Source organism: Schistocerca gregaria, chromosome X (genome assembly GCF_023897955.1).
Source record: "Schistocerca gregaria isolate iqSchGreg1 chromosome X, iqSchGreg1.2, whole genome shotgun sequence".
In the NCBI taxonomy this organism is placed as follows: Eukaryota; Metazoa; Arthropoda; class Insecta; order Orthoptera; family Acrididae; genus Schistocerca; species Schistocerca gregaria.
The window spans coordinates 855,621,216-855,743,111 of NC_064931.1; the positions used below are offsets into that span (position 1 = coordinate 855,621,216).

Genomic DNA, 121,896 nt, shown 5'->3' on the forward strand with positions numbered 1-121,896 from the left:
ACTATCTTACTTGGTTTAGTATTTGTAGAACACAGTCAGTGTGGGTACTGAACGTGATGATGATGACTTGGTAACAGTTGAGGAACAGAACTCCGTGACTGGAATGGACTCACCATTCAAACTGACTATGGGAAGCGGAGCATCTTGCCCCAGGTAGATACATGCACAGTTATATACTGAGCAGACTCCTGGTGTGGGCAGCTAATGACAGCACACGACAATTTTCGGCATGAGCACAAAGCTAGGTCTGTGGTGGTTGAACTCTGCAGGACCACTGGCCTGCTGTGCTTACTGCTACCTTCAAGTAAACACTTCCATCAGTGGGTCTGCTCATATGACATGACCCATGCATCCTCCATGACTGCTCTGCAGTTCTATTAATGCCAGCTCATCTGCCTACATTGGAATGTCTGCTGGTGGAATACTAAGTTAGGCATAGGTAGCAAAAGTTCAGTATAACTTGGCACACAGTACTGCAGTGAACTGTTGAACAAATGGTAATTCCAAGCATTCAGTAACACATAGTGAAGAACTAGTTTAGTGTAAAGTCCAAAATACAGCAATGTCATTGTAAACATACAAGTTAAAGTTCAGAGTGAATATGAAAGGAGAAAAACCGTACAATATGCGATAGTCAAACACTGTATCTGATGATGTGGTCTGAAGGCTTCAAGGAATGGCTGTTAGTGAATGCACATGCATATTTAAGTGAACAACTCTGCCAGTGGGAGCACTCATTGTACACCTACCACTGATGTGGTGAGCACAAAATTCATGTAAAGCAAACAGTTACCACATTTCATATTTCCATTAAAATTATATGTTTGTTAACAAATTGAAATAATGACAAAAAATAAGAACTACATTTTTAATAACAGTCAAATCCCAGTGGTAGTTTAAAATGAATTAAAATTTGGCAGACTTGAAAATGCCTTATTATTACACAAAAAATATACAGGGTGTTTCAAAAATGACCGGTATATTTGAAACGGCAATAAAAACTAAACGAGCAGCGATAGAAATACACCGTTTGTTGCAATATGCTTGGGACAACAGTACATTTTCAGGCGGACAAGCTTTCGAAATTACAGTAGTTACAATTTTCAACAACAGATGGTGCTGCAAGTGATGTGAAAGATATAGAAGACAACGCAGTCTGTGGGTGCGCCATTCTGTACGTCGTCTTTCTGCTGTAAGCGTGTGCTGTTCACAACATGCAAGTGTGCTGTGGACAACATGGTTTATTCCTTAGAACAGAGGATTTTTTTGGTGTTGGAATTCCACCGCCTAGAACACAGTGTTGTTGCAACAAGACGAAGTTTTCAATGGAGGTTTAATGTAACCAAAGGACCGAAAAGCGATACAATAAAGGATCTGTTTGAAAAATTTCAACGGACTGGGAACGTGACGGATGAACGTGCTGGAAAGGTAAGGCGACCACGTACGGCAACCACAGAGGGCAACGTGCAGCTAGTGCAGCAGGTGATCCAACAGCGGCCTCGGGTTTCCGTTCGCCGTGTTGCAGCTGCTGTCCAAATGACGCCAACGTCCACGTATCATCTCATGCGCCAGAGTTTACACCTCTGTCCATACAAAATTCAAACGTGGCAACCCCTCAGCGCCGCTACCATTGCTGCATGAGAGACATTCGCTAACGATATAGTGCACAGGATTCATGACGGCGATATGCATGTGGGCAGCATTTGGTTTACTGACAAAGCTTATTTTTACCTGGACGGCTTCGTCAATAAACAGAACTGGCGCATATGGGGAACCGAAAAGCCCCATGTTGCAGTCCCATCGTCCCTGCATCCTCAAAAAGTACTGGTCTTGGCCGCCATTTCTCCCAAAGGAATCATTGGCCCATTTTTCAGATCCGAAACGATTACTGCATCACACTATCTGGACATTCTTCGTGAATTTGTGGCGGTACAAACTGCCTTAGACGACACTGCGAACACCTCGTGGTTTATGCAAGATGGTGCCTGGCCACATCGCACGGCCGACGTCTTTAGTTTCCTGAATGAATATTTCGATGATCGTGCGATTGCTTTGGGCTATCCGAAACATACAGGAGGCGGCGTGGATTGGCCTCCCTATTCGCCAGACATGAACCCCTGTGACTTCTTTCTGTGGGGACACTTGAAAGACCAGGTGTACCGCCAGAATCCAGAAACAATTGAACAGCTGAAGCAGTACATCTCATCTGCATGTGAAGCCATTCCGCCAGACACGTTGTCAAAGGTTTCGGGTAATTTCATTCAGAGACTACGCCATATTATTGCTACGCATGGTGGATATGTGGAAAATATCGTACTATAGAGTTTCCCAGACCTCAGCGCCATCTGTTGTTGACAATTGTAACTACTGTAATTTCGAAAGTTTGTCTGCCTGAAAATGTACTGTTGTCCCAAGCATATTGCAACAAACGATGTATTTCTATCGCTGCTCGTTTAGTTTGTATTGCCGTTTCAAATATACCGGTCATTTTTTAAACACCCTGTATGTCATAATGTTCAGCCTCTAGAAATACTTTATTATTTTATTTTCTATTTAATGTCGCAAATTTTTGTACAAAATTTTAATTTATTATGAATACCTGCGTTCCCATGTGACTAGTAATTAAAAATAAAAAGACAGTATTTATACTAACAAAATTATGATTCATTATTTGTTAACAAACATTTCCATTTGACAATAAACATAGAGTTTTAATAAAAGTAAAAAAAAGTTGCTACTTTTGTAATGCAAACTGGTGACTTTATGATTACGGGACTTGTATGTTCTGCATTGATATGCCAGTTACTGTATTAATTAGTGCAAAGTGTTTTTTTTATTTGATGGCACTCGGAAATCTAATCTCCAAAGGTGATTTTCTTGAGGTTTTATGGGAAATGCATCGTACTACTTTAGGAAACTAATGTCCTGTCTCTGAGCTTCAAATCCTATAACTGTTAAGAAAGTCAAAGGGGGTCAGTGTATAAAATTACACATAAAATGCTATGGCCATTTTTGCTATCCTTGATATATGCTTGCCTGCACAAAGCTCATAAATGATTTGTTAGAGCCTTTTGATGTTCTGAATATGTGATTTGCACTTCAGGAGCTATGTATCTTACGTTGAGGGTGTATACAACTTCCTTTCAGACTACACCTCTTTATCATATTCAGTACATTCGTATGCTCTATGCCCTCATTTGTATTAAGAGGGAGATCAGTCTTGCTTTAGGCTGACCAACCATGCAGTATTCCATCCTTAACCATTTCGCTGCTGTGGGCATGTATACACATCCAACTATACCATTTCCCAGGTGTTGTGGATATGTATACGCACATTGCTTGGATTTTCGTAGAGTGCAATTTATATCTGAATGTGTCCTGAGCCTCCGACCTCTCACTGCTGCAGACGAGTTACTTCTATATCTGGGTGAATAAAAAAAGTTTCGAGTATTTATCATACAAAATATGTGCCTCATTGTGTGCTATCATTTCCAGAAAACCTTGTTTCAATATCTTGAATTATGTGTGAGATGTGACATCTGTTATGACCACATGATCCATGATGCACAGGGATGTGAATTAGCGTATCACCTGCAACCGTCCTTTGGATATAAAACCCTATGACTCGAGAACAAAATGAGATATCCTTCTTATCTAAATTTCATTCACTGAAATGTGTGAGCTACAATGAACCATATGCAAAGTTTATGCAATCCATTTTTTGTTTCCAACTTTTAAAAATTTTGTGCAATGTTTTACTTGATTTGATGCAGCCCAGTAAGTATGACATATAACGAAAAGAAATTCATTTTTTATCAAGTGAATATATCAGGCTCTAACATGTGCAAAAATTAAATATTTTTACTTTATAGTTTCTGAAAAATTGGATGATAGGTATTTCATTTTGGTCAGAACACCATCAGTCAGCGCAGGCGCAAGCATTTGGTGAGCAGTACAGCTATAACAAAAGCAGACTAAGCACAGAATGCAAAGAGTTTGCCTATAGCACTGAAAGCGTTTTATCCAGGTCTATTACTGTAATTGTATCCGTACACAGATCTCCACACACATATCACAATCAGCAAATATCATCCTCTTCAGAAATTCCTTCATTTAAAACGTATAAAATCACTGCAGTTCAAATCGTACACCACTAGCAATCATTTACCAAATACCTGTTGCAGATACATCATATGTTAAGTGTGCTATTATGACTTAAACATTTTGCAAACATTTCGCATCACTATGAGCAGTGATTATGCCAGGTTGCAGCATGACAGATTGTCTTGTTTGAATGAGAATGCAGTGACAACCCTGAAACTGGTTGCAAACAAAGATATACAAAAATATAAGTATAGCTGTGGAATTGGTATTTTCAGGGAAGAAACCCACGGAGAAACATAAATGACCTATCAAATTGAGCATATTTAGTTACAGTCATGTTTGGCCTGGAACATAAGAGATAGTACATATTTTTTATATTATTTAAATCTCAGATAGATAGTCACTGATTAAAGATTATTTATGACACATAACAACTTGACAGTTTCAGTCTATGTTACTGTGGTTTTGTAACAACAGAATGAATGCTCTCTCTTCAAAACCTTTATTGAACAAGAATGCAGATGTGGTTGCTTAAAAGCAATCTAGACTTCTGAGAGGAATGAAACTTATCAGTCTACCTTAAAAAATTTCAGGAATAGTTTTATATCTTTAACAGAAGTAGGTAAATGGAAATTCAGCTGCCTCAGTTTCGTGTGATACCACAGGAAAATATGTTATTTGCCTAGTGTGAATTTATCCACTGTGTTTTTCAACCTCCGATTGTGAAAATAGGCCAATATTTGGCCAGCAAAGGGAGAAATGGCTGTGGCATAAAATTCCTGATTACCAGACTTGTCCATGTCCTAAAATAAATTCCAAACCTCTCTGCAGTGGCTCACGGAATGAGAACTTCTAACACTGTTCATTAACTGTCATCAGTTGGATACCTCACACTTGGTGACCCTTTTGTACTATTCAAGAGGAGTAATCTGTGCCAGCAGCACTGGTTTTCACTTTTCTATCTTTGTCATCATCATCATAATCATTATCATAATTAAATACCAAGAATGTAACCTTACATTGTACTGTGCTCATGACAATCACCCGCACTAAACAATTAAGACACCTGACCCGTAAGCCGCCCAAGTGATGTGAACTATAAAGACTTGCACAAATGAAGGCCACTCGAGTAAGCAAGTAAATAAATAACTGTACTCAAAAGACAATGGTGTGCTTACTGTGTCTGCTGGAGAACATAATAGTATTCTCTTCAAAAGATGTGATGAATCTTTCCTGTACTCAGGTATCTGTCAGAAAATCAACATAATATTTTGGACTGGCTATGTTGAAAACAAGTTAATTTATTATCTAGAATTACAGCTTTAAATAACTGTACATCTATTTATAATCTATGCACTGTTATTTTGTTTGTCTGTTTGTATGATTATCTGTTAATTGATTTCAGGCTCAGTATGAATTTCTCCATCGTGCCATAGTGAACTATGCTGACTTGCACAATTTAGTGAGTGATGAAACATGAACTGGTCAACAGAGCATGATTTGCTCATTGTACCTGCTGCAAAAAGTGTAGAAAATCCATTGCTGCCATTTTATACCATTGCTTTTTTTTTATTCCTCAGTGTAGATTTAAAGAAAGCTGCTGGTGTGGAGGTAACACTTTTGTAAAATATCTAGCATTTTACTGCTTGTGACTTTGATATGAATTTATGAAATTTTATATATATATAACATATTATGTTGTTTCAAGGACTGTCCTTCAGTTAAAAATAATTTTATTTGCAAAAATATTTATTTTGTACTGTAACAATGGTACTGTAACAGGAAGTATCAGTATTTTATACTTCTATATATGTACAATACTTCGCCAAATTTGTTTCAATTAATGAGGTTGAAATACTGTGGCGGATATTGAACTGTCGTAGCATACAATGTAATTTTTACTGTGTAGGTATACAGTAGCATTTGATGGCAATGTGACTCTCTCTCTCTCTCTCTCTCTCTCTCTCTCTCTCTCTCTCTCTGTGTGCGTGCGTGCGTGCGTGCGTGCGTGCGTGCGTGCGTGCGTGCGTGTGTGTGTGTGTGTGTGCGTGCGTGCGTGCGTGCGCGTGTGCGTGCGCGCGTGTGTGTGTGTGTGTGTGTGTGTGCGCGCACGTGCTCGTGCTCGCACATGCATGTTTTCAAAGAAAAAGGGAGAGAGTTATAAACTTGTTTTATGAGGAAAAGGGCCATCCATTATTACATTTTTCCCCCCCACATACTACACATTTTGTGAGGAAACATATATCAAGAACTACTTTTAAGCAATGAAGTTGAACAGTCTGAAGATTTTGTACAGATATTGGACATTGGCTTCTTTATGAAAAGTTATATGTACAATGAAAAGCTTGTGGTGTCAATGTCTGCATCATGTGATATAGTAGCAGTTTGGATGCTTATGAGAGAAGCAACAGAAAACACTGAAATAGTGAGATTGTGGCTACAGAACATTTATGAAAGGGGAAGGAAACATACAATGTGTTTCCCTCTTAGAAATATTAAATTACATAATTAAAGAAGAGTATCTGCCCTTTTTGTAAATGATCTGCAGTGTTAATGTTACTTGCAATATATCTACAATAATTAATTGATTGCTCTCTATATTGGCTTCTAATATTTCTAGACATTATGTGGTGTGTAAGAAAGAATATTCCTCTGAGAAACCTAAAATTTAAAAAGCTGTACAATTCTCAACAGTCTGAGCTCATCTGCATATTCAGGTACTTTGCTTTCCTGTCGTATTCAATGCTTTGTAATTCACTGTCATTATGTAAAAGGAAAGAATGACACATTATACTTTTGTTAAGATATTTGCCAAAGATCTAGATAAAGTCATAGATTTATAGAACTTTTTTATTTGCAAATAAGAGAGTGAGCCACAGTATTTCTGTTGGTTGAGCAATAAAGATGGAAAACCATCTTGAAATTGTGAAATGTGCACGCAGTACTGCTGTTGCTGTTTTTATATATTTTGTTAAATAAGTAAAGACAATCTGTGGTGCTCTGCATTGTCTGTGACATAATGCACTACCATATCATGAATAGATGCCACATTTGCTTTCTTTTTGTAAAATTGTGTAAAAAAAGTCAAGAAATGAAAGAAGTATGATGATTGTGAATGTAACTGACATGCTTAACACAATTTTTGAATCTAAGAGTGGGATGCAAATTTGTTAAAAGCTACAAATGACCTTAGCACTGTTCACAGAAGATGTGTATTTATAAAAAAATATGTTGAAATCAGGAAATCATAAACTTTGACTGAAAAAATATTTTTTTGTATTATTCAAGATTGGAGAGATTTCCAGATTTTCACCTCACCCAAAGCAATGTACTGGTGTCACAGAAAAAAATAAAATTTTACTGTAAGTGATTTTTATTGCCTCTGAGGAATAAGTTTCATACTGTGAATTATTTCCTATTTTCTTAATTGAACTGTAATCTGAAAATGTATTTATTTGTATCAAACTGAATTGGAAATTGAAATCATTAACCTTCATCCATAAATTGCACATAGTAAACAGCATGTTCCTTTGATTGTTGTTGATGGTGAGCATGTGACATGCTAATTACCAGAATGATTTTCTGTGCATAAAATGCTATTTTCATTATTCTGTTATGAATTCTGCTTATTTCTTTTAGAAATGGAAAAAAAAGAATCATGTAAGGATCCTGTATCGTGAATGTTTAGTTTTCCTGTTCATAAAAAAAGACATTTAATGTGTAATTCAAAATCATATATATGTGCTACATAAAGTCTGAATCTCAGTGTTTGTGCTTTGTTTTAAACAATTTTTTATAAAATGGGCCTACTGTTTGTTGCACAGTATTTGGTGATACTTGTAACTGAATAAAACACTTCAAATATTTTTTGCATTAACACACATCTTTGACACATTCTTTCATTCTTTTTTTTTCACTTCCAATAAAAATAATTTTTTTGTTTTGTAAAGTCATTCGGTGTAGTTACTTTCACTCCATTTGGTTTGCTTCTTTTATCTCAAGTCAGTATTCTTTCAGTCCATTTCATTTGTTGTTTATCTATTTATTTATTTATTTATTTTTGATGAAAAATTAGCCACACACAACACACATATGGTCTTTGATAGGTCATTTTGCCCATGTACTATTTTAAAGTTTTAATTTTTTTTGGGAATACATACCAACTGCATTTAGTTGTTTTCAGTTTTGAGAGGTGATTTTAAAAGTAAATAAATCTAAAAACAGTTCTGCAGTGATTTTTATCATGGTACCAGTATGAGAAGACACCCGAACATACATTAAAAAATGAGAGATTAACTTTTCATGTACCAAATTTAACTGAAAATGAAATTGCTCATGTTTTATCAAACAAAAATGGAGCTATACACAAGGTAAGTCCTAAATCACTGTAGACCTTATAGTAATCACATACTAACACTGTTCTGCACAGCTGAATACAAATCTTGGAGATGAGGGCAGACAGTAATTGGAACATGGCAGAATATGCTCAGTTAAACAGAACTGTTCAGAAATATTTGGAAGAGTATTTGCAGAAATATATTGAAAATGCAAGAAAAGAAGCAAATTAAAACATTTAGTTTATGACTGAGACTAAACACAGACTTACACTGGGTAGACACCTCAGAACCATCAGTAGATGGTAGACTGCACAGTAATTGTTGATACAGAGAAAATTGTTCAAGAGTTTCAGGATTTCTTGTAAAGTTTGTACAGCTCAAGAGATGAATCAAAAACACCCAAAGTTAATAATTCAAATGACAGAATTCTAGAAATAATTCCAGGTGAGGCTATAAAGTCATTTGATGTGTACAGGAATGAAACATACCTGGAGAAATTAGTGTTTCAATATAAACTTTTAAATTTGTTTAGAGAATATCTCTGGAGGAGGAGAATACCTCAGAACTGGAACAATATTGTGAATATTCTACTACTCAAAAACGGAGAAAAACAAGACACAGAAGAAACTACAGACCTCTTCTCTGAAATGTACAAGATATTCACTCTATTTATCTCCATATTTGTAGAAAATGCATTACAGTTTAACACAATGACTGCAACGAGGCCACCAGCGGTGCAGCAGAGCAACCTGCTGTGGGCACCAGCAACCACACGGCAGTCAACTTGTTAATCAGGCAGAAGAAATAGTTCACTTCATAAGTGATTTTAGCACAGTGCAGATTCTGAACAATAGTGTAGAATAGCAGTGAGCATTAATTACCAATTTAGAAGTGAAAGAAGAATCAAGCAAGGAGTTCCCAGAGACACTTTAGTAATGAATAGAACCACTTAATAGCTCACATTTTAAAGTACGCATGAAAATCAATTAAAATAATGTTTAACCAACACCTCAAAAACTAAGTAGTACAAATTAATAATGAATTCATAGAACCATTTGATTTTTTTTGTAGTTAAAGCTATTGAAGGTGACAACTTGATGGACAGCAAAATACACTGCTGGGAGAAGAAAAAAGAAGTGCACCCTTTTTGAGATTTCCAATTCACTCCAGATTTACTGATGCAACATTGTATATGGAGCACATGAAATGATTACATTTACAGACCAATAGCACAAGTGATTCTGAGGTATCAGTTATTGGCCCATGCTGAAACACCCATATTAGTATGTGGTATAGCCTACACGGGCGGCAATAGAGACACTGACTATCGTATCCAGTTAATTGTACAGATGGTGAATACTGTCCTGGGATACATTATGCCATGCCTGCTCACCTGATCACGTAGTTTTGTAAGGATTGTCTATTGATGAGTTGCACGAGTCACTTCTTGTCCCCATCGTCTTCCACACATGCTCAAATGGAGCCAGGGAAGTTATTGCACGTCTTGCAGAGCAAATTGAGTTTCAGAGGCAAGAACAGCAAAAGAATGGGTCTGACAACATTCTGCATGTACCAATTGCTGGTTAGCATCCCCTTCAGAAATGCTAAAGGTAAACGAGAGTTGTAGATTATTGTACCCCAGACCATAAGGCGTGGGTGTGACCATTGTGTGTTGTGTCTCGGACAAATGCACTCTATGAGACAGTGTTCACCAGGTCTGTGTTGTAGGCACAAATTACCATCACTTGCATGCAGGCAGACTCTGCTTTTGTCGCTTAAGACCAAGGTACACCATTTCATGTTCCAAATGATCCTCTGATGGCACCAGTCGATACATGCACGTCAATGCTGTGGCGAGAGTCGAAAACGGGCTAGAGGTGTACATGCTCATAGTCCCAGTGCTAATAACTGGTTCACAACAGTTCATGTTGACACGCCTGGGCTCATAAGCCCTCTTACCTGTGCTGTGGTAGCTGTATGGTCAGCCAGTGCTGCCTTTACAATACGACGGTCCTGATTGGGTGTCTGTGCTGCATGGACATCCAGAACCTAATCTACGGCTGTGAGAATGATCACGTGATCACTATACCAGCATTGTTACACAACTGATGCAGCACATCCAACTTGTGTGGCAGTTCTCTGAAAGAACCCTCCCACCACCCAGAAGGCCACAATTTGACCTTTTCAGACTCGCTTAGTTGGCTGTAGGAAGTACAAGTGTGTGTCCGTGGCATGGTTGCCTGCTTGCTTCAGAAATTTGCACCACAATAAACCTTCTGGCTGTAAGCATTCCCTGTTAAATGGTGGACACAACTGGCACTCTTGTAGCTATGTCATGGTGCTATCTGTTGGCAGACAATGTTGAAACCATTATTAGTACAGCTAATATCCGCAAGGTGCCATATAGCATCATCATATCAAAATTGATATCATCTTTTCAGCTCTACTAATTTATTTTTTTTCTGGCAGTGTACACTGAGGTGATAAATGTCATGGAATACCTCCTAATATTGTGTTAGACCTCCTTTTGCTCTGCACAGTGCAGCAACTTGATGTGGCAATGACTCAGCAAGTTGTTGGAACTCCCCTGCCCTGCTCTCTCTGTAGCCATCCTTAACTGTGAAAGTGTTGTTCATGCAGGATTTCGTGCACAAACCGACCCCTTGATTATGTCCCATAAATGTTTGATGGGCTTCATTTGGGCAATCTGGGTGGCCAAATGATTAGTGAGAATGTTTTTCAAACTAATCTCGAACAGTTGTAACCTGGTGACATGTCATCATTGCTTGGGAACATGAAGTCCTTGAGTGGCTAAAAATGGTCCCCAAGTAGGCAAACATAACAATGGATAGTCAATTATCAGTTCAATTGGACCAGAGGACCCAGTCAGGCCCAAGTAAACCCCCCGTCATTATGGATCCGCCACAAGCCTGCACGGTGCCTTGGTTAAAACTTAGGCGCACGGCTTTGTGGGGCCTGTGTCACCCTTGAACCCTACCATCAGTTACTATCAACTGAAATCAGGACTCGTATGACCGGGGCACAGTTTGCCAGTCGTCTGGGGTCCAACTGATATGGTCACAAGCCCAGGAGAGATGCTGCAGGTGACAATGTGCTGTTAGCAAAGCATTCGTATTGGTCGTCTGCTGCCATAACCCATTAATGTCAGATTTTGCCATACTGTCCTAATGAATATGTTTGTCACACATCCCACATTGATTTGTACTGTTACCTCTTGCAGTGTCGCTTGACTGTAGCACTGACAACTCCATGCAAATGCCGTTGCTCTCAATCATTACATAAAGGCTGTTGGCCACTGCGATGTCCGTCGTGAGGAGTAATGCCTGAAATTTGGTGTTCTCGGCACACTCTTGACACTGTGAATCACGGGATATTGAATCCTTATCTATTTCCAAAATTGGATGTCCCAAGCATCTAGCTCCAACTGCCATTCCGCATTCAAAGTCTATTAATTCACGCCATGCAGCCATAATCACACTGGGAAGCTTTTCACACGAATGCCCTGAGTACAAATGACAGCTCTGCCAGTTCATTGTCCTTTTACACCTTGTGTATGTGATGCTTCCACCATCTGTGTCTGTGCACATTGCTATTCCATGACTTTTATCACCTCAGTGTATATGCCACTATTTGTTGGCAGATGACAATGAAGCCATTATCAGTACATCTACTATCCCCCAGGCGGCACATGCCGTCATCAGATCAAAATCAATGCTGTCTTTCTAAGTGTATAATATTTTTCCCCAGAAGTGTATATAAAAAAAGAGTAAAACTGCCTTTGAGTGTGTTTGGTAAACTAAAGATTTTTTCAAAACTTAAGTTTCCAAAGTGTACAAAAAGGGAAGTTTACCATAAGTACGAATTAACTGTTATGATGGGAGGCAGTGATTATGAAAATGAAATTGATGTGGATGGGACGGCAGTAAGGTCAAAGGGTTGTTAGATGGATCAAGGAAGCTGTTGTTGGAGTCTAACAGTAAGAGAGAAGAAAGGACTGACACAGTGACCTAATGAACAGTGGATAGATGACCTTAAAAAACATGCAGGAGCAACAGGATTATGTACAGCTAAGGCAGTAAGGTATCTTGTTATACTAAGTCATCATAATAACACGATATACTTCAGGACAAAATATGTACCTTTTTAAATAAATTGTTGTAGTCTTGTGCATCTTTTTCATTTTCTCCTTAGTGCTTATCTGGGTTCTTTTAAAGTGAATATGAAATTACTGTATACATTATAAGTGTGCTTGATAAAGCGCCAGATTCCAGTTCCAGAGATCTCAGATTCAATCCCTGGTTAGTACTAGGATCTTTATCAGTTACTTATCGCTTCTTAGAACTCTGTTAATGCGAAAAATGCAGAGTAGCACCCATGTTAAACTGCAGGTGTCTACATAACTGGCTGGGTAGGTCAGTTCAAAGGTTGTACGATGGCAAAATAGTGATTTAAATTTCTTTGACACCTCAAAAATTTACCAATTGATGACACACAATTTTGACATGTTGTATCTGATATTACAGCTGCCAATGGCTCACATATACCAGAAATGAAGACAGATTTATTTATTGCTGAAGTACTTAAAACTCTTTCTCTCTCTCTCTCTCTCTCTCCATTGACTGATTTATTATTCTTCGATGTCTCCAGATGTATCCTATCAACTGATCCTTCTTTTAGTTTGGTTGTGTCATAACACCCTTTTCTCTCCTATTTAATTCAGTACCTCTTCATTATGAAACTGTCTAGCTTAACCATTCTTCTGTAGCATCACATTTCCAACTCTTCTATTCTTTTCTTGTTTGTACTATTTATCATACAGCTTCATGTCCTCGTGAAATATAATGGCTGTGGCTTTCCCTTGCTTTCAGCCCTTCTTAGTACTAACATAACAAGGCCAGACCAATCAATCATTCAAATTGTTGCACCCTATATTTGCTGAAAAGGCTGCTGCCTCTCTTCAGGGACCAAGCGAGGTGACGCAGTGGTTAGACACTGGACTCGCATTCGGGAGGACGAAGGTTCAATCCTGCGTCCAGCCATCCTGATTTAGGTTTTCTGTGATTTCCCTAAATCGCTCCAGGCAAATGCCGGGATGGTTCCTTTGAAAGGACACAGCCTACTTCCTTCCCCATCCTTCACTAATCCGATGAGACTGATGACCTCGCTGTCTGGTCTCCTTCCCCAAACAACCGAACCCCAACCCTCTCTTCAGGAATTATATGCTAATATGGCATCTCCACAGACACCTCTCTGATGTGGTTGCATTTACATCTACATCTGACATTGAGACCCACAAGCTACATCATTGTGGCAAGGTCCATGGGTCATGGGGAGGGGGAGGGGGGGGGAGGAATATTCTATTTGCAATTGCCCTTTTCTGGTTGTATTTGTGTAATTTGCTTGTTTGTTTTGTGTTTTGGTTCTATTTTTTATCCCCCCAGAATTTTGCTGTTTTTAATTTGCCATCAAGTACCATAGTTTCATATGTATAAAGTAATTCTGTTTTAATAATTTTTTTTAAATGCCATAGATTTGTTTTTTGTGATAGACATTTTTATTAAATATGTTACAGGCGAGTTTTTGTAATTTTGTCCTTTTTTTCTTACTTTGGAAGTTTAGCCTGGCTAGGTAAATATTTGAACTTGTTCACATAGAAGATTGGCGTGAACCTCTTTACTAAAGGCCGCTCATTGAATGTTGATCTGATTTTTGTTGTTACTTCACGAAGTTTCTCTACAAATAGATTTCTTCGTGTCTGTTATTATAGAGTATTGCAGTGTCAACAGCAAACACTAGGAAACAGAGGTGAATTTGGCATTGGAGGCATCTTGTCATTTCCTAATCACTTTTTATAGAACTAAATTGAAGAGTAGTGAGTATAAGCCATTCTCATCTGATCACTGTCTTGACACTGAATGGTACATAAAATTCTCCCAAAAATTTAACATTTCATTAACTTTTCATTTTGTGACAATTAATTGAAACCCTCAGCTGCCGACAGGTGGTGTAGATATACCTCGATGGGGACAGCTGAAAATGTGTGCCCCGACTGTGACTTGAACCCGGGATCTCCTGCCTACATGGCAGATGCTCTATCCATCTGAGCCACTGAGGACACAGATGAATAGTGCGACTGCAGGGACTTATCCCTTGCATGCTTCCTGTGAGACCCACAGTCCACAATCTACGTACGTAATGTACCTAATAGATATAATATGGGAATCACCACCTTAGTGTGTGCTTGTAATGAGTGGATGGGCAATATCTATTAGGTACATCATGACATCATATGGTTTTTGGAAGATTAGATTAGATTAGTACTTGTTCCATAGATCATTAATGCGACACTTCGTAATGATGTGGAATGTGTCAGGTTAATAAAAGGTGTCTATACAAGATATTACATAACACAAAATATTACATAACACTTAATATTTTTTTGTTGGAGTTGGGGAAATTACCCACTTGCTATATTCAAAAATTCATCCAATGAGTAGGAGGAGTTGCCATTAAGAAATTCTTTTAATTTCCTTTTAAATGCCATATGGTTATCTGTCGGACTTTTGATTTTATTAGGTAAGTGACCATAGACTTTTGTGGCAGCATAATTTACCCCCTTGTGAGCCAAAGTTATATTTAACCTTGAGTAATGAAGATCATCCTTTTTGCTAGTGTTGTAGACATATACATTGCTATTGCTTTTGAATTCATTCGGATTGTTAATAACAAATTTTGTAAGTGAATATGAATATTGTGAGGCTACAGTGAAGATCTCTAGCTCTTTAAATAAGTGTCTGCAGTATGATCTTGGATGAGCTCCAGCAATTATTCTGATTACACTCTTTTGTGCAATGACAATCTTTTACTCAACGATGAATTACCCCAGAATATGATACCATACGAAAGGAGAGAATGACAATAGGCTTGGTAAGCTAATTTACTGAGATGTATATTGCCAAAATTTCCAATGACCCTAATAGCATAAGTAGCTGAACTCAAATGTTTCAGCAGATCCTCAGTGTGTTTTTTCCAGTTCAACCCCTCATCAATGCATACACCTAGGAATTTTGAATATTCTACCTTAGCTACCGATTTCTGATCAAAGTCTATATTTATCAATGGTTTCATTCCATTTACTGTGTGGAACTGTATGTACTGTGTTTTGTCAAAGTTTAATGAGAGCCCATTTGCAGAGAACCACTTAATGATTTTCTGAAAAACATCGTTTACAATTTCACCAGTTAATTCTTGTCTGTCGGGTGTGATAGCTATATTTGTACCATCGGCAAAACGCACCAGCTTTGCATCTTTGTGAATATAGAATGGCAAGTCATTAATATAAATTAAGAACAGCAGAGGACCCAAGACCGAACGTTGCTGCACCCCATTCTTGATTGTTCCCCAGTTTGAGAAATCACCAGTTTTTTGCATGTTATGTGAATTGTTTATTTCAACTTTCTGCACTCTTCCAGTTATGTATGATTTAAACCATTTGAGCACAGTCCCAGTCATACCACAGTACTTGAGCTTATCTAGAAGTATTCCACGATTTACACAATCAAAAGCCTTTGAGAGATCACAAAAAATCACAACGGGTGACTTCCTGTTACTCAGAGCATTTAATATTTCAATAGTGAAAGTATATATAGCATTTTCCATTGAAAAACCTTTCTGGAAACCAAACTGACATTTTATTAAAACTTTATTTTTACAAAGGTTTGAAGCTACTCTACAATACATTACTTCTTCAAGAATTTTGTATAAGGCAGTCAGAAGAGAGACTGGGCGGTAGTTGTTGACTTCAGACATATCCCCTTTTTTATGCAGTGGTTTAACAATGGCATACTTCAGTCTATCTGGGAAAATACCCCGCTTCAGAGAGCTATTACATACGTGACTACGAATCCCACTTATCTCTTGGGAACAAGCTTTTATTATCCTGCTGGAAATGCCATCAATTCCATGCGAGCTTTTATTCTTGAGAGAGTTTATTATCTCCCTAATTTCAGATGGAGAGGTGGGTGGAATTTCAATTTGATTAAATGGCGAGGGTAAGGCCTCTTCCATTAACTGCCACACTTCTTCTAATGAACATTTAGATCCTATTTTCTCAACAACATTTTAAAAATGATTATTCAAAATGTTTTCAACTTCCGGCTTGTTGTTTGTCAAGTTTCCATTCACTTTGATGGTAATGCCGTCATCCTGTACTCTTGGTTTCCCTGTCTCCCTTATAATAATATTCCAAATTGTTTTGATTTTGTTATCAGAGGTATTAATCTCAGACATGATGCACAATCTTCTGGACTTCTTAATAACCTTTCTTAATGTAGCACAGTAGTTTTTATAATATTTAGCTGTTTCTGGGTCATTACTCTTTCTTATTGTTAGATATAGTTCCCTTTTGTGGTTACAAGATATTTTTATTCCTTTAGTAAGCCAAGGTTTTTTACATGGTTTCTTATAGTTAGATTTAACTACTTTCTTGGGGAAACATTTTTCTAATTCTTTTACAAGTGTATCATGAAATAAGTTATATTTTAAATTAGCATTGGGTTACTTGTACACCGCATCCCAGTCTAACTGCTGAAGATTTTCTCTGAAATTTGTAATTGATGAGTCATTAATTGAACGCACAACTTTGGAGGGTAGTTTTGAATTACTGAATGGAGCTATGTCATGTACTGTAACTAGTGGAGCACCATGATCAGCAAGGCTATTCTCAACAGGACAAGAATTTATGTTTTTAAATTTATCTTGGTCTATAAAAGTGTTATCTATCAATGTGCTGCTGTCCTTTACTACCAGAGTAGGAAAATTAATGACAGATCTCAAATTGAAAGAACCAAGCAAGACTTCCAGGTCATTCTTCCTATTACACTCTTTCAGTGAATCAACATTGAAGTCCCCACAAATAATAATTTGCTTTCCGCTATCTGACAGATAGCACAACAAGGCATCCAAGTTTTCCAGGAATAAAAGAATGCTTCCTGAAGGGGACCTATATACTGTTACAATTATAAAAGAGCCCTCCTTCAGTTTAAGTTGACAAGCACATTCTTCTATATGTTGCTCTAGAAAAAACTTTTTTGTATCTAAGCTTTTTACACAGTGATAACTTTTGACATATATGGCAACTCCTCCTCTCACCTTATTCTCTCTACTCATATGTGCATCTAGTATATAACCACTGATATTTACCTTTTGCATATCAGACACAATGTGATGCTCAGACAGACATAGTATATCTATTACAATATCAGATTCAATATCATCTAAACAAACCAGGAGCTCGTCTACTTTATTCTTCAATCCCGGAATATTTTAGTGAAAAATGGTAACATTATTTTTACTATACTTTTGTGAGAATCTACTTTTTTCTTTAATCCACCAATATTTTGGTTAAATATGGTAACATTGTTATTCACTTTCCTGTTGTGAGAATCTTGTGAGTTTTGGACCTCTTTAGCACCTGCCTGCCTGAACTTCTCATTGGACACTGATATTAGTCTAAAATAGAGGTACATCCATGAGTACTCGTGTCCCTGCTTATGGGTTTTGCTAACAACCCTCCCAGTTTACCCTTCCCTTTCCTATTGATGATACTTTTTTTTTTAGTTTCATGAAATTACAGGCAAAATGCTAGATGTCTGTAACTTGCTGCCACAATATTTCGGTGCAGAATCTTCTGGCCACCTTTGTGCAGTGTAGGCAGTTGTCACTGTGCTGTCACTTGAGCTGTACTTACAGAATACTAGTTGTCACCATATGACACAAACATTGGGCATTCTGATAACCTCGATTCACTGTGCCCATATCATCTCATGTGGCAATAACCTGCAAGTAGAATTGGATCACCTCCAACTGTGTTTGTGAACAACAGATATTTATCTCAGCAGGTACAGGGAGCACTACAGATGTACAAACGACATAACAAGGAAAAGAATGAGTCCTTCAATTGCAAATGTTTCCACAAAAATAGACAGAGTATTAAGAAAACATAAAGTTAAGAGTGATCTTTTGTTGCCCATCAAAAATCACTGCAGTTCTGGGATCTGTCAAAGTCAACTTAGAACTCTGCAAAGCAGGTGTTTATGGATTCTGTGTAAATGTGGCAAATTTTATGTAGGGCAAATGATACACACTATTCAGCAGCACATCGTGGAACACCAGTGACATATCCACCTCCTCCAAGCCTACTAGCACTGAACACAGTAGTTCTAGAGGTCATTCAACGAAACACAATGATACAATAATTGTGACCCATATGTCAAACGTTTGGATCTACTCCATCAATGAATCACTGAAAATATGACTGCCCGACGCCTTATCAATCGGGACACCAGTTCCCTGTTAGGTACTGCATGGAATCCTGTCATAGAGAATCATCATGCTCAGGGAAGCCACCAGCATCATTCTGTGATTTTACTGTGTGAAGATGATTGATCTGACATTGATAAAACAAATTTTATTGACAGAGGGCACTCTGTGCAGCACACTGACTTGGCAGCAGAAGCACGTGCACTCAAGCATTACATTTGCATGACAACTGGGTACACCATGCGCATATTGGCTGGGTCCTAAATAGGGGAGCACAGTGTACTTTCACAGTATACATCTGAAGACAGCACTGAAATACCATGGCAACGAGTCACAGACATGGAGCAGTTACACCTGAAATTTCGTTGAACAATCTATATGCCAGGAAAGTATTAAATTTTACTGTCTGTTTAGTTTTGCAAATTTGAAGGACGGTTTTAAGGTTTAGGTTTTTTTCTGCACATAAATTTATTTTTCAAAATCTTGCCCTGTATTCTCCAGGTAAGCGGTCTGTTTATTTTTCTAACCAAATCAAGAGAGATTTAAAGAGGACGAAATTAGTGTTTAATGCCCCATCAACAACAAGGTAATTAGGAACAGAGCACAAGCTTAGATTAGGGAAGGATGGAGAAGTAAATCAGTCGTGTCCTTTCAAAGGAATCATCCTGGCATTCGCTTTAAGTGACTTAGGGAAATCGTGGAGAACCTAAATCAGGATGGCTGTTTGCGGGTTTGAACAGTTGTTCTTGTGAATGCAAGTCCAAAGGATTTAAAGAGGCCTTTGCTACTGTGGCAGCGTAAGGAAATTCCTCTATGGTTGTTTACAATGTTCTTGATCGATACTCAAAACCTATACTTTTCAATACCAATAGATCCTATCCTAAAGATAACAAATGTCAAATTTTAAACATTGGGAGGTTTTGTGGGAACAAGTGGATGATTTTTGTGGTATAAAGTCTTCTTAATAGACAGTTAATACTACTTACTGACATTCTATTTTATTTCATGGAAGAAAGTATTCATTCATTATTTTTGCCCTGGTTGGTTCTGAGATAAATCTAATAATATTATGAACAGCAACCCAAAAACCAAAATTTAATGATGCTTTAAGTTTTCTGTGCAGGCTAATTTCATAATAGTGATCTCAGTAAGCCTCATGATCTTTTGAGTTGTCCATTATGTCATGTGGGAGAGTTTTCCTGACAGCATTTGTCTACACTGGGGTAGTATAATATGAATGGAAAACATCCAGAATTAGTGATTGCAGAAATAGCCTGAAAACTGTAGTGTGGCTTTAGTGCATCACAACCAAATGCCCAGCCTTTTAAAGCCCTGGGTCACTTCCAAAGATTCCTTGTAGACAAGATTCCACAGTTTCTCATTTGTAATTGGAAATGAGGGAGCTGGACTTGAATCTAGTGAGGAGAAAGAAGTGTTTAAACACATTAAGACAAATGAAATTGATGTGGACTGAGTTAGAGTATTGCTTCAATAACATACTAATCCCCACATGGCCAAAAGAAAAATGTTCCATTGAACCTTATCTCGTGGACTGATCATGCTTGTTTCTCCTCATTGAGAGGTGACATCACCTTTCTGCGTATGGAAACTCTGAGACCTTTCATCCCTGGTTATAATCAGTCCTGATGCACTTGAAATGATGAAGAATAAGACAGAGCATTTATTAAAATAAAAGCAAATGTGTGCGATGACTTCACAGACAGTAATGCACTATCAATAATACTGTGTGTCCCTATGGCTGCCTGGAATTTGGCAGAAGGGAAGATGTAGACATGTACCTTCCTTTCATATTACAAAATGGATGGATAAGAGGTGTAAGTTTGCCATACCCTTCTGCCTGAAAGTTTTATGTATTACTTATACATATTATCCCAAAATGCTCAAAATCATACTGTAAAGTATTTAAAATAACTGCATACCCTTTTGTAACATATATTTTTGATATTCCCAAAAAGGTGGTGGTATAATCTCATTTTCATCTATTTTTTGTATTTGTACACTTATGTGCAAATTAGGAAATTATGGAAGTAGTAAATAGAGTAATTAGTATTATTTCTTTGGGAGTAGATCTGGAGGTACACATGGCTGAAAGTGCAGAATTATTCATTCCATCATAGTTGCATCAACCTACACAGTTTTCAGTTCATGTTTCTGTAAACATACAGGGTGCGTTCCGAAAGTAATGCAATTATTTTTTTTAAAGTTATTTATTGAACAGATTTGCACAAACACTTAAAATTCTTCAAAGTACTGTCCTTGGGCCTCTACACATTTTTTCCAGCGACTCTGCCATGACCGGTACGCGCCCTGGAAGGCGTCTTCTGGGACCTCTCGCAAGGTCTTCGTCACGGCGGATTGGATCTCGTCTATGGACGAAAAACGGGTTCCTTTCAGGGCTGACTTAATCCTAGGAAACAAAAAGAAGTCAGCTGGGGTGAGGTCAGGACTATAGGGGGGATGGGGCAGCGTTGGCACCTGGTGTTTGGCCAGGAACTCGCGGACTCGTAGCGCGTTGTGGCAAGGCGCGTTGTCGTGATGGAGTTGCCAGGTAGCGGAGATGTCCTTTCTCGTCCTGACGACCCTTTTGCGGAGTCTTTCCAGCACATCCACGTAGTAGGCAGCGTTAACTGTCTGTCCTTGAGGAACAAACTCCTTATGGACCACTCCTTTGCTGTCGAAAAAGACAATGAGCATTGTTTTCACTTTTGATTTGCTCATTCTTGCCTTTTTGGGCTTGGGGGACTGATCAGTGTGCCACTCAGAGCTTTGGAGTTTTGTTTCTGGGTCGTATTCAAAAACCCAGGTTTCATCACCAGTGATGACGTTGTCCAAATAATCAGGTTCAACTTCAACACGTTGCAAAAGTTCACTTGAAATTTCCGCTCGGTTGGTCTTTTCGTCGTCTGACAACACCTTGGGCACGAGCTTGGCGCACACTTTCCTCATCGCTAAATCTTCAGTAACAATGCGAAAAACAACAGTAGACGACAAGTTCAGTTCATTGGCAACCATCCTGATACTCAATCGACGGTCAGAGTCCAACAGTTGTCGCACACGAGCGACATAGTTGTCGGTTTTGCTGGTTGACGGCCACCCAGAGCGTTGTTCGTCGTGAACCTCTTCCCGGCCTTCCTTAAAGGCTTTGTTATTAAGGCTTTGTTATTAATGTACAAAATAGGTTTGACCTGTTGCCTCAGTCAGAAACTGATGAGCCTCTCACAGAAGTAGATGTAGACAGGGCTCAACAAGCTTTCAGCAGCAAATTGATTAAGAATGTAGGGAAGTCTGCAAAGAGAAAGAAAGTCTTGTTGCTAGGTAGTTCGCATGCTAGGGGTGTGGGCCAACTTCTGCAGGATGAATTAGGGTTGGATTACCAGGTCACAAGTTTTTTCAAACCTAGTGCTGAACTTGGGCAGGTTACAGAGGATTTAGGTTCACTATGTAAAGGTTTTACTAAGGAAGACACCGTGGTTATTGTGGGTGGGCCGGGCAACAGTATTGACAGAGATCCGGGGTACAGCATAAAGTGTGACCTGGCAAAGATTGCATCGGCATCGAATCATACCAGTGTTGGGTTTGTGTCGGTTATGGAGCGCCACGACCGACCTCATTTGACCTCTTCTGTCAGGAGAGTTAATTTGGAGTTGGAACGGCTACTTGGATCTGGTGCAGGGTCACACATTGGTGTGGTTCCTGTTGATTCACTCTGTAGGTGGGACTATACTAGACATGGCCTGCACCTCAACAGGAAAGGGAAGGGTAAACTGGCTGGGCTGATAGCAGGAAATTTAAAGGGGGGAGGAACTACATCTCATGGTGGAAACTCTTTTTTAGTGTAAGATCAGTGTCCAGTGGGAAACTCAGCCAGGCAAGTACTAAAGATGTTAAAAAAGTTCAAGATACTCACAAAAGTAAAGTGAAAAATACTGTTAGTATATTTCATCAAAATATTGGGGGATTGAAGAATAAAACTGATGAGCTTCTGCTTTGTTTAGAAGATATAGAAACCAAGAATGTAATAGATATACTATGCCTGTCTGAGCATCACATTGTCACTGATATGCAAAAGGTTAGCATCAATGGGTACAAATTAGCTGCACATGTAAGTAGAGATAATATGATGAGAGAAGGAGTTGCCATATATGTCAAAAGCTTCCACAGTGCAAAAAATTTAGAAACTAAAAAATTTTGTGTAGAGCAACATATGGAAGCATGTGCCACTGAACTTTAACTAAATGATGGCACTTTCATAATTGTAACAGTATATAGGTCCCCCTCAGGGAATTTCCAGCTATTTCTAGAAAACTTGGATGCTTTGTTGTGCTATCTGTCAGACAGGGGGAAGCAAATTATCATTTGTGGGGATTTCAATGTTGATTCCCTGAAAGAGTGTAATAGGAAGAATGACCTTTTAGTATTACTCAGTTCTTTCAATTTGAGCTCCGTCATTGATTTTCCTACTCAGATAACAAAGAACAGCAGTACATTGATAGATAACTTTTTTATAGACCAAGATAAGGTTAAGGACATAAATGCTTATCCTGTTGAGAATGGTCTTTCAGATCATAGTGCACAGCTTGTTACAGTACATGACATAGCTCCATGCAGTATAATAAATCAGACTTTCAAAGCAGTGCGTTCAATTAACAATATAATGATGATGTAAATAAAATAGAAAGAAACTTCCACATGGGAAAAATATATTAAAAACAAAGATTCCAAGACTTACCAAGCGGGAAAGCGCTGGCAGACAGGCACATGAACAAAACACACAAACACACACACACAGAATTACGAGCTTTCACAACTGGCAGTTGCTTCGTCAGGAAAGAGGGAAGGAGAGGGAAAAATGAAAGGATGTGGGTTTTAAGGCAGAGGGTAAGGAGTCATTCCAATCCCGGGAGCGGAAAGACTTCCCTTAGGGGAAAAAAAGGACAGGTGTACACTCGCTCACACACACACACACACACACACACACACACACACACACACACACACACACATCCATCCGCACATGGGTATGTGCGGATGGGTGTGTGTGTGTGTGTGTGTGTGTGTGTGTGTGTGTGTGTGTGTGTGTGTGTGTGTGTGTGTGCGTGCGAGTGTACACCTGTCCTTTTTTTCCCCTAAGGGAAGTCTTTCCGCTCCCGGGATTGGAATGACTCCTTACCCTCTGCCTTAAAACCCACATCCTTTCATTTTTCCCTCTCCTTCCCTCTTTCCTGACGAAGCAACTGCCAGTTGCGAAAGCTCATAATTCTGTGTGTGTGTGTTTGTGTGTTTTGTTCATGTGCCTGTCTGCCAGCGCTTTCCCGCTTGGTAAGTCTTCGAATCTTTGTTTTCAATTAACAATATAAATATTGCAAACTTTAGGGAAAGCCTACAGCAGCTAGACTGGGATGAAGTGTATAAGGAACCCGATGCAAACTTGAAATATAACTTATTTCACAATACATTTTTAAGGGTATTTGAAAATTGTTTTCCCAAGAAAATAGTTAAACATAATTCCAAGAAAACATATAAAAAACCTTGGCTAACTAAAGGAATAAGAATATCTTGCAACCGTAAAAGAGAACTGTATCTAACTTTGCCCTGAAAACTGAAGGTAGTTCCTGCCAAATTTTATATAACAATAAAAAGTTTTGGGAAATGAACAAATTGCTGACTGCTAAGACCTTAACTTAATAATTATAGACTCTGTTATATTATGTTTGATTTTAGTGCTCCAATGTGGGTGTAAACTATGTAAATAAATAAATAAGTGTAAATGTTTGTAATTAAATGTCATATGAAACTATTACAGCTGAAGTAACTGTCAATTACCAGAATGAGAAAATTGTGCATTGCATTCTTACATTCAGCTTTCACCTGAATGTCTATCGGAACATATTCAAGAGAGACTAAGTTGCATCACTTCCTTGTAGGACCACCTTAACAGAAGTAGATCGTACTTGATAATCTTGTTATAAAAATAACTAACAGTGATAGACATTGTCCTGCATGTGGTGCAAAATAGACTGACAGCCAAACGTATGAAGTTACATCTGAAAACACACTATTAGTTCTACAATAGCCAATGGAGTACACAATTAAAGGTCAGACACCTGAAGCACCTCACTTTGTAATTACTGTCATTCATGAGCATGGCTGATGGTCATGTTTCTTTTTTTTTTTTTTTGGGGGGGGGGGGGGGGGGGGTAGGGGGTTATAAGCAAGTGCCGAGGCCCTGCTGTCCTGAGTTCTCAGCTAAAATGAAACAAAAGGCCTGAGCACAGCAGGAAATATAAGAAATTTTTTTACAATCAAAGTGAGGACAACATTTTAATTATGAAATAAGTGTATTTTTATAGCCATATTAAACATGTATCTAACATAACACATATGAGTACAAATGTACGAATTTTAAAATTCACGTCCCTTGCTAAGTTTTGATTTCGCATACTGATTGAGCTGTAGCATTTATTTTGACAAGTATAAAATTTTTGTCGACTAGTACCATACGGCAATAACATAAGAATTTAAAGCATATTCATTAATAAAAGAATGAAGTGTCTTGAAATGATTTTTTGTTGAATAGCTTTTAATTTACCCCCTCAGATAAAACATCAAATACATAAAAAGTTTAATTAACTGACATCCATAAGTTTTACACTGAGGTGACGAAAGTCATGGAATACCTCCTAAAACATAGGATTTTGTGCGCAAATTGACCTCTCAATTATGTCCTATAAATGTTCAATGGGACTCGTGTTGGGCAATCTGGGTGGCCAAATCATTTTTTTCAAATTGTCCACAATGTTCTTCAAACAAATTGTGAACCATTGTGGCCCAGTGACATGGTACATTGTCATCCATAAATATTCCATTGTTGTTTGGGAACATGAAGTCTATGAATGGCCACAAATGGTCTCCAGTCAATGATCGGTTCAGATGGAGTAGAGGACCCAGTCCATTCCAAGTAAACACAGCCCACATTATTATGGAGCCACCATTAGTTTGCACAGTGCCTTGTTGACAACTTGGGTTCATGGCTTCATGGGGTCTGCAGCACACTTGAACCTTACCATCAACTCTTACCAACTGAAATCAGGAGTCATCTGACCAGACCACAGTTTTCCAGTCGTCTAGGGTCCAACCGATGTGGTCACTAACTCAGGAGAGGCGCTGCAGGTGACGCCATGCTGTTAGCAAAGGCACCCTCATTGGTCATCTGCTGCTATAGTCCATTAACTCCAAATTTAGCCACACTGTCTTACTGTATACATTCATTGTATGTCCCATATTGATTCCTGCAGTTATCTCATAGTGTTGCTTGTCTGTTAGCACTGACAATTCTATGCAAATGCTGCTGCTCTCGGTCATTAAGTGAAAGCTGTTGGCCACTGTGTTGTCCATGGTGAGATATAATGCCTGAAAGTTGGTATTCTCAGCACACATTTGACACTGTGACTCTCAGAATATTGAATTCCCTAATGATTTCCGAAATGGAAAGTCATATTGCTCTAGCTCCAACTATCATTCTGCGTTCAAAGTCCGTTAATTCTCATCATGTAGCCACAATCATGTTGGAAATCTTTTCACATGAATCACCTGAGTACACATAACCGCTCTGCCAATGCACTGACCTAACCTTGTATACATGATACTACTGCAGTCTGTATATGTGCATATCGCTATGCCGTGACTTTTGTCACATCAGTCTATGTTTGATACTTTCTACTTTTCATCATTTCAGCATGAGTTTTGCCTTTAAGAGCATTAGGATTCCATTCTAGACAAAAATGTTTATGTTCCAGTCATTTTAAAAATGGTTAACAACTCCATTTTTGTTTACTTGAGAAGACAGCCAATTGGCCAAGATGATGCTGTCCGGCCTCTACTATGAGGTGCTGTAGAGGCCCAGTAACTGAAAGTGAGTTTTGACAAGCCAAGATTACAACACCAAATTCATGCGAGTGTGGACATGTAAAAATTTGTTTTGTTGTATTTTGTTTTGTATTGTGGCTTGTCATTACTCTTAAGCAGTTCTCAAAACTCAGTTGAGCTGAATAGCTTGGCACACTCTCCATTATTTTGTGGCTGTGTAGAAGGTTACGATTTTGTATTGTCTCATCACACAGTTTTAAGAGTTTTATTATAATGGAAGCAAATGACCCGAGTGGAAAAAAATTATTACTCTGCTGCATCTTGTTATCAGAAATGAAAGTGGGAAAAAAAAACCACAATGCTACAGAAACAGACGTCATTACCCTTTGTGTCACTCACTCATTCAGCAGTGTGGTGGAGCCAGATGGGCTTTGAGATGATATTGAGACTTTCTTAATTGATAGTGAGCAGGATCAGGATTCTTGGTGACATGGGGAATTGCTAGTTTGACAGCTCCCCTTATAACTGATTTAAGTTGTTGTGTTGTAGGTACTTAAGAACAACTTTGTCATGCACAAATTAGTGCCTTTTTCAAAATTTTACAGATATTAATATGGACAATAGGTACCGTTTAGGAACATCTGGAGCATAATTGTGCAGCAATAAGACCACCTCAATCACGAGAGAAGCAACAGTAAAAGTGGAATTTGCATTGAGGAGTGCACACAAAAAAGTGAAAGTGATAGTATTAGAGCAAGTGACAGTGACAAAACCATTCCTGAAACTAAAACTGTTTTAACAGGTAGATTAACAATGAATGATAAGCTTTTTAGATTTCAGTATCAGTCTGTGGTGTGAAAAAAAGCACTTCAGCTGCTGAGAGGTAGAAGCAGCTTTTAGGCAAGGACCTAAGCAAACTACAAAAAATCTGCCCCCTTGAATGTGTTTGAGCACATCTTTCAAAAAAAATGGGAAACTTTCAAAAAGGGGGCTGGTCTGGCTCGAGAGAAGAAACACATGCACTGTTCTGCTTTGTTTGCTGATTGTTTTGGTGATGTACAGGTGCCTGAAAATCCAATTTGCTTCTAGGGTATGGTCAGGAATTTCCAAGAGTCTGGAAGAAGCTAAAACGTAAAGGAAGTTAATATGAAAGCAGTACTGGCCACAAAACATCATATGTGAAATGCACAAATTAGAAAATTCGCTAACTAGTTGTTCAGCCACAGAAATACTTGTAGACTGAACACGGTTAGAGAAGGGTAGTATTGGACCAAAGTACTGCATGGAAATTTTTTGGGCATCGTAGAGCTTTTGGTGAAGTTTGATCCAGTTATGAAATAACATTTACGGAAAGTCAAAGTGTCACAACAAGGAGGAAAATGCACAGTCCATTATCTGTTGCATGATGTCAAGAAAGAACTAATTGAAATACCTGGAGACTTTGCTCACCAAACTATTTAGCAGAAGTAAAACGTAATAAATAATTTTCTGTTATGTTTGGGGGCTCCCAATGAAACCTAAACAAAGCAACATGTTTTTATACTGTGCCACATTGTCCATGATGAAAAATCAATAAAGAATTAGAGAATATTTTCTCAACTTTGTTGACTGACTAGAAGACTTGTCTGTCAATCACTAAAATGATTTGTGATGAGCCGAAAAGTTATGTTTTACAACTTTCAGACTGTTGTGTGCAGGGTTATGGCAATGGGAGCTGTATGACTGGCACCTATCGGGGAGCTCAAGTGCATATAACGGTATTAAAAGAAAATTCATTGGCAATTTTTCTCCTTTCAGTGCTCATTTATTAAATCTTTGTGGTGTCCATGCTGCAGATAGTTGGATGGATGTAGCCACTTTTTTGAAATTATTTGGAAACACAATCTTTTCATTCCAGTCCCCAAACATGAAAAGTTTTAAAATAAAATCTGAGATTATCCCTTCATGGGCTATCAGAATGTGGTGGTCTGTGTGGGTAGATGATGTGTGTTTATTTGCTAAGCATTCGCTAGGATTACAAAGAGTGGTTTATTTTGCTTTTAAATTTGAGTGTGGAAGCATGTACTGAACTAAAAGGCATTCGGAAGCAGTTGAAATCATTTCAGTGTCTCTCTATGTTTTCAATGTGATACATAGTATTAGCTGCAATAAAGATACACAATATTGTGCTCCACGCAATGGAAGCCAAAATAGATGTAGATAGTGTCAATATTAAGACCCTAGTGGATGAATTCAATTAACTGAGAAATAATTGGGGTACTACTTACACAGAAAGTTGCAAGGTAGCAGGCAATATTGGGATAACACCTGACTCGAATGTAATGATTCGCGGCACCCAAAAAACCAATTGGCAAAAGAAAACACTTTAGAGATGAAACACCAGAAGAAGATTTAAACCTGAGCCCAGAGGACAGTTTTAAAGTAAACATTTTTAATGTTATTCTAGATACAATTGTAGGAAATTAATTATAAAGTATGAAACCATACACAACATGATGGACACATTCGGTTTGCTATGGAACTATGTAAGCCCAGACAACATTCTATACTACCAGAGTGTGAAGAAAGCATGGCATCTTTGTAAAATGTAGTCATTAATAAGCAGGATTTGAAAGAAGAAATTTTGCAGTTAAAGAAATTTAATGCTGCTAATTTTGTAACTGAGCCACTCCATCCTGTGCACCTCCTCAATCTCTTGATAAGTTCAGTTCAGTTCAGTTCAGTTCTATTTAATTCGATCTCTTTATTCATCCAGTAACAATATACATTGTATGGATGTAGCGCAATTGTAATAACATATTTCCAAATATAATGCTAGCATTACAAATTTTCTACACTTTGCCTGTTACTGGTGCCCAGGCAAATTGGTCATTCAGTATTATTGCAAGAGTTAAGAATTGTGTGAGAAATACAATGGGGCAAGAGTGGCTTGCTGGATTGGCTGAGATGGCAATAGTGTGAGAATTAGCCCACTCTTAGATTATACCACCATAAAAAAAAATAAGAATTTGCATCTAAAAATGCTAGCAAGAAAATATAAATTTGTAAACTATCAAATTTATGTAAACTGCAAGCATTAAAAAGTTTCTTGAGAAAAGGTTGTGTATAATTTTTTTGCATTAAAATTTTCTGACGTTATCCAAAACTCTAAAGTCTAAAATAAGAAATTCGGGAGATGGCATAAGAACGCTTACCAAGGGCCTGAAAACCCTAGCACTAACACTGTTCGTGAGCTAGTTAGTTAGTTGCACGTTCTACAAATCATTTGAATGATTATTTTATCAAAATGAGGAATGAGTCACTTTACATGATATGTATACCTGATTAATGAACACATTTTTTAGTCTTATTCATGCAACTACCTTAAATTTTTTCAATTATATCTTGGCCGCCAGTTTTTAAAGAGAAATTCATCCATGGAATCAGGGATTTGTCCACAAGAAATGATTTTAGATTAGATTTAAAACTTGCTTTGCTACTTGTAAAAAATTTTATGACACTGGAAAAATTGTCAAAAATTTTTGTTGCTGCATATTGAACTCCTTTCTGTGCCACTGACAGCTTTAACAATGGGTAATAAAGGTCATTTTTTCACTCAGTTGTTACAGGTATAGACCTCACTGTTGTTCTTGAATTGTGATGGATTATACGAGACTGGAATAGAAGGGAGAACCGATAGAGGTACTCAGGGTACCCTCCGCCACACACCGTCAGGTGGCTTGCGGAGTATGGATGTAGATGTATTCATAATGAATTTCATTAGTGAATCTACGTATTGTGAGGTGCATTTAAAATACCTAGCTCCATGAATGTGTACTTACACAATGTCCATGTGTGACCACCACACATTATTCTTACTCTTTGCTTTTGTGCAATCAATACTCTCTAAGTAACGAGTTACTGCAGAAAATTATTCTGTAAGTTATCATTGACAGGAAATATGCTAAATATTTCAGGAAGTTAATTAGTTTGTTTTGAAGATCAGCAATTATACGAAGAGCAAAAGCAGCTGAACTTTATTGTTCGAGAAACTTACAGTTGAAGGTTTCATCAGTATGTACACCCAAAAATTTGGAGCATTCTGCTCCATTTACTGACTCCTCCCCACATGCAATGTCAATAGTTGGTATGACCACTTGTTTTACAGAACTGAATATAGAGTGTTTTTTGTAAATTTGAGAAGAGTCCATTTTCTGAGAACCACTTAGTGATTCCTCGGAAAACACCATTTACAATCTCTTCTGTCCTTTTCTCTCTAATCGGAATTATTTTAACACTATTATTGTCTGCAAAAGTACCAATTCTGCTTGTTGAATGTTTAGTGGAAGGTAATTCATACCTACACTGATCAGCCAGAATATTATGATCACCGACCTACTATTGATGCAAATCTGTCCAGGTGACAGCAGCATCACCTAGCGAGGAATGACTGCTAGTCAGACATACACACGGCGCATTTAGTATCGATGAGAGTGCTGGCCGTGTGTAGTAAGGGAAAGACGTGCAATCAATCTGATTTTGACTGAGGGGAGATTGTGATGGCCCAGAGGCTCAGCATGAGCATTTCGGAAACTGCATGACTTGTTGGGTGTTTGAGGAGTGCTGGGGTGAATGTCTTCAACACGTTACGAAACCACATCCAGACGTCATGGGTTTGGGTGGCCACCCCTCATTACAGATGTCAGACATTGTAGACTAGGCAGAATAGTAAAACAGGACAGGCAGCAAACTGTGGCAAAACTAACATCAGACTTTAATGCTGGACAGAGTACAAGTCTGTGTGAAAACACAGTGCACCAAACACCCAAATGATGAGCCTCTGCAGCCGACGACCCATGCATGTGCCAATCTTAACACCATGATGTTGGCAACTACGATTCAAATGGGCACATGACCATCAGCACTGGACATTGGCAGTGTGTTGCACGGTCTGATGAATCCTAATATATTCTACATCATACTGATGGGAGGACACAAATCTGTTGTCTTCCAGGGGAATAGCTCCTTGACACCTGTACTGTGGGACAGAGACAACCTGGTGGCAGCTCCGTTGTGCTCTGGGGAACATTCATGTGGGCATCCACGGATCCAGTGGAGCTCATGCAAGTCACCATGACGACCAAGGAGTATTGTACACTGGCTGCAGACCACGTACACCCTTTCATGGCGATCATGTGTCCTGATTGCAGTTGCATTTTTCAAGAAGATAATGCACCATTCACAAGGCCAGGAGTGTGACAAAGTCTCAATTGATGTGCTGACCACCCATCTCGCCAGACCTGAATCTGATTGAACACATCTGCAATGTGATTGAATGTGGCATCAGAGCTCATTGCCCCTCCCCTGGAATTTACGGAAATTAGCTGACTTGTGTGTGCAGATGTGGTGCCAACTCCCACCAGCAACCTACCAAGCCCTCATTGTTTCCATGCTGCATTGCTGCTTTTACCTGTGCCAAAGATACCTATTAGGTAAATGGTCATAATGTTCTGGCTGATCAGTGTAGAAGTAACAGGAGTGGATTTACAATGGAACCCTTGTGAGACTTCCTTTGCAATTTCTCCTCACTCACTAAAATTTTCTGTCCTTCCAACAATGTTTGAACTATTCAGCATGTGTGAATGTATAAATAGCATTATCAGTTGAACAACACTTCTGGAACCCAAACTATGATATACTAATATATTGTTTCTACTTAAGTGTGAGGCACACTTCTGGAACCCAAACTGTGATATACTAATATATTGTTTCTACTTAAGTGTGAGGCTACCCTTGAGTACATTAGTTTTTTCAAATATTGTGGAAAAAGTGTCAATAAGGAAGTTTTGTGATAATTATTTAAGTCTTTCTCGTCACTTTTCTTATGAAGAGATCTAACATTGCATATTTTAACCTGCCTGGAAAAATTCTTTGTGCTAGTGGTGCTATACAAATATCACTAAGGATATTACTTATTAAGTTGGAACAACTTTTCAGAATTCTGTTTGTAAGTCCATCAACACCATATGAACTTTTGCCTTTTAGAATTTATTAATTTCAGTGAAGGATGTTGGTGCTACTTCTAGTTGCTAAAAGTATGGTCGAATGACATTTTTAAAAATATATTCTCTTGCTTCTTCAACTGAACCATTTAACCCAATTTTTGCTCTTACATTTAGATACTGATCGTTAAAAGTACTTGTGACTTGTCAATCATAACATTATCATTTAGTTTAATAGTCTCCTATCTGGCATTATCCCATATAGTTTTCCTCTTATTGTCCACATTACTAATTTCTGTCAGGATTTACATACTAATTGACATTTTAATGACTTTCCTATAAATATTACAGTACTTTTTGTAGTATGTAATTAGTGCTGGATCTTGACTCGTTCTAGCCTTTATATAGATTTCCCTCTTCCTCTTACATAAGATTTCAGTTCCCTTAGTTATCCACAGCTTACTTGTCTTCTTAATTGATTTTCTGGATAATGCCTTAGGAAAGCAATTTTCAAATTTTTACATAACTTTATTATGGAATAAATTTAATTTGACATTAGCATCTCTTTCTACAGTATATAACCTCATTCCATACCACCTCATTCAACATACTCTTAAAATATTGTATCCTGTTTATTAATAAGTTCACTGCTTTGTAAAAAGCTGCCATATTGTTTAGTTCCATTAATTGAGAATCATGATTAGATAGCTCATTAACAATTGGTCACACATTGTTTTAGCCTGAGCACTGTCTGTAAAAATATCCTCCAGTGTCCTACTATCTTGCTGCACAGAGGTTGGAAAACTGAATATTGAAATGAGATTGAAACAACCAAATGATGATTCTAGTTCTCTTTCTGGCCATAGCTTTTAAGAAATCTACATTGATATCTCCACAAACTACTGTTTCTTCTTGTCTGACAAATAGCTCAATAATGCATCTAGATGTCTCATAAAGAGCTGAAAATTTTGTAGAGGGGCTCTGTGGACTGTTACAGTTAGCACAGAAGTAATCTGCAGTAACAGTACAGAAGCATACGCTTCTAGGTTCTCATCTACACAAAAACTATTTATTTCAATATTTTTGATTGTGCATCCAACTTTTACATACGTTGCAACCCCTCCCCCCTTTTTTTCCATGTTAACTCTATATGAAAACGATGCTAGTGAAAAATACCTGATATTTAACTTCTCCATCCATGCATTTACATGATGTTCAGACAGGCACATGACATCTATCACTTCAGAATTTTCCACATCTTCTAGGGATACAGGAAGCTTATCTATCTTGCTTTTCAGTGCCCTAATGTTCTGATAAAACAAATTAATTTTATTTTTTCTGAAAACCGTTACATAAATATTACGGTCCTGTTTTGATCTAATGTCTTTCAATATTTTCTATCTGTAACACGACTCTAACCTGAAAGAATGTGCTCCCATTGATTCCCAGTAATAACAAGTATTTTGTCTTGCATGCCTACATTTTTTGAAAGATACTCAGCCAATGTTTTCTTGCCCCTCGTATTCAGGTGCAGGCCATGGTTTTGTGTACCCTGTCTCCCAACTGTAGCAACTGGCACAGCACTGACATGAGACATTGCTGCAGTCAAAAGCAGTCTTCTCAGCTCTTTGTTAATGTGGCTGATGGCCATGTTAACTCAGGGCTGGTCATAGCACTTTAAAATCTCCACAAATTCTGCGCGAGTGACCTATTGCTGCCGCTATTTCCTCCAGGTTGCTTTCAATGCTATATTCTAAGTTGCTAGATAGGCTGTTTTGTGCTTTTCCTACTATATGTACCCGATTCTTTCCATCTCTGCAGAAAACCCCTCTGTGCTCTGTCACTTGGCTAATTTTGGCACTTATGTTTTACAGTGCTTGTGACCTGGTTTCCTATACCTAATGTTTCCTGTAGCAATTGGCCTACACCTCTTCTGTGGCTGTTACCTAGCAGCAGGAATCTCTTCTTTCTATGAGATTTTTTCTATCAGCCTAGCCTTAAAGTCAGTCCTATGGGTCTGCTGCATCCTACTTTGCTCAAGAACTGGTTGAGGCACTTTTCTTATTTCAGCTAAGTCAAACTGATTGCTAACTGGAATTTGAAACATGATTTCTGAGGTTTTCTCCTTTTGCCTATTACTTGTCAACTTTTGCCAGCTTCCCCCGTCTCTCCCTCCCTTCCACTTTCCTAATTCAAAATATGCTATTTCTAATTCTGCCTGAAGAACACAAATCTTTCTTCCCTGTTCCACGATTTTCTTGTCTCAACTACATAGTTGACAACTTCATGGAAGAGACTCATCAGACACTTTATCGGCTTCCCTTCTGCAATCACTGGAATACCAGACCACAGTTCTGACATGTTTCTCCCATACTAACTAAACTACAATACATGCACATTTGTCACACATGACGCTACTTTTACAGTAAACTAAAAAGCACAACAACACACTTAAACTGCAATAAGGTGATAATTAGTAAGAGCTTATCTTTTGGTAAATTGTGCAGCTAAGTTCTATTTCTGACGTGTCAGTCATCTTGTTCCACTGGGTGTGACGAACTGCGGCACAAAGCAAAACGATGTAATACAGAGGGAAGTGAGTGATAGCCTAATGTAAAGACGCTGTTACACAAGAAGATGTATTCAGAATAAAAGTGCACTTACTCAGGAAGCTGATTAAGTGGAAGAAGCTAGCAGTGGGAGAAGCTAGTCAGCACCTCTGAAGGGTGAAGCTGGGCAATATTTTAGCTTCTACAGGAGCTAATAAAACAAGAAAATCAGGACAAATGAAGTCGTCGTCAGCCAGCGGCAACATCCAACTGCTACAGCTTGCTGTCCCTTTTGGAGTGTGGATGCTGCTGTTGTAGGAATACTGGCCACCAGGTTCTCATAAATACCTCCACTGCCAGACCTTCATTCTCAGATGTTATCAGGTGATCAATGACATTCTCTGTACCAGACAATACCAGGGTGTGTACATGATCTATTAACTCTGAGATGACCACTGCAGTGCCGGATAAAGCATCCAGTCCTCTTCCAAGGACTTTGCCTAAAGTAGCTGCAGGCATCTGCTGGGTGTGCCTCTCTCATACTGGTGACCACCTCCTTGGTAGGTCACATGTTCAAGCCTGGGCTAGTGGCTGCCTGGTCTCCCTGGCCCTGTACACTGGTTCCTGAGGGCCTTAATCATTGCTTATCAGTGGCCAGTGCAGGCATACAGTTTCAACTTCAGTTATGATTGGTATCAGGGTTTAAACACTGTCCTGGTGTGGTAAGCTGCAATCACGAGACACACCAGCTGCCAGGCACTGCACTTGTCACAAATGAACATTGGCACATGGTAGCGTCAACCTTCAATGGCATCACTGGTGCGATTGCCTGTCACTGCCAACATGTGCTATCTCCAGAGTCATCAATTGTTGACATCAGCAAACAGCACATCTGCAGTAAACTATGTCATTAAGAGACAACAGCCACCTGGTACAATCTTAAGTCTGTATCAAATGATAAAGAATTATTGTAAACAAGGATGTTTTGCTAAGGATTAGCCAAGTGATTCCAGTCAGTACCACCTCCATGATCCACTATCAGGCGAGAAAGTGGCACCTTTTCCTCACCTACGAATGGCTGACTACTCTGTCAGTGTCATGATCACCTCCTGTCCCCAACATTGTGGCGTCAGAAGTGTCTGATGCCAACATTCTGGTTGTCAATGTCAACTGCTGCCATCTGTCAAGAGAATGCTCCAACTGTGATGTCATCACCAACTCTGTGTTGCAGTTCGACAATATGAGAGTGGTGAGTGAACTTTCTATTTTTGTTGGCCTCTTCTATTCTTGGGTATTGCAACGGTAGTGAGACCTAGTGTGCATAGGAATCTGTAGGCACGATTTTTGAAAAAATAGGACTGTGGATTTGACTCATTTCAAGGGAACAACATTTATGACCAGTGAGATGCCAGCAGTGTAATTTGTCATGCAATAAGCTGCCTTGGATGCAGTCAGTGCTGGTAACATGTAGCTGACATGGGCTCAAGGCATATTAGCTTCTGGAATGGAGATGGTTGGCTGTTTGCTGTAAAGACTACAGGCGTTTCTCCTTCTTGTTATATCTGAGAGCTCGTAGTGGTTATCTTTGAATTTTAGTGTGTTGTATTTTTGGTATATAGTTTAGATAGTTTGCACAAATGTCAGGGTCACAAACGTGAACAACGACAACTCACAAAGTGATCGAGTTCTTGGCGAAACGGAAATAGTATGAAGGTGGCCTGATGAAACTCCTGCCAGGCACTGAAGGGTGAATTGCGAAGTAATTATGTAGAAGTAGATGAAGAAGAAGCTCTTGTATTTCTGTGTCACATATTTGTTGTCCAGAAATGTAAGCAAGTCACAATCCAGAGAATGGATTTCTTCCAGTGGAGGAGGACTGTCACACCATGACTGTGTTGGGTCCGATGAACTGCTCCTGCAATGCTCAGCGAAACAGTCATCCAGAGGGAAGTGAGCATCAGCCTGAAGTAAAGACAAGATTTCACAAGAAGGCATATTTAGAAAGAAAGAGCACTTATTCAGAAAGCTGATGAAGTGGAAAATGCTAGCACCAGAAGAAGCTAGCCAGCACCTCTGAAGGGTAAAGCTGGACAATATTACACCTCCGGCTACGCTCTTGCAGGAGCTGTTTAACTGGTCACTAAAGCCTGTTCTCTCTCCTGGGCTGGAGTGCTGCTGTTGGAGAAGTACTGGCCAGGTTCTCATAAATACCCACCACATCAGACTCTCACTATCACAGGCTAAACAACATTCCCTGGGAACAACCATATCAGGGTTAGTATGTGATGCCAAACAGAACTGTTTTCATCAGCTATTAACTTAGAGGTGCCAGATGAAGCATGCAGTCACCTTCCAAGTACTTCATCTCGAGTAGCTGCAAGCATCCGCCTGAGCTAGGGATCAAATGCAGACAACTTGGTGCCTTTGCACTGCTCGATCACCTTCCAAGTGACCATCTCCCTTGTAGGTCCCATGTTTGGGCATGGTTTAGGAGCTTCCTAGTATATCTGTTGGTCCTCATCATTCCTGATAACCACCCAGAGTGGGCATACAGCTTCATCTTCAGCCAAGCTGCGAACTACAGTTTAAACACTGTTCTTGGTGTGCTATGCTGCAGCCACGAGGCAGGAAGGCTGCCAGGAGCTGTCTGTCACACATCAACAATATCACACAGTTGCATTAGCCCTCGATGGCTTCACTGACACTTGTGCCTGTTGCTGCCAATGTGCTATCTCGTGGAATACAAATTGCTGACATTAGCACGTGATCCGTCTGTAGTCAACTACGTCATTGAGAGGCAACAGCCTCCCACCTACTGAAATAACATGTCTGTATCAAATGAATAAATGACTATTACATAGATATTTCACTAAAAGTTAGCTGCATGTTTCCAGTCACCATCACCTTCACAACCCAGGACCAGGTGAGAAAGCAGCACCTTCTCCTGACCAATGCATCGCAGATTCCTCCACCACTGTCATGATCTGCTCTCAGCGCAGTCTTGGGGACAATAAGAATAATGGTGACACAGACTGCAGAATAGTGTACCAGTCTGAAGTGCACTGTCTGACAACAGATAAGATGATATCTAGATGTACGAGACTCCAGTAGGCATGTTAGAACTGGAATTTAATGCGTAACAACATTCAATTAGGATGAACTGGTGAACACATCACAGCCTAATTATTTTTTCAAAGATGATGCAACTGAAACACAATACTTCATTTTACAGGTTGACTGGTATGGAAAACTGACTATCAATCAGAGGGAAACTTGCTGCCGCCCAATATAGCCATAGTATTCCAGTTTGTAAACATATCCTGTAGGATGAATCTGTGTGAGGGTCACTCTCCAAAGCATCTTACAGCTAGTCATGCACCATGCAGGTTTCAATCTGTCCTGTCTATTGTTTGTTTTGTTTTAGGGCACAAAAACAACTGTCATACAAGCCTACGTCAGAACATTAGAACACTAATATGAAAAGGAGTTAAAAACGACTATATGTTAAGCCCAATCGATGGAAGGAAAAAGCGCTAAGAACAAGGACTTCCTCATAGAGGAAGATCCACAAAATACACTGCAGAGACAATGGAGGTCCCGAACTAAAGATTAAATGTCCTTTGTCATATTAATACGACGAATAGAAAGTAAAATGCGGTCAACAGCCCACGTGTTGTTTGCTAAAACAGCTGATAACTCAGATGGCAAATATACATTAGAACATAAGTGGTTAAGAAAAGGGCATTTGATCAAGAAATGGTAACCCGTCAAAGGGTGATGATAATGAGCACGAAGTGGTGGGGGCAACTTAGCAAATGGCGATGACTGATACCACAGTGCCCAATATGAAACTTTGCTAAAATACTCTCCTCACAGCAAGAGCAGGTCAGCCAAGCCATTGGGGGAGGTTTAATTCCCCAGAGATTGCTCCCATGAAGGGAAGACCAGTGGTGATGCCAAAGCGACGCCACCTGCTGACAGAAGGCAACACGGAGATCGTCAGAAGGAATGGAAAAACTAGTGGGCTGAGGTAGGAGGACTGCAGCCTTGGCAATAGCCTCATTTCCGATCAGATTGATGTGACCAGGAACCCATATAAACATCACAGTGACTCCCTCAACAGTGAGCAAGTGGACCTTTCTTAGACCTACTGCACTAAAGGATGGGCTGTGTACAGCACGCACAGGTTCTGAGTGGCACAGAGAAGATCGGAGCGGATGACACAATTGAAAAGCCTGTGTTACTGGATGTACTACGTGGCCTGATTGAGGGTGAATAGCTCTCCTGTAAACACTGAACAATGTTCCAGAAGCCGATATGGAAAATCGTCGGTGCCAATGATGAAGGCACACCTGACATCATGGTCAGTCTGAGAGCCATAAGTGTACACAAAGGTACTATCAGGAAGTTCTGAGCAAAGGTCAAGAAACTTACAGCATTACATCAAATCTAGAGTAGATGCCTTTGGAAGTGAGTGAAGTCCAAGGTGAACACAGGTTGCTACATGCAGCCTAGGAGGTGACGGGGTTCACAACCGTTGTGAAAGTGACACGTAGAGTGAAGTTAAGCTGCTGGAATAATAGCCGAAAGTGAACTCCAAGGGGTAACAGAAATGGGACGCACCCCACACTGGCAGTCAAAGGACTCATTGAAGGAGGAGGAATAGGATGGGTGGCCGGACATGGCAGACAAACAGCATGCGTATCTGCTGAGTAGAACTCCATGACAGTTTGACAGTGGTAGTTTGGCAGTTTCTGTATGGATACTTTCAACCCCATAGTCTAGCTTCAAACGGACAAGAGATCAGTACAAATGGAGGAGGGTGGTCTGATCTGCTCACCAGAAAGTACCACTTAGGACACATAGGACAATGAGTGACTGGGTACAGCAGGCAGGCAGGCAAGACATGTGAGAGGGCCAAGAAAGTTTCCAATCAAGCACAAGCCCCAGGAATTTTGTAGTTTCAGTGAACGAAAGAGCAACAGACAGAAGATGTAAAGACGTTGTAGGAAACCCACTGTGGCACGAGAAATTCATACAACTGGTTTTGTCAGTGGAAAAATTAAAGTCATTGTCGATGCTCCATAAGTAAAGATAATCGACACATCGCTGAAGACACCGCTCAAGGAGACAAGTCTGTGGAGAACTGCAATAAATTACAAAATCCTCAACAAAAAGGGCAGCCAGAAATGCATGGAAGGAGACAGGTCATAACAGGGTTAAGGATTAGATTAGATTAGATTAATACTTGTTCCACAGATCATGAATACGACACTTCGTAATGATGTGGAACGTGTCAGGGGAGGAAGTAACGGGTTTTGGTTCAAAAATAGATTTTCAAAAACATTATTTTCTTGAACTACACAGTGTAATCTATGTTGTGTGTGAATTTCATTGTGATAGCAGCTTTAGAAATGTCTTTAAATTGTTAAACTGATTAACTCGGCACTGGTGGCCACTCCCACCTTTTTCCGACATTTGGGAAACTGCTTGCTTCAGCAGAAGTTTTGTAAGTGTGAAAGCTATTTTCTTTCGATATCTTTGATTGACATCTATATCTCTTGCTGAAATCTGTATCTTCACCTGAAAACTTTCTTGCATGTGGTTTATTTACATTTTGACAATACTAACACACAATGGTCGGTGGAAGGTTGAATTCACAAACCTTCACGTGGAAACAAGATTTATGCATAATGGATCGTGGCAAAAACTGTGTTTAGGAAACGGATATTTTAGGGAAATCTGTTTACCAACAAAAAAAGGAAGAAACAGCTCAAAATGAAGAACATAAGCTTTCAGCTACAGCATCAAAACTTGGAACAGGAGAATTGTACAGGTGCATGGATGATGATGATGATATGGATTCCACTGGACTCAGACTTATTGATTTAGAGCTTCTCGGCCAGGCTATAAAGTTTTCATGTTCATGTGTTGGCTGTAAAAATATGGAATGCATGATTGTTTTTGAAGAAAGAAGTGTGGGAATAGCTTGTGATTTTAAATTAATTTGTAATTCATGTGATTACAAATTTTCATTTTCCTCTTCCGAAAAAACTGACACTTGTGCCTATAAAAGCAATTTTAGGTTAGCATATGGTCTGATAGGCCTTGGACAGGGCAGGGAAGGAGGTAATTTATTGTGTGGTTTTCTGAACATGCCTCCACCTTGTGCAAGGTTTGAAAAAATAAATAAAAAAATGTCTGATGCTGTATGCGATACTGCCAAAGTTTCTATGAAGAAAGCAGTGGAGGAATTGGTGGAAATAAACCAAAAAGAAAGAGATCCTGGTGTAGATATTCATGACAGTGAATCTACTACAAATGTTACTGACTTGTTTGTGTCTGTAGGTGGGCCCTGGATGAAAACGGGCCACACTTCTCTGTATGGAGTTGCATCTGTTACTGGTATTGACTCACGTAAAGTTGTAGATGTAAAAATTATGTCTAAATACTGCCACCAATGTGCAGTAGCATGCTCTAAAAATTATAGTGGCTCAAGTGGGGGCATGGAGGCTGCTGCAGTTGTGAGGTGTTCTCCAGATCTTAGGACCAATATGGTGTTTGATATACTAAATACCTTGGTGATGGGGACTCGTCTTTGTTCAAAGCTACAACAGATAAAAATCCATACAATAAAACAATAGAAAGGTTGGAATGTGTTAGCCACATCCAAAAGAGGCTTGGTGGGAAGCTTCGATGCTTGCTGAAAGAGAAGAAAGATGAGGATGGAAAACAACTAGGAGGAAGAGGGAGGCTTACCCTGAAAGAAACTGGTTCTCTTCAGTTATTTTAGGGGAGAGCTATCAGGGGGGAAAAAAACACACACACACACACACACACACACACACACACACACACACACAACACACACACACACACACACACAATTTAGAGGCAATGAGGTGTGCTGTGTGGGCAATATTTTTCCACAAACTATCCACTGATCAAACCCCAATGCACAGTCTGTGGCCGAAAGACAATTGGTGTAAGTTTAACAACAAAAATGAGACGTATTCACATAAACACTCATTACCAGAATATTAGGAATGCAATTAAGCCCACATTCAGCTTTCTTGCAAACCCTGATTTATTGAGGAAGTTTCTTCACAGAAAGACACAAAATGCAAATGAAAGCCTCAATAATTTAATTTGGATTAGAAGCTCAAAAAGGACATTCTGTGGACTTTAAGCACGCAAAACAGGTGTCTATGATGCAGTTTTATGTGACAACAGTGGAAATAATGGGCGAATTGAACTGCTGAAGAGAGATGGTATACAGCATGGTGTGTTTACAACAAAAGCATTTTACACCATCTAATAGAGCAAGGTCAACAAAGCTAACAGATCATGTCTTACCTGCAAATACAGACTAGGCAGATTCGAAAAAGAGAGAAGAGAAACCTGGGAGATGAGGAGTACCAGAATGGAGGATTTTAAAATTAAGGTAAACTTATTACATGTAGAAGTATGAGAAGAAAATCTTTGAACCTCATTTTCTCTGTTTTACATTTTTAACACTATTAGAAGCCTTTTCTCAAAAAGTATAATACGCTAATACTATGAAATTTTCAGGAACTGTTCACAATATGTTGCTGTTTCCCTGAAACCAAAAAATATGAGATCCTGCAATTACATTCTGATTTTTAGATGATTGTATGTAGAAGGAAAAAAAAGTTAATTTTGGATGTGCAAAATTAAAAACTCTGTCAATGATACAATTTGTACCATGAATTAGTAACTTTAGTTCAGTGGTCTTATAACCTTCTTAGGACACTACAACAAAATTTTCAGATTAATTGCGTGCTTAGAATTTGAGCTATGGCTTTTTATAAAAAAGACAATAAATTAAAAATTTGAATTTCTGGCAAAATATTAATCCTGCATATTTTATTATATTTACCCTTAAAACGCAGCTCCTTTGTTTTACATATGTAAAATTTTAGATTTGTACATTAATAAATATAGCTGTAATGATTTTTCAAATAAATGTTTACATTTTCTGTAACAGCCCCCCATAATGGCTATAGCAAAGAGGATAACACTGAGGACAGAGCCCTGAGGCATCCCGTTTTCCTGGATGAAGATGTCTGACAAGGCATGACCCACACATCTCTTGAAAACTCTCTCTCTTACAAATTTCTGAAGGGAAAGTGGATAGGTGGCCTCGGAAGCCCCATGTGTAGAGAGTACGGAGTATACCAGTCCTCCAGCAGATGTCGTAGGCTTTCTACAAATCAAAAAACATGGTCACAGTCTGGTATTTCTGCAGAAAATTGTTCATGACATGGGTTGACAAAGTGACGAGATGGTCAACTACAGAATGACATGCTCGAAATCCACCGTGCAGTGATTGGTAAATTGCGAGACTCGAGCCACCATACCAGCCAGGCATGAATCGTATGCTCTATCACCTTGCAAACACAGCTGTTGAGAGAAACGGGGCACTAACTAAAAGGAAGGTGTTCATTCTTAGCGGGATTAGGTATGGGTATGACAGTGGCTTCATGCCAGCATCTGGTAAACGTGCCCTCTGCCCAGATCTGATTGTACATATGAAGGTGAAAGTGCTTGCCCACAAGAGAAAGGTGCTGCAACATCTGAATGTGAACATTTTTCAGCCATGGTGCAGAAGATCAGGATGAAGTGATAGCATGCTCTATTTCCCTCACAGTAAAAATGGTTGTAGCATTCATGATTCACACGTTGGCGATGGAGAGAGTCTAGATAATAGTGGGTGGAGCTTGAAATCTCCACAAAATAGCGGCCTAAGGTGTTGGAGAGAGCAATGGCATCCACAATGAAATCATATGCTATGGTCAGGCCGGAAATCGGGGAACGGGCCTTGGTCCCCGAAAGCCACCAGAGGTTGGCCCACATGATGGAAAAGGGAGTGGAACAGTTGAAAGAACTAGCAAATTAAATCCAGCTACCTTGAAGAATGTGACGACACTGTGCACGCAACTGTTTATAACAAATACAGTTTGCCATTGCAGGATGATGGTTAAAAACTCCAGACAGCACATCTCCATGCAAAAATTGCATTGCGGCACACTTCAGCCCACCAAAGGACTGGGACATGGCATGGTAAAAAAGAAATGCAAGAAATGGGTTGTTCTGCAGCATACCTGGGCATCACAACTGGGGAAATGTTGTTCAGCGAAGGTCGCCAGGGGGGAATAAAGCCTCTAATTGGGTTTACATGTAGGTGCGGTAGGAGTCAGCAAATGGGTAGCACATTGGAAGTGATCGCTCGAGTGTTTGTCAGAGAGAACAGACCATTCGAGACGACGGGCAACCTGAGCAATGCAGAATGAGAGGTCCAAATGGGAATAGGTGTGCTTGGAGTCCAAAAGGAATGTGGGTGCTCCAGTTTTAACGCAGATGAGATTAAGTCGAATGAGAAGGTCAGCCAAGAGGGCACTTCTCGGACAGGTTCTGGAGCCCCACAGGGGGTGGTGTGCATTAAAGTCACTGAGCAACAAAAAGGAGTGAGGGAGTTGCCCAATAAGGTGGAGAAAGTCTGCCCTGGTTACACCAAATGACGAAGGGATGTAGACATTACAAGGAGAAAAGGTGAAGCAAAGAAGGAAAAAGTGGACTGCAACAGCTTGTAACTGGGTCTTCAGCGAGAGGGTTTGACTACAGACGTAATCCCAAATGAGCAGCACAACTCTCCCATGAAATGGAATGCCGTCCTCTGGGGGAAGATCAAAGAAAACCAGAAAGAAATGAGAGGGGTCAAAGCAGTCATGAATATACAATTTTGTTTCCTAGAGGCAGAAAACATGTAGATGCTGCAATTCCAAGAGCAGTTGTAATTCCTCCTTGTCAGATCTAAGGCTGTGAACATCTCATTGGAGGAGAGTCATGACATGTAAAGTGGAGATGGGGAAAAAATGAAAGTTTGTCACTTCGGCAAATGCAGAGTGCCAACCTTCGAAGACTCACTACTACAGGGTGCAGAGGTTGTGGGATCCTGTTCCATGAGATCTACAGAGTCATTGGCATTATCTCTGGGCTGGCCTGCAGATTCCAGGGCAGAAAAACAATTGGTGTGCAATGGCGAAAAGGAAGTTGACCAGGTGAGTGTATTGTGTGGAGACACCATTGAAGAGGATCTCCGAGTCAGAGGAGGAGAAGACTGTTTGTCTTTCTTTGATTTTTATGAGCCTTTGTGATTGACAGATGAAGACTTAGAAGTTTCTTGGCAAGAGGGATGTAAGAAGTCTTCGCAGGAGTGTTCCTTTTGTCCTTTCCAGCCTGCTGGTTGTAAAGCATGGGATTTCACTGTCCGGGGTGAAGATTTGGTGCTCAGCTGGAGGAGGAAGAGATGGGTATGCTACGGTGATACTGGTTGATTTGATAACTGCAGTGCTGAATTTGAGGTCGCAAGTCTGCATTGCCATGTCCTTTGTGGAATGAAGCACCGCAAGAATGGTACTGTAAGTGCCACGTGGTAAAACACTGAGCTTTCGACTAGCCAAAAACTTGGCGAGCAACAGCGTATGGTACTTTTCCCTTCACCCAGATCTCCTGGACAGCCCACTCACCAAGATACATGGGAAGTTTTCTGGATGAGGCAGTATGGTCTCCATTGCAATTAATGCAGCAGGGTGAAGGAGGCACGCAATCCCCCTCGCAAGCATCCCTGCCACAAGTAACACATTTAGCAATGTTTTTACAGGTCATCTGTGTGTGGTTATAATGTTGACACTGGTAGCAACGTAACAGGTTTGGAATGTATAGTTGGACTTCATAGCCTGCTTTGATTTTCAATGGATGGCTCTGAGCACTATGGGACTTAACATCTACAGTCATCAGTCCCCTAGAACTTAGAACTACTTAAACCTAACTAACCTAAGGACATCACATAACACCCAGCCATCACGAGGCAGAGAAAATCCCTGATCCTGCCGGAAATTGAACCCGGGCGTGGGACAATGCCTTCAGTAAACCATCCGTTACCATGATCAAAAGAATCATTAATATCTAAACTAAAATTAAGTCGACAACCACAAAACACAGAAGGTCCGTCGAGCAAAGCTTGAGCAGCAACAGACTTAACTGGTATACGATTCTTCTCGTCTCCAGCTGTTGTAGCAAACTCAATGTTCTCGATGGTTTTGTAGACTAAGTCCGATAACGCATGACCTTGAGTCGGACTTCGAATATTTGAGAGTGCCAGCGGAGCATTATAGCCTTACTAATGCGCGCGTACGCCTGAGCGCTAGGTCCCGCGCTGGCCCGCTGCCAAGATTGCGTAAGATATTCGGCGGATTACGTTACCCGCCTTTGTAGGCACAACATGCTGTTACATCCTTGAGCCCCCCGGTTCTAGATGTACCCTTGTCCGGTTAATGGCTGATGCTACAAATCAGTTATCAGAAAGATCACTTTATTTATGAAAATATACAGTGCAGTCACCAACGAAGTTTACATATTCACATACTCCTTTACCTTTTACCCAAATGAATACAGACTCATTTACAGATATTTTTCTCCTATTACGAGTATATAAAGACAAAGCTGAAGGAGAGATATAAGCTGATTTACCAGAGTCTTTATTAGCAAGTTCTGCCATATGATTAAGTGCGAAAAGCAATAATATCTCTGTCAAAAAAACTTTCAAGTCCTGGGACATTCGGAGTACTAGAACCTTACAGGAGATACCGTCGCCGTTCTAAACAGACAGTCTACAAAACCATCGAGAACATTGAGTTTGCTACAACAGCTGGAGACAAGAAGAATCCTATACTAGTCAAGTCTGTTGCTGCTCAAGCTTTGCTCGACTGACCTGTGTTTTGTGGTTGTCGACTTAATTTTAGTTTAGATATTAATGATTCTTTTGATCATGGTAACGGATGGTTTACTGTAGCCATTGTCCGTGGAGGTTCTAGTACTCCGAACGTCCCAGGACTTGAAAGTTTTGTTGACAGAGATATTATTGCTTTTCGCACTTATCATATGGCAGAACTTGCTAATAAAGACTTTGGTAAATCAGGTACCGCACGACCACGAGATGCGGGCGATTTTCAATGGAAGCACGACTCAAGCAAAAGTGAGAGAAAGAGTGTGCATAGGAACTAAGGCGGTATCAACTTTTTTCATTACACAATGTACGGTAGTTATGTCCCGATCGGAGAGGTAAGTTTGGATTTCTCCCTCGGTCAGACCATCAAGCAGCCGGGTGTAAACAACAACACGCGAAGAATTCAGTGTTTGAAGGGTCTCAACATGAACAGAATTAGCCATAGAGGAAGCTCTAAGCAGTTGTTGGACTTGAAAATCACTATTGGTTTCCAAAAGCAAAATCCCATTATGTAGACGACAGCAAGATTTCAGAGGGCCAACAATTGCATCAACACCTTTCTGAATAATAAACGAATTAACTGTAGAAACGGACTGAACGTCTTCAGCACATGATACCATAAGGAACCAAGGTGCGACTGGGAGAGTCTTTGAATCTGTGGCCTATTCCATTTATGTTTAGTAGATGGAGACTGAGATGAAAGTGAATGGCTCATTGCGAGAAAATTCCCAATGATTGACAGTGTGTCTAACGGTGCACTCCTTTAAACTGATTTTTTTTTTGGGGGGGGGGGGGGGGGGGGGGGAGAGGGGCAGAGACACTTCGGAGTGTGGTGCACCTGCCTTAACCGATTGTTCACACCTCCCGAACTTCTGACAGAGAAACTTCCCAAAGTTCACAGGTCAAGGCAATCACCCCTTCCTGGGCTTGGCCTACACCAGAGGGTACATGCGAGCACTACCTATCAACCCAGAGCTGGGAATTACACATTACGTGTCAAACGCTTAGACCAGTCTTCAAGGAGCACACAGGGAGGAAGAAGCAGCATAGAGGAACCTCAAATGCTGAACTGGGTGAATAGGGTGATGGAGAACAAGGAAGGAAAGAAAAGACAGATTAGGGGCTGTTCAGAAGTCGGGCTATTAAAACTTCATAACACATGGCTAATAAAACTTCATAACACATTCCCAGACAAGTTCCCCAATGTGGCAGAAAAAGCATAGCAGAAGTATTGATATGCAGCACAGAAAAGGAAGAGGTGCTGTGAAGGCTGGGGTCCCTGTAGTAGCCAAGCATAGTTTGTCCATTCTGTGTCAAGTGCTGTCCCATACAGGCCACGAAATATCCTGCTGCGCTCGTGAGCCGAATGCAGCCTGCCACACCATAAACAGCACATTAGTACAGCTGGCCCGACTGCGAGCCTGTCAGCTCACCCGCCCACTGTGCTGTGCCTTCCACCTACAAATTAAAATTTCCAGCTTATTGCCTGTGCTGCAGGTCACCTTGTATCTGTCATGTTCTGAACCTGACTGGGAGAAAAGACTATACGATTCCTTGTACCAATATGTATCAACAGCTTCTTACATTGCAGTTATCAGGGATTCCACCCTACAACAATTCACTGTCTGTAATCCCATCAATGTATGCTTGATTTTGTTTATTTGGAAATTAAGAAGTATAATTAATGTGAAGAATCTGTCTAGAATGAAGTTGTTATGTATTTGTTAATGCTCTGATATATACTATCCTGATCATTAAAAAACACCAATGTAGACACCATAAAAAGGGGGGGGGGGTAAATAATGTATAAACTGGCATTAAAGGAAGTAGTCATTGAAACTGCTGCCAACCAGCCCCTGCTTATTTAATGAAACAATACTAAAGGAGGATACGTTAGAGGATTTTCATACACACGCAAAAGCAAAGTCAACAAAGGCCACAGGTGTACAACTAACCTGACAGGCTGGCGATGCTTGCACTGAAGCATGCAGGAATGTAAGGCTAGTTGTACGGAAACTGAGTGCACAATCTTGCTGTTGTAAAGTAGCACTGACAAGGCGAAATGACTGTCATGATCAGATGGCCTGTAGTGAAGCTGCATTTCATGACACTGTAGGATGCAAGATGAAAATTCAGTGATGCGGTGCATACAATTGCAAATGTGTTCCATTAGAGGAAGAGAGATGTGTTGAGTAAGTTCCATGCTATACTTCAGTCAAAAAACATACAAATTTCATCCAGTGCAAACAAACTGGTTGTACTCTAGTTTATTCACTTCAACCATGAGAAAACATAACCTGTACTCTGTTAAATGAAAGCTAGGCACAAAGCAATGTTACTGCTATGTCCCTGCAACCATAAAGTGCACTATTTTGGTCATGGCAACTTGCATTTATGGACTAACAGTGATTTGTATTGCTTATCGTTCATTTCTGTAACTTTGAGGATTATTGATAATTTAGTGTAATAATCAGAATTTAGACAATGCACTTCATACTCCTATCAGGTTTGCTTGCATTGTCATCATAGACACTGTAACAGTTCGAGAGAGAGAGAGAGAGAGAGAGAGAGAGAGAGAGAGAGAGAGAGAGAGAGAGAGAGAGAGAGAGAGAGAGAGAGAGAGAGAGAGAGAGAGAGAGAGAGAGAGAGAGCGGGGGGGGGGGGGGGGCATCAAGGTAATTGTTAGACACACTAAACAGTGATTTTTATACACAGAACAGCAATGTATCAAATTTTTTCTAAACAATTATTTCTCAGCACAACCTACCCTGCAACACTCTTGCAAGCTTTTCAGACCGTTTCTGACCACCCTGTGTATCTGCTGACCAATCAGTCATCGTATTGGCATATAACACTCATCATTCCCAATGGTAGCATATGTAGCAGACGATGCTGCAAGTTCTCAGTTACACTTGGAAACGTGTGTATTTTCTCTCCTTTCTACATGGGACAAATCCACTTTTAAACACTATAAACACTGACAGACTCAAATGAGGAGTTTTCTGTTAAATGGGCAGCAGTAGAGACTCCTGATTCGACCCCCTGTGCACACAGACGGCAAATTCATTAATGATGCCCTAAAACTCACTGGTGAGTTTAAACCAACTATACTGAGCTCTTTTCTTATCTGTACTGTACAGTCTTATGGTCCAGCTGGGCGGACGTGTACCAGATGACCCTGGCTGCAAGACACAAATGAAACCTGCACAACTGTCAGCAACCGTTTGCAGAAAAGAATGCTCATTAAAAGTGTATTGGCAAATGAAATGACCACAAGAGAAAACTGGCCTGACCATACATCAATAATCCGTGATGACCTTTGGAGGCAAGAAAAAAAGTATCCATCCCATACACTCCCTTATTTGCAGAATGCACTATGTAATTGAAATCCAAGGCATCTGGGCAAAACATTAAGTGATGAAAAGCCACAGGCTGTGTCTTAAAACATTAACTTTTTGTTCTCTTAATTTACTTAACCTCCATAAAATATGAAATTAATGCAGTAACAAGAAAAATTGTGATATTAGCAAATCTGTCAATACATGGTTGCTTCCCAGCCTCTCAACTATGACACCCTACTACGAAGATATATAGACTAACGTAACATCACAGTATTTGTCACTGTTGTTCCACCATTGACTCTACCTAATGTCAACTGGATTTTCTTATGTCTGTTGTCCTACAAGTGGCATGGCAGTTTTCTTTAGATTCCAGAGGCTGCAGTCTTATCCTGAGTGTCAAATAATTGTTAATCCTTCAATACCTGTGTACTTGAGGGAGCATTCTTATCCTGAGTGTCAAATAATTGCTAATTCTTCAATACCTGTGTGCTTCACACGCCCTAATGTGATTGGCTCCTACTTAACATCCCTAGTAGTTCAAATTTCAGTTCTAGCTAACTGTGTGCTATGAAGTGTCCTTCAGTTTGCTCACTTTTACCAATATTCACGAGCTGCTGTAGTTTTCGAGATCATGGATCAGAATTACTCCTGTTAGTAACCCTCCACAACAGAAGACATAGCCAGAGGCGTCAGGACAAAACAAGATACTACATGTTGTTGCTAGGTGTGTGTGTGTGTGTGTGTGTGTGTGTGTGTGTGTGTGTTTCAAGAGGTTGTGAATGTACATGTGCACCTGAAATTTATTTGTATGTCACAGAACTGTTCTGTTTGCATCACTTGTCTTGGCAGATAAGGATTTCTTTTATGCTGATAACTACAGAATGCTACTAACTACATAGGCTGCAGTGTTGAGTTGAATTTATGCAATGGAAATCCTTGTGAGAGACTTTACAAATACACTGTAGAAGTCTACAAAATAATCTGCAACAGTCTTCCAACCCAGTGAACCAATTAATGCATTGAACCAGAGAGACCATGCATTTAATATGAAAGTCAGGAATAACTTCATACAAATGTCCCACTGTAATTGTTTTCAGTTAATTCAAAGACAAATATGGCATCTACATTTGTCACTGGTCCTGAAACATGCTCATATAGTTTTTGCATATCTGTATTACTGTTTAAGTAACCAGGTTCAGGAAAAAAAACTGACGCTAACAAAATTTTACAGCAAAATAGTTTGCATTTTATAGTGGAAACTATGTACATTGTCAGAGATAACAGTCATCATCCACTCTGGAGTGCAGAATGAATACAATGTGACATTCATGATTAATATAAAATAACATTCATGGAAAATTATAATAAAATACATTTAAAACACATCTAATTGTATTAATAGTAATCATCTGAAGTTAAGAATTTTATTTTTACAGCCATAAAATGAAATTTAAAACATCATGATCAGAATTTTAAAACCAACTGAGATCACTTTGTATATACATATTTATATGAGTGAGTACAGTAAAATTCTGGGAAATAAAACACACACACACACACACACACACACACACACACACACACACACACACACAAATAAAATAAAATAAAATTTGCAGAACTACTGCAATAAATAATATTTTCTTCACAACTAAAATGTTTAATGTGCTCTTGAATTTATGCAAATTATGAATTAATAGGTAAACCCACCCTTGCATCATAGTGCACCCCTTTATAAACTACAAAGATTGTACTCCATTCTTTATGCTTTTATTGCCTTTGATTTGAACTAATACTTTTAGCATTTTCCATCTCCTATAAATAGTTTCCATCATTAAGTCTCTTATAAAAATCAAATTACATCAACAAGCAGTATGTAGGTTGCTTATGACAGCTTTCTTCTCATTCATAGTCAGTATGAAAATTGTTATGTACTACAAAATTTACTCAAACTGGAAATTTAATAGAACACCAGATCTAATAAAACATTTTGATATACACTTCATATCAGATAAAAATAACCGGCATTTAATGGCAGTATTTTATTATTTATCTACTTAGCACTAACACACTTAAAAAAATCTGATGAAACCAAGTCTTTTCCTCAAGATTTCATCACTCAAATATACATATTTTCCAACTCATACCATCTGTCAGTACAGAGTGCTTTCTTAATCGTCACATTTGTTTTGTTTGGACATCTTCCCATTTCACACCTCTTCCCTTCACCCAGATAATTTCCCACACTGGTTTCTTTTCATTTTTTCACAGTTCCCTGCAGAAGTAATTCCCAATGTCAATATTACACCTCTTCTTCCAATTCAGTGGAACCAATAAATATATCTAAGTCAACAGCCTCTCAAGTCTTCCAATTTGCTGTTCTGATTAATTTTAATTATGCTGTTTACTAAGTATTTTTGTTCAGTGTTTAGCATGCCATCAAAAGTGTGATTGTTACAGATTATCCATAGACAAAGGCAGTCAATGTCCTTAAAATAGTCCTCAATAACAGTAACACTTGTACTAGAGGGTATTTACTACCAGTGGACATCTGTGGTCGATTAGTACTGTCTCTTCCTATCTAGAAAGAGATCCCTGAATACCTTGCTGGAGTATCATCACTTTAGGGAAATTGCAGTGTAGAGATTTGCTTATCTATGACTAAAGTGGTACAGTAACAAATTAGTCTCTGAGGGATGCCTGGATGCCACGATACCTAAACAACTTGGACGGACAACACTGGTATTAGAGTTAAGAACTTCTACCTACCTGCAGATTGGCTGGATGAATTGACTGATGGGGTTAGTGTGTCAAGCCAGGAATATTGCCCAGAGTGGAAAGACATGAAAGACAAATGCCAATGGACTCGACTATATCTGAGACTCAAGAAGAGGGTTGGGTTGTTTGGGGAAGGAGACCAGACAGCGAGGTCATCGGTCTCATCGGAGTAGGGAAGGACGGGGAAGGAAGTTGGACGTGTCCTTTGAAAGGAACCATCCCAGCATTAGCCTGGAGGGATTTAAGGAAATCACGGAAAACCTAAATCAGGGTGGCCGGACGCGGGATTGAACCGTCATCCTCCCGAATGCGAGTCCAGTGTCTAACCACTGTGCCACCTCACTCGGTAGACTCAAGAAGACCAAGAGACTGAAATCTGCAGAAGTGAGAGAGGGGTGAAAGTGTGAAGGTGTGAGAGATGGCTCACCTAAAAAGTGCCTGCAGATTGTTTGCTGATCATCCATCATTTTGCAATTAGGGAAAAGTTTCATTCAATTTGTTTGTAATCAAGGATTATTTACTTATATCCAGTTTTAACTTATGTGACTGGCTGTAACAGTATCAGAAGCAGGTAACTATCACATCAGTAGAAGATTACAATAGTTGATAAGACACTCCCCCAACCTTCATATAAGGTATAAATTTTACAATCTCACAGTCTTGTAACTGTAAATAGTAACAGAAAGTTTAGTGATCCAGAAATATAGTGTGTGCTTCGTACCTTTGCTGTAGTACATATCCTGTCAAATTGACAAGCATTTGCAACACTATTCCTGGAATCCATTATTTGTCACATTGCAGATGTATATCTGTTATCAAAATAGACCACATGTATCACTAACAAGAAAACATTCCCAACTTTACTTCATATTTTAAGGAGAAAAGAAGCACACTTGCAAGGTGTTAGCTCCAGGAATTGCTCCTATGCCAAAAATTCGGACCATAATTCTTATAGTACGCAATTATGACCTTCTAAAAGTGTAGCTTTTGAACTTTCACATGCACTGCCCCACTGCAACTGCCCAATGGCCGAGCGCGAAGTACTGTACAGTGCAGAGGTTTGTAAAATACTGTTCTGACATTGGTAACATGCTTGTTCTCCATGTAGAAGTGCACGTTTCTCACCTGTAGCTGGTACCCGAGATCTCTCTGCTTCGAATATTTTTATGTTGCCATTCATAAATGTAGTAGTAAATGAATGAAATGAATTAGTGTGTCATTAAAGAAGCTGGATAGACTATCACTGTTGCGCATTATTTTCTTTGGATTTTAAGCCTGGTTCTGTTAAAGTGAAGTACATTTTCAGAAGAGGCACTATTCTTAAATATGATTGTCATGATTAAATTGTGAAACAAATATCATTCAATTAGTAATAATTCTTCAGTTGTTTAGCTTCATACATTTTGATTTTGAGGTGTGTATATAGTTACAGTATATCAAGCCAAGAGTACTGATAAAATAATATTGGGAATATATGTGCGAGAGGTTGAAATTACATACTATTTTTCATGTAGAACAACATGACATGTTCTCGAACGGGACACACACACACACACACACACACACACACACACACACACACACACACACACACACACACACTGGGCAGCTGTGTCCATCTGCCCTCTCCTTTTCTATTACTTTCAACATACCATGACTAGTGGGGCGCTCTGGTTGTCACAGTACTTCGCACTCAGGCATTAGGCGGCTGTAGTGGGATGGAGCAAGTGACAACTAGTGCACGTTTAAAAGCAATACAGAGTGAAAACAAAAATGCTGGTAGGCAATGCATCACATCAGATACAATTTAAATTCCAAGGTAGGTGTTGCTCCACATTTTAATATCAGTTTATACTTAAAGAGTACTTGCATAATTCATAGTTTTTATGATCTGCAGTGGCATATCTAAGCAAACACTCAACAGCATTCAACAGGAGTCTACACTATTTATGACACTCAATGCTATGAATTACACATACTTAAATATCTGGCAAATATAGTACGAAGTTTAGCATTTTCCACAGCATTGTTTTTTCAGGACCACAACATCTGAGTGAAGTATAAGTGAAATACAACAGAACTAATTTTCTAATCAGACACTCAATGTCCAGAGCACACAATAGTTTTGAAATCGTGCACAGATCGGCCATTGTCTCTAGCAGAAAACTGCAACAGCCACACGGGTTTAGAATCAGAATTCCCCCCCCCCCCCCCCCCCCCCCTCATTTTATTGACACTACATGGCCCCCATGTTGCAGTTAGGCAAGAAATAAATCATGAGTACCTTTGGCAGGCATGTTCAGAAAACTGCAGTTTAGGTAGAGATCATTGCTTGAATGGCTTAGTTTAGAGAAAACTACCCGAGTGAAACCTGTGATGACACCTGTAACTTTTTACCAATGTTCACAGCAGTTTTTGGTATATTTACTTGCCAGTTTTCCATTTAACTGAAGAACTGCAATTATTCTGCGTTGTGCTGAATATTTCCTGTTTTGTAGTTTAATCTACTGAACTATACTTTCGAGACATTGAACTATGGTTATAACCTGATTATTTCTAGAATTTATATTTTTCCTTCTCCACTGATTCTTTTGATTTTTCATACAGAAAAAAAGTTGTTCCCGACAATTTACTTCTCTATTTTTACCTCTGTGGTTTCTCTGTGTAACTACAGCTGCAAATATAGGACAATCAACTGTAGAGTGAATCATCTTTACACATCATGTCAAATCAATTACTGTCGAATGTACATACCAGCCTGCCTAGCACATTTCAACCTCTCTTTGACAAGGTACAGCATAATTTATTAATTTTGAGCCTAACTTACTAATTTTGCTATACACACACTAGACTGTTTCACGTCCAATCTCTCTGAACTGGCCAAAATACCACTGTGAGGTTTTACTAACATTTCAGCACACTTTTTAGTAATGTAATAACAAATATAATGACTGCAGTACTTCATTTTCTGTTAAATCTATGGTGCTCCTGTCCACTCAGACCCCATTTCAAGTATCTTTTTCAATCTCCTCACATTGATCTTTCCCATTATTTTCAGGTATACACATATGTAAATTAATGCATGTCATTTTCACAGCTTTTAGCACCCTGTAAAACAAATAATAATACCATTTGCAACTGATAGGTCATTACCTTCCTGATACAACAACAGTACCGAAAATACATATACACGTGCAATACACTGAGCAAACGATCTGGTCCAATGTTAAAAAAAGTTTATAATTACTATAGCCTACTACTAGCATAGAAAAAGTTTGCCCTTCAGTTCTTCCAGAAAACAAAGTAACTGGTGCATTACTTCAGTAAGCAGCTGTTATAAATAGGCTTGCAGTTTTTAAAAATCCCAGGACATGATTTTTATTCAGATAGCAACAGGGCTGGTATAAATATGTTAATCTCTTTTTACTAAAAGTTGATCCTTATAATAGTACAAAAAACAACAACTGCAACAATAACAAGAACAATGACAACATTGTTACACAGCCAGATTTCAAATAAAGGTTTTTGTTTCCTTTTATTGCTTCATTAAGTGTTCACGATTCTTGTCATTCCAGTCACTTGAAAGACCTAATTGGTAATGGCCTAGACGTAAAATAACTTTTATGATCAGCACTTTCACCATCTGCTTACAAAATCACCAAGCTGACATAAGTTTCCAAGCCAGCTTGGAAAGGGACCTCAAATTTGTGGAAACCATTTAATTCTTGTAACTATTACAAGTAATTTGTACCTCACTTAATCCATATAAACACACACACACACACACACACACACACACACACACACACACAAAGCTGCAAAACAAGAAGTTCCTGTCGAGCAATTTTAACTCGAGGCTTCCAAGTCTTTATTATAACCCTGTTATTTATTATTATTATTTTCACTTATGTCTCGATAAAGTTGTACGTGACTGCTCCGAGTCACCACTATTCTTGTTCTTCTTATTCTTCTTACACTTTGTACAGAAAAATTCTTCTGGAATATTTGACTTCTTAATCTTCACACAAGATAGATGCATCCATGTAAGGCACTTTGAACACTCTATCATAGGTCTGCCTGCATAAGGTCTTCTACAGAAGCATGTTATCAGCCCGTAGGAGCTTTTGTCTGAAACAAAAGCAGTATTTCTTTATTAACACTCAATACTCTGCAACCAGTACAGAAGCTAGCAGAAAGCTTTAATGAAAAGTGTGACAGTATAGTAATAACTAACTTCTGAGCTTGGGCAATCACCATTAGAGCAAAATATTGATAACCAATTAATTTTACAGACAAAGACAACAATTATTAAAAACTAGCAAAGCTTCATAACAAATCTTACAGCTCTGCAATTCAAATAAAAAAGAATTTAGTCTTAAGAGAATGGAGGCTTTCTTGGAAAATTTCAATTATTGTGTCTTTTGAGGTTATCAGTCTATCGGACAAACAATGCTGTTACTTGTGTTACTTGGTTGATACGCCAAAATGGTTTCATCAAAATTTAATTTATTTCAGTGTGCCTACAGTTACTAATTTTTCAACATCACTGCTACAAACATTAGGTGTTCTGTTTAATCTAAATCAAATCTTCATTTCTGCATTTTGATTTGCCTTTGAGATAGTACCACTGTATTTACTCTAATCTAAGCCACACATTTTTTTTCCAGTTTTTGTAATCCAAAAAACCACCTGCAGCTTAGGATTGAGTGCAAAGTAAACGGAAGTTCTGAAAAATGTTGGTACGTGCCGCCACAACTAACTTTTGGCATCAAATATATGTAGCACTACACAGTCATACTTTGCAGGCACGAAGATAAATACTGGCGCCAAAACCTCTGCGTCAAAAGGAAGAGAGAGAGAGAGAGAGAGAGAGAGAGGGGGGGGGGGGGGGTAGATGGGTGGGGGGGGGGAGAGCTTTTTTCTCCATGCCGAGTTTCGACCACTGCATTTTCATACATTATCCAACGAAGTAAATAGAAACTCCATATTGTTCATCTTCAAATGTAGCAGTCTTTCGAATATTCATTGAAACAAAAATAAATTTCTTTGCACAAAAATATCATCAATGCACAAGACTTAAGGATTTATGCACGAGTTTATACTCTGGGGCTCATTAAGATTTCACGTAGCGGCACCAATTGCTTTGGGGAATTTTGTGAAGTGCTTGTTGGTGTTAGTGAACCATAATGAGGTGCTTCCATTATAGTGCCAAATTCAAGAGGGGAGTTATTTCTTTTGTGGAACAAAGTTCTAATCGTGCTGCAGGTCTGCGATACGGGATTGATGAGAACAACTTCAGGCAATGGCGACTGCAGAGAGACAAATTAATTGAATGTTGAAGTAGCAGGAAAGCATTTAGTGGGCCAAAGTGTGGCCGATATCATGCACTAGAAGTGATTTTAAATGAATCTGTTAAGGAACAGCATCAGAAACTCCTGCCTGTGAAAGCCGAAATTTTAAAAATTACGGCACGTGAAATTACTAGAGAGCAATAAATCGAAAATTTTAAGGCTAGTCGCAGCTGGATTGATCTGTTTATGAAGCGCTGGGGTCTTTCACTTCAGAGGCAAACTTCAGATGTACAGAAGCTGCTGAAAAATTATTAAGAAAAACTTGTGGAATTTCAGCACTTCATAATTAGGCGGCGCACAGAAATGCAATACATTCTTGGACAGACAGGAAATGCTGACCAAACTCCTGTAAATTTTGACATGCTGTCAAATTATACGGATGATGCCAAAGGAAAGAAAGACATAAGTGTTCTTACATCAGGGGGTGAAAACAGCGGCTGTCCGTCATGCTCGCTTGCACAGCAGATGGACATAAATTACCCCATTCAAGTGAAAGACTTTGGCGAAATCTGAAGTGTTTCCAAAAATTAATTGAATGAACAAACAAAACTGGGTGGTTTTCGGAGGACATGGTGCTGGAATTGATTAGGCGCGTGTGGAATCATCGTCCTGGCACAATGCTTAGTTAACGGAGTCTGTTGGTAGTTAGATGCGTATGCAGGCCATACAACACATGCAGTAAAATGAAAATTAGAGAATTCTGCAAACCACTTGAAGTCTGTTTGAATAAGCCATTTAAGCACAAGCTTAAATGCATGTACACAGACTGGCTTTCGAAAAGCGACAGACAGCTGACACCAATAGGATGTGTAAAAAGCACAAGTTTGTTGGAAGTGTGCCAATGGATTTATGATGCATGGAAGTGTGTTCCAAATCAGACACTGCAACAAGCATTTAAAAAATGTTCGATATCTGATGCACTAGATGGTAAGGACGACGATGCTCTGTATGAAGAAATGAACAACAAAGAATCGAGTGATAGTGATTCAGAATCATGACTGATATTTTAAACATTTCGTATAAGATTTATTACAAACCTAATAAAATATTGTTTTAAATTTATGCATTTAATTTCTAAGTTATTTTCATTCTTATTTTATTAGTGTTGCTGTTCTGCATTGCACATGATAGAGAAGCATGGAGAGCTGCATCAAACCAGTCTACAGACTGAAGACAACAACAACACACACTGCATTTGAAGTCATCACTAAAAAGCTGCTACGAAAATCTGACTGGCACGACTGTTTGGGATGTATGTCAATATGGCCAACTCTACGTTCTGAATTTTTTCCTACCTGTGACAAGAGATGGTTGCTAATACGAACTTTTATGAATCGTGAATCACATGCAGTATTCTCTTCACCATAATAATAATACGAATGTAAACATTATGCCATGTATTCTTTCGTGTTGGCGCTATCTCATTTAAATCCTGTCTGCCTAATAAACTACGAAACTAGAGAGAGAGAACAGCAAACGTGGAAGAATATACATATCATATCATGTTTATTTTCTATTATTCTTGTGCATAATAGTGATAGCAGTCAGAAATGAAGCACGACAACCAACTTGATTTTTAAATCTAAGATGACTAATTTCTGTGCAGAATTTAATGCACTAAAGAGGCGTCAGCAAAGATTTTCAAATGGAGAAAAATTTTTGCTAAACTCTCGTTCAGATCATCATCTATCATATGCAGTCTATTATTTGGTTTTTGTTGATCATTATCAAAAAAAGCAGCAGTGTAAGCAACAAATAGCAGTCTCTTGCCATTGTTTGGCTAATGAGACAATTCCTCTCCTTTTTTATTGGAAGCGGCGGTAGTGCGCACAAAAGCAAGCCTCGCTGCGAGTGGGAACAGGTCGTAAACACTCATCATCAGAATGCGACAAACAATGCACGACACAGTACAATACAGCATTTTCAGCCTAGAGTGACGTAAACATGTATAACAAAGAGAATGGTACTTATCAGATCAAAGCAAAATAAGCAATCGATTCAAACCAGATGAAGAATATGAAAAAGGAAGGGTACCCGTACAAATATGGACGAAGCGCCTGACACACAGCAATGGCTACCTGGTAAAGCTCAACTGCTAAGCTTACAACTTGAACCAAACTACTGTTCAACCTAAATTGTGTCTCATGTTACACTGGACCAACTTTGTTTCGATTTGGAGGTGCGGTCTAAAAGTTCTCTCTCCCCTTGAATTTCTAGTCTCAAATTTCAGGTGCGTCGTAGATATGGGATTTTTTTTTCCCCCTTGATTTCGAGTCTCGTTTTCCATGTGCGGCTTAGATTCCAGTAAATACGGTATTTACTTCATTTCAGCATTTTGTCAGTCAAGTACAAACATCTATTTCTTTTTTAAGTTGCATGACAAACAGCTTTCAAATCCTAACCAGCTGATACATTATAACAGTTAAGGGGAAAGAATAATCTATATGCTAACAAATATGTATACAACGCAATAAGGTATTCATTAAATACTAGGAAAACTGTTTACAGAACACTCCCAAAAGTGCCTAAGCAAGGCTAAATAACGGAAGACAGTCTCTCATAAGGTCTTTAAGTTGCTTATTACACTACACAACAAAAATCAAATACGTTCACACTCATTAGCCACGCTTGTGGTACAGACAACAGTATGCATACAATAACAAAACATGACTAGTGCGGTTCTGTATGCAGGGGTCACAGGATGAGTCATCAGTATTCAGGGATATGACAGGAATGATCATTTGAAGCATGTTTTCTCTGATACACAGCATCTTCAGATCCTTCAACAGGTCACTTAGAGGTTGCTTCTAGACCCTTTCAATCATTTTATACACCCTCAAAATAATGTGCTATTCCAATAGTACATTGCACATATTAAAATGTATTGTGTCTCCAAATGGATTTAAAAAGCATTTGGACAAATCTTAAATAACCTAAACACACCGAGCCCATTTCACTTGATATGAATGGCATTGATGGTGTGTTGTAGGGTTAGGAAGAATTTTCTGAAACTAAGCATTTGGAGTGTTAACCTTACATGGAAGTGAAACAGGAATGATAAACAGTACAGACTGGAAGAGAATAGAAGCTTTACAAATAAGGCGCTACAAAAGAATGCCAAAAATTAGATGTGTAGATCAGATAACCAGTGAAGAGGTACTGATCAGTGGTGAAAGTTATGGCCCAAGATGACTGAAAAAATGAATAGGTTGATAGGACAGATTGATTGTTAATTCAGTGTGTGTGCGTGCGCTCACGTGTGGGGAGCAGTTGGAGGAAGGGGGGGGGGGGAGGTCAAGACTAAAAATGGGCTGCTGAAACATATCACTTAAACGTCACTTCACAAGCGCCTTACAGTTGGCGGTATGACTGATAAATGAGGAATGTGAGGCAATGCATCTTCTGCACTAATTACAGCACAACAACAGAAGGCAGTTCTGGCTACCACATTGCCAGCTTCTATGTAAACACTGTACATTTCTATGTGACTGCCTGCCTCTATACAGTTGTGAGCAGAGCAACAGAAGCCGGTTCTGCCTACCATGTTGCCAGGTTCTATGTAAACACTGTATGTTTCTATGCAACTGCCTGCCTCTGTACAGTTGATAGTTGGGCTTTGGAATTATAAAAAACACATGAGTTTTATGACAAAGAAAAAGAATTTGTTTCTGTTCATGGGCATCCATCAATTTCAGCTGATAAAGTTTTAGAGCATACCTCAAAAAATCTAGGATTTAGTCAAAGAACTGTTATAAGGAAAAGGGTGCTGCTTCAAAACCTGCAGGATACTGAAGTAAACCACATGGAAAAAAGCCCCTGTGAAAAAGAGTGTATTTTTAAGCATTTCTGGAAAGAAAACAACAAAGCATTATCTAGCTACAGATCTTTATTTGTTCCAAACTGATGCAGGTCCTCAGCACATTGACAGATATTAAAGCTGCAAAGTATATTCCACATTAGCTAAGTTGCTAAGTTGCCAAGTTCTCTAGAAGAATGTGTAAACTTTTCTAGGGATGGAAAATATGACTTAAAATTGTGTCAAAGAGCATGGGCTTCTGCTTTAAAAAGATAGACCGATGGAAACCATTGCTCAAAGAAGCTCTCATGCTGTTGTGGATCGTAGTATTTTCTTACATGAAATTGTAGTAAAGGATATACATTCAGTTACATGGTCAGATACAACCTAAGTCAATACTGAGCAGCTGATGAATGCTGGATAGATGATACTGCAAATAGTAGCACTCATGAAAAAAATGGTAAGAGTAGCCAGCTTAACTGTCCCTATACAGGTCCTTCAAATGGTTTTGTGCATGATGGACTTAATTTTTCAATCAAGAAAAAACTGTGACAACCATTAGCATATGGACCACCCACAATTTCTGTGGCGATTTAAAAATTTGTTGCTACAGTTTAGTGTCCTGACAATGTTTGTAACAGATAATGCAACTTACCATTTGGTGATACTAGGCAAAAGTCCAACAAGTGAGCGGAATGAAAATATGGTGCAGTGGTTGCAGGTAACAGACAACTGCGTTGTATGATAAAGCTGCTGTTATATTCATAGTAAAACAAAATAAGCCTGTCATGTCTACATATGTTGTAGACGAAGTTGCAAAGGAACAGGATCATATGGTAATTAGGCTACCGCCTCATCACTGCTATTTTAACCCAACTGAATTAGTTGGAATGTTTTCAAGGTTTACATTTGAAATAATAATAAATAACACTGTAACAGAAGTGGAAAAGCTGTCAAGTGAAGGTCTTGCTATTACAGATACCAACTAATAGAGGAAAAAGTAGACCACATTGGTACACTTACTACAGAAGCACTACTGTAAATGAAGCACTATTATAAATGACAATGAACAGATGATGATGATGATGATGATTATAGCAATGGTTTTGGTGCAAAGTCAGGTGAGAGTAATGGAGACCTGAATGGAATTGTGCTACTGACATCATAAATCATTGAGTGCAAATGCATCCAGAAGCAATTCTCTCTCTCTGCAATGGAATAGGCTATGCACCTCATTCTTTATTTCATTCTACAATTGCGAATAGCATGTTCTTTGTTATGCTTAGGTGTACATTATTGTATGACTTTTATACACAGCTATTACAGTAACAATTCGGATCAACTTCTTGGTTGTTGGTTATTTCATGGTTTCATATTACACTGTCAAACATTTTAGTCTGTAGCTGTTTCCCCCATTGTCAGAAACATGTCCTTTTTTATACTTACATATACTTTATTATTCTGTGACTTATATGCACGGTGATTGTAGCCTACATTTGTAAAACATACTTCGGAGCTATCAGCTGTGGGCGTGTGTGGTAGCAGCTTTTGTGACCTCACAATCAGAGTGTAGCCACCAACACGCAAGCTCTCATGTGACATGTTTCAGTAGCCCGGGTATAGGGCGGAGAGCTGCAGCAAACCAATCTTAGGACTGGTTACTGTAATAACAGCAGACATGCAATATAGAACAAACTCGTGACTAGTTAAACTATGACATAAATGTAACTAAAAATAAAGTTTTAAAAAAAGTCTCAGGCTTAGTTTCACACGGGATCACACCAATATGAACTGTCTCATATCATCTAGAAATTTCATCAAAAATGCTCATGACATGAACTAGACTATCTTTCTTAAAATTTGGCAAATTCTTCACAAAGGCATTCACAAGTACCTGTTAGAAAATAACATGATTTATAATTTGCACAAGTTTTCTAGACATCTAAGTAAGCAGTTGCCACGTTCCACTAGTCAGTGCAAACACTGCACCACCTATATACGTAAGAAACATGCAGTTTTCAACTACCATGAAACCTTGTTCCTTTGGCACATTATGATGCACTTAATAAATAAAACTATCTTCACTAATTTACCACTATCACTAAAAATGGAATTCGATAAAATTAAGTCAACAATTATACTGATACAGGAAATAAATGAAATCTTGATGCAACTACAAAGCCCACTAAGCATCAAAAGGCACAATACAATATTATAAATATGCACTGACAATCACATGTGAAAGGAATTGGGCTCTTTAAGGATATTTTTAACAACACCTTGTTTTACAACAGCTGTAACACCCCCTCCCAGTCCCCACTCTTTTTTTAAAAGATCTGAACAAGTGAAAATATTGATACAGAAAAAAATTACAGTTGCATTCATTAATAAAACCATGATATATATGGAGTACCAGATGTGTAAGGAGGCTTGTTGCACTCTTTTCAAAGAAACTATTCTGGCATTTGCCTTCAGCAATTTAGGGAACCCATGTTGAGATACAAAATTTAAGAACAAATTTAACCAACATTTCCAAATGTACATATTAAAACAATAAATAAATAAAAAGGCACTCTACATCATATACATGGGGAATATGATCCATGCACATGAAAATATCTAAAACACCCAACCCACAATTACAAATTTATAACTATTGTGTACAAACGCGAAGCAGCAGAGTGCAAGTATGTTGTCACTATATCAGCACTATTCATAACAATGCAGTCATAGACCTCAAATTATTTATCACAAGCATAGAAATTTGTGTCAAATGATTTAAGACTGAACGTAAAAGAAAATATGACCACATTCGACCCTCCTTCCCTGTGACTAGTTTCATTAAAGATAAATTAACTCAGTGACAGTGAATGAACAGTCTGTTTACGACATATGTTCCTACACTCCACCAAAAGTCAAGATCAGCAGAGATCCTGCTCACCCTCAGAGAAAAACACAAACATTGAAATGTTTTTAGCACTGGACTGACTGAATGCTGAATTATGGGACTCAAATGGGTTCAACTTAGAAGACTGCTACCACCATTAACCAAAATATTTTCCAAGTACAGAAATCTGAATCAGTATTCTCCTTCAGAGTAGACGTAACAGTAGTTTTTGGTGGAACGGAAGAACATGGCTCTGTAAACTGCTCGTCTACTGCCACTGAGTACACTGATTATGATGAAACTCGTCACAGTGTAAGGATATGGTTCAAGCAGAAAACACCTGTGCATTAATTTGCCACAACAAATAGTTTCTTTGTAATACAAACAATTATTTTTATTATTTGCTAAATAAGCAATTATTAGCTCTTTTCATTTTAAAGAACAAAAGTAGCATATTACTCAAAGCTGTAAATTTCTATTTGTAATTAATGTAAGAATCTCACTAAATAATTCATTCCACTGATTCCTGCAGCAAGTCCCTTCTGCAAATCATACCAAAGTACTGTCTCATGCAAGCCCCAAGCTACCACCACCTCTGCTGTCGTGATATCTGTAAAGTGGAGTGTTAAATACGAAGCAACCAAATCTACTTAATTTCATGTACTGTCACACTGATAATATTAAATGAAAATTTTCTGGCGAGAAAGATTAAAGAGTATAATAGTTTAGATACACAGTAATTTAACTTCCACTGAAAGTCTCGCATTAAAAGTAGATCCAACAGGATTTCAGACAAGTGTTCAGTGGAAATATGAGGCCCTAGAAGCAATTTACTTTTGTTTTTGGATCACAGTGTATGGTGCACCGTTCAACCTGTCACCACTACAATCTAACTGTTCTCAATGAGTTAGTATGCTGTAACAATTTAGCAAAGTACAGTGGAGTAAGTGGTGTGGTCCAAATAGTCAAAGGATATGCTTGCGGGAGTGTCCAAAGAAGCCCTTGAATGGGACTAAGACCACTGTGACCAGAAGTGAGTGTAAAACAACCCTTTTAGTTGGCCTTTTTATGGAGGAACCTAAAGGAGGAACAAAGAGGGAGTTAGGGCACTGGACCAATAGTGAATGCTGCATGAGAAGAGAGTGGATGGGCCCAGGAGAGCATGGGAACCCTAGAAGGAAAAGCATATAAACTCAGATATGGGGTGAGGGTAATCATAGAAGTCCAGAAAGGGTAAAGGCCAGTAAAAAGTGGGACTCAGATATGCAAATACATGACAGCAGTATTGAGATTAAGCAAGGGCACCTATGTAGGTTACTTATCATACAGTCCACTGAGGATAAAGAGTGAATGTTGATCTTAAGTTTCAATGGATTTTTCACTGGAAACTTTTTTTAAAAAAAAATGAGATCTTTTTTCAAACAGCAAGAAAGTGCAGAAAATAAGCATCTTGGCTATTAATAAACCATTTTTCATAGAAGGTAAAATAAATGAAACTTCAAAGAAGAGGAAAATGAAATCTCAAAATACACAATGCCATGTAACACAAATTTTAACATTTTCTGTGCCCGATAGATAATACTTACAGCAACACAGAAATATAAAAAGCACTGAACACACTAATGCATAACTCTCCTTTGCATTTAACTGAACTATAAAATGTGCCTAGAGCACAGGAATCAATGAAACAAACACCATTTGAAGAGAAACCAATGAACTCCTAAAAGAGAGAGACAGAGAAAGAGTTGCTGGTAAGAAGTTATGCTACTCCTTACCCGACAAATGAATTCCTTTCCGCATCCGGTCTTGGGCTGAGGCAGAGCTGGCTGAAATTGGACAGCCAAGCAAAAAATAAATCCCACATTTTTTATTATCAAGAATATGAAACAGCAATAATGAATTCCTCAGTGTATGTTTAACAATTATGAAGCATTAGCTTACATAATTTGCTTCTTAGATAAAAATTTCAGGATTTGGACTGCCAACAGGTCAAATGGCGAAACAAAGACCAGCACTTACTAACTCTACAGTGGGAGACTGGAAGACATAAAGCATGCCACACTTTCAGTAATGTGCCACCACAACAAACTCTGGGAGTGATGACACAGTTTGAGATTTAATTTGTCCCATGTGCTCCCACTCCATTGCTGGTAGGTGATGGTCTCAGTCTAACTGCAGTATCACTAAAACAACTGGTTTAATTCCTTACACCACATTGCTGCAAATGCCATTACGAGGTACCACTGGAACTTTCTGTAATCACACTGAAAGTTATCACAAAACAATTATAAAAAAAACATGTTGGATGTCCGAGAAATATGTACTGTACTACAGGTACAGAGTCCCTGAACCTTAAACAAGACAACATTTAATGCCCCTGTGGTTGTAGAACACTGGTTAAGTATTACATTCTTTTAAAGGTCTTCAGTGACAAGCCACAGTTTTATATCATTACATTAATGGGCCAATGTAGGGCACGTGTGTTTTAAGACAAACTGATACACAGCTGAGGGCAGAACATTCCAGATGATGGAATGTTTGAGAAATTAATATTATATATGTTTTTGCATATTCAAGATTTTCATACTCCACTGTTTGTACAAGGGTTGGAGCTTTAATAGTGGCAACTATTTATTTACAGTTCGTAAAAAATAGGTGTGTGTTCCAAAGTTTTACTGACCTTCAAAATAGTCACCAGCATTGTGTATAACCCGTTGCCAGCGATGTGGAAGTCATACGATACTCTAGCCGTGCCAGTTGTGTTGACAGAACGAGCTGTGCTGTCTAAGGCCCAATGAATTTGTAGCAGTTCTGGAGCAAATTCCGTGAAGGTGGTATAGCACTTAGCAGCCACAACAGCCAAACAAATCAGTAACAGCTTGCGCTGGACGGGCTTGAACGTTGTCTTGCCAAATGATGGTCAGGTCCTTCATAGAGTATCATCACTTCTCTCTCTAAGCTGGTTGTACGTAGTGTTCCAAAACTGAACAGCATAGAGACAGAATTGATGACACTTTCTGCAGGACCTGACCGTCATTTTGCAGGACAATGCTCAAGCACGTACAGTGCAGGCTGTTACTGATTTGTTTGACTGATGGGGCTGATAAGTACTATAGCACCTACTGCACTCAACTGACTTAAGCCCTTGTAAGTTCAACTCTATTTCTAAACTGAAGGAGACACTTCACGGCATTCGCTTCAGAACTGCTACAAATTTGTTGGGCAACAGACCGCGTCGCTCTAACTGTCAACGCAACTAGCACTGCTAAGAGTATCCTACGACTTCCACATCGCTGGCAACAAGTTTTACACAATGCTGGTGACTACTTTGAAGGTCAGTAAAACTTTGAAACACGTATCTATTTTGTACAAGCTGCAAATAAATAGTTGCCACTATTAAAGTTCCAACCCTCATATGTATTAGCCAAGACTATGTCTAGCATCCAATATTCTCCAGCAAATGGTTAATCACTGCACAGTTATGAACAGTGACTTCAGATGCCAAAGACTACAATCATTTGCTTTTGGAGCTTCTCCAGATATGACACTACTGGCTTCTGTCCCTTCAACAAGCAGGAAAGGTAAACACTACACTATTTTTAACACCGCGAAATAATAAACATCCAGGAAAAGGGACAGTCATTAGAAAGCACTGGATTGTTGAAGGAATCTCCATCATACAAAACTGTTCCACTTCTGAACAAGAATCCTGAGAAGACAATTCAATAACAAATTGATAATTGCTTGAAAGAGGGCATGAACACTATGCGTTTTAGTATATGAAATCAATGACTGCAGTTCAGACTTAATCAAATGGTGAAAAATGGTAGATAAGAAATGTAGCAAAGGTCCAAATGACAAAGGCTATGGAACTAACTACTACTGTATGCCAGAAAATTAGACACCCCAGGCTAATACAATGTATGCTGGGAATAATACCTCACGTACAGGTTTTTCCATTCATCTGATGACTGCCTGCCTGGGATATCACAGCCACTCCACGGAACCACACCTGCCAGTCGAATAGGATCCGCAGAACTGCACAATGCCGCCCCCCTCTTTCTTGTGGTTTTTAGCCTGAAGGCCATACAGATATACGCGCCTTATCGGCCAATGTCATTCGAGCAGTGAAACAAGCAGCACGAGTAACAGTGGAGTTTGCGAATGCAGCAATGGCAACAGTGAATAATTCAATTCCAAAATGAGTGTTTGTTTATGACTCATATGTGCATACAGAGACCATTTGTACTATCCGGTGATTGTTTGCGCAGAACTTTCCCGGTGTTTGAGTTCCGAGTCATGGCGCAGTTTGCAAATTAGTGAATAAATTTTGTGAAACGGGAAGTGTTCAAGATAATAAGCATAAAAGATGACGAACAGTGTTTGCAGAAGCCTGTCTCAATGACACTGGATACTGCCCGGAAAATTTCCATAGAAAGTCTCTTAGACATCTTTTGCAGCAAACACAAATATCTTGCACCTTTGTACAAAGAGTTGCTAAGCTGCTAGGGCTAAGACCCTATAACGTATCAGTAGTACAAGAACTTCCAAATGGTGATCCTGCGCACAGGGTTAAGTTATGCAAATGGGTTTTAAAACAAGTGTATGACAGTCAAATGGATCCTTATCTTATTGTTTCCAGACGAGGCTTGGTTCCATTTAAATGGGTATGGAAATTCCCAAAACTGTAGATATTAGAGAGCAGACAGACCTGTTGTGCTTCATGAGGAACCCCTTCATGTCCAGGAACTAGGGGTGTGGTGCGCAGTTAGTGGTGGCAATAATACGCCCAATTTTTTTTAATGACAGAGATGTAGGTGAAAGATACGTGCAAAAAATTTTGTGGCTTATTTTTAATGAACTGAGTGAAAGAAGGAAGCTTCAAATTTTTTCAACAAGATTAAACAAGGGCTCGTACAACTAATGTTTCTTTGCACACAATTCATGACGTGTCTGCAGAAAGTGTGATTAGTAACAATATCTGGCCCACCAGAACTCCTGATTTAACTCCATGCAATTTTTATTTGTAGGGTGCGCTGTAGGACAAAGTCTACACAACAAATCCTCTCACAATATAATATCTCAAGGATAATATCTGTGAGTGAATTAATTTGATATCTCAGAGAGAATAACTTCTTGAGTAGATGTCAGAAATGCGTGGAAAATAATGGCAGTTATAGCACCTCCTTGCGTGACATGGGTGAGTACAAAATTAATTTGCTTATATTTTAAATGGAGTCATGTTGTACTGTAACAGTAGATGGGTGACACGGCATCTGATCACCTGGCAACAGAGCTCTCACTGTGCAGCATCTACTGCAACGCACATGTAGTCATCAGATAAATGGAATATGCTGTATATGACCCCACAGCTTGTTTTGGGCCATTCCTGCATGCAGCATTTCAAGTAGTCAGCATTATCAATATGACTGACATGCTGCCCATTCAGCTTTCCAAATTATCATATAACATTTAAGGGGGATCCCAGTGGTGTCTGCATTTACAGGCCTGGAATTTAAGCCTGGTGCATGACCTATTGCTTACCAACAGCCCCTATTATAGGTTTTCATGGCCGCTATTTTTCACTCCATAATGTTTTATGTAGCTTAGAAAAATGTAAAAGGGAGTGTATTTATAGTGATTTTCATTTCCTACAATGTGTCAACACTCTCTTATTACTTTTGTACAGCTCCAACCACTTTAAATTGTCACTCCAAATTCCTGATATAAACTCACATTACAAAGCTGTAAAAAATTCCTAACACAATGAACAGAAAACAGAACAAAGTTGTATGAAAGTCTATTTTTACAACAAAATGCACAGAAACCCAGTAACAGGAATATAAACTGAAAGGAAAAATCGAACCCCATTAATGGCCTGAACATAAAGGTATTCAATGTTTTCTCATTTTTCTGTGCCTTTCTGGTGTCTGGTACACCACACAATATGTTTTACTTATATATTCCCCTAGATAACACATTACAAATTCAATTATTCCTGTTTTGCACCAAAACTCTCTTAGGGACACTTCCAGGCCAGTTTACTATTGATCAACTACACAATTCATCAAAGAGTCAGAATTACTTTCATGAAATTACGCCACAATGAACTCTTTTGTTTTTGGTTCACAAGTTTTTAGGAAAGCTGGCAATATTTGTGAAAGTAGATTTTTATTTCTGATGCAGTTCCGAGACAACACTTCTGAAACCATGCGGCCAGGCAGTCAGATGTAGATTCAGAACAACAGTCTAAACATTACAGGCATACTGCATGGGCTGAAACTAGTTACAAAAATTAATACTTCACAGATGTAAGTGTCCAATATTTTCAAAATGCTGCTAGCCACAACCACATATAGAAAGACGACGACTTTAGACAGTGACTGTGTGACGCGTGTTGGTTTATGACCTTTAACATAACATTAATGGTACTTGCTTCTGTCCTAACTTAAAAATGTGCAGGAGTGCAACTAATTCAAAGCTTTTGATCAATATATATACATTCACACGTAAGCTGAAAGCACAAACTCTAGCCTCCTGCAATGAACGAACAATGCTGGTCACAAATGGCAATGAACTTACTGGGATATTTGAATTAATGTAAGGCCAAATACACAAGGGAGCATTGCAACAGCTCACTGAGCACACTGCAATACAAAAATGGCTGTTTCTGCGAAATAACACAGTATCTGACAGAATGTCATCTTCTGGTTTAGGCAGTGAATATTTTACAACTTTTTCTCACAGAAATTACGCTATCTGCAATACTTTTTCAGCAGGAGTTAATCTGGGACACAACAGGATTTAATTACAACTCCAATCCAGAACCTTAGCACTTTTCATTGAGATAGCTGCTTCCCGTCTTATGAGGCCTTGTGTAGCTAAGAGTCTGCATTTACAGTGACTGATCCATAACCCCCCCCCCCCCCCCCCCATGGGTAGGACACACACACACACACACACACACACACACACACACACACACAGAGAGAGAGAGAGAGAGAGAGAGGAGAGAGAGAGAGAGAGATATTTTTTAAAACAACCCTGACATCCTGAATCTTTCCAGATTTATCAGTGACAGAATTTTTCACTTCTCCAAAACTTAAACACCTCATGCCAAACAACTGACAATTTCAGAACAGATTTAGCCAATGTTTATCCATTTCTTTTTCTCTTCTTTTTGTGTGTGGGGGGGCTACAGTCATTCTGATGTTACAGTTCATAAGAAGGTTCGACAACTGTCAACAGGCTATAGCAGCAAAGCATTCCATAAGGCATTAAATCTAGTAACTGTAACTTAATGCCCATACGTCAGGTCTAAAAAGCACACTACTGTAGAAACAGTGTGAACAACTAATTATTTAGAACTGATATCTATGGTTGGAAACCTAAAAATCATCTTAGAAATTAAAAAAATCAAAACATGGCATAGTGGGACCAAGAGGTGAAAATGAGAAGAAATAGCTTACCCTCCTCATCACCTGAGTCACTGGTGGACGAAGAAGATTTACTTGATCTTGAAGGAAACCTTTCACGCCCATGGCTATCCTCAGAGCTGGCTCCAGATTCATCACTTGGTGATCGAGATGTATTTGATCTTGAGTCAGTAACTGAATAGTCATTAATCTTATCTGAACTATACGCTGAAACACCATGTCTAGAACTACTGGCCCGAGTTGCAGATACTTTCTGCCTTCCACTACGTTGATCAATTCCAGATCCAAGTGGTGATGAAGTGTAGTTTTTTATTATCTGTTGGTCTGACTCTTCCTGCAATGATTTTAAAACACATTTCCAATACTCATCAATAGTAACAATAAAGTTTTTTCTACAGCTACATACAACAGCTGTAACACCAATCAGCTGATTCATTCATCTATACTGAAATTAAAAAATATGGTGATACAATTACATAAAATAGTTTTTAAGTAAAGAACTACATGAAACAGTGATATAATATCACTGAGGCAAGATAATCCCCAGTGATTTGGATACCTCCAATTTTTATTCTGTGCTGAGGGATCTTGTCAATTTCTTTTAATAAGGCTGAACATTGCAGGTAAGATCATTAATTCGATTATGTCTATTTATTAATAGGGTCATCATTCCATTTACTGTGTGGAACTGTATATACTGTGTTTTGTCAAAGTTTAATGAGAGCCCATTCGCAGAGAACCACTCAATGATTTTCTGAAAAACATCGTTTACAATTTCACCAGTTAATTCTTGTCTGTCTGGTGTGATAGCTATATTTGTATCATCGGCAAAATGTACCAGCTTTGCATCTTTGTGAATATAGAATGGCAAGTCATTAATATAAATTAAGAACAGCAGAGGACCCAAGACCGCACCTTGCGGCACCCCATTCTTGATTGTTCCCCAGTTTGATAAATCACCAGAGTTCTGCACTCTTCCAGTTAGGTACGATTTAAACCATTTGAGCACTGTCCCATTCATACCCCACAGTACTTGAGCTTATCTAGAAGTATTCCATGATTTACACAGTCAAAAGCCTTTGATAGATCACAAAAAATCCAAACAGGTGACTTCCGGTTACTCAGAGCATTTAATATTTCATTAGTGAAAGTATATATAGCATTTTCCATTGAAAAACCTTTCTGGAAACCAAATTGACATTTTGTTAAAACTTTTTATTTTTACAAAGGTGTGAAGCTACTCTACAAAACATTACTTTTTCAAGAATTTTGGATAAGGCAGTCAGAAGAGAGATTGAGCGATAGTTGTTGACATAAGACGTATCCCCTTTTTTATGCAGTGGTATAACAATGGCGTTCTTCAGTCTATCTGGGAATATACCCTGCTTCAGAGAGCTATTACATATGTGGCTAAGAATCCCACTTATTTCTCGGGAACAAGCTTTTATTATCCTGCTGTGAGCTTTTATTCTTGAGAGAGTTTATTATCTTCCTAATTTCAGATGGAGAGGCGGGTGGAATTTCAATTATATCAAATGGTGTGGGTAAGGCCTCTTCCATTAACTGCCTTGCTTCTAATGAACATTTAGATCCTATTTTCTCTACAACATTTAAAAAATGATTATTCAAAATGTTTTCGACTTCCGGCTTCTTGTTTATCAAGTTTCCATTTGATTTGATGGTGATGCCGTCATCCTGTACTCTTGGTTGTCCTGTCTTCCTTGTAATAATATTCCAAAATGTTTTGATTTTGTTATCAGAGGTATTAATCTCAGATATGATGCACAAGCTTCTGGACTTCTTAATAACCTTTCTTAATGTAGCACAGTAGTTTTTATAATATTTGGCTGTCTCTGGGTCATTACTTTTTCTTGTGCAGTTCCCTTTTGTGGTTACAAGATATCTTTATTCCTTTAGTAAGCCTAGGTTTTTTGCATAGTTCCTTATAATTAGATTTAACTACTTTCTTGGGGAAACAGTTTTCAAATTCTCTTACAAGTGTATCATGAAATAAGTAATATTTTAAATTAGCATCAACCTCCTTGTACACCTCATCCCAGTCTAACTGTTGAAGATTTTCTCTGAAACTTCTAATTGATGAGTCATTAATTGAACGCACAACTTTGGAGGGTAGCTTTGGATTACTGAATGGAGCTATGTCATATACTGTAACTAGCTGAGCATCATGATCAGAAAGCCCATTCTCAACAGGACAAGAATTTATGTTTTTAAACCTATCTTGGTCTATAAAAGTGTTATCTATCAATGTGCTGCTGTCCTTTACCACCAGAGTACGAAAATTAATGAGAGATGTTAAATTGAAAGAACCGAGCAAGACTTCCAGGCCATTCTTCCTATCACACTCTTTCAGTGAGTCAACATTGAAGTCCCCACAAATAATTCGCTTTCCCCTATCTGACAGATAGCACAACAAGGCATCCAAGTTTCTCTATCAATATAATGTCCTGTACTTAAGAACAGATTGTACATTCACTTATTTAAAAAAGCAAACAGAATAAAGCTGAAAATGTAGCACATTAACTGGAGTCAGTGAACAGGGTAAAATGCTCCAGAATTTAGCATTATACATTGACACTTGAATGAAAGAAAAACAGCTTTCTGAGCTTCTCATCAAACAACTTTTAGCAGCTTTGGAGCTTCTTGCAGCTCCTGGTTTGGGAAACAAATACACCACCATATAATTTACTTCCACTCACTCAGTGTCTTATAATTTTATGGAAGTATCTCATCACTTGAGGAAAGAAGCACCTACAGCACAAAGGCAGCCGTCTCAGAAGAAAAGTGTTGTTCATAGCTACAGCACCAAATGAAAAAATTTATAGCCGTCAGTGATTCAGAAAGACATTCGATATGCAGTCTTAAATAGGTTTCATTCTTTCTCTGATAATCTACAAGGTTACCAAGGAAGCAATAGAATTTTTAAATATATTCTGAGATCTTTTCTTCTGGAACACTATTTTTTATTACATAAGCAAATCTTTAGGTAAATACTTGTAGAATGAGTAGCACTGTATAAAATTATGTTTATTTTGGTGTTTCCCTTGTATCCTATGTAATTATAAATATTAATAGTTTTTTTATATGATAAATTACTTTCAGCAGAGTTCAACATTGCTTACATTGTATAAACTACGCATGGGAACACTATAATTTGTAATTGTGGATGCAAATCAAGGTATCTGCTTGCAATCTCTTGAACAACAGTTTCAGAAGTCAAGTTTTTTAAAGGTATATTGTAATCGATTTTCTGTGCTTGTGTTTTTATAAATACATTATTACTTGATTATATTAAAAACAAAGATTCCAAGACTTACCAAGCGGGAAAGCACCGGTAGATAGGCACAATGAATAAAACACACAAACATACAGAATTTGAGCTTTCGCAACCGGCGGGTGCTTCATCAGGAAAGAGGGAACACACACACACACACACACACACACACACACACACACACACATTTAAAGGCAAAGAGTATGGGCAGAGATGTAAGTCAAGGCAGAAGTGTGGAGGCAAAGATGATGTTGAATGACATGTGAGGTATGAGTGGCGGCAACTTGAAATTAGCGGAGATTGAGGCCTGGTGGATAACGAGAAGAGAGGATATATTGAAGGGCAAGTTCCCATCTATGGAGTTCGGATAGGTTGGTGTTGGTGGGAAGTATCCAGATAACTCTGACGGTGTAACACTGTGCCAAGATGTGCTGGCTGTGCACCAAGTCATGTTTAGCCACAGGGTGAGCCTCATTACTAACAAACACTGTCTGCCTGTGTCCATTCATGCGGATGGACAGTTTGTTGCTGGTCATTCCCACATAGAAAGCGTGACGGTGTAGGCAGGTCAGTTGGTAAATCACGTGGGTGCTTTCACACGTGGCTCTGCCTTTGATCGTGTACACCTTCCGGGTTACAAGACTGGAGTAGGTGGTGGTGGGAGGGTGCATAGGACAGGTTTTACACCGGGAGCGGTTGCAAGGGTAGGAGCCAGAGGGTAGGGAAGGTGCTTTGGGGATTTCATAGGGATGAACCAAGAGGTTACGAAGGTTAGGTCCTATGAAATCCCCAAAGCACCTTCCCTACCCTCTGGCTCCTACCCTTGCAACCGCTCCCGGTGTAAAACCTGTTCTATGCACCCTCCCACCACCACCTATTCCAGTCCTAAAACCCGGAAGGTGTACACGATCAAAGGCAGAGCCACGTGTGAAAGCACCTACGTGATTTACCAACTGACCTGCCTACACTGTCACGCTTTCTATGTGGGAATGACCAGCAAAAAACTGTCCATCCACATGAATGGACACAGGCAGACAGTGTTTGTTGGTAATGAGGATCACCCTGTGGCTAAACATGCCTTGGTGCACAGCCAGCACATCTTGGCACAGTGTTACACTGTCAGAGTTACCTGGATACTTCCCACCAACACCAACCTATCCGAACTCCGGAGATGGGAACTTGCCCTTCAATATATCCTCTCTTCTCGTTATCCACCAGGCCTCAATCTCCGCTAATTTCAAGTTGCCGCCACTCATACCTCACCTGTCATTCAACATCATCTTTGCCTCCACACTTCCACCTTGACTTACATCTCTGCCCATACTCTTTGCCTTTAAATATGTCTGCTTGCGTCTGTGTATGTATGGATGGATATGCGTGCGCACGCGAGTATATACTTATCCTTTTTTTCCCCCCTAAGGTAAGTCTTTCCGCTCCCGGGATTGGAATGACCCCTTACCCTCTCCCTTAAAACACACATCCTTTCACCTTTCCTTTTCCTTCTCTTTCCTGACGAAGCAGCCGCCGGTTGCGAAAGCTCAAATTCTGTGTGTGTGTTTATGTGTTTTATTCATTGTGCCTATCTACCGGCACTTTCCCGCTTGGTAAGTCTTGGAATCTTTGTTTTTAATATTTTTTTCCCATGTGGAAGTTTCTTTCTATTTTATTTATTACTTGATTAGTAATATATAAGTTTCAATTTCTGCACTGTAAGATATACATGGATTTTAATGTAGTCAAAAGTTTTGTTTTATTGTCTCACTCCACCACAATAAAACATGAAAGTCCATACTTCCATACTTCAAAAATAGTGATATTTTCAATGTAACTAAGCTTCATAAGAAGGAAACTCTACCGAAAATGATATTGTGTGCAAATAATCAACAACTCAAAACTCCAGTACTGAAATTCATTTTTATAACTTGTACTAGTCCATCACAGCTTTAAAGCTTAGTTTGAAGTAGCTATGAGAAACTTAAATTATTCCTTAGTTTTAATTATCCTACTATTATAAAGAGAGTGAAATTTTAAATTTTTATTTCTTTAGTAACGTTTGATAATCGTCAAGTTGTTTTTCTTTATACTTTTTAAATACAGTATGGGCCTGGTGTGGTTAAAGTGATAACATTTTATGTAATATTATCCTAATACATCATGGTGGTAGGTTCACGGCCAGTGTTTATGGAATTGGTGATCTCAAACAAACAGCACGGCATGTAAAATTTGATGGGAAATATCAGATTACAAGTGCAGTATACATTTAATGGTTGATTCACATTTGATGGAACAGAATGTCTAAACATTCCACAATGCATTTCAAATGGTACAAATTCACAGAGGACTTCAATGGAACACAACTGAATGTCAATGTCAAGGTTTCTCTGGAAGGAAGTTTTTACGTTTATGCCGGTGGGGAGAATGGATTCATTGTCTTTAACACAGGCAGTTAACTTTTTTTCACTGCGCTCAATTATGTAAGCTTATAATAGTGTATTTTGCAACTTCTTATGCTTTATTTTACTATTTGTCTTTGTTTTTGTGACACACTGAAAAATGTTCCATGATGAATGAATACAAGTACATATAAAGAGCAACATAAATTGATGAGGCTATTTTCATTTAATACAATTTTAAGGGACATCACCACCATCATTAGTGTTTTGCCAAAAGGCACGTTTTCACATAGTAGTTCTCCAAGCTGTCCAGTCTTCTGCCAACCTCTTCAGGTCTGCATAATTTCCTCTTCCCTTTATGTTGTCTATCATCTTGTAACTCCTCCTTCCTCTGTCTTCTTCCACAAACCAGTCCTTCCAAAGCATCTGCTACCAAGCATTCCCTTCTCAATGAATGTCCCAACCAGTTCTTTTCTCTCTCTCTTATAACCTTCAGCTGACATCTCTCACCAATCCTTTCCAATATCCTTTCATTACTCACTCTTTCCATCCAGCTTATCCTCTCCATTCTCCTCCACATCCACATATCAAATGGTTCTAACCTTTTTTCATCCTCTCATCTCAGCGTCCAAGTTTTTGCCCCATGTAGTGCCACACTCCAGACAAAACATTTGCCAAGCCTTTTCCTTAGACATTTATCTAATTTGCCACATAACAGTCTCCTCTTTCTGTTGAATGCCTCCTATGCTACGGCAACTCGAGTTTTCACCTCCTGATGACATCAAGTCTTCAGTAGTTGTGCTTCCAATGCACTTACTTGGCTAATAGTAACTTGTCCTATTTTAATACTGGACTGTGTGCATCTTGCACTGATGATCATACACTGTTTTTGCTGTGTTTATTTGCATCTCATATTCCACACAAGCTTTATTCGTATCTCAGCATGTTATTCACTGTCCGTTCACTTTCTGCCACTAATACCATGTCATCAGCAAATCTTGTCCATTCTATTCTCTTTACACCGATACATACTCCTCTTTACCCATCTAAGCCTTTTGCAATGATCTCTTCAAGTTTTGCGTTAAACACAGAGAGGAAAGTAAATAACCCTGTCTAACACCTCGTCCAATGCTGCTACTTTCTGACATTTCATTTCCAATCCTTATCCTTACTTTCTGGTGCAAATATAGCTTCTGTATCAGTCATCTCTCTTTCCTATCTACTCCTTTCCACTTCAAAATATCCATCAGCTTGTCCCACTGAACTCTGTCAAAAGCCTTTGCTATATCTATAAAAAACAGCAAAAATTTCTCTACCTTTTTTCCATATATCTTTCCCCTATATTGTTAACAGGCCAATAGTATCTCTTGCTCCTTTTCCTCTTCTAAATCAGAACTGCTCCTCTTCCTATCCAGTTTGCTATATAGTCTTCTATTCAACATTCTCAGCAACACTTTAGCTGCATGATGGTCCTATACTCCACATTTTTTTAGCGTTTCTCATTTTCTCTACTGGTATCGTAACTGTTGCAAGGAAGTCCTTGACCTGTTCCCCTTTGTCATATATCTCTTTACAGAGGTAGACTATTTCTTTTTTGCCTTGTTTCCCAGACTCTTCAACAATTCTGCTGGCAAATAATTCCACATGCCTTCCTATTCTTCAACTCCTTCAGCGCATGTTCTACTTCTGCTTCCAAGATGGTGAATCCCTTTCCATCTTCCGGCACATATTGCTCCTCTTCAACATTAATTTTGTTTTGTCTTCCATCCTCCTTACACATTCAATATATTCTTGCCATCTGTTCAATACCTCCTGTTGTTCTGATAGTACTATCCGCTCTTTCTATTTCCATGTTATCCCTCTTTCTTTTACGTTCAAAAACTATCTCACTAGCCAGTCTATACAGCATTTCATACTTTCTCCCTTTCTCCATTTTCTCTATTTCAACACATTCCTATTTCATCCATTTACCCTTGCTTCAGTTTCTCTTCTTAATTCATTATTCATTTTGCTGTACCTCTTTTTGCTTTCTTCAGTTTCTCCATTTTTCCACTTTCTCCACACTTCCATCTTTTTCAACATGTTTCTGTTATCCATTCTTTCCTGGAACCTTGGGATACTCTAATCCCTAGTACTTCTTTGGCAGAGTCCAAGAGTCTTTCCCTCATTTTTATCCATTTGTCACTAATACTTTCATCAACACTACCTCTTTCCCATTTTTCCATACACCTGTTTTCCAAATCTGATGCCGTTCCTACCTCTGAGTCTTTCTATGTTTATTCTTTCTTTTGCTTTACCTCTCCAGACTTTTTTCAATTTCACTTGTATTTCTCCCACTGCTAGGTTGAGGTCTCAATTTATATCCACTCCTGGATAAGCTTCGGCAATTTTCAAACAGTTTCTAAACCTTTGTTGTATCAGGACGTAGTCCAACCGATATCTTTCCCTATTAAAATTTGATATCCCTGTGTAAAGGAATTTTCTTTACAGAAAGTAATTAGTCATTTTCCTCTCTCATTTCTTATTCCTAATCCAAATTTTCCTACTGTATCTTCATCATCTTGTAAAGGACAGTCAATGAGAAATGTTTATGAAATTCTGAAATACCAACACAACAGCAATGTTGTTTCTGCCATTGTTTTACCAAGTTTCCTGATCATTATCTTCCCCTAAAGGAGGGAACTTATTAAACAAATATCACTTGGAAATACAAATTACTGTTAACATTCACATTTAACATTCAACTCACAATGTGTTTTGGGGGATTATACCACTGTCATCGCATGGATTTATTTCTATTAATTAGGTGTAGATGGTTTGTAAGCACAACTACTTCTGGCTAACCTGTGTCACTCTGTCAGTGGTTACAGATTGCTTTTCCAGCTGTATTTACAAAACACACACACACACACACACACACACACACACACACACACACACACACACACACACACTTTTTACAAAACTGCAGTTTTATAAAAAGTCTTGTGCAAGTAGTTTGTGGCAAGTGTACACAATGTAAATGCACTGTCAGGGAGGAAAAATATCCCAACACCAATAAGGAATAGTGTTAGATAAACAACAGTTGGCAGGCATGTTTCTACATCTGAAACATGACGTCTATTCACATTTTGCTACAGTCGCATAAGACTGGCAGTAGTGGCGCCCCTATGACAAAGAAAATCAGGTTTCCTTTAAATACATACTGTAATGGTTGTGATCATCTGTTAACTTCGAGACTAGATGTAGTAAATTGATATATGTCAAGAATACCTGTAAGACAACAAATAACCCATAATCAACAGCTCACCAAGTTTGAATGGGGTCATGTAATAGGGCTATGAAAAGCTGGAGGTTCTTTCTGGGATATTGCAGAAAAACTTGGGAGGACTGCAGCCACTATAGCTAATTGCTGGCAGTGGTGGTCACGGGAAAGTACAGAAGGTACAGCAACAAGAAAACCGGGCTCCAGACAGCCATGTGGCACCACTGAGAAAGATGACGGCATATTGCTTTGCAGCAGCAATTCGAGTAACAGCTGTCACCACAGTGACATAATGAAATGCTATAAATCAAGGACAGCTCAGTCACACACCATGTAAGCATGCATTCCCCTGCCACCAAACAGCCGTCATTTGTGACTTCAGTGGTGTCAAGCAAGAGATCACTGGAGGTCTGTTGTGATCTCTGATGAAAGCTGATTCTGTCTCGACGTTGGTTAGGAGAAGGCCATGTGAGCTCCTTCAACCAACTTGTCTGAAAAGGCTAGACACACTGGACTTTCACTTGGAGTTATAGTCTGGGGTACTGTTTGTCAGTCTGGCAATTCGAATCATCGTGCTGCTGCTCTTGAACAGCATTACAGGATGTTTTCCAACAGGATAATGCTTTCCCATATACAGCTGTTGCAACCCTACTTGCTCTAAAGTGTGTCAACAAGTTGGCTTGGCCTGCTCAAGACCCAGATCTGTCTCCAACTGAGCATGTGTGAGACATCATCAGGTGAAACTTCAGTGTCATCAACAACCAGCATTAACTGTCCCTGTATTGACCAACCAAGTGCAACAGACATCAAGCTTCATCTGACACTTTTGCAACACAATGTACACATGCCTGCATGCTTACATTCAACTTTCTGGCAGTTACATCAGTTATTCATGTACCAGCATTTCACATTTGCATTAGCTTTTCTCAGGCTTACATTAACCTGTGAACTTGCAATGTTAATCACTTAAATATGTTACCTAGACAAATGCATTCCCACAATTTCATTATGTTACATTAATTATTTTTTGGTGTTGGGACTTTTCTCCCCATCAGTGAATGGCTGGAAATACAATCAATGGCCACAAAGAGTGCCACAGGTGCACAGAAAATGTCTTGTATACAAAGTATCTACTAATTAAAATATATCAATTTGATGATGACGAAGGTGTAATCCTATATAAAGTGAAGTAGAAATAGCACTGAATATAACTTGTTACATTAATTCTAATTTTTAAATCAAATGCAGTAAGTCTACTGACAATCTGAGAATGTATCACCATTCACACGATACTATTTACTATATAATATAAGTTGACATTACTATTTTTAAATACAAAAAGACAGAAAGACAGAAATGGCTACTTTTGTGCAAAATATGAGCTTGATGCTTCAGAAACATTCACTGGTGTCCTGGAATAAAACTGTTTAAATCACGTTTAGTGCTTCTCCATCCTCAGCACTGTTTACAGGGCATATTTCCTGCTGCCCTGCTATTTACCTCTACACCAAATAAGCGACTTGCTCTAAAACTTGCAGTATTATACAACCGGTATTTTTTTCTTAAAAAAGATATATACAGTGCTTTCACAAAACATTTTTGTTATCTGCATTTATTCCAGTACTAGTTGTTTCACTATAACTGTGCCCACACTCCTCCTCCTCTGAAGTCACTTTCTGATACTTAATATTCACTACTGATTGAAAATTCTCTCTCCACTTAACCCAGGTGACAAGTTCCAGGCCCACGATGTACTACACTTTTGTTTTTGTTCACAGGTTCCCTACTAGCATACTACTGACCTGACTACAGCTGTTTGGATATTAGTTGCCAAATTTCCCACCCATAACACCACAAGTTGATATTAACTTATTTTATTTATCATTCAGTTTTTACATTACTAATTATGCTGCTGACAGTCTACTTACTTTTTTTTTGCACCTTATGACAATGATAGTTGTGGACGGTTTTGTTTCATTTTATTGTACTTTCACTTCCACCCTGAGACCTACTTTAAGATATGCGTCATTAGCTGATCAGCTCCAGTTCTGGTATCATGTCTTCACTTTATGCTTGGCTTCACTATATCATTTTTGTACAGGCAATATGAACCACACGTAAGCATCTTCAATCTCGTATTTTATCCATGGATTCAATATTGTATTATTTACTGCTCCACTATTTCTTAGGACCACAGCACTTTGCTGTATGTATCTTACTGTTGACACACACAAACTGTGCGATCGGTGTAAGTATGTGCCATTTTTTATCTTTAAATTTTAAATTTATATTAAACAAGAAGAGTGATTTCAGTCACCTGTACTTCAAGATATTTGAAAATTTATTAATATAATTATTTTTGTTTGTGCTCAAAATGTTCACGTTACAGTCAAGGAAAGTACTCAATTTCGACAGGAAATAAGAACCCACCAGAAGAAAAGTGCTCTAATGGCCAAGACTATAAAGCATAACCTATTGTTACAAACTCTTTAAATGTGTACTTCAAATAAACATTCCTTGCATCTTCTTTCCTGCCAACTGACAGTTATTTTGTATTAGTAATAGATACAGGTGATGCAAACTTTAATGTTTGGAGATCTTTAGTACCTGTCATTCCATCATCTTTTGTTTGAGATGAACTGCTTGATAAAACCTTGATCTATGCTTTCAATGCAGTACAAGCTTCAGCCCAACCAGAGGTTAGTAACAGACTAACCAATCACACACTTCAACCCCTTCTACACACGTGCCTTTTTGTCTCAGTCTATTACTGGTGTCAAGTGAGGTTACTGCAGCATCCCTGCCATTTTATTTCTGTATTGAGTCTTGCCTGTCATGAGTAGTAGTTTATTTTTGCATGTTGCACCAAAACTGCAGAGGCTGTGACAGATGTCTGCTGTTCACTTTGGCATACCCAAAAGGTGAAAGTTACTTGACTGTAACGTGAACATTTTGAGCACAAGCAAAAATAATAAGAAAGATGGTCCCATCTTTCTTAAAAAGTGCCTAGACACAGCAGAAATAGGGATGCTTTGCTATCTAATCTATTGTCACATTACCATAATCTTGCACTGTGGTAACTAATCAAGCAGATGAATCAAAGCAGTTCATTTTATCTTCAGTTGGTACATTCATTGCAATACTGGAAGCTACTGCTGCCTTTTCTTCATTTGAAAGTGAGACTGTCAACCTCATACTCGTTATTTACATACATATTACCAACAAGCTACAGGAAGCTCCCAATGCCAAAGTACTATTATGTTTAGGCAATCTAACTTCTTATAACGCCATGACTTGACTGGTAAATGCTCCTCTACAAACCCACAGGTTTGAGGTTTAATGCACTGTAACGCTAAATTTTTACTTTTCTTGACGAGAAAAAAGCCAAGCTGCATCATAGTACTGAATCCACATTAAATTAGTTTTAAGCTTGGAAGAAAAGAAAGCATACCAGAGGCAACAGGACAATCATCATGGTAGCAGTCATCGTTTATTACAAGGTTTATTACGAGGTGTGCAGCCATAGTCCGCAAACCACTGAGTGCATAAGGAGTACTTGCCGTTCTATCACTGATGTAGGAATAGCACAAAGAATGGCTACTTAAATGTCCTTGCAGGTAATTGGTCTAACATGTTCTTTGCAGTATGCACAGGAACAATACATAGAGGGCTGAAAAAGCTCTCTAGATTTTTCACTTGATGCAAGTTTTTGAAACTTTGTAAGTAGACTTTTGCTGCATAATTGAAATCTCCCTTAGTACTGCCAATTCATGTTTTTCAGCATTTTGGTGATGTTTTTCCAGAAGTCAAACAAACCTGTGACAATTTGTGCCGTCCTCCTTTGCAGATGTTCCATATCCCCCATTAGTAGTACCTGGTACGGGTTACGCATGATTAAGCAATATTCTAATATGGGACAAGAATTTTTTTCAAGGAGTTTCCTTTGTAGATGCCCTCTTTAGTAATTTTTGGAGCACACTGCTCTACTAATATGGAATTAGTTTCTTTTTCAATCTGAGTCTTCTACACACATCAAAAGAAGCTTTGCATCACCTCAGTTCCAAGAGTTCCGGAAACTGTACAGAAAATTGGAATAGAGATCAACATAAACATCATTTGTGTCCTTTTTATCGCTCACAAAAACCACACATTGCATGTTGTACCACCATACAGCGAGACCTTCAGAGGTGATGGTCCAGATTGCTATACACGCTGTTACCTCTAATGCCCAGTAGCATGTCCTCTTGCATTGATGCATGCCTGTATTTGTCATGGCATACTATCCTCAAGTGCATCAAGGTACTGTTGGTCCAGACTGTCCCACTCCTCAGTGGCATAAGAAGAATGCCTCGTTGAGACCGATTGTCAGCGCTATTGGCGCTCATACGTACAGACTTGCAAAACACTAACTAAATTGTTGGCGCCTATAGTTGGTCACTGCCCACATCATATTAAGAATTCAAAACTGTTTGTTGATATCACAAAACAGATGATGATAGGCCCAAATATCATTGTCAGCCTCGACGTGGTTTCTCTGTTCACCGAAGTACCTGTGGATGACACATTACAACTGTTGGCTGCTCATTTTTCTTCAGAAATTTTGAAGTTGTTCCGGCATACCTTGATGACCACTTACTTTTTATACAGTGGAAATTAATATGTAATGACAAATGGAACAGCCGTGCAATCACCAGCAATAGCGAATTTTCTCATGGAAGATTTTGAACAAGCATTGAGCAGTGCTCACCTCCGCTCTACAGATACGTCGACGACACTTTTTTAATCTGGCCACATGGCAGTGATACGCTGCAGCAGTTCGTTGAACATTTGAATGGTGTACATCCAAACATAAAATTTACAATTGAGGTAGAGAAGTTACCTTTTTTAGATGTGTTTGTGGAGCAAAAACCAGATGGACGACTGGGCCATTTGTGTACAGGAAGCCAACGCATACAGACATATCTGCATAGCCAAAACTTCCATCATCCATCTCAGAAGAGAGCTATGCTGAATATTTTAGTACACAGAGCCAGGGCTATTACCGACAAGGACCACCTCAGTCCTGAGATTAACCATTTGACGACTGTTTTCAGGAGGAATGGTTATTCTGCCAGTGAAATTAAATCAATATTGTCCAAGAAAGTAAGACATGATGCCGTCCATAAACAAGAAGAGAACCAACACATAGTGCAGCTTCAATTTTGCGGTGCTACAACAAGCAAGATAGGCAGAGTCCTAAAGAGGCAAGGAATAAAACCAGTTTTCTGGCCATATAGGAAAATTAAGGTAACATTGAGACCAGTCGAAGGTAGTTTCGGCTTAAGGGTGCCGGGAATTTATAGTACTCCTTGAGAATGTGGCAAGAATTACGTGGGCCACTCTGTAAGAACCATTGCCGACCATTGCATTGAGCACCAGCACCACCTGAAATACAGGTATTTGGAAAAATCAGCAATGGCTGAGCATAACCTGCCTAACAAGCATAAGATTTTATTTGAAGAAACGAGAGTAATAGCCCTCGCATTGAATTATCGGGATTCTGTGATTCGGGAAGCAGTCAAAATTAGACTTAGTGATAATAACTTTAACAGAGACAACGGTTATGCACTTAACAACACCTGGAAGATTGCAATGGATAAAGAAAACTTCCTGCACTTTACCTCCTGATTCAAGTGATGGCCCTGCAAGCAACGCGGGATAGAAACTACACCTATGGAAGTAGAGGGCACCACTTCACTATGCGCCATATCACTGTTGCTATGACGTATTCCAGCCAATCAGAACACGTCCTTTGCATATAAAAGTGAAAGCCTCACTAGTTTACGGCGGTCAGTCTTAGTCCTGACGACGACCATGGAGGTAGTGGTCGAAAGCTCGGAGTTTTATCCTGAATTAATGCGGCATGTACACCGAGAGATTTTTATCCCAGGCATGTTAGATAGGGTTCATGCCTGAAGAATGTGCTGGCCACTCTTGTTGAGCGATGTCGTTATGCTGAAGGAAGTCATTTACAAGATGTGCATGATGGGGGCGCTAATTGTTGTCCATGAAGACTAATGCCTCACCAATGTGCGGCCAATGTGGTTGCACTATCGGTCGGCGGATGGCATTCACATATCATACAGCTCTTACGGCGCCTTCCATGACCACCAGCTGTGTACAGCGGCCCCACATAATTCCACCTCAAAACACCAGGGAACCTTCATCGTGCTGCACTCCCTGTACAGTGTCTAAGGTGTTCAGCCTGTGTTGCCTCCAAATACATCTCCGACAATTGTCTGGTTGAAGTCATATGCCAATCCTAAGTGGTCCATTCGGCATGTTGAGCCCATCTGTACCGCACTGCATGGTGTTGTGGTTGCAAAGATGGCCCTCAGCATGGACGTCATGAGTGAAGTTGCGCATCATTCAGCCTATTGTGCACAGTTTGATTTGGAACATGACATCCTGTGGCTGCACGAAAAGCATTATTCAACATGCTGTCTGGGTTCCTCCGAGCCATAATCGGCAGGTAGCAGTCACCCACTGTAGTAGTATCCCTTGGGCGGCCTGAGTGAGGTACGTCATCAACAGTTCCTGTCTCTCTCTTTATCTCCTCCATATCCGAACAACATCGCTTCGGTTCACTCTGACACGCCTGGACACATCTCTTGTTGAGATCCCTTCCTGGCACAAATTAACAATGCAGACAAGGTCAAACTGCGGTATTTACCATCTACGCATGGTTGAACTATAGACAATATGAGCCGTGTACCTCTTTCCTGGTTGAATGACGAATTGATGGGCTGTCAGACCCCCTCCGTCTAATAGGCACGGCTCATGCATGGTTGTTTACATCTTTGGGTGGACTTAGTGACATCTCTGAACAGTCAAAGAGACTGTCTGTGATACAATATCCACGGTCAACATATATCTTCAGGAGTTCTGGGAACCAGGATGACGCAAAACTTTTTTTGATGTGTGTACTTTGCAAACTCAAAGCCTATGCCACAGTAATCAAGTGTTTCTGGAAAAGTTCTCTAATCTTTTTCTTATCAAATTTGTATCTGCAAACTGGGCGTAATTTCATTCTTTCATAGGCACTGGTGCTCACATGCATAAAAAAACATTGTGCTCCAAATCAATCGCAGAGCCTATAACACGAACAATCCTCTGGTGTCAATGAGAATTTTCCAGATTCCAGAATCCATTTACTATTAGAGAGATTTGCCTGAAAACTTGTGGAACTTCTGAACCAGTCTCACACCTACCTACAAAACCAATTTTCAAACATTACTGCCATAAAACATCACAGTACTATATGTAGAGCTCCAATATATACATAAAGGCATTATGGACTGGCTACTGCAGATACATGTATCTGTTCACTTGGTATTTTCTGGTCCCCAGTTCTGCTGTGGCTAAATGCTTGTTCTTTTTTGTAAAACAAAAAAATCCGACTGTAGTAATATAACTAAGGAAAATGCAATGACAACAGAATCTATTAATGACAAAAGCAAAATCCTTGGAGGCTACTATTAATAAAGATCATACGGCAAATTCTCTAACCTGCTGTGAACAGTTTTTTGCCTGAGAAAATTTATGCATTCAAACACATCAACGACTAAAGAGAAATTCCAAGATTGCCTTTAATTAGGCACCGAAATAAAATCCAAAGGAAACAAGTGAAAACTTGTGCTGGACTGGCTGATGCCAGAATTTCTTTTTCGTCTGGTAAAAACAGCAGCAGGATAATGAAGACAACTTTAGAACATGTCAAAGAACAGACATCATACATATAAAGATCAAACAATCTTTACTGGGTAGTGAAAACTGCCTTTTGTTTTATCCTTTGTGTTGTTTGCCTCCTATGAGTCAGGTAACATCAAAAATTTTATTACTTATTCAAGAGATTTAACCATTTTTGTTGAAAAACATGTTTCTGTTTACATTCTTTTATTTATGCACAGTATAGGCTTTTTTGTCCCCACACTGCAAAACAAATACCTTACTGCTTCCACACATTTAGTGTCTCTTTACAGAGAACTCTAGTAAGAAAAATATTACACATCAATTTCTTGTGTAACTTTTGCAAAGTGCCATGAAACCAAAACAAACAATAAAATAAAGATAAAGAAAACACACCAGAACAAAATCCAGTACTATTAGTGAGCATGGGAGACTACATTAACTTCTGATGTTAGCAGACAAGTCCTCCCTTTCTGCACGTCTGCAGCATACTTAGGATTTGAGAACTCTCCAGTCTGTAGAGCCAACAGATCGTTGATGTCAGTGACCCACACACAACATGGATGACTGCCGATTTACATGCAAACCCGTGTTGTGCACCCATCACGATAAGCTGATTCTGACCGGTAAGTTGTTCACGTGTAAAAATGGGCTTTAAGGTACATTTTGAGAACACCATTCCTTTCTTCAACTGAACTCCAACATACCTTTGTGTGACCCTGGATATAACTAAGCAACATGCAATACTTAATAAAGACTGCTGTAAATTTGATCACGAACAATCATTTGCAAAAAAAAAAAATTCAATATAACCACACAGAGATCCTTTGCCACTACTCTTCCAACTGCCAGCCAAGCCTTGTGTAGTATACTCTGGAATACAGAGTACCAGTGCAGCTTAACAGTGCCCATATAAAGAAGGTCGATTCAGAACTAAACCACACCGTGTGTGTTTATTTGGAACAACAAAATCTATGTCCAAATATGGGCTCCCTACATTCAGCTGAAATACAATGGGGCCATGGTCTTGTCAGAGTATATACCAAAATATGTAGTAATCCTTTGCCCCTCTTACCTCCAATTGTTGAATAGTGCGTAAATTGTCAGACAGTTCCAGAACCCCTCCATACTTAAACCCCATGGAACTACTTACAGACTATTTTAGTACATTCAAGTCAGGGAAAAAACAGTGGGAAAACTCCTCAAGGAATGTGTCTTCAACCTATTCTGTGTACAGAAAAAAAACACCATGCTTTCACTTAAAATGGAAAGTATGGACTACAACTCAATTGAACAACAATGTACCACAAATACGGACTGACTCATTCTACCAATTCCCATCAACATCAATGTCAGAGAATGAGCACATGGTCAGAATATTTCACAGATGCAGAAGGAAACTGGCCATGCCCTATCAAAAGAACCATGCTGGCATTCACCTGGAGTGATTTAGGGAAACTGCAGAAAATCTAAATCTGGATGGTCAGATGCAGATTTGAACTATCGTCCTCCCAAATGCAAGCCCAGTGCGATAAACCACTGAACCACCTGGCTTGGTACACTGGGGAAATGTGTCTATGGGTGCTGAACAGCTTACTCTTCTTCTGGTCATCAATCAGACTTCTCAATGAAGCAATGAAATGCACAGACTATCTGACTAACACTTGAATCATGTCCTGGCTTTTTTATTTGACTGTTTATACCTTCTTTTGTCTTCAAACTATAGTTTGTACCTGTTTAACACATGACCTGATACACTATATAATGAATAAATAAATTCAGTTATAGTAATCAATATTGCTCCAATATGTTTTCTAATGTCATCCACTCACTTTCCAACAAGTCACTGTCTTCATTGCTTCTTCACATGCAGTAGAAAGTTGCTTCATCCATTTATCATTCAATCGTATGGTTACATTTTCCACTCACCCCATGATAATTTTCATCAAAATTATGTCTGTTCCCTGATTTATTAGTTTGTCTTCCTGTCTACCCTAGTAACTGAACACCCATAGGTCAACTTTAAGTTTTTCTTTCTTATGCTTCTCAAAAGCTCAAAGATCACTGCCACAAGACAAAACTGGTAACTCACTGTAAACTTTCCTTCTCAGACACATTGGAACTTTACTTTTGAAAACATTATTTAAACAAAAGCACTCTAGGTTCTCTTGTGTTTATATCCTTTGCTGCACATAGAATCCACCTTTCACTTCAATAAACACAATGTATCACCAACAGATTCTATACTTCATTGTTATTTTGTACTATTTTATTACTGATATGTCGGTTGCATATTATTTTAGTCTTATGATACTTGATTTTCAGACCTACTTGGAAATTTATTATTTTTCTTTATTCATTGTTAAAGTTCATCTGCACAAAAAAGGGAGGTTAGGTATGGTCCACTGATTTGTAGCTCTTCTTTGCTTTCTCAATTCAAGGATTTCAAACCTCCTTTTAGGACTGCTGAAAATTTATTTTCAAGGTATGGATTTCCAAATTAGCTCTTGTATCTCATAAATTTTTCATTAACCTAACAAGGTCTACTGGAAGCTGTTGCACTGACCATATCCATCAATGTACTTCCCTCAGGATGCACCAGTATCTCTCTCAATGGCTGTTAGTTCAGATTTCATTGAAACTGTTTTGTTAGTAAATCATTCCATTTTAACTTTGATTTTCTTTTGCTCCCTTTGTACTGCAATATTTATTGCTGTTTGCTGAAGTACCTTATTAAATAACAAGCCCCTTTCTTCACTATCTTATGTTCATTTTCTAAGATTGTGAAGCTGTTGCTTAATTTAATCTGATATAACTTAATAAACTCAAATTCTCATAGGCTTCATCTCTGACTTCATATTAGACTGTGTCTTTCAAGCTTTGTATCTATCTGTTCTCAGTACCCTATGAATCTATGCTCGCTCAATTCTAAAAAAGGTTTAGCTCCATCATTGTGCATAATTCCTGTAAAGTTTGATAAATTGCAATCAATTTCATTTTTAGTCAAATTTAGTTGTTGCAGAGTCCATTTTCAATATTACTTCTGGGAACAGGTCTTAAGAATGAACATGATTATCTCAGAAAATTTTACTAACATGTGAACTTATATATTTTTTGTATTGTATCCAAAATTTTGCAATGAAAATTATTCCGAAGTTTGCCTTACTTTCACATTAAAATCAACAGTATTACCTTGGAGTGGCATTTGCTATCGGAAGTGGTCTAAATGATAACTGATACCCTCAGCTGCCGACAGTTGGTGTTGATACACCTCGATGGTGACAGCTGAAAATGTGTGCCCCGACCGGGACTCGAACCTGGGATCTCCTGCTTATATGGCAGACGCTCTATCCATTTATCCTAGAGAAGCTGCACGGTCATCAATGGTACCTGTTCTTTCGAGAACAGTTACTATCTTCATATATAGAATTGGTCTACCTCATCAGAGTGTCAGCATACTGGGGGCATAGATTGGAATGAGTATCATGGACTATTTTGAAACCAAGTTTTGCTATTATGCAAATGAAAATTTTTCATTTCCTAAAACTATTTTGATACTGATGCAGCCAGAATAATAATGCTCGACTTCACATGATAATGTGCTCACCCTTGATGCAGTATTTTAGCTTCAAGTCTGTCACAGGCATGCATACTAACTCTTCTTTAAACTTTTGTATGTTTCAGTAACTAATTTCTTGGATTTATTATACTGACTGGATGTGACTATAATTCATTGAAACTTATAGCAAAATGTTATTTGTAATTATGAAGGAAGACCTAAGTCATTAGTGAACAACAACTTAATGATTTTCTATGAAAACCTATTAATATATTACATAAACAAAAAAAAAAACACTGAAGATATCTACATTATGAATAAGGTGACACCAGTAAACCAGGAAAATAGTCATTTTCACAAGAATGTATGCATCTTTACACACCTTACCAAAATTTATTTATAAATGCGGATTGTCATAAAATCTTCAGCAGTTTTACAACGCAACATGAAATAGTATAATGGACAAACAATGACTGTGGCAAAAACAAAAGGAATAGAACAAGTTTTAAAGAGCACAACAAAACGTTATGTATTCTAATTTCACATCAGAAAACACTTCCATTTATGTGAATTCTGAGGGAAGTTTATTCTTTTCTAGAATCAACAAGTACCTGCAATATGTACATTTGGATTTTTAAAATTTATTTATCTGTTTTGTGGTGATGAAAGTTGAAATTTTAGTGACAATAAAAGAGCATAAATGTGGAGATATCTATCAGCAGAAATGAAACTCTCTCTTCTTTTTGTCTTTTTATTTAAAAAAAAAAAAAACAGTTCCACTAGACTGTAACAATGAAGTGCTATTTCAATTTATGTGTAAAGCCTGTGACAAATTTCTGTTTCAGTTGAGCACCTTACATTGACATAAAACAGTTATACAACCATAGGCTTTTTATAGGCTTCACTAACCAGTAACAAAATTTAAAGCTGTCAAGTAGCATCCACACAAGGCAAAGTGTTGAAAACTAAAAAAAATACACGATATTCTCTGTAAGCAAACCGTACTTTGAACGAGCTCAATGGACATTTCCATTCAATATGCTCATCTTTGAGCTACAATGACAATACAAAGAGATTTAACAAAGTACACGGAGATATTACCAACTAAACAACTTTAATACTAGTGTATACTTTTGTTATATGTTTTCGCAATGCTATTTTAGACTGAAGATCAGGCTTATACTACAGAACATTTTCCTTCATTAAGAAATATGTGTGTCACCAAATCTTGTGACATAGCAGTCTATGAAAACTTTTCATATTTCTGTAACAGTACTGGTCAATTAATAGTCAATATGGCTTTAAGCTTTAGTAATGATAAGTTTTCAGTTAGGTCACCAGAAAATAGCAAGGGAGAAAAAGATTCACAAGGATCAGTGCAAAACTTACCCTGAAATCTTCATAGTTTTCATACTCCAAAATAAATTTGCAGAACAAATAAAAATCCTCTGAAGTTCTTGCACGTTTTGGTGCTACAGGCAACGACTGCAACAAAGGGTCCACATTATGGTGTCTTGGTTAAACTGTTACCATACAACACACAAATAAATGAACAACATCTATAGGTTTACAAGAGTAGTCACTATCAAACTACGGTGAGGGTTGGAAGACGTATGGGTGGAGGACGCAGAAAATGGTGTGAAATAAGATGACACTGCAACTCTTCCTACATTTACACGTTTCATTTTTTATCGTATTCAGTGCAACTGTCCACACTTTAAAAAATTCATTTATTATGTGTTACATATTAATAATATGAATGGCACAGAATTATTTTGAATGTGAGGAGAAATTAAGGATCTGAGAGAAAAAAGAATGACCTATTGAAGTGTACTCTACATGTTGGCTTCTGGAACTTCATCACCACCTCTCTCTTTTACTATTAGAGAGAAAAAATTGATTCTGCAAGTGCTCAAAGTTCAACATCAGTTAAATGGTGTATTTAAAGATTAAACGATAATTTCTTCATTTAGTTATTATCCAGGATGGAGACTTGTGTATTTTATACTCTTATGTAAAGTCAAGTCAGGCCTCACAAACTGGAACTTTTTTTTTGTCAATTAACCTGTCATTTTGGATTTATGTACTCCTGTTTCAAGTGAATCATCAAGACATGGTGGGTGGAACACAGTCAGGGCACAGTGTCCTTGCTTACTCAGCCAACATTTTCAATGACATCTTTCAATGAATCTGAAAATGGGCTGTTTGCCACAGCAGAGCAATAAGAAGTAGTCAATGCCAAAATTGTTGCCCCTCCACAGTTACCAGGTTTTGACACCTACCACAGTAGAAAACCAGTCCAAATTTACAAAAATGGTAAGCACACACATGAAATTTCAATGCACAGTATTCAACATGCAATTTTAAATGTGTCTGCACTTTTGCCCATACCATACCAATTTAAATCTGATGCCTAGTGTACCAGTGTTGCATTTAAACATGGCATGAACAGGTTAAATCGAGCCTGATCGTATTCGTGGCACAAACTTAGTAGTGACTTTCCAACGTTTTCGAACTTGTGTTCCATTTTCACAATTATTCCCAGTTTCAATTAGCATGCCTTACACAACATACTTCTGCAGAAAAAATTAAGAACATTAAGTCAAATGCTTTTGCTGGTCAAACAATATTGTCTTATTACCAACTAATCTTTTGCAGGTGGTGCTGAGTCAAAAGAAAAACACGATTAATGGACCAGAGCACAAACATGCTGAACCCTTATGTTCCTTTTCACTGCAAGAGAGATGTCCTACAAGTATCTGAAATGTGTTACAAAGGATTCTACATTAAGCATTTTGAAAAGGGTTGCAAAACAGCACAATAAGGCACATGTACTTATCAGACACTAATCTATTTGGTTTAAAGTTGTGTGATGCCTAGCTGTCTTACTTTTTACTGAGACCTTTCTATTATAACAATGACATACCTCTTGTTTCTCTGTCAAAGCTTGTATCGCCATACTTTCAAATGCCCGTTCATGTCTCATCTTACACTGTATTGAAAGCATTTGTTACAGACCACACACAATCCAGAGTTTTAATGTAACTGTTAAAAACCTTCATATATTTTGGCAAAGGATACAGCATTTTGTTTATATAGTTCCTTGGTTTGTTACAAGAGAATGCTTCTAGAGCACCAACACTTCAGTGGCAGCTGAATCACTAGTTTGGGGGGAAACAATGAAACTACAATATCCATACAACTTATTAATGATAAAAGAACACTAAACACAATAATGTATTGCATTTTTTCCTAACAAGGCAATTTGCACTACAATGTGTCTCAGAAATATAAATTTCACTATCATTGCATCGCCTGCTTTTGTATTCCACACTTTGGACTCAGTCTTCCACAGTGTATTTCTTTAAATTCTCAGTAGTCTATGAGAAGTTAGGTTGAAGTAGTTTTTAAGTTAATACCTGTCAATAAACACATTAATCAGGATGCTGTATTTCTCATATCTGGGTGAACTGACTGGAGTCCAGGACTATGCCCTGGAACTGTACCTGTCACAAATGGCACTCTCCTCTGAATAAGGCTTAAAACATAAATCAATGGAAGATGAATTGTGTCCAGTTTAACACACAATGTTGTGGCTGTGGTTAACACTTCATTTTTAAATGCTCTGTGAGAAAAGAACAGATTTGTATCCTGAAGTTCATTCTCTGGAACCTATGGTGCTGTACAAATGTGTGTGTGTGTGTGTGTGTGTTTCTTCCTGAACTGTTACACTATTCCACATGAAAGGGTGGAGAGCACTGCATCAATGCAATACTAGCAACTAAACCAGGAAAACAATGCCTGTGTAATTTATCTCAAAAGTTGCATAAACTAAGTTAAATCTGAAATGAACCTAGAGGAATGTTCTGTAAGACTCAGTAAAACCTCCTTCAATCCCATAATTGTCATATGCTCATCTTGACACTAACTGAAGGAAACATATTTCCAAATAACTGAACAAGGGAACTGCTAAAAGCAAACTTCCATTATAAAATAAGTAGGCCTATAAATTTTTAACATGAGCAAAGTAAGAAGTAGACAAGAGTAATGCAATGTTAGAAGTGCCATTTGTAGTTCTTACATGACCTCTGTGCAAAAAGAAATTTATGAGTATTCCAAGTTACAATACAATCAGTCAAAAATCTGAATTTGCAAGAGCAATGTCATGTGCTGAGACTGATTAAGAGACAAAATTTAGCGTTAGATATGTCACCCACTCATTTATATTCTGCTTTCAATAATAAACATAATATAAAAATTACTTTTAATGATCTACAAACCTCATCATCATCTTTAAAAGATGTCTTTCGAGCCTCAGGACCTGTAACAGATCAAAGACTCAGTAAAGGTTCTTAGGCATAATACACTACTAAATTTAAGTGTTTCACAGAGATTGAAAATAATCTTTCTTTTGGGCTGTTCAATCAAATTAACTTTCTGGTTTATCACATTGTTTAGGAAGACTTACGAAAGCCAATGACTTGACTGGAAGCACAAAACTTCAGGCAATAGCTGCCCAAATTTCCAAACATTGAAAAATCTCTAATACAATAAGTGTGTTTTTACTACATTTTAGGACATAACCATGTGGCATTTAGTACAGTAGGAAGAGGACAGGATTTTGAGAGAAAGTATGTGTGAGCCTTAGAGAGACTCATAATGGAATGAAATGACCGAATGAAACTTCATAAAACTACCCTGCTAAAGACAATATTGTGTACAAAAGGAAATCTGCATTCAAAAAAATTGTAAAATATAGAAAGACAGACTGGCTAATTAGCACTGAGTATTATGATCCATGACTTAGCACAGGCTTTACACACACTCTTCAAAATATTCACTCTTCTAAATTTTGTTATGTTCAGCTTTTAAAGTAAATCTCATTGCCAGAGAGGCACATATTACAAAGCATCATAGTTAAATCATGAAACACGCCTATCATAATTAACAGCTGTTTAACTTTTATAGGTTTGAAACAGTGTTGACAAACACTGGTGAAATATATTTGATCATAATAAGTGCAATGATTTCTCTATACTGTCAAAACAGCAGTCAGTTGAGTATCAAATTTATTAAACCTGTTATCATATGAGAGCTGAGGATTATGATACAATAAGTTGACACTTTCCATTATTTCTAAAAAAACATATAGTTGTGCTGTGATCAAAAAGAGAAGTATGCTTATAATTACCATTGAAGAATAAATCATCTGGCGAGGTTTGAGTAAACACAAACCACAGCTCAAATTCAGGTGAAAGTCACAAGCATGAAGACAATAAGTACAGAGAAATGTGGAAGGACGCCGGGAAATATTGAAGGAATTGGGGTTGGGGGGAATAACAAAGAACTAAACTTACTGCACATTGGGATAGTTGCAGATGGGTACATGGGTGCGACATTATCATCAGTAACACACAAAGAGAAATACCAACCCATACTTTCTTCACAAAAATATTCATCATAAGAGATTTTATATCTTATCACAGAAATGATGGTGTGATGACATACAGGTTACTATTATGTGGAATGTTCCTTGAACACATTTCCAAATATTCGGTTTTAAGATTGGCCATCAACGACGAGTAAAATGTATTTCGCGAGAAAGTATAGCATTCAGCATAAAAGGGTAAATGTTTAAAACCACGCTATTAATTCAATGTCATATAAATAAAGCTCAAGCATGAGTTACGCTTCTTCAAATACTCTTCCAAGTGGTCTTAATACCACGCAAAAAGAAAAAGAAAAAAAAATAGACGTAAGTGGATTTACGAGCGCCAAACTGATTCTCTTGAGTCAAATAAGTTATGAAAATGCGTGTATAGTAAAATATAAAGAGTTCTCACTATACGTAGTACACCATACTTAAAAATATACACTAGCAAATATTGACAAACAAACGTGGTAAAAAACAGTAAATAAATAAAAAATACATACCAGTTAAAATCATTTCAGTCATTCTTGCTCTACCAATTCCACATAAAATATTCAACTAACTGCATAATTCCACAAAAATAACAATTAAAGCCCGTAAGTTTCACTGCCCACCAATTTCCTCTACGAATGGCACTATACAACTGCATTTCTTCGCTGCTTTTCATAAAGTCAAAGATAACAATTTCGTGCGCTGTCATTCAATTATTCACGTGCACAGATGCAATATAGTTGCTGAAATATTCGACATAATTTCTGGTAGAAATATATATTTTGAGATATTAGTATATACCAATTAAAACTAATGTTATTGCCAAATTAACTATAATGCAAGATAAAAACTTTAAATTACATGGTCATTACAATATACGAAAGGGATTGGATTGGATTGTTTGGGGGAAGAGACCAAACAGCGAGGTCATCGGTCTCATCGGATTATGGAAGGATGGGGAAGGAGCCATCCCGGCATTTGTCTGGAGCGATTTAGGGAAATCACAGAAAACCTGAATCAGGATGGCCGGACGCGGGATATACGAAACGAAGAAATATACAATTGCTAGCTGACTGCCACGTTTGAGATTGGTAATTACTTTCGAAGTGTTGCCTGAATGAATAAGTCTTCCACTGCATGTGATACGAAACATAATGTATTTTCTTCAAGTGTGTTAAAACACCTTTTCCCTCCTTTTCACGAACCTGAGAAGGCACCGTAGTGAGTGAATATTCTCAAGCCATCGTACAGAGTAGTGAAAGTTATAAATGATATAAGACTGTACGAAGACAAACAGGCTTGTACAAAGATTATTGCACTACAGTTATATTACAATATTATTATCATTTACTCGCAACACGGATGTTTTGGTACTTCGTCCCACTTATACATTATTTCAATATGGATTCCATACAGGGAAAAACACCATGAACACAATTAATGAATTCATTGAATCATTGAAATATAGCAATAAAGTAACAGGTATCTCCTGCCACCCCAATAATAAATTAGATTCAGTGAATCACTTGATTCTGCTTTAAAACATAGATTGATACGGCACCAGATGTACGGTAATGCTTTGAAGTGACTCAAATCTTATCCGCTAAACAGGAAAACAAGAATCTCAACGTTTTACACCATGTAGAGCACATGTCAATGGAGTACAATTTCACAAGAAGTCCCTCAGGCTCAATTTTAGGAGAAATTCAATCTGTCTTGCACATAAATTACTCACCTCTCGATGTCAGTACTCAACCAATCATGTTTCGTTACTGAAAAAGAAAACTCTCGAGAAATTTTTGATGATGTTATAAACACCTTCAATTACCCTGAAGCATAATTCCAACGAAATGGGCTGAAACGTAACGTTTCAAAGGCTGTGTTGACACGATTCACTACTAGACACTAAAAAAATTAGCGGCATCAGTATAATACATAAAAAGGAAATTATAAAATGAATATGAGCCGATAACATTCTTAGGAATTTAGACAAAAGTTTCAGTTGACAGGCACACACAAATGATTTAAGTACTAACTGTTCATTTAAAGTATTTTCATTTTTCCCAAGATGTATCTCAATCTCAAATTGTTTCAGTATATACTATTTTACCTTTATCCTGTATGTGCAAAACTGAGAGATAATTTTCTGTTCACGACAATATGTGAAATGAACAGATTACAGAAGATGCAAAGAAAGTTTTTAACAACTTTGTAGATCTGCTATAATATCAGTTTTTGGTTAGCTGCTTTACTGACAGTAATATTGTTTACATTTTGTTTGTGACGAGCTTCGCACTCCCAATGATCTTCACAGGGCTGTGAATTAACTTTTAACATTGCTGAAATGACACAATTTCGAAGACTTTACTGGTCTCATACAGATATGACTTTATGTGTACTGACTGATGCGGCGAGTGAAGATTTGTACCAAGGCAGGAAATTGTTGAACCCAGGTGTCCTGCTTATTAGGCAGGTGTGTTAGCTACTAAGCCACCTTGACACAGCGATACACGCAACTGCATGGATTACCCTCTCTCCTCTTATCATATTCTCACAGCCACCCCAGTCTAATTTGAATTCCTCCTTATGGGCAAACAGAATTGCCAAGGCTCTCCACGTTATACTTTTGAGCTACCCTTTGGCCTTAGCTCTAGGTGTTATTTTGAGCCAAGAGCACAATGGTGAAGGAAAATATATTAGTTGCGCTTCTCACCACATCAACAAAGTTAAATTCAATTACAGTAGCACAGAAAGGGGGTTGTTGGCGTTAATGTCTGACGTTAACTACCTTAAATGCTACCTATATGAGAGGAAATTTATCATGGTAATTGGCGTTTTTGTGGCTGTTAAATTTAAAGGACCCCAATAGCCAGCCGATACGTTAGGCTTTAAAACTAATGAAGAATGATAGTGAAGTATGTCATAAACCTGAAAAACTGCACTAAAATGCAGACGCCCTCGATAGAAAGGTTCGAGTAGTGCAAGCAGATGAAGAATCAAAAGATGTCCAGGAAGAACACGTTGACTGACAACAGTATGCCACAATGCCTGGTTTTGTGCTTGAAGACGATATATTGTTGTTGTTGTGGTCTTCAGTTCTGAGAGTGGTTTGATGCAGCTCTCCATGCTACTCTATCCTGTGCAAGCTTCTTCAACACCCAGTACCTACTGCAGCCTACATCCTTCCGAATCTGCTTAGTGTATTCATCTCTTGGTCTCCCTCTACGATTTTTACCCTCCACGCTGCCCTCCAATACTAAATTGGTGATCCCTTGATGTCTCAGAACATGTCCTACCAATCGCTCCCTTCTTCTAGCCAAGTTGTGCCACAAGCTCGTCTTCTCCCCAATTTTATTCAATACCTCCTCATTAGTTATGTGATCTACCCATCTAATCTTCAGCATTCTTCTGTAGCACCACGTTTCAAAAGCTTCTATTCTCTTCTAAGCTATCTATCGTCTACGTTTCACTTCCATACATGGCTACACTCCATACAAATACTTTCAGAAACGAATTCCTGACGTTTAAATCTATACTCGATATTAACAAATTTCTCTTCTTCAGAAACACTTTCCTTGCCATTGCCAGTCTACATTTTATATCCTCTCTACTTCGACCATCATCAGTTAATTTGCTCCCCAAATAGCAAAACTCCTTTACTACTTCAAGTGTCTCATTTCCTAATCTAATCACCCGACTTAATTCGACTACTTTCCATTGTTCTCGTTTTGCTTTTGTTGATGTTTATATTACACCCTCCTTTCAAGACACTGTCCATTCCGATATAACGTACCTCAAAACTCGGCTGGGAAGCCAATTGGTGATACCAATGTCACTCCAGACCTGTATTATTGTTCAAATCCATGGCAGCATACAAGCTTGTCATCGTGGCAGACTTGCGCTTTCTGGTTGGGATGGATGCGTTCTTTTCATACAATCAACTTTTTGTGGCTGAATTCACAAGTCAACAGGGCATATCTCATTTCATCTAGTTTATCGCCATCCCATGAATTCCCCCTTCGAAATAGACAAGTTACTGCCATGTGTAGGCCCAAAAGAAATAAGGCTTTAGCACACTGGCTTAAAGCAAGTCCAACATAAAAATATGAAACCTACACCCAGACAAGTGCAGAGGAAACGTAAAGGAGCAATACTGCCTCCATATCAGCCAACTGACTGGGTGCTATTGCACAATTCTGCAATTAAAAAAGGCAAAACTAAAGAAAAATTCTCTCTATCTTTTGAAGGCCCTATCAAGTCATACGTTTGACTTCTCCCACAACTGCAGTAATACAACCACCAGATTGTTTTGCGACAGTCCATTTTGATAGGATAAAATCCTGTCACAGGAACACTTTGCTAGCCCTACTCTATTAGATTTGCCTAGAAACTATCCACCTGCTGTCTAGACATTCTTGTGAGCTACATACATGCGAGTAGACTCTGTATGAACCCAGTAAAGTAGTCCTGAAGCTTTAATGAAGCACTGCTAATTTTAAAAATATTTGTAGTATCTTGATCAAATGCTTGCCTGCTTGTAGCCTGAAACCATTTTATATATTTTACTCTGTGTACTTTATTTTTAGCATTTTATATTTTTGCATTTGTGGAGAAAGCGTGTAGACGTTATCCACCCCACCTACTGCAAAACATGTGAAATGTGTTTTATATCGTTCATCTGCTAAGCACATTAGTCCTTTAATGGACGCAGTATTGCTGTTTGCTTCTGCTTTAGATTCCAAAAGTATATTTGCAGTTGTTTTTTGTAACTCATCCTTAACTGGTAGTTCCATATCCTCTTGTTGTAATCTTGTACCTTGCATAATTTCTGGGGACAAGTATTCGAAATGCCAAGTGAAAGCCGAATATATGCAGACATCTCACACTTAAGTCATTCATCTAATTGCGTTTCCTTGAGCTCTAATTGGAGTGACGCATTATTTCCTTTCAACAATGGTAAAAATGGCGCCTTTCACACCCTTTACACATACTACATACACATAACACACTACTAACGACAGTGGAGGGTTGATCCCTTCCACAATTACACAAACACGATAATTAGATGTTGTGGGACCTGATCCACAGATTGTCTACATCATGAAAAGAGCTTCCATACTCAACTTGAGTAAATTCTGCAGTTTTCTTTTACAACGTAATTTTCAACCTTATCAGTGTTTTTTTTTAATTTAGGAATTTTTCAGCTGTTTTAAAGAACTTGCGTGATCTTATGAATATGTAGACACTGTACGCCACTAAGCCATCATATGCCACACTGACAGCCATTACTGAAGGTGGAGCTAACGTCCCCTTCCATGCCTACTGTCATCTGCCCCACACATGCTGCTACTGCCACATGGAGAGGGTAACCACATGCTTTCTTCCCATCAGCTACGTTGCCACAAAATTGACCTTCACCACCATTTGAAAGGGTCTAACATACCTTTACGTAAAGTTTGCCTCCAGTGATACATCAACAATACACTTTCGTACTGTTCGCTGCAACACAGTGCATGTTGTGATGAAGCTTGTGACATTGTATTTCACAGATAATATGGGCCACCTTTGCATTGTTACCATACGACTACACTTTTAAGGTGCTGGCTGTTCGTGGACTAGAGTGTTGGTGACTTCTGGAAGTAATATGCAAGGGCTAGTTAGACTATGAAAGACCCTATAATAGGCGCGCCATTATGAGGTGCTTCAGCTGCACACAGACTGCACCTTCTGTCAGTAGAACAAAAACATATACTGCATTTAAAGTCATATGAAACGAAAGTAGAAGTTGCTATGATGTCGCGAATTCTTCCCTTACGTCCAATGGAAATACAAATTTGGACTCAATTTTCTCACATTGAGAACTCATAAGTAGCGATCTATGTTTCACTTGGAAAAACTTTCAATAGCCAAGTTCACATATGCTAATTTTAGTATACAGCAAGTGAATTGACATATCTGAGGGGTGGGCTAACATCTGGCAAGACTTATGCCATGTGGACAATAGTCTGCTGTTGTGTGCTGCCATCTGGTGGCTTTGACGTAAACATGTAGGTGAGCGCAAGGGCTAGCTGTGCCACGCTGTTATCAGTGCACATTGTTGATCAATTCCATATGTATTTCGCCCGTAAGGCTATTACATCATGCCAGCTGCGCATCTGCAAAAGCCCCTTAAAACGTGCATAGCCTAAGGTGTGATTGCGACCCTGATGCCAAGTTTCAGTATGTTTAGTCCCATGTATTTCAGATTGTCACATCTACGTTATGTTGAACAGCATTCAAAGAAAAAGAAACAACAAATCCGCAATGTGTCAAAATTTAGGGCATTCACAAGCTCTTGTGCTCCGATACAGCAGCCACCACTGAGCTGAAGGAAAGGTAAAGAGAGGCAGGAAGTGGCAACAGGTAACAGAAGGAACAGTCTTAGAACTTTGTCAGACAGTTTTCTGGTGAATGTAAAACATAAGTTTGAGCTGTTGCTTCATTTAGAAAGTGATGAGCCTCAGGTAGAGGTAGGTGTAGAGAGGGTACAACTAACTTTCCGTAGAAAATTGAGTAAGAATGTAGGGAAGTCAGCACACAGAAAGAAAGTTTTGTTGTTAGGTAGTTCTCATACTAGAGCTGTAGGCCAACTTCTGAAGGATGAATTAGGATCACAATATCAGTCCACCAATTTTGTTAAACCTAGTGCTGGTCTGCATCAGGTGACAGAGCATTTAGGTTCATTCTGTAAAAACTTTACCAAGAATGACACCATGGTTACTGTTAGTGGGCTGGGCAATGGCGTTGACAGAGATCCTGGATACAATATGGTATGTGACCTGGTAAAGATTACATCAATATCGAGACATACCAGTGTGGAGTTTGTGTCTATTCTGAGACGCCATGATGACCCCATATGAACTCTTCAGTCAGCAGAGTTAATTTGGAGTTGGAGGAGGTGCTTGGGTCGGGAGTGGGGTCACGTATTGGTGTAGTTCCTGTTGATTCCGTCAGTAGGTGGGATTATACTAGGCATGGCCTATACCCACGGCCACCTGTATTAGAGACCGTAGTCATCAAGCTGACAACATCGTAGCCTGTGACGTCAGTAGGCCGGCTAGCGTGACCAGCCAGGCTGAGACTGAAGTTTTAGATTGGACGATGTGTCTGTAGATTTGGACCCTATAAATAACACAGTAACCTAGAAAAGCTAATTTCTCTCAGTATTACTCCGACTTTATGTCGGAATTACTCATTTTATTCTCGTTTCCTTGCAACAATGAACTCCGCAATAACTCACATGTGCTTCACAGCAGTATATTATTACGTTTCTTACCTGAGATTTGGAGATTTAAGTTCAGCAAACAATTTTGTGAGGTACCTACTAACATTATTTGCAGACTTGCAATTATTTCAGTCTGTTATTTGAAATGTATTATCATGTTCTTTACTATATAAATGACAAACTAATATAAAAGTTTCTAACAGCTGCAAGATATCTTTCACACATTTATATATGAGGGTGGCATAATAATAATAATTTTTAACGAGCGTTTTTTGTGCATTGTTCATTAGTATGTTAGATTTTTTTTTAATCACAGGTCATACACAATCTATTTAAATACTTTCACACGTCTTTCTGAGTCAGAATGAACTGGTGACCTTGCTGTAGGATTTGCATAAGAAGCATGACTGAAATTTATCAATTCATTAAAGTTTATTTCATAGTGGCCACCTCCTCCTTGCCAGTACTAATCAGAGCATTTAAGGACTGAGGTTATGGGTATGAAAAAAGTTTCATAATTTTGTGTCAAAATTAATGTAATGTTTTTAATTTTCTATTAACTCCCTCCTTCTTGAAACATATTAAATGATCATTTTGGAGTTGGGTATAATTATTTAACAATATGTTACACATAATGAAAACCAGCTTTTTGTAGATATCAGTAAGTGGCCTTCCACAGAGACATGAATCTGTTACAAATATTTGCAGAGAAACATGTGATTCAACTCCTTGGCCAACCAGATTGAGTAGTAACTGCTTTTGATTTTGACAAGTGAGGATTTTTGTTTCATACTCTTCAGATATTAAAAGCTGCATAACTGTATATACAAAAGTGCCAAGTTCCACAACAATGTCTGATGGCACAGTCAATCCACTTCTGAAAAGGTTATCAAAATATTTATGTGTGGTGTGTGTGCTTAAAACAAAATCAGTGCATGTTGTACAACTGAGCAATTGTGTTGTTTTGTGTGCTGCATAACCACAAACGTACAGAAGCACAGATTGTTGTACATCAACATTTGCATTGCCTATGTTGTTCGAAACACTTACAAACAGATTCACGTCAACATCTGTAGACATTATATCTGAGATGCTTACGTCATTCATTATTTCTGGAGAAAATTTTACTGGGCCATATTTTGCAGACTTTATTCCCAAAACACTCATTATACGCAAATTCTTTTCAAATTCAAATACCTGGGTTACAGAAACATTGTAGTTTCCACCTGATAATTGACGATACCTACTAAACTGTGATTCCAAATTATCAGTTTGTAGTTTTCCCATCAGAAGATACTGCACACCTAAACCAATGAAAGAATATTCAACAACTTCTGAAATAACAGAAGTACTCTGGTACAATCGCGGATGTGTATCTGTGGTCAGACAACAGGTAGTGTCCAAAGCCCTCCATCTCTCTAACCAAGCCAAAAATTTGTCGAGAAATTCAAGCCTGTCATCAGAAGCACTAGTGAAAGGCAGACACAATTCATTTTGTTTGTGAATTCCCTTTGTACGGTTCTTAACATTAATAATATTCCACCAATGGAGAATGATTTCAACAAAGTGTACAGTTCCTGAATTTTCACCATATTCAGCTTTTAAGCCTACAAGTGTTGTGTCATTAAAAATATCGCAGACAAGATTGACATTTCGTCCTTCTAAGCTACTGGGATACACTGATTTGTGAGTCAACCGAGGAGATAATTTCAAAAGCTGGTTGAGTTCCTTTTTGTATAGGTTCTCAATATCTGAAAATTTTGCCATTAGCAGATGGTTGGATGTTGAGTCAAAGTGGGGAAATTTAAATGTTCTGTCACTGTCCCTCTGGTTCAACCAGTTGTTCCTAATACTTTTTAACAAATGAACAGTGTCAAATACTACAAATACAGGGGAATCTCATGACAGAAAGGAATATTGACTGCTGGAATTTTTTACCAATATTGAAAACATATTCTATTAATTCTGTTGTTATCAGATATAATAACAACAACAGTCAGACCACATGAGGAAAGAAACTGCAACACATTAAGTGTTAATTTATGAAGATCTGACCCTGACAACTGTTTGACAGGAATCAAATGAACAACTTCTTTGAAACTGCCATATAAAGATGATGTGTGAAAGGCAATCACAGTTCTTGCCTCAGATGGGGCATTATTTTCTGCATATCCACGGAGTTTCCCCCATTTAAACTGAATACATGGCTGAACATAAATTGCAGAATTACAAATTTTTCTCTCTCATCTAATTTATCCACAACAATTTTAAGAAAATGGGCATTTTGTGATTTATTGGTTGGACAAATCTTCAGTGAAGATGAAAGCTGCTGAATGTGTTTCATATGTGGTAAGGTAAGTAATCCACTTGACTGGAGTGCTGTATAGCATGCGGGAGATTGGTTATAAATAATAAATGCATGCATCATCATATCAACCGAATATGTCTGCTTATTCATTGCCAACAAATCTATCTGTTCCAACAGAAACAAGAGTGTGGCACAGCAATTTGGATTAGCTTCCGAATGCAGAGTAAGTTTCTTTACAATATTCTTTAATTCATTTAAAAGAGAACTAAAAGCAGGTGTGTAGCTATCACAGTTGATATCTATACACAAAATATTTTCTATTTGTGACCATCTGGTTACTCTAAGTGAGGAAGGTAAAATCCAGCTCAGCTGCTCATGTGACAGAATGAAACCATTCACACACACACTTGAAATGAGTTTGTCACTAATTTCCATACTCACTTTGACCTGAGAATGTCTTCAGAAAATCTATAATATAAAAGAATATCTTATTCTCTTTAACACTAACACTCCGCTTTCCTACACTGTTTATTCTATCCTGGTACTCAGCACACAAACACTGAAAATTTGAGATAATGTCCTCATTTAGCATGGTTTCATTCTGCTCCTTCTCTTCATGGCCTGCACCCTTCCTTCTTATTTCTGGGTCACAACTTCTTGGAGGCTGCACCTTAATTGAATACGATGGTAGCCCAGGGAATATTTTTGGCACAGCTTCTGGTAAAAGCAATGGCCTTTGACGAGGAAACTCGTGACAGTTCCCATCAGAGTCCTTGTAAATATCCACTCTTGATACATCACATTCTTCAAAATGTTTCATGCAAACAACAATTCTATTTGATGGAGTCCAGACCTTTCTGGGGGTATTTCTTATCCATCGTTTTCTGTTTTCCTCTTCAGTAGGGAATCTGAACACTGAGATGTAACCCTCTTCCTTGCTGGATTTGTAGTAGGGACACAACATTTTTCTGGCATCTGCAAATAGAATAATGCACTAATTGCTAACATCTTAAATCAAAATACTATTATGTAAAAATAGCAAATGAGAATTTGAGTGGGTTGTTTTTTCCTACTGCTTGGACATCACGAAACACAAATCTACAAATAGAATCAAATGTGTAGAAATATTCATAATATTAACACAAAATCACTTAGGAGAAGATTCTGATACTAAGCTTATGAATTCAAAACTTTATTTTCAAATTGTAAACAACTGCTTCTGTTCGCTACCTTATAGCCACAGCCATGTGATAGGACTTAACGTAACGTTGCCACATTTCAGTCCTCCGGCCTCTAATACGTACAGGCGGCCGTGCTACACCTCAACAGGAAAGGGAAGGTAAAGTAGCTGGGATAAGAGCACAAAATTTAAGGAGGGAAGCTGCCATAAGTGGCAAAATACCAGTGGGTACAGGTGCTGGAGCAGCACCTTTTTAGGACAGGCAGGACAGAAAAAAGTCAAGTTCCAAGATAGGTTAAAAATTTTCACCAATCAGCAGAAATTTTATTTCCACCCAGTCTTATCTCAGTCAGTGTGAAATGCTAACTATCTTTAGTCCATCAAGATATTCGGTTGTTGTTGTTGTTGTTGTGGTTTTCAGTCCAGAGACTGATTTGATGCAGCTCTCCATGCTACTCTATCCTGTGCAAGCTTCTTCATCTCCAAGTAACTACTGCAACCTACATCCTTCTGAAATTGCTTAGTGTATTCATCTCTTGGTCTCCCTCTATGGTTTTTACCCTCCACACTTCCCTCCAATACTGCTCTGGTTATCCCTTGATGCCTCGGAATGTGTCCTACTAAATGAGCCCTTCTTCTAGTCAAGTTGTGCCACAAATTCCTCTTCTTCCCAATTCTATTAAGTACCTCCTCATTAGTTACGTGATCTACCCATCAAATCTTCAGAATTTTTTTATAGCACTACATCTCGAAAACTTCTATTCTCTTCTCGTCTAAACTATTTATCGTCCATGTTCAGAAAAAACTTCCTGACACTTAAATCTATACTTGATATTAACGAATTTCTCTTCTTCAGAAACGTTTTCCTTGCCATAGCCCGTCTAAAGTTTATATCCTCTCTACATCGACCATCAGCAGTTATTTTGCCCCCCAAATAGCAAAACTTATCTACTACTTTAAGTGTCTCATTTGCTAATCTAATCCCCTCAGCATCACATGATTTAAATCGGCTACATTCCATTATCCTCGTTGCTTTTATTGATGTTTATCTTATATCCTCCTTTCAATATACATTCGTTCAATTTGCTCTTCCATGTCCTTTGCTGTTTCTGACAGAGTTACAGTGTCATTGGTAAAGTTTTTATTTCCTCTCCATGGACTTCAGTTCGTACTCCAAATTGTACTTTTATTTCCTTTACTGCTTACTCAATATACAGATTGAATAACATGAGAGATAGGCTACAACCCTGTCTCACTCGCTTCTCAACCACTGCTTCCCTTTGATGCCCCTTACTCTTACAACTGCCATTTGGTATCTGCACAAATTGTAAATAGCCTTTCGCTCCTTGTGTTTTATCCCTGCCACCCTCAGAATTTGAAAGAGAGTGTTCCAGTCAACATTGTCAAAAGCTTTCTCTAAGTCTGCAAATGCTAGAAACGTAGGCTTACTTTCGTTAATCGATCTTCTAAGATAACTCATAGGTTTAGTATGGCCTCAGGTGTTCCAACTTTTCTATGGAGTCCAAACTGATCTTCGCTGAGGTCGGCTTCTACCAGTTTTCCCATTCATCTGTAAAGCATTCATGTTAGTATTTTGCAACTGTGACTTATTAAACTCATAGTTCGGTAATTTTCGCACCTGTCAGCACCTACTTTCTTTGGGATTGGAATAATTATATTCTTCTTGAAGTCTGAGGGTATTCGCCTGTCTCATACATCTTGCTCACCAAATGGAAGAGTTTTGTCAGGACTGGCTCACCAAAGACTATCAGTAGTTCCATGTTTCCACTTAGGTCGTTACGTTTTCTGTCAAATTCTTCATGCAGTATCATATCTCCCATTTCATCTTCATTTAGGTCCTCTTCCATTTCCATAATATTGCCCTCAAGAACATCGCCCTTGTACGGACCCTCTATATACTCCTTCCACCTTTCTGCCTTCCATTCTTTGCTTAGAACTGGTTTTCTATCTGAGCTCTTGATATTCATAGAGGTGGTTCTCTTTTCTCCATAGGTCTCTTTAATTTTCCTGTAGGCGGTATCTATCTTACCCCTAGTGATATATGTCTCTACATCCTTACATTTGTCCTCTATCCATCCCTGCTTAACCATTTTGCACTTCCTGTTGGTCTCATTTTTGAGACATTTGTATTCCTTTTCCCCTGCTTCATTTACTGCATTTCTCCTTTCATCAATTAAATCTAATATCTCGTCTGTTACCCAAGGATTTCTAGTAGCCATCGTCTTTTTACCAACTTTATCCTCTGCTACCTCCACTATTTAAGCTCTCAAAGCTACCCCCTCTTCTTCTACTGTATTTCTTTCCCCCTGTTCTTGTCAATCATTCCCTAATTCTCTCTGTGAAACTCTTTACAACTTCTAGTTCCTTCAGTTTATCCAGGTCCCATCTCCGTAAATTCCTACCGTTTTGCATTGTCGCCATTTATAGTCTACAGTTCATAACCAATAACTTACAGTCTAAAACCTGATTCCTAAATCTCTGTCTTACCTTTATATAACACACCTGAAACCTTCCAGAGTCCCCAGGCCTCTTCCATGTATGCAAACTTCTTTCATGATTCTTAAACCAAGTGTTAGCTATGGTTAAGGTATGCTCTGTACAAAACTCTACCAGGAGGCTTCCTCTTTCATTCCTTATCCCCAGTCCATATTCACCTACTACATTTCCTTCTCTTCCTTACCCTACTGTCGAATTTCAGCCCCCCCATGACTATTAAACTTTCGTCTACCTTCACTATCTGAATAATTTCTTTTATCCCATCATACATTTCTTCAATCTCTTCATCATCTTCGCGCCTAGTTGGCATATAAACTCGTAATACTGTGGTAGCTGTGGATTTCATATCTATCTGGGCTACAGTAATGTGTTGACTATGTTGTTTGTAGTAACGGGATCTGACATTCCACCCTCCGATCTGAAGAACTCCAGTTTTCTTTCTCCTAATAATGACGTCCTGAGTAGTCTGCAACCGGAGATCCAAATGTGGGACTACTTTATCTCTTGAATATTTTACCCAAGAGGACGCCATCATCGTTTAACCAAACAGGAAAGCTGCATGCAAAAAAGTAAAATTAATAAACTGCCCGTCTGCCTGCCTTGATGAATTAGAGTCATCCAACCCAGTTAACATAATCTGCCTCTCTGAACATCATGCAACCACTGGTTTAGACATGTTCAGTGTTGCATGACTGGGCTAGCTTCACACTTTTGTAGGGCAGAAATAGTGGCTGGAGGAGTTACCACATTCATCAGAAATACCATAAATTCAATAACATAGGCATTCATAAATTTTGCTTGGAGCACCATATGGAAGCATATGCAACAGAAGTGATGTTTACTAATACATTATTCACAATACTAAGTGTATACCAAGTATCAGTAGGTAACTTTAATCTGTTCATAAATAACTTGGAAGCTCTGTTGGCCTATTAAACAACAAAAAGGAAAGAATTAGTGGTTGCTGGTGGCTTTAATGTAGATTTTCTTGAAAACACTTCCGGTAACAACTTACTGCAGTCAGTAGCATTGTCATTCAACTTAATTCATACTGCTAACTTTCCAACTGGAATAGCTATGGGCCATCAATAACGTCTTTCTAAAAATGTTCAATGAACAAAATTATATTATAAAACCAATAATAAGTTGCCTATCAGACCATGTCATGTAGTTATTCTTGCTAAATGTGAATACTGATCAGGACATAAAATCTACTAAATCTGAGTTCAAGAGGATAGTCAGTAAGCCAAAATTGATTATTTTAGGGAACTTCTCGAAGATGTGAATTGGAGTGATGTGTACAATGCTCATAACATGAATGAGAAATACAACACTTTTATTAACAATGTTTATAACTTATTTGAAAACTGTTTCAACTCGAAACTAACCCAGATGAGACTAAGGTCTATAAAAAGCATGGATTTCGCAAGAAATAAAGATATCCCGTAAGAAAAAAAAAGAAACTATATCTATCAGTGAGAAACACTGATATAAATGCTATAGAGCACTGCAAAACATACTGCAAAATATTGAAGATAAGTAATATGGACACCAAAGCAAATGCAGTAACAGAAAAGGATACCCACACCAGATAAAAAAATAAAGTCAAAATGGGATATAGTATAGAAAGAGACTGGTAGAACCAAAGACAAAGAGGAGCACATAGCATTAAGAGTAAATATTAGATGGGTAACAGATGTGTGCAGTGCTGCTGAACTTTCCAATAAGCACTTCATGACTATTACTGAAAAGGTGGGTTGTCAGGTTCAGTAGATGCTGTCATGGAATAACTCAGACCAGTCACTATAAATAACTAGAATAATATGACTATGACCCTCACAACACCCGTAGAAGTTATGTCCACCATAAAATCCTTAAAATCAAAAAATTCTACGGGCTATGATACCATATCAAGAAACGTTAATTAAACAGTATGCCTATGAAGTTAAGCATTTGTATAAGAAATGAGATAAAAAATACTATAGAAGTTCCATCCAAGTTCATTTTTGCCTATGTTCTCAAAAATGTTAGAAAGGTAATATGTAGTCGTCTTCTTAACAACCTGATCACAAATAAAATATTATGCAAGACACAATTTGGTTTTCTAAAGGGTTCTGATGTTCAGGAGGCTATCTCTCATACAGTGAGAATGGATTTAATTCATTAGACTATAAATTACAGGCTACTGGTATATTTTGTGATCTGTCAAAGGCATTTGACTTTGAAAATCACAATACCCTTTTAAGTAAATTAGTATATTACAGTGTAACAGGAAATGCTGTAAAATGGTTCTGATTGGCAGGAAACAAATGGTGTAAATAGGAAAGAGATATATATTAAGCTATCAGGTATTATCCAACTGGGAACCAAAATCATGTGGTTCTCCCCAAGGTTCCATCTTTGGGCCCCTACTTTTTCATATGTATGTCAATGATGTTTAATCAGAAACATTACCAGATTCCAAGTTTGCTTTGTTTTCAGATGATACAAACTTTGCAATAAATAGCAAATCAAGTATAGCCTTAGGAAGGTCGACAAATGAAATTTTCATAGACATTAATAAATGGTTCATAGCCAATTTTTTGTCACTGAACCTTGGAAAAACATACTATATGCAGTTAAGAACTTGTAAAAGGTTTCCTTTGAATATACGCCTAAAATATGATGACAATCAGATAGAATAAGTTGACAGTGTTAAATTCTTGAGATTATAACTTAATAGTAAATTTAACTGCTGAAGCGCCTAAACAAATCTCTGGTTATTATGAAAATGTTGACAGACAGAGTTGATATAAAAATAAAAAAGCCATTGTACCAAGCTTAATTTCATTCCATAATGTCGCATGGGATTATTTTCTGGGGTAACTCATCAAGTGACACTAAAGTTTTCTGAGTACAAAAATGTGCCTTACGAATTATTTGTGGTGTGAACTCAAGTGTGTCCAGCAGAGTGTCGTTTAAGAAACTGGGGATACTCACTACTGCTTCCTAATATATTTATTTCTTAATGAAATGGTTTGAACAAAATATATATTGTTATTAAAAATATTTTTTCAAACCAACAGCTCAGTTCAGAGTACCAGTACAAGAAATAAGAATAACTTTCACAAAGATTTCAAGTCACTTACTTTGGTTCAGAAAGGTTTCCACTACTCACATAGACATCTTCAATAACATGCCAGAAGCCATTAAAAATTGAACTAATAATAAAGTTCAGTTTCAGGAGAGACTAAGGGATTTATTGGTGGCCAATTCCTTCTACTCAACTGATGAATTTCTTAGCAGAACCAGTTGGTGCACGTATGTTATCAATAATATCACATACTGTGAATATTGTGTACAATCTGACTTCTGTACAAATTCTGTGCAGTAATGCGATCATTGTACGTAAGTGCCATAAGATGATTTTATTTTATTTGTGATGCACGGCTATGTTAACCTAAGAATTATCATATGCACGTAAGTGTATTGAACATTTAATATTTGATGACAAGTTTTATATCGTTTTAAATGTAAATATGGTTTAGAGGTTTTTGACCGATCCCACATCCATAAGGATATTTAGAAGGTACATTAGCCTATCTGTTCTTATTTTGTAAATATTTGTTGTGTATTCTTGTTTTCTGACATGTTTCACATCCCAGAGGATCTCCTCACTTTGGATCCGTTGGAATGAAAAGTACATCTAATCTAAAAAATACAATAATTTCCAGTGCTCTCTCACCCTGAATGAATAATCAGAGTTCTTTATAGTGCCGGTTTTAGGCAAAAATACTTCTTTGTCAGCTTTTGCTACACCCCAAAAAAGTTCGATACGTAAAATGTAAGTTTTTTAAAAATTTTCCAGTGTTACCTGTATACTAGAAGACTTAAGGTTATGAAATTTTATGTCACTGAAATTTTTGCTTAGCCTGAAAGACCCATCTAGTTGTCAAACACGTTGGGCTTTCAAGCTCAGTGAATTTGAATATGAGGTCATCCATGAGCCAGGTACAAAACACATGAATGCAGACATGTTAAACTGCAAAGTGGCTGTGTTGAGCACAGAGTGTGGTGGAATGGCAACAAGCACAGACAAAGGATAAAGATTGGTGGGCCTTTAAGTTATGACTGCAACTTTATCATACATGAGAATTTGTTGAGAAGAGTCACGAAATGTGGACCATGTCTCCCAGTCCTGGCACTTTTCCAGCAGACTCATGAGCATGTGTTGTCAGATCATGGTTCCTGACGAACAACAGGCAGGCATGCTGCAAACGATTTTGATGGAGGTATAATCGTGTGACATGGAGCAGTATGCCAGGGATTGTGTGCTAAGTGCACAAAGAGTGGGTATTTTGGATCAGAAAATGCCTTTTTAGACGTTGCCAGAGGCATTAACACCATTTAAAATGCTTTGGCTCGACCTTTGTGGACCATTCGACAAAACACTTGCAGGGAATAGATATGTGATTACAATCAGTGAGCATTTTTATGGTGACTAGTAATGGTAGCAATTCTAGACAAAGAGGCCAGCACTGTGGTACAGGTATTAGTTAACAGTTGTATGCTGAGGTCTGGAGTGCCTGATACCCTAAGTATCAGATCAGGGTATGAACTTCATTTTAGAACTTATGAAACAGCTGTGCCATCTTTTACGTGTTCAGAAGTTGTGAGCAAAACCATTCCACCCTTAAACAAAAGTAGGATTTGGTGTGTCCATAAGACCATTTCGAAGATGATAAGCTTTTACATGAATGTGATAACTGTCTTCCATATGTGTCTTGAGCAAACAAATCGAAGACTCATATGGGAATAGGCATGTCACCTTTTGAGTTGGTGTATGGGATGAAGATGCTGTCTTCCTTTGACATTTTAAGTTATAAATTGGGACCGGACTGCAAATCAGTAAATAAGTTTGCCAGAATAATATGGGAGGTATGGAGAAACAAACAAGAGGACTACGCAAAGACTCTGGACCTCCAGAAACAGCTGAAGAGGGGCATGGGCAAATTGCTGCAGCATTGTACAGGACAGTGAGTATTGATCATTAATCCCTATACCAATTCCTATACACCGAAGGGAAATGCAAAGAAGTTCTTGACCAAGTGTCACAGACTATATCAGGTCATGGAGATGACTGCACCAGTTAAGGTGAAGGTACAATATTATACCAAAACATCTATCTTTTACATCGGTCAGGTAAACCATTTAAAGATGAGATGGATGGGCTACCACAGCTAGCTGTGACTGACCTGGTATGCAGAGATACAGCATGCAGAAAGAAGGAACCTCTAGTAATTAGATGGAACAAGGCACATGACATGCTTGATGTTTTGAGGTCACATAATTACTTATGTTGTGATTATTTGCAATGTTTTGTTGGTGTTCAATTTATTATTGATGTTAGAGTTTATGGATATGATTTACATTGTCTGAGTGTTCGGATGGATTTAGTGTTATCATACAAATGGCAAGTGTATTTTCCTTTTGTCATTGAAGCGTTATTGTCGTGTTTCTATGGTGTTGTTTCTTGTTTCTACTCGTCATTAGTTACTCGTTTCAGTAGGAGGGAGGAGAGATGGATACGAATAAGGACAAAAGTGGCTGAATGATACCTGTTCTTCTGAAAACTCAGATTTAATGGCGCTCTCGGTATTCTGAATGACACCTGTACCTGACTTTAAATACCATCAACCACTATGCAAACAGAGCTTACTTTCGTTGCTTTGAACACGTACCAGGCACAAAAATTTAGATTTGGGGCTTAAATTCATTTAAAAACTGGTTAAATAGAGTGAAGAAAAAGGACCACCTGTCAGATCGTCGTATGATCGAAGGAATAAATTAGAATTTTATTGAACGTTATTAAGGGAAGATAAGAACTGAATGATTTTACAGAGTCTGATTAGGAAGCAGGGTTGTGATACGAGATGTAACAGTTGCAAGTGAAGACTCACTGAATACTTATTTCTGAATTAAAACACACGAGGATATTAAATAAAACAACATTGCTTGCAATGCTTCGACACATGGTATCTTTTCTATAGTAAAAACACAACCTGCACACATGGAACCAATCCTGCTAAATAACGGGTAGTATTTATCTGATGCACGTCCATGAACATCCACACTGACCATCCACACAGCAAAAGGGATAGAATTTAGAAGGATGTTTCCACATTCTACGTTTTAGAGCATAGGGTCAGAGAGTAATTAGTTTTGACCGTCAACTTCTGAGAAAAAAAGGCCTATTACAGGAATTCGGTATAACCTCATTAATTTGACGGTACTATTATTAAATAACAGAACATCTACTCCTCTACTCCGCAGTGGAATTGAGGATTTATTATGATCACGAGCTGTAATTCCATCTCATTGCAGCCTCATAGAGCACAGAGAAACGAAAGTGGCGCAGCAGAATGTAGGTTAGTAAACCCGTGAAAATAAAATACGAGACGTATGCTAAATCAAACGCAGAAAAGCACACGACACATTCATACATGGTACGTAAAACTATCTGATTTTCTACATCATATGGCGTCACCGTTCAGCAATGCCAAGTTGTAATTGAACAAAGGATCAAATTAAGTAAATCGAATATTAATAAAAATAACATCATTGCCTAGCTAAAGTCGTTTGTGTAGTGTGATTACTGATATGTACACAGTGAAGGACTACTACAAACTCAAAAACACTCCTTGCACGTTTCAGTAGAGATGACCACTCAGACCTCTTCAGCGACACAGGGAAAACTGTAAAGCTTGCACGCTATTGTAGCCCAGTTCCTCACACAAGCCAGAAACGCTCAGAGATGCTGCATGGTTGCTACCATGCATGTTCTCACCTCCGTGATTCGTAACAATCACAGAAACCTTGCAACCAAAGAATTCTGAAGTACCACACACAAACAACTCACACATTCACTCTAACTGACGAAAACAAGAACAGGAAAGATATGGCCCTCATACACGATAAACAGGTCAAATGGACGCATACAGAACATGAAACATAAATTATAAATTGAGAAATCGCTCTGTCTTAGCGTATAAATCCTGCTGAGGCTATTGAATCACGCACTCTCTCTTTGATGTTTCCCTCCAGTTTCAAGCACTGACGCAAAGAACATCGGAGGTGAGGAAAGATGCCGTAAAACCGAAGTTCGCTCTGGAAATTCAATGGAACGGCTCAAGGCGTTGTTAATTTCATATAATAGGGAAGCTCATGTAGTTTGTATGTCGTTAGCGGATTTGAAGAAGTGCACTCAAGGGAGTATTATTGTCTGTCCAGACAGACCGGTAAAGATTGACATGCGAAAATGTGAGATGAATATGCTTTTGGGGAAAATGAATGAGGCACGTTGCAAAAAGGCAAACTTCTCCACATGGTATTACTTTCAGTGGCTGTGCTCGGCCTTCTCGCCTGAACGTGTGTTGATAAATTGCTATGTAAAAGGGAAACATTAGGGGTTGAGAAAATTAGAAATGCAGGGAAGCAGTATTATCATTAATGATACGGCTTGTGTGATTGCCGTGAAGGATTTTCGTTTTCTGTCTAGCTGACTGGTACAACTGTCATGGCATTGACGCGAATACGTTGTGTTGATCAGAAGGGTCACTAAGGGTATTATTATGTTAATGCCAATCTCAACTCTGAGCTTATGGATTCGTTAGATAAATTTACCGAATCCCAGCAGAGGAAAATTCAGTGCAGCAGATGTTACAGCGTGTGCAATATTTCAAGAAAATTATCGTCACAAGATTATATCGACAAGCATTCAGCCACCAGTTAACGGCGTGTTTCTGCTTGGTCTTTGCATATTTTATATCTGTAATAAACACAGACGTGCACAGTCTTCAGATCCACCGACGCAACAGTTGCTAGTCGAGTGGTTAGCCAGCACGGGCCAAGGGAACAGTCGATGGAAGTAAAATCACTCTATTTAATTAGCATAGAAATTAGATTAAGGATTGTTTGATAACAAGGTTCTTGAAACCGCGCTTTAAGAGAAAGCACATGTAGTAGCGGATAAAGGAGAAACCCATTTCGGACAGATCATGTTAAAGCTGAGATAAAGTATTTATCGTTGAATCCAAAATCATTTCTTGAACTCGATCTTTGTCTCGCTTCCGATACTCTTATTTCTTCCCTATGATGGATGATTTGATTGTGCAAGTTACTGCTACATCTTCCTACACCATCTTCGATACTAATACATGAGACACACCCCAAGAGAGTGGCACGCGGATGTGTGATGGCTCAGCCTTCGAGTCGCATCGTGTGGCTGGTGGTACGATCTAGTCCAGTGAAACTGTCAGAAAAAAAGCCTGTACCTTGCAAAAGGTGGGGTAGAAGATTTTATTTTTTTAACTCGTTCATATTGTTGGAGAGGTTAGAAAACCAAGTTTTACCAACAAAATTTCTCTTGGGAAAACTTTCTGCAGTCAAAAAACTTCGAAAATTTCGGACTTTTTTCAGTTTTTTCAAAATATCTCAGTTTCATTTGCTCCAATTGCTTTGAAGTTATTTCTTTTTTAAAGAGCACAAAATTCTTTGCAAATTTGATTGTTACCATTTTTTCTACTTCCAGTATCTAAGGCGCTACAGTGCGTCAAAAAATACCAATTTTTCAAATTTCGAGCAAAGTGGCAAATTACCTAATTTTTGAACGCTGTTGTTTCAGTTTCTATTTGAGTAGTATAAACATATTACTCATCATGTTATTCATTGGAATTTACCCTCTCACTCTGCTGCAGGGCCAGGACAAACAGCACCATACTCAGTAACTACGAACACATTCACGTCAGATTGCGTGAAGTTTATTTGTGTTACAATATGTAATACGGTTGAATGCAGGTGCCGTACATTTTCTACAGTTGATTGACGTTAATGATCAGTTATAAGAAAAAGTTGCCACCTCTACTTGCAGGATATGTTGAGACTCGAGGAAAAAATGGATTTATCAGAATATGAGAAGTTCACAACGAAAGGACATTTTACAATCCGGCGATCAGAAAAGTATTGGTCAGGGGTTCCTTCTGACATGACTACAGAACAAACATTGATGACAACCATGAACAGTTCTGGAGGACTTACTTCTGGCCGAGGAATTACGAATAGTGTATTAAACAGATAGACATTGGGTATGAATCACATGCAGAACATTTGTGAAGAAATTGAGTTGCATTGCGAAGTGAGCGCAGTAACATCAGAACAGCATGTAGATGCAAGAAGTTGTCGCATCGAACGAGATGGCATAGACTTGCGTAAGCCGCGTGATTGGTTTTCAGTGCACCCTCCCTTGCCTGAAAGTGATTTTATAATGTCTATCAGCAATGGTGTTGTCGGTACGGAGGATGTTAATTGTCATATGTGTCACGAAGAGGGGGAAAAAGGCATGAAAAGAATTGTTAGTGACAATTTCCATGATGTAAAGTTCCGTAGAAAAGATAAAGTTGCGGCTCTCCTTTCTGCGTTCAATTCTGTAAAAGCTGGGAGCACTAAAATTACTCCTGTTGATACTTTAACTCTTTTCCAAAAGATTTATTTAATGAAACAAAGTGAAGAAGAGTTAAAAGCCTTTCTGAAATATGAACTTGCTCCTTACCCAATGTCCCTATTCTCAGAAAAAGGCATGCGAAAAGGAACAAAATCTTCATTGTATAATGCCTTCGTTCCAGTGGAAGATGTGAAGTCAGGTGGACCGAGTAAATTTTTTGTCATTGATGGAGGGTACCTTATCCACAGAGCGACTTGGACTCGAAATGTTTGCTTCAAGTCAATAGCCCAAAGCTATGTTTCTTACCTGCAACGTCATTTTGGATCTTAATTTGCTATTTATTGTATTTGATGGGTATCAATGTGAGGGAGACAAATGTAGCACAAAGAGTTCTGAGAGCATTCGTAGTTCCAAAAAACATTCATTGGTTGACGTTGTGGTTGAATCAGAGATGGTGAACCAAGTCCCACAGGACAAGTTCTTGTACAACGAACGAAACAAGATGCGTTTGATCACACTTCTTAAAAAGGAATTTCTGGGGTGTAGCACTGAAGTGCACCAGGCACATGGACATGCTCACGTTATGATTGTAACATCTGCCATTTCAAGAACCAAAGGTTTTGGAAGTGTTGTCATTGTAGGAGAAGATGTTGACCTGCTTGTGCTCATGACCGGTTTGGGGCAAGGCATTGAAAACTTATTTTTCTTAAAGCCAGGAAGAGGAAATGTAGAAGACATGTGATTTTCCACTGCATCTTACAAGTTTGACAGTGAATATATTCTGTTCACTCATGCCTTTAGCGGATGTGATACAACATCCGCTTTTTTTTAGGCCAAGGTAAATTTAAGTGCTGCAATACTGTTGCGAAAAATGAACACCTAACCTCAGTGCA

General features: G+C 38.5%; 2 protein-coding genes across 6 annotated transcripts in view; one reads left to right on the plus strand and one right to left on the minus strand.

The window, feature by feature from the left end:
• Positions 1 to 7,985, plus strand: part of LOC126299594 (tyrosine-protein phosphatase 69D) — a 365,347-nt gene extending 357,362 nt beyond the window's left edge. Inside the window, exon 26 of the mRNA XM_049991615.1 lies at positions 5,510 to 7,985. Within this exon, the coding sequence (XP_049847572.1) occupies positions 5,510 to 5,584 (75 nt within the window). The 3' untranslated portion in view covers positions 5,585 to 7,985. The remainder of the gene's footprint in view (positions 1 to 5,509) is intronic.
• Positions 7,986 to 54,667: 46,682 nt separating this feature from the next.
• Positions 54,668 to 98,938, minus strand: LOC126298333 (PHD finger protein 23B-like). Of its 5 annotated transcripts, XR_007552595.1 has the most exons (7): positions 98,769 to 98,927; positions 97,115 to 97,155; positions 94,224 to 94,319; positions 72,631 to 72,931; positions 66,937 to 66,987; positions 63,721 to 63,935; positions 57,171 to 57,255 (listed from the first exon to the last, which is right to left on the minus strand). XR_007552595.1 is itself a non-coding variant. In XM_049989628.1 (6 exons), the coding sequence occupies exons 1-6, from the start codon at positions 98,788 to 98,790 to the stop codon at positions 57,029 to 57,031; spliced, it is 738 nt and encodes a 245-aa protein (XP_049845585.1). In that variant the 5' UTR covers positions 98,791 to 98,938; the 3' UTR covers positions 54,668 to 57,028. The 5 variants fall into 5 exon arrangements, 4 of the variants coding, with proteins under 4 accessions (XP_049845585.1, XP_049845586.1, XP_049845587.1 ...); XM_049989628.1 differs by lacking the exon at positions 63,721 to 63,935 and having other exon boundaries at positions 54,668 to 57,255; positions 98,769 to 98,938; XM_049989629.1 differs by lacking the exon at positions 63,721 to 63,935 and having other exon boundaries at positions 54,668 to 57,255; positions 72,643 to 72,931.
• Positions 98,939 to 121,896: the final 22,958 nt, after the last annotated feature.

Excerpts from the sequence above, each read along its gene's own strand:
- LOC126298333 (XM_049989628.1), bottom strand. The coding sequence starts at position 98,790 with ATGACTGAAATGATTTTAACTG. Across the intron at positions 97,156-98,768 it reads GACTGAAATGATTTTAACTG|GTCCTGAGGCTCGAAAGACA; the intron begins GTATGTATTTTT and ends GATCTGTTACAG. Across the intron at positions 72,932-94,223 it reads AAAACTATGAAGATTTCAGG|GAAGAGTCAGACCAACAGAT; the intron begins GTAAGTTTTGCA and ends AAATCATTGCAG.